Source organism: Aphis gossypii, chromosome 3, assembly GCF_020184175.1.
Source record: "Aphis gossypii isolate Hap1 chromosome 3, ASM2018417v2, whole genome shotgun sequence".
Lineage (NCBI taxonomy): Eukaryota > Metazoa > Arthropoda > Insecta > Hemiptera > Aphididae > Aphis > Aphis gossypii.
The window spans coordinates 6,427,293-6,529,049 of record NC_065532.1 but is presented as its reverse complement, the minus strand read 5'-3'; the positions used below and the strand labels follow the sequence as shown (position 1 = coordinate 6,529,049).

Sequence of the window (101,757 nt, the reverse complement as noted above, 5' to 3'; positions counted from 1 at the left end):
AATATAAATCAATAATAATTATTAAAAAACATTGTTAGTCAAATTATTTCGATATTTTGGACATTTTGGTTCTCTATTTTGTATTAACTATTAAATTCTAAAGTTTATTAAATTAAATAATAATTTTAATTAAAATAATATGATGGAATACAATAAATATGCTTTTATGTTTAAATACTAGATGATATCTACTTTAAAAATAAATATTTATGTTTTGTATTTCAAAGACACGAAATTGTATAAGATAATTAAAAAACAATTATATTTAGTCCAATAAATTAAACTTGTTACAGACTACAGTTATTTCAATTGAAACTGATATTTACTATTTACACTGAACATAATCATTGAAAAAACCTACGTATGGGCACAATTTAAAATAACTTAAAAATCATTGGAATTTTTCAATTAAATACCTTAATATAATATTAATTTTTAAACAACCATATCATACGCTATAGTCACTATACTTTCAGATGTTGGTGAATTGTTCCCTTATTCTCTTCCTCCTTCTCTTATAATACGATTTTGATTCTGTTGATCTAACTGAATCGGGATCAGCAATAAAAGTTTATTTTCGATTACTTATATCTAATTATTACTTCATCTTAGCCTACCTACGTCGTATTAGCCCCCTTCACTATAGCAACCTGTCATCGGCATCATAAAAGAAAAGCTGTAATAATACACACTCATTAACATATAAATTGCGTGTTATTTAGAAATTTGAAAAATTATAGGTTTAAGTCTTTTATATATAATAAATTAAACATAATAATATCAAAACGCATAATTATAATATTATTACTAGATTATAAGTTTCAATCATACTAAAAGCTTTTTTTAACAAGCCAAATATTAGAACTAGTATATACTTATCTTTACTTACATAGATACTACCCCTCTACAGCCATTGAGCCATACAGGGTTTAAATAGTAGCAAAATATGCAGAATATGTACGTACCTTCATGTGATCTATATATAAACTATTTTAAGCATTCTACTTAAACTTTAATTATTATTTTTAGTTTTTACTTACAATTATTTTTTGTTTTAATTTTGCCGCCACAACCACCGGCACGAATTGAATACATTTTAAGACTTGGTCAAATAATTTTAGAAGCTCATAACTACAAATATAAATAAATATATTTATTTTAATACTTTATCTTACTTTTTAGAATCAAACTTTTCAGCAATTCTTTAGTTGTTTCATTAATATATCAAATTAAGTAAGTATATTTAAATATCACTCACAGAACACCAAAACTAGCAGTCATCTGAAAAAACTTCTTTTTATTAGTTTTTCATTTTGGGACAATGATTTTATCTTAATAGTTTATACAATGTACTGCACTTCCTTAAATTTGATACATAATGCTTCAATTATTTAAGCATTAACTAAAAGCTCTGAATCGATTACAATTTATTCCTTGAAACAAATTGCATAAGATAGTTTTATATTATTGAAACTATATATATTTCTCTAAAAGTATCATGTATCTAGTTTCTTTTTTGAAAAAAAAAAATACAACGGTTTAGCATTTTTTTTTTTTTTTGAGGATCTTTTTTAGTTTTCTTGATTTTAAAGAAATTTTTTTTTATGCTTTTTAATATACTTGCTATTTCCACAATTAAAGTCTATTCAATCTATTATTATTTTGTTAAATATTATATAAAATGAAAAGTATATACAAAATAATATGAAATAGGAGTTGAATGGATGTAAGAAAAAATTAAACTAAGATTATAGATAGTTATTAAAATTTAAGATATAGGGTAGCCGGTAGGTAGCTTAAAAAGTATATACGTATACATATAGATACCTATACTATCGGTATAATAGAGATACATATTAAATAATGCTATCATCGATGTATACAGTGTATGCATTTATTGATACAAATATTTTTGTTCCATCAAAACAAATAATGATTATTAATTTAAATAATAAAACAGATTCAAACGGAAAAATCAAGTGATTAATTATAAAAGAATCAGAAATTCCAGAATTTGTAAAAAACGAAATTGAATTTTTCGTCTCAAGCGAAACTAAATTTTTTTTAAATATTTAATTTAGATACCGAATTCTTTTTAAATTGGAGCGAAAATTTATCGTATCAGCATGCATTGAAAATGGTCTCTATACTTAGATAATATGTCAATGATACGTCCGAGAGGGGAATACAATTAATTGAAAACTATAATATTCTATACTTACAATCAATGAGGAACAAAAACAATTTATGCTACAAATTTTGAGTGATTACAAAAAAATATTTCTTAACTGCAAAAAAGAAACATTAAATAAAAAATTGTAACTAGACATAATTTGTTGTAAGTGTTTTTTTAATCGAGCATTTAGTTTTAAACAATTTATATATATATATAAATATATACCTATGTATATTGTATATATATGTATGTATGTTATTTTATTTTATTTTGAATATTTCTAATACCTACTATAACTTATAAAACAAAAAAATACCGATTATTATTGCGATTTTTACATTTTTGACCTATGTAATTTTTACATACAATTTGAACTATATATCGGACGTCGGTAATAATTAATAAACGATACCTTAGTGTCAAAAGAGACATTTTTGAAATTTTCATAAAATTTGCTACTCGATGTTTGTTGTTTAATGTATTGTTATTGAAAAAAAAAATATAGCACCGGTCATGTTTGAATTTTTCGTGAAAAAATAGTATACCCGGAATCACTGTGTAAAACTGTAAAATCAATTATAATTTTTAATTATTCATATTATTAAAACAGTTAAGTGTACAATCATATATTAGTTGAAATATTATAATTGTTTCAATTATATTATTAGTTAAAGCTACATACTCGTATCATTATTTTTTTTATCCACAATTATGCTCTATGTATAATATTTAATAAAATTACTTAATCTATAATATTATAATATTTATTTTTAATAAATTCGAGGCTCGAGTGTACTAGCATACCTTTTAAAGAAAATGTTAAAAAGAACAATTTTTAAGTATATAGCTTGAAGATTTGGGAAGAAGTCCGCTTACGCACCCTTTTTAACCACTGATTACTTCGTCCAAATATTCACCCGATTCGTAAAGCTATAAAAGTATAAAATTAATACAATACTCTATAAGCCCGTAACCGTCTCCCAAACTAATAGTTACACATATTTAACAAGGTAATATTATTTTTTCTTATATCTATATTATAGGTAATATAATAACAATAATTTATAGGGTATAACACAGAAATAAGTTTTATAGTTAAAGTAGAAGGTTAGGTATAGGTATATATTATAATTTGAGAACAATAAATTAATGTTAGTTTTTATGACTGCTTATACTCGTATATATAATAAATGTTATTTATTACTTACAAATAATAAAAAATTAAAACAACTGGATGAGCCATAGGTCGAGTTGTTCAAAAATGGTCAAAACTTTTTATTTAAAATGTGTTAGCATGCATATTTCTTATATAGTTTATAGGTAGCTACATAGTATACATACTACTAATTATTATAATATTCGTTCCTTTGTATTATATTTTTGTATTTTTTTAAAGAGATCCATAATGACTATACTGAGAACTTAGTAAATTACTAAATTGAGTTAACATTCAGTATCCTGAATATACTTTCAGTATAAAATCTACAGTTTTTAAGGTCAAAACTTTTCAACATTTTTATACTCTTTGCTATATTAAAGCTTTGAATGCAACAAATATAGCATATAGAAATCGACAAATCGTTGATCTGTATAATTTAGTTGTTGAAAACTATTAAAATAAAATTACAGCATTAACAATAGCACTTAATTATAATTTATAATAGCTCTCAGACTAACAATTAACTTAAATAGTTCAATAAAATATATTTGTATTCATAAAAATATTCTGTTGATGAATTTAGTTAAATAAAATCGGAAAAGTCATTGTTGTATACGAAATTTTGATTGTACCTACATACATCGTAATTAATACTGATCACTAGAATGGAAATGTTAAATTTGAATTCGATGATTAATCATTGGATATAAAAAACAATTCTGAGCGGAAACGGTGTGTCAGCTTTAATTACACTTATACTATCAGTACCTAGGTAAATGTTATGTAACCAGTAGTGTAACTACCGGAGGGTTAATTGAGAATGCCAATTACTGAGATTTTTAATATTAACTGACTTAAGGGGTCCAGGCTAAACCAACAATAGCTTATTACTTATTTCCGTGTTTGATTACAAATTTCACAACAAATATTAAAATCATGACATTATTTTGATGTATGAAAAAAATTTCATGGAATACGATATACCATAGAGCAATATATATAAAGAAAATAATAAATAATAATAATGAAGCCATTACAATGGGGAAAAATATAATACGAAAATATGAGTATAATATTATTATATATTTCAATATTTGCTTACACAATTTCTGGGATCCCCGGATCAGTATTATGTTATTAAACTATATATTATTTTATAAATAGTAGGTACATATTATGTAAGTGATATATTGTTAAAAATATATGTGGATAATGGATATAGACTACATATTATATGCTATTTTCAAGTATATCTAGGATTCCAAAAATCAAATAGAATTTGGATGATTCTGGTGATGTTTAATGTTAAATCTATTCTGTGATATTACTAAATTTAAAAAATATGTACAAATTACTTTATTAAATTTTGTTAATAAATCTAATTAAACAAATGCAACTAATGCTGGGATAAATGCTTTTTTGGAATCCAAAAAATCCATGGTCTACAAAATACATTAAAAAATAATGAAGCAAACCTTAGATCATATACATATATGATAAAAGAAGCAAACATTAAGTAAGTAGTAATTAATTAATAAACACATTAATATTATTTTCAGTGGCGTATTTAGGAATTATTTGTGGGCGGAAATATGACTAAAATAGTTTTTCTCCCTCCATTCGAAGTACTTGAAGATACTATCAATTTATTAAAACTTTTAAAGCATAATAAGCAACAAAAAAAAAGCACACAATTGTTTAAAAAATGGAAAAAAGAAGCATATTTGTTTTTAAAAAAGCAAAAAAATTAACATGAACTAGTTATAAAAATGAATAAAAAAATTTGAAGAATTAATTTAAATTTAAAAAAGAATTATTGTTGATAATTAAATAATTTTACTCGAATTATTAAAAAAAAACTAATATCTGAACTCCAAAGAAGCCCATGATATTTCAGCATCTTGAGCGATCATCACCCAGCTCGCTCACTTCTAGAAACAGCCCTGGGTATAAGTACAATAAAATTGTCAGTTGTCAGTTACACATTATAATTATTATATTCTTGAAATATTTTTTAATGGGCGATACAATAATCAGTTATTACAATACTCACATTCGCCTTTATTATTCCATTTATATACCTACGTATATAAGTAGGTACTAGTCACTAGGTATACTTATGAATTATTTAAATTATTTACTTCACATACATTTACCTGTAGGTATATGTACGTGGATACAGGTGCAATTATTCAATTTTCGCCAAATCCGTTTTTTAAGTCCATTGAGTTAATCTGTCTTATTTTTTTTGTTCGAAGTCAATATCATTAGGTATCATCAAAGCATATTTTTTAATACTTAATTGTTATGTTTAAGTACAAAATAGAGAAGAATTTTTTAATGTATACTTATTAACAAGACATCCTAAATTAATAAGATATAATATGTACAATAAATATTTTATAGTAACATAAATATTAAGTGGACAAAATTAAAAAAATTAAAAATCAATTTATTTTTAGTATAACAAGTACGGATTAGTTCTTTTTTTCAAGAACGATATTCAGTCAACTTTGGTCGTGTAATTTTGACGTTTTAGATATTCTTGATTTTATAGTTGTGTTTATTAAAATATTAATCAAATTGGAATACGTACGGATGTATTATTTTTTCGAAGATGTATCAAATACGGTTTTATTGAGAAATCTCGTGCTATGATTTTCTTACTTTGGTTTACTAATTATTAGAACAATTGAATATTATTAAAAAATTCTTAAAAAGAAGGTAATAAATAGGTGAACACAACTTTGATGAGATTGTAGTAAGTCACTGTAATGTACATATTATGTGTTAAATTTAAATTAAATGATGTATCATATTGCATACCTACGAAAAACATTTCTGAGCGAAGACGGTATGTTCGGTTTTGGTATAACATATCTAAATCATGGAGTAAGAATAATTTACATTCTACGATTTCTACGTACACGACTTAAAGTAGGTAGTGAGTAGTGACTGTTACATATAAATACAGGTACAGACTAACAACAAAACATAAGTCCTAACCAATTACTACTCAATGGTATAGTCTATCTCACGGCCCTAGAAGATAATTAGAATAGGTACATTCCAAGACCGTGGTCTATCTTTAGTCTTTATGCGGTTAGCACGGTATATTGTGACGTTTGTGCGGTAGTATCAGCTGCCGTGTCTGAGTGGTTAGGTATTAATTGATAACGCGTGCGACCACTAGCGACGGAATGCCGAATTATTACCAACACGACGGGCAAAAATTCACGGAATTCCAGCGTTGCATCGTTAAACACTTAAATATCGTCATTGTCGTTTATTGACCATAGGCATATTAATATGTCTTTGTTTATTACGAATATTATACAACAATAACAAATATTATGTACAAACTAAAGCCGACAGAAAAAGCGATCGCCAAACACTGTTCCGAATAACATGTCCAAAGGCGACGGTGTTTTTCGACGGGAGTCGGGCGTCGTATGGTTGTACCGTACGCGTCGCCGTCGTTCGGTCGTCCGGTCGTCCATGATAAAACAAATCTGTTTTATTATCATGTGGTTGTCTTCGCGACAGTCTTAAGCTCTTAAAGTTTTGTTTTCTCTAAAAACGATTTTCGACAGCAAGTGGCAACGGTAAATGACGAAGATACAACGGTATTTTTGCGTAGCACTTACGAAATAACACGCAATATACGACTTATACTTTCACACCGACGCCCGATCATAGTATCTCTATTCTCAATCGGTAATCTGTATTATCACGATCCGCGGTGCTCGAATTTCGGCCGCTGTGAACGGAAATTTTTCATCATTGATAACAGATCGTTAGTCGCTACCCGAATCCCGCAGTCCGTGAGTCCGTCTTGTCTGACGTCTCCGAAAATGTGTTGAACCGAGACGTAGTAGTTGGCATTTTGAGCAGGAGCAGCTGGACCCGAATCAGCTAGAAGCCCTGACTTTGTTCGAAGATCGCGATGGCGGACAGTGATACCGATGACATCCTGTCCGAGGGCTTTCTGGAACCTGGTGAACTATTGGATAGCGACGACGAACAGCCGATCGACAACAGTACGTCAGCGCGGACCAGTCAGCCAATAACACAACTAAACAGACCTAAAGTATGTGGCCTAATTCTGCTGCGTTTATCTCTTTATTTACATGATTGAAATATTGATCCTGATGTATCTCTTTACCAGCTGAACAGAAATACGTTCCAAGCAGCCGCTGCGTCTAATTCGGATCAACAACCCACACATTATTCGTCAGGCATCACGGATAAACAAGTCCAGTATATTCTTAACAGGTATGTTATGGTGGGTTTTATAGATTTGAGTAAGTCAATGTGTGTTTTGCTTTCCAGTCTTGGCATGAACAAAAACAACAAAGACATTCAGTTGAACGCTTTACATTTGCACGGAGTCATGGGAATGACCACTAAAGATATTATTGAATACTTCGATCAATACGATCCTAAATTTTTGGAATGGGTATCAAATTCTGAATGTTAGTGAATTGTTTGTCGAGAATCTACACAAAGCATTTCTATAATTGTTTTTACCTTGCATGATGTTTTTTTTGTTAATTTTTTTAGGCAATGTTGTATGGTTGGACGATCGAATGCCTACTAAGGCATTATTAGACTTGACTCGTCCAATACGTGAACTAAAGCATATTACGTCTGCAGTCAATGAACATGGAGCTTTAAATGAAAATCAAAATGATGACCACATGGATCAAGATGATGTAAGAGCAAACTCATACCTATTTTAAATATAAAATTTATTATTTTTAATGTTTTATGTTATTGTAGGTATTAGTATCAGAAGATTATGTTAGCTGTGTAGGTTATGAGTTGCCCCCAGGTATGTGGAGAAAAGCGATTAAACCACATGAAAAATCTAAGTGCATATTGATGAGATACAGTACTATATATGACAAGCAAGATGTAAAGAACAATAGTATCGATGTAGAAGACGGAGGTTAATATAAATATTATAAATTATTTAATATACTAAAACATACATGTGATTTAAACAAATTACTGTTTTTTTTTTTTGATAGATTATGAATTATTTTCTCCTGAAAGTCGTAAACGGAAGTATATACCAGTTATCAATCACCCCGATATCGGTGATGAAATGTTAAAAGATGATGTACGGTGGAAATTGGCCAAGAATCCAGGAATTAACACTTGGACTGCTATAGCCAAAACTTGGAGCCAATATGACAATGCCATGGATGCTAAATGTATGTTTTTTTGTGGTGGAGGTGAAACTCTGTATAGTCACTTTTTTTTTTCTTGTAAATTTACTTTCAGTTACCTTTAAATATACTTTATTTTTGTTTTTTAAACCTGGATAAAATATAATAATAAATTACTATTAAAAAAAAGATTTGAAGTGGTGTTGAACTGTGTAGATCACTGCAGCAAAATCTCATCCGGATCAGGCCAATGATAATTTATTAACTGATCAGCTAAAGTATTAAATAAAAATAAAAAAAATGAAATAAATTTATTCACACTTATCAACAAATATTATGTACATAAAATAAAATATAAATTTATGCTTCTTTTTTCCTATTGCTTAATATTAATTTTGGTATTAATCAAACATGAACATTTGTTGTAGTGTTACTATTGTTAAATTGTTTAATAATTGAAATAATAATATTTTATTTATTGTTTTGCACTAACATTAAATCATAAGCTATCAAAAATATCAATTTGAATTTTTCTTGTAATTGCGATGTGCAGTTCATAATGTTTCAAATAAAAAACAAAAAATTAACTACGAAAATAGTGTTTTTTTGGAATTAGTCGATAAACATTTACTCTTTCATAGAATTACAAAATAAAATAACTATACCTAACATTCTATTAATATTTAGAAAAATAATTTTACGGCCCTCAATAAAAATAATGTTGGTTACCATTGGTGTTAACTATAATAGATGTGGATTTAAAACGACATAGGGTAAATGTTGACATGATCTTAAATATTGCATAGGTGTTACCAAAGTTCCAACTATCAAGTGACTGAATGATGAATTCTATTATTGGTATGGGAGTTTTCCGAGGAAACAGTATATTGATTTTGTGTATAAAATAATGATGAGCATTTATCATAAATCTTACCACTAGTTACTTCCTTTTGATTTTGTCCTTTCATTATGAATTTTTTAAAAAATAAACATAATATTTATTAAAAACTAAAAACTAAAATATTTCATATAATAACAAAACATTTGATGTAACATTTTAATTAAAGAAGCTATTACTAACCTAATGTATTATAAACTTGTGAGGTATACTTACCATAATTATTTTGTGTTATTAATCATTATAGACAAATCCAAAGTACGCACTCCATCGCCTCCACCACCAACATCATCATCAGGTGCAGCCAGTGAAGATGATGATGATGATTATAATGATGCAAGGTACAGAGAAAGTAAAATACCAAGAATGCGTATGTATGCAGATGATGAAACACAAGCTATTACAAGGAAACGTCTGAATTCAGCTTCAAATTCAAGGTGACTATATATAATTAAAAATAATATATTATAATAAAAATTTTTCATTTACAATGTTTGTTCTTTTTTTTAAAAGACATCAAGTAAATATAGCCAACGACTTGCGGGAACGCCTTAATGGACGTTTGGTGTCTGCTAAAGTAGCCAAAGCAATTCGTGCTGCAAAAGCGCATCAGTATATTGATGATGAGTCGCTTGAAGTAGATATTGAAGATGTTAATGACGAGGAATACACTGATATTCCATTTAGCCGTGCAACTCGTCGTGATATTCCACGCCGCCAATATTTACATGAAGATGATGGTGATTACACGAGTGATGAAGATGTGTATGAAAAGAGACACATAAAGAGTAGACTAGGGCCCCATAGAAAACATGGTCACCGTTATAACGCACGTTCTGTGTCTCCGCTCCAGATACAAATTAATAATGATAAATATTATAAGCGTACAACTCGACGTTAACAAATATTGAAAAAAAAAATCTTTTTGGTTTTCATACATTTTTTAATGATGCATTTTACAAATGGTTCATTATAAATTCTTTACTTATGCAACAATTTATTTTTCTATTTTATTGTTGTGAAAAAATAAAACACAATCAATTATTGTGTAATTATATGTATTTAATGTGTTAATTTTTAATAATTATTCCTAATAAGCTCATAAATAGTCTTTTTTTTAATATTTAAAAGTTTTTTTAACTTCTGTTTTAAGATTCAAAAATAGTTGAATACTTGAATACAATGATTTTTTAAAATTTAATTTATGAATAATGAGTTATTTATCAAATTTTATTTCAATAAATTTTAGTATTATTTTTATACAAAGATTTTCTAAATTATAATTGAACAGTGAAGTTTTTTTGTATTAGAAGAAAATGTTTGTACCTATATTTACATTAAATATAAAACATTAAATATTTTTATTAATTGAAATAAAAATCAAATCAGTGTAATAATAATAAAAAAAAGAAATATTCATTAATGAGAAATTAAGAATACATTTTATTGTATAAGGATAATTATACACATCAGTGTAGTTATAGTCAAAATAACAGGGAATCACATCTTAATAAAAATTAAATTACAGCTTATTCAAAAATTTGGGGGCACTGTTGTCCATTATAATTTATAGATATATTAAATTTATATTATATATCAGTGTATAATAAAAAAAACAATTCTAATCTGAGACAGACCATATTTTTTAGCTTGGGATATTTTATGTTGTATAATATTAATAAAAAATATTTGTTGTCAATTAAGTATCATAAAAAAAAAAAAACTATGATATAATGTTGATTATTATGATATGATATGATATAATACCTACCTATATTAATGTTATCAATTTAGGAACATAGCCACATAAGTGTCCCAGAAGTAAAAAATAGATTCTCAGAATTATAAATAAAGTGCAGCAACCCTTAGGTCGTAACCTTAGACATTTGCAGCTCTCTTGCTTTTACAGAGCAAGTCCTTGTGAACGATGCTATCCGATCCTTATCGTAAAACGCTGATTTCTTATGCAACTCATACTGGATGATAGTGGCATTTAGTTCATTGTTATTGTACTGAAAATAAAAATGAAAACCGAAATTATAGCCTTAGAAAGTTGTCATCTTCAGACCATCAGATACTGGTTTCCGTATCGAAATGATTGGATTTTACCAACGCGTTACTCAATCGGTCACGCATTTTCACTGATAAATTAGAAAGAACACTCGTGTGCGTTTTTTTGTATTTCATTCACCTAAGCAAACGAAGAATTGGTAAGAGGGAACTTGTTGGGAAGTCCGTTTCTATTTCTTGTAAGACGTACAACTGTACAAGAATTAGACTGTTTTTACAGGTCACTACTCACTATACATTATAAAACACGTCATTCTTATTTGGTAAAAACGAAAGTTTTACCTGATTAGTACCATGGTTATTATTTACTACCATTGTATACCATTATCCGAGTCAAAAGTGATGAATTGGTGACCAAAGACTGTCATCGAGCGGCAATGTAGCGTCCCCCAGTCATAGGGCTCAGTTTATTATCTTTTCAATAAATAAGCGCGTTTCGGTTCATTTATTAATGTTTCATCATCGATACTGTTTAAAATATTAGGTACCTATATTAGATACCTACTTATATCTACATTACGTTGACAATCGAAGCGGGTAAATATTCATCTTACAGAAGTTTTTATCTGTTAAAAATAATTCGCAGAACTTCAAATTTCAATGACAGTCTGTAATAATAAAAATAACAATTGGTACGTCAAATAAACTTCTACTTATTATAGGTTTTTATAATCATGCAGTTTGCAATGAGATTGTTAAATGATTAAAAAAATTATTAGGTACTTATAACATTTAAAAAAAACCCAATTTTTTTTATTAAAAATTATTCAAATTTGCTATGTATCTATTGATTTTAGGTCAAAATGCCCAAACCAAAATATCCATAAGTCAAAATATTTACGGACAAAATATAAAGTAATTTTAATTATACAAAATAATGAATTTAATAGTATCTACCTGACTACCTATATATTATATTACACTTCACGCTAACACAAAAACCGAACGACGTTGACGATGATGAAATAATGTACTGTAAATTACTTATTTATGAGAGCTGAAAACTAGATTAACTAATATTTATTATATTATTTGTATATAATACTAGTGTCGTACACGTAAATAGTCAATATTTTTAAACATAATATCTATAGGTACTGATATAATATAATAACAGATAAGAAAGGTAGGTACGAGGTACCTACAACTTTATCTTAATGTTATAGAAGTGGTAATTTTTAAAATTTGTCATGTTATATTGTGTACTGTGTCGGTGACGGCAATCAGGAATTTATCCTGGAAGGGACAGACATTTTTTTACAAACAAAATACTAAATTTTAGTAGTTTTAATTATTTATATATAGGTACATTTATTATATATTATAAAAGCTCTGAGGGAGATCTATCCCCCCTCATCCCCTTAATTTTACCCCTGTACTGTATACGCACTACCTTATACTACAGTCTACAATGGTGTGTTTTCGTGGAGGCGTATAAGCGAAAAAAGATTTCATTTAAAAAAAAAAGTTTAAACACGTAGGTTTCCAAAAAAATCTTAGTTATACAATTAATTAAATATTAAAAAAATATTTTTTATAAAGGGTTTGTAAAATAAAAGTATATTAAACGGTATACTTAAATTTTGGTTTGGATATTTTTTCCTTGGACATTTTGACCGATTACCGTACCTGTTATCATAAACAATAATACATTTATACATGAACTGGCACGTATTTTAGTTCGTGCTGTTATTAAATAGGTATAATAATATTTTAGATAGGTATCGCGACAATCATTAAAAAAAACGTTTTCACTTTTAAGTACAATAATTACATTATTTTATTTAAAATAAAAATTAAAAAACCGTCGGTAAGTAGAAAAAAACATTGGCGATATTGATACAAAATAAAATTATAGGTAATAGGTACATAAATATAATAGTAAATATAGGTATAACACAGATTTTAATAATATAGTATTGTATATTATAGTATTATAGGTACGTACATAATAATAAATATATTATAATTATAGTATATACATAAATAGTTTAATAATATATAAAAACGCAATAATAAAATAATATTCATAAATCGAATATCTCAATATATATAAATATATATAGTAAATATATTTATACAAATTGGTATATAATATAATAGTGTTGATAGAAAAAAATATCACAAAATTCATTAGACATTATAAACATTAAACAACGTAGAGTTTGATAACGATAAAATGTAGTCAAACACTGACTAACTGTACCTCGCACGGCTGAGTGATTGCGGTTTAAAGGCAATACACAATCAGAATACCGTTTTAATAAAATACCGAAAAATATACTTACTGCGAACTTGAGGTTTACTGGTTTGGGGTATATCGGTATTATTTAACTAGTTCTGAAAATATAAGTTGATCACCAAGCTTACTCACCCCTCTTTTTTCATTAATAATATAGTTATTCAAATTTTAATTTTTTAAGTTTTTAAAGACCATATTTTTAAATTATTGAAATTTTTGTACTAATTAAGAATTGTCTTGTGGAGATACAAACATCTATTGTTCAAATGGAAACTTCACGCCCTTTTTACTGTAATTCATTTAGTGAATTATTTTATTGAAAATGCTGACTACCTATCAAAATCAAAATTTATACGAGTAATCTTTGAGTTATTAGACTAAAAATAATAGATTAGTCCATGATAATTTGTTCGAAAGATATGGAGGCTGTGAGTTGAACATTTTAGTAGATAATTTATATCTATTCATCAATTTTTATAATTTTTAAAAATGATCCAAGTATAATAAACACAATAAATCCAGTTTTTAAGGACATTATCCTTTGTATAAACATTTTAGTAACAAAAAAAGTGCTTGTTTGAATTTTAAATTAGATATATCAAAATTTTTAAATAAAATTTCACTAACTAAATAATTTATAAATGAGGTTTTTTATACGAAAAACAGAAGTTTGTATCACCATAAAGAACTTTTTAAGATAGTACAAAAATTTTCAAGAATTTGAATAAATTTATTATTAAATGACAAATGGTGATGGGCATTCGGAATAAGTACGACGGAGACGGACGGGAAGAATAATTATTGAATTTTAAGGGTCAAAGAAAAAAATATACAGCATTGGAACATAATAAAAATATTGTACTACACGAGTATAATGTTTCAGATTGAGCTATATTTATATAATTAATCAAATATTAAAAATGTATTATTGTTCATAATATGCATTCATGGTTGAAAACTTTAAAACAAAATAAAATCATATCAGCAGGATTACGAGTGTTATATTGGATATATCGAAATATTGAAGTATTTTATCTATATCAAATTACTAAATATTTTCGTGTCACAGCGAGGCTTGCACTTTGCACCCAAAATTTGACATTGAAGTCGGGCCTTTAATAAAAAATCGACTTGTTTTCGTTTATTTTTCGCTCATCTTTCGTATCTGATAGGGCCCAAATCGTCACTGCTGTAGTCGCAGCACTACATATAATCACCACATCAGAAACACCAGTTACATTATATTATTATTATTATTTGGTCGAATAACTCGATAAAATCGCAAGATTCTCGCTATCCCAAATCGTCACACTCGACGACCGGGGGACTTTGCCGGACGTCGCGAACAATTATACATTTATACATCACAGTAGCGATTGCAATATTTAATAATATTATAAATACATTACACAAATACAATAATATATGACGAACACGTGTTAGTTTTTCGCACAGCGACTTTCACCGCGCCCAACGAGCGATTGTCGCGACCGACGCTATCGCAACCGACCACGCCACGGTCGACGATGATGTACTACCCGTGGCGATGGACCTCGAGGAGTCGCCGTCGGACGATTCGTCGTCGGCGGTTCGGAATCGGCCACCGCGGCCCCCGACGCTCTTCTGACCGTTCGTCCGGCCCTTGTTTTTGGTGACCGGCCATCGGTCACCGTTCCGTCCACTGCCGCCCGTTGCAGTGCAGTTGAACCAGAACTCGCCGATCGATCTGGGCTCCTCCTGTTCGACGCGCATCCTGAGATCGTTGAACTTCCAGAAATCGCGGTTCTTGAAGAAGTACGTTGCACCTAAAAACACATTTCGTTTTGTCATGTATAATTTATCAGTCAGAGGTAGGTACGAGTTTAATCGATAACGAATAAATACAAATAATTTTAATAATTTTAACTTAAATTGATTATGTAGGTACGGCTATTTTGTATTTGCAGATACAAAATACTTAATTTTGTCATACTTTTTTTTTTTTTTAAATTGAACTATTTTATACGTTGCGCTCGCGTGTATGGAAGCGATTCCAGTTTTGGCCGAATTTATAACACTATAGGCTAGTGCAGCAAACGTCGCTCGCGACTAAAATACAGCTCACTACTCGCCATTGCCGTGCCGCGTTTCTGCATAACTCGAGACTTTGACTCGTGTAGCTTGTACTTTATATCGATGACCCATGGGAAGGTGGCAAATAACCAAACACCGAATATTCGACAAACACGCCAGTCATGGAAAAACGACTTTGAATTCAGAAGCTATTTATGGGTTTGAATTTAAACCAAACGTGGTTATAGAATTTTCGTTAGCCCGACCTTGTTGGTTTAATATTTAGAAATATTTATTTGTTCTGCTCACCGTCATGCCACTGGAACGCCGCGTCGATGTTGTACCCCGCGCCCCGCCAAATGGACATATCCCGAGGGTAGTCCAGCTCCATCTGTTCTGTTTCGTCGTCGCATCTCCAGTACATGGTCCCACTGAATATGTACGTTTTACTGTTGTGACCCCAGACGATCGCCGCGTCTACGTGGTCCAACTCGTCGGGCAAACCGAGCGCTGTCAACGGTTTCGGGTATCCTGGCAGCGGATTGTTGCCGTCGAACACGTAATATTTGCGACCTGTAGAGTGGAAAATAACCGACACAAAGCGATTGTATTAAAATATTTTATGGTAAAAAGAATTAATACACTCAAAGACATATACAGTGGCATGCTTAGGAATTTTCAATGAGAGGGGGTGTTATCTTATATGCGTAATTATAACAAATACATGTCAGCGAATTGTATAGAAGCGAAACCTGGATAAAGACGCAAAAATAGTTGGTCCTTAGGAGTTTATTTGTTAACAAAGTTTTTAACCAAGGACCAAGTTGTAATAAGTTATGAGCATATTATATTGCGTACTTGTAATTTTGAAAAAAAAAACTAAAATGTTGTAAAAGTTAAAATCGGTGGTCTCCAGTTAGAGAAACATGTTGCCCTCAGAAAAAAATAATAAATAGAATGGATAAGATTTAAATTTTGTACTCGCAAATGCGTTATAACTAAATTGATTTTACTGACCTATGAAAAACACAATTTTGCCGTCTTGTCTTTCGTACACGGCGTCCACTTGAGTCATATTTGACGGCAGGTTGTACCACAGACGGGAGATTTGAGCCGGATATCCGGCGTATAGTCCCTTGGGGCCTAGTCTCCACGTATATTTGCCTTTGAAGAAGAATGTCTCCTTCCGTATGATTGACACTGCATCGAAGGACGTGTTGCAAAAGTCAGGTTTTTCATCGACGACCACTGCAACTTCCGCTCGTCTCGGTGGCATTGTCCTGCTGGTAGTGGGTTTAGAGGGGGTCACGGGTGTAGTATAACTGGTAATGGCTGTAGACCTAGTAACTGCTGTAATAGTCGGGACGGTGGTCGAAAGAACCGGTATAATCGAAGTCTGCGGGTTGTACACCGGTATGTTACCCCAGCTCTTCTCATCTTTCACACCTATTTAAAAGAAACGAATAAATAACAATAATGCTATGGAATTAAAAATTTAGTTGATATTTTTCTCAAAATTCGTTGGCTATAGTAATGTTGCTTCTGATTTCAGTGTATTAATATATATATTTTATGAGTAGATATATAATTATACTCAGTTTATAACTATATCATGAATAGTACTATAAAATATAAACCAAACTTTGAAAAGTTAGTATAAAATAAGAATAATAATTAATAATATTTCCGATGTACCGGCTGTATGCGAATCCGACGAGATAAATGTTGTTACGACGTATTAATGCACTCGGAGATAGATCATTAATCTATAAATAACAACCGATTTTCGTAGTCTTAAGGACACACTAACATTTTGCAGCGGAATTTCTGTATGCACTTACCGTAAAGGACCTGTATACCGATCCGGTCGTCGTTGGGAAGTTCAAAGTCAGATTGCATATCCTGGTACCAAGGAAACATCAACGCGTTTGGTACCGACGAGTGTGAAAGACCGAGTGAATGTCCAAATTCGTGTACGGCCACCCTGAACAGACTGGTTCCTGTAGAGGCGCAAATAATTGTTTTTAAATAATGAATAATATTAACGTACGTAAGTATATTAGGTAATAAATATTAAATAATAATATAGACACAAAAAAATAAGATTTCTGTTATACACTGTCGAAAACTACTATATTTATCGTAATTTTTTTTTTTTAAATTAATTCACTTATTATTATTATGGTATTTATTATTATGAAAATAGAATGTTTAATACATTTTTATATTCTAATAATATGATTTTTGGTGATTTTCGAAATTGTAGAAAAAACTGATAAATATAGAGTATACCTATCAATAGTCTACGAGGATTAGATGAAAATTTGGGAAGATCAAGTTTGGAGGACTTTAAGCTCGTGACTATTTGTGACTTTGGGATTTACTATACTTAAAAGCTGCAGGTGGTAAATGGTTTTATCGCGATGGGGAGGTGATGTTGATATTTTAGCATACATTTTGATTATTAAAACATTATTTACTTAAGATTAGCTTGTGGTTCTTATTGTCACTTATCAGAAAAAATATTTTTGATAAAATAATAGTTATTTTAAAGAACATATCTTCCCTCTGACCTTCTCCTGTTTAATCACTATGAATACGTAATGTTCTTATTTTAAAGTTTTACCGCTATATACATGCAGTATAATTTGCAGTGTATTGCAGTGTATTGCAGTGTATTCATATAGTGTAGGTAGTCGTTTTTTAGTACTCACCGTCTTTACTAGTCTTGTCAGCCACCAGCCATTCTTCCTCCTCGTCGAAATGAGCATCACCCCCTCGTCCGGTACCCGGGAAAAATGCATGAGCTAACACTTGACCTGGTCCGTCAAACGGATATCCATCGCCGTGGTAACCTCTGCGTTATAAAAGCGAACATGAGTCAAAATAGTCAGATAATGTTATAATAATATTTTTATATGAGCTACGCGCACTATGTATGTAATTTATACAAATATGTCAAAAATCTAAAAACTATGTACCAGTGGAATGAAATCTTTATGCAGTGAATCGAATAATACATTTCGATTATCCGATTTCATTGGTTACGTATTATTAAATTATTTTGAGATTTTGCAGTTATATTATATAGGTAGGTAGGTAAAAAAAGCGATGAGTTATCAATTATCATGTTATCATACCATCAAAAATAAAATACATTTTCAATATTTAAGATGAAAACGCTATTGTAGATAATATTATATAATAAACTGTTTTATAAAAATCTTAATTTTGATTTAATATTTTTGTTTCATTTATTTTTAAATACCGTTTCTGTCAAATTTAAATTTCTCCAGCTCAACATCTCGGAATGTAAATACATGTAGCTATTATACATCGCGCGTTACATAATGTATAACTGTATAAGTATCTGACAAAGCCCACCAACACTCACTTTTCAAAAAACACCAGTATGTCCGCAGATTCACTGTTAACTTCCCGGAACGTGAGCTTTGAATGCTTGGACCACACTTGAAACGCTCTGTTTAGGTCCGACCTCACCCATCCGTGGTCTACCTTATCCAAGCGCCTCGTCCGTAAACTAAGAACAAACGAACAACACCAATTATTATTATTTATTATTGGACCGCATAAAATCGTATATTGCATAAATCTGATAATGTAATGTCAATATAATATATTGCTTATTGGTGCTTAAACGCGTGTTGATGGAATTCATAATAATATTTACACTCGTGGAGGTGTAATTAAATAAAAAGTATGTAAGCTAGAAAGAAAAGTATTTGAAGTTAAAAACATACAGATAGGAACATTGATAAAATATTTAAAACGCTTAGTATTTGAGTACTTAAAAAGTATATGAATTATTTTACTCAAGTACTCTACGTCTTAACAAAACTGAATATATGGGTAGTATTAACACTATTTTTAATTGTTTTAAATATTTTTTATTTTATATTAAATTTCGATTGACTGCAAGCGCAGTTTACGAAATAAATCATAATAATGTGTACACACTAACGAAAAACATGGTCCACGTCGCGTTTTTACTCGATATTATCATGTTGTAGTGTTATTCCAACATACAATAATCTACGAGAATACTGCATGCTGCTTTCGGCGACGAGCATGTAAATCCCGAGTCGCTCACTCAAGGAGGTTGTGGTGACGCCAATTTGAACATCACATCCAAATCGAGTGAGTAACTCTGAATATCCATTGCGTTTCGTTATTTATCGTTTTTATTGTTTAAATACATTTTTTTTTTTTTTTTATTAATTGATAGGTATAATATAATTTAATGTCAATAGATCCCGGATAAAATATTAATTTATACGAAACTACAATAAATGTATCGTTAATATAGACGCTTAATGTTAAAAATTTAAAATTATGATTTTTATAAATGTGCGTTATTGTTTTACCGACAACTTTTGCTATGGCATTTATTAATATTTAATTTTAATCGATATTTATTATATATATATTATATATTGATACATGCATTTATGATGGATAAATTTTAGATTTATTTAAACATTTTAATTCAGTTAATTTGGAAGTTTGTTAATTTTGGTAAAAAATGTATACTTAATTTCTTAATTTCTAATGTTAAGCAAATTACTAGGTATATTATAATATTATTATATTCAATTAATTTTGGAATACCTATGTTCTATAAATCGTCACAATAGACTTGGTGAATATAAACCGTTGGTTATAGCATTTGTTATTCATACGATCGATGGTGGAAAACATGTAATTGGTGATCATATTAGTTAAAAGATAGCGTTGGCGCAATGCAATAACGAATAAATTATTATATTTCTATGAAGACATTAGTATGGTTCTATCGTTTAAACCGTTACGTCATTATTTTTTAAAAAAGAGCTGTTTTAAAATACGTAACTATTATATTCTAACTAAATCTAACAAGACATTAAAACAGCCAAAACAGAAAAAAAATTCGATTTGGATTGCTACACCTCAATTTTTGTATTTTTGTAATTAAATTATTACCTATCAAAGCAATTTCTTGGATTTCTTGTAAATTGAAGGTCCGGCCCATATTATGATGGTACATAAAAATTAGGGTTCCCTAAAGACATCCTGCCACCCCCCCCCCCCCCCCAAACGGTGCCCCTGTTGAGTCTTTACGATTTAAGAAACATTTTGAAAAGACTTTATTCCACTCACCTCCACGTTAGATTGACGTGATTCCATTTTTGACCCTGCAAGTTGTAGCGCTTAGTCCGTCGCTGACCCGTAGGCTGTGATATATCGGGAACGCCACATCTCGGTTTCTTCATCAACTGTTTAGTGGCTGCGTCCATTTTACCGGTGACAGGAATGTTTCCAAACGTCTAACAAAATTATATATATAATTATCGTTTGAAAGTTGTACGCCATAGGAAACTCATATTTATAGAAGTATAAAAAAATTTCAGTATTATAAAAATTTAATATTTAAATACTTTTAAAATTTTTAAAATTAGAAATTAAATAAATAAATTATTATAGGAAAAATGGAGGCGAGAATGCTTGATTAATCAATCTAAATACAATTTTTAAAAATGATGAAATAAACTACTCAATTATAACACCCACACGACTAGATACAGATGAAAAAAATTAAGGCACTATAAATAATATGTAATTACCTATTAAATTGCTCGTTTATACTAAATTTTCTAAAAGATCAAGATAATATTTTTTGAATAATAACAGTTATTCGTTGTCAAAAAAAAAAAGAAATCACTTTTAAAATGAAAATACATTTTCTATTGTTGTATACTAAATCATAATAATGTATAATATAATTTATGTTTTTTGTTATTATCGTATTTATGCGTATAATATAATGTACGAATAATACCTGCAATGTTCGCAGAGCTTCGTGTAGTTGATTTCCGTCCATCAAGTTACCTGTTTCTAAATCTGATTCTGGCAAGTAACCGAACTTCATCAAATACCCATGCTGTGAAAAAAAAATATCATAAATAATGATCCAATAATATGGTAACGTACATTGATTGAAATAACCTTATTAAATATTATATATTTATTATTTATATATACATATATACAGTAGATATAGCATATATTTAATGATTTTAATAAATTTTTTATAAAAATTTGTAAAATAGAAATTTAGTTAGAAATCAATACAATTTTTAAATTTAAAACACAATTAATTAGTTGGATATATAATTTTGAAGTTTGTGTGTTAAGTAGAATCGTTTTTGAATGAAAGTGTTAAGGTTTCAGAACATATTTCGTCGTATAGAAAGTTTTGTTAAATAAAGATTCCATTATATATACATAAATATATATAAATTAAAAATATTATTTATGCCTATTATATTAATGGTAGTTGATAAAACTAAACAAAATAGCATAAATATTTTATTTAAACTATACAAATAGTAGTAAAATCTGAACTAAACGTAAAAATATAAGGGGATCCTAGTGGATCATACTAGAATGTTCCAAAATGATTATTGTGGGTTAACTGCGTTTCTTTTGATGTAAATACACTTAACTATACATTAAAAGTAAAGTAAACCTTCCAAAAAAATAGAATTAAGTTAATAAAAATTATTTAGAAATCACATCACACTCACATACACAAACAAATTGTATGAATACTATTTAATTTAGAGGATTCTACTGACATATTTCAGATATATTATTAAAATATTCGTAAACTTGTGTGGTATATGTTATCGTCACTTTTTAGGTATAGATACACTAAATTGATCCAGTAATCTTTTTCACAAGTTAAAGCAGTAAGCTCTGCGAATCATTATTGGTAGATCGAACTTACGCCTAATATTGCATGAATAATTATTAGAACCTTTAAAAAAAATAAAAAATTCATTATATAGGTCAAACATTAGTTTGTCTCCAAAAATAGTTAAGGCGTGTGTCGATGAACACATGATTATTCTTAAAATGATTGAATTAATTGAAAAAACTAAATAATAAAAAAAATTGTATACAAATATTTACAAATATAAATTATGGGATATTGAAAACAAGTTAATGATTTATCGTTACATTATGTAGAACGTAGATATTATATTATATTGAATAATAATCACCATATAATAGTTTAATACATAAATAAGGACTACACAAATAACAATATTATAATAAAAAATATAATATTACGTTTGTATAATTCGCAGTTCTGTAAAAATAAATGAATTTTTTTTTTTATAGGTACTATTAGTAAATATTACGTTGGTAGACCCATACGGTATTGAGGGAGTTTTAAGGGTAGGTAAAGAAGATTTAGATTTGAGTAAAAATCACAAATTTTTTTTATAAAAGGTTATAGGATAGAAGTAAAGATATAAGAAGTATAAAATAGTTTTTTGATTTAACTTAGTCGTTTCACTGTGTTTATAATGTTGGTCAAGGTCATACATACAAAATAAAATATATGTATTTAGTGATTCAGCGGTTTTATTACATTCTAATAAATACGTCGTTATCGAGTTGTCGGCTATGACAAATTCACAACCCAATTAAACCTATAATGATTTATAATGGAAATATACAATACGTATATATTTTTTTGTATACATATAGGTATGTAGACGATTCCGTGGAAGACAGCGGATAATCCGCTCGCGGATAATCGAGAGTAAACTGTACATCAAACATGCGAATTCAAATCGGTTCTTAAGCTGTTCACTTATAACGTCAATACAACATGAAGTTATTAAATTAAAATAATTGATTGATTACGAACTGTTAAGGTAAACTTATATTATGATAAATGTATACCTATTATACATAAGTATTATAATAGGTATGAAGATCATGTTGGAAGTAGATAGTTAACACATAACGACAAAATTTAATTTATAAAACAAAAACTTATATATATTAATAATATATTATATTATATACCGGTTGTAAGATACTCATGAATTATTTCAAAAACTATAAGCGTTTTTTAAAATACATTTTTCATTAAAAAAATATCTTTTTTAAATATTTTAATCGTTATCATTTTTTAATTTTTTAAAAGTATTTATAACTATGATGAGCAGAATGGAGTGGTATAATACACTTATACACCCGAACCACGAAAAATATTATATCACTATTCCACTCATCAAAATGTTAAATACTTAGAAGTTATATTTTTTCTAAAAAAAACGTTAATTCTTAACGATTTATAATAAATATTTTAAAAAATATTGGTGTTAATGAAAAATGAGTGTTTTACGTAATAGGTTCACTCGGTATAAGTATACGTTGATTAAATAAATCACCTACTTATATTGTATTGTCAAAGTCGAGTAAGTGAACAGTGAATATAAATTGTTTAAATAATATGATTTATTATTTTATTTATTTGGATTTTTGTAGTGTTTTTTTAAAAAAAAAAAATATTTTGATAATGGGTAGCGATAAAACTTGATAATAACGTGCTGTGGTCATCAACACTAGAAGAGGGATTTTTCCACGCAGATCAATGGTAACAATAAAGTAACCATATCAAGATATTAAATGATTTACGATATTTTAGAACCATATTTATTATATTATGTGTACATAACGTAAAATTACTATTCTCGATAGGACATTATAAATTAATATATACATTAATATATTGTTGATATATTTATATACAGACGTTGGAACGACTATAAATTATCGTTTATATACAAGACGTCAGCAGTGATACAAGACACATATTATTATTTTTTATTATATATTATGAACAAACACGATGTCGTCGACTCATTGTAATAATAATAATAATAGTAATAAAGATGATAATCGTTCTATTATTATTATTATTTCCTTATTTTCACTATACTAATATATTATTATAATTGGCACTGTTATAGTGGATACCTATTATTTTCAAGTAGATCACGATCAAGAGGGCAGAAAGGGATGAATGAAAATTATATTCCTACCGGAAAAAAATAATCGACACTTTCATAACAATGCTAATAAGTAAATATGCGTAAAAACGAATTAAACGTATCCATATTATAATACACGAAACAATTTTGAAATATAATTGGATTATTGATTAAATATATAGTTACATATAATATACATAATATCAAAGGTTTAAATAAAATTAAATAAAAATTGTGTTTCGCAGGTAAAATCATGAATGACTTAAACTAAATAACAAAACGTTAAATTTGCAGGCCAATTTTGATCAAGCTTTCGCCATTATTCCTTAATTCATTTTGAAAAGCAATTAAAAAAAAATTCTACTGTAGTTCATTAGTTTTAACTTTTAAGTTCATATCTTAGATCATTGTGTACTCCATTTCACTCCTCAACATTAAATATTTATAACTTAAAAGTTAAATAACAATTTCAAATTATGTGAAAAATACATCCTAAAACGTTAATGATTTCCGAGAAAATTTGTGTTCACTTTTTAATCCGTGTGTGTCATAATAAATCGTATTGTATATAATATATTATATTATTCATCTTCTTCTTCATTGCACAATATTTAGTCATATCCGATTAGTCCGTTCTATGAAGTATCGAAGTATGTAATACATTCATATTATTTACCAGGTATCTGCAGCTTATAACATAACGGTAACAGGTATTTCCCAAATACTGGTCAAATTGTTCGCTGTGGCGGTTATGTATTATTTCGTATCAAATAGAGCTTTTCCGCTGAAAATATTATTGTCGAATAGCACAAACTATTTGAGTAAGCATCTATTATTATATTATAGTCTAAAGTCGAAAAGATTTTTAAAAAATAACGTGATGATGATATTATTTTTTGGCATAACACATTTTTTTTCATTTAATATGTAGCTAGCCAGCAATATGTTATACACAAAAGTACATGACAATGCATTATAATTGATAATGCCCGCTGTCGTGTACAGTGTATATATTTTATTATAATAGGTATAAAGGTACATCAAATAAACTTAATGTTACTTTCAATTTCAATTATACTAATTATACATTTCATGGTTAAACCTTGCGGTGTTGTAACTTTTAAATTATTCGAGTAAAACTATTTTAGTATTTGAATAATTTTTAATTTTATGTGATAGAATAACAGCTTGTCTTGTTTTATTTTTATATGGGTCACCACCAATAACCGAGAATAACCATTTTTCGGAAATTATTTTTAACTTTTCTAAATGACAATAAAATGGAATATTTTTTTCAGAATTTTGATGAATATGATTTGTAATTTGAACATCTATAGGTAATTAGATAGTTATATAAGTATTTTCCGGGAGGAAGTAATGCGAAAGCAGTCCCCTCCCAGTCGTTTGTTCAAACAGCAAAAAAAAAAAGTATTTAAAGTTAAGAAATGTAAATGAGTAGTAGACAAACATTTTGGGGGAGCTCTACACCGCTCATCCAAACTTTGAGCCCTTGTAACTTCAAATCAACGTAATAAATTCTTGTAGCATTTTCAGTTTGAAATTTTTCAACAGTATTCGCGGTAATACGAATTATTATCGAATCGATATTGCGTGACATACTTCATATGATAGAAAAATAATCAGTCGCAACCAATATGTTTGGGGAGGAGGGGGGGGGCAACAGACCTATTTCTCCAAAACAGCCACTACTTCAGGTATGTATATATATATATATAATAAAGCCTTATTATATTGTAATAAAGCCCCGGCTCACGTTTTAATGATTTACATAAATATTCTGGGTCGCGCGTGACTCACGTGTCGAATTTCCCCGAGGATATCGCGATAAAAAAATCGAAGGAGACGCCGTAGTGAGTATATGTGTAGTGTGTACGTATATATTATATTATAACATGCGTATGTATAGAAATGCACATACAGACTGTCATCGTCTGGGTCCCCCGGTGCACGTTATTGTCGTAATATACCGGAATACCGGATGACGTTGCCGCCGACGACCATATGACGAAAAACACGTGCAAAAATGCTAAACATAAAATAATAACACCGTGAAACCGCCGCAGTATACCTATACATAAAATAATATAAAACGCTAGGACTTGGCGCGAGTCGTAAGCATTTTTTTTTTCCTTTCGTTTATTTTTCGTTCGACCGAAAAGCGGTATTTCTATATACACGCTCGGCCCACTGTAGCAGATTGATCGCGAGGTCCATCCGGAAGGCACGCTTACTTTGGACCAAACGTAGTCGAGAAAACGTATGTCATCGTTCCATAATTATATACTCGTAAATTGTGTTTGTATAGGTATCGCGCGACTTGATGAACATCGGACGGTATATACACAGCCTAAGCGGTTCGAACTGCAGTTTTGGCACTCGACAACCGTTAAGATTTTAAAAATACAGTTGTCCGAGGACTAAATCGTATTGAAAAGTACATCGTAATTCCACTCTCAAGTCTCGAGTTTCAACCTTAGTCCGAAAGACGAAAGATGATAATATTTCTTTCAATATAGTTTTTTTAAAATTTTTTTTTTTTAATAGTTTAACGCAGTGCCAAAACGAACTGGACGAGTGTCCTTTATAATATGCTATTTATTATTTATTTAAAATGTTTGTTTTATGGAACATCAAAGTGACCACGTGCAATCTGGACACGTATAATCGTCAATAGACTGTTCAAAACGATACACAAAATATTTAGAAATTTTACTGAAGATTAATATTTAGTGCGTAATAACCGATACTATGTGTTTCGCTTAATGTATAAAAATATAAAATATATAAACCTATTTAGCTCTAGGTATCTAATGACTAATTCAAAATCAAAAATCTGTCATGCACATAACTTTTTTCCTTGAATCATATTAACATTTATCGGTTTATCATACACCTAACAACGAACCTAGGACAAATAATATGACAAGGTTAAAAATGTCAAATATGTTTTACTTAAAAAATACATACATCACTTTTGAGCCAATTATCAAATTAAAATATCAATAATCGAGCGTTTGATGACCCATGACTATTATTATCATATTAGATATATTAATGTAATAAACTTGACATAATTTGCTGTTATTGGTAATTAAAACTTTAAAATCGAAATTCAAATTTAATATAATGTTGAAATTAATTAAAATTTCTACCTTATGTACCTTTAAAATTATAACGTTTTGTTTTTTTGCTCCACGTTTTTTTCAGTGTCGATTTTTACCGATTATCTATACGGTATAATATATACAAGGTATAATCATAAATAGATCAGATAGCCGTATTTATTTTGATATTTTATTGATGACCCGTCAGTTGCAGCTGCAGGTTTTTTCGAAAATAAAATCGTTTAAATCGGTCAGCAGAATATTGAATGATCGTATAAACATAATATATTATATAAGGACACATAATACGTATTGGGGTATTGCTTATATTATTTCGAGCAACGTCTTCGGCCATCAACACTGCAGTTATGTAATCGCTATGTGTAACTGTTATATTATATTACAATAGTGATATAAACACAATATTAAGAATTAATGTATTCCACTTAGATTAGAAAGAAATGATTTGAAAGTCTTGAACGTGTACAGGAACATTTGTTTGGTTTCACGGAGGAGTTTCAGCAGACTATCGGATATTAAAATAAACTAAATTATTCAGACGGTTAACCAATTTTAGTCCGTAGGTACTATATATGAGTGTATAAAAAATAAGTCTATTGGTGAGAGAGCGGGTTAGTTTAAAAGAGCATACTGGGAAAATTGTACGGTTAGTACGATTTTCGATTTTTGAAAATGGAATTTTTAAGTAGGTAATTTACATTTTAATCTATCCCTACGTAATTACACACAATATTGAATATATATACATGAATTTATATTATATAGGTATGACACCTTATTGGACACTGAGGCCTTCAAGTTTTACATATTATTATAGTCGCGATTATCAAAAGATTTTTAATAGATGCATCATAATGTGTCGTTTGATTTTGTTTTCTAATCAATACAATTTTCTTTTCCTATGTGTAATTTAATTATTATTATAATAACCATATTATTGATTAATGCTATAAGAGAGAAAGACTCATCCAATGAGAACACTCGGGGGAAAAACTATGAGTCAAAAATCGTAACATAGAAAACCGTCTTCGTCACTGCAGTCGCGCGATGGACCTATAAAATATATAATTATATAGTAGTTTACGATACACTGTCTTCGTGGAAATAACTAGCCGGACACTACATTGATATACAATAATATAGTATAATATATTACTATTATTATTATTTTATTTAAGATCGTACCCACGTCCCATACCAGTAATGTGTGTATTATAATACGAATCACACACAACGGTCAAGAAAAATAAGCCATGCCCGAATATAAAATATGCACATTATTACTTATCTACGACTTTTCCTCGTTTTCAACTCATAAAGTTATAATTATAACGTATTATAAAATATGTTAATGATATGAATAAATTATATAGGATTTAATTTAATCGTTGTTTTTAATTTCGAACAAATACGTTTATACGATTCATTTAAACTAAACGATAAATAATAATTGTCAAGCAAAATGATAATTGATAATAGTTTTAATGTGACGTGTGAAATGTGAATAATATGATTTTTGTAATTAATAATTGTAAATGCATAAAATCTTATATTTTAAGTATAAGCTTGATTGACTATTAGTAAATTGGAATACTGATGTAATATATAATATGTAGATAAGTCGCTATTATAGCTCCGTAGATAATTAATTAACATATAATATTTAAAAATATCGATTAAAATAATTATGCATAAAACCACAATTACACATATATTATGTTAATTATCAATTCATTAATGTTTAAAAGATACCATGTAATGTCTTTCGTGTGCTTTATTCAACAAAACAAAAAAAAAAAAATGCTTATTATTTGAATATTTTATAATGCCCGTGTCCTATATATAATGTACAAAGGTAATTAAAAATAATAAAATGTAGCATTACATATTCTCGACGGGACCTTTCTAAGTACATGCGACTATTTCAGTTTTCCGATCATGTTATTATTGAACATCGGTAAACCTGTCACGCGTTATATATTATAACAATATATTTGCAAATGTCATATTATTAAAGTAATAATAATATTATATTTCATTTGTTTTCAGCTATTGTCATGCTGTACACAGGGAAATAATAAATTTTAAATAAAATTCGTACACGGCGTTATTATTGTTATTTTCGGTAAGGGAAGACGTTATATAATGTAATATATTACAATAAGTTTCTGTAGAAGATGGTTCATCGATGTAAATATTAATGGGGTGACACGTCCGGGCATAGATGAGCGTGGTCGGGTTGGGCAGGAGTGAAGGGGTGATGTACTCGACCTCTCTCCGAATACAAATACCTATATATAGGTATATATATGTATAGTAAAATATAATTATATTACACGCGTACGCGTATATAATATTATATACAAACCAGCACCGTATAGTTATACATGCACTTCCTGTCGCAACAGTGTTCCGGACACGACGCGCGTCTATCCTCTATCGACGGTAGGTATAGTTTCCAATTTGCATAACGCGTACAATAGCTATACATACGGTGCGCATACGTATATAATTCACGCGGGTAACCGAAAACACCTTCATCTTGTCCGTCTCTCCGGTCAAAACAAATTTAAATATATACCTACGATATTATTAAATTATACTTACGATTATTATATATATATATAGGTATATATTATGTTTTAAAAAAAATAACATATCATCTAGAATCGCTCTGTACACAAACGACTGTAGTGAAAATAAAAATGTGAGCGACGAAAATATAGTATGTAATAAACAATAATAAAACACCAATCAGTACTATATGGTCATACGGTTATACGTTTCGTATATTCAGAGCAATTCATGGCAAACATATACTAACCCTCGTGTTTTTAGATTACGAGTGGAACAATGAACGTTATACATATTATACATTTTACTGCAGTAGAAAAAGAGGGTTCTCGTTAGAAAAAAAAAACAAAAGTTTTCACAGGATATTTGTAAGTAGTAAAAAAAAAAAAAAAAATTATAGGAAATTGAGAATATAGTCTTAAGTGTTTTTAAAATTCCAAAAACATGATCAAAAAAATGAGAGTTAGCATTCTCAGTGAATCTACCTGTACAGTATAGTGTACACTAACCTAAACGAAATATACGTACATCGTATATTATATTGAATACTAAATTTCAGAAGTGATGCGTTCGTGATTTATTATATATGATATACCTCTAATAAATATATATGTGTTTAATGTCACGTGTTGATCGCGAGTGTCGCGCACGAGCACGGCAATAATATTATTATTTACACAGCCAGTCAGCCCTATACATATATATTGCGACAACAATGTGCTCTCATGTGCAACAGTAACGATGAACACGGAGGTAATAATAATTAACATACAATAATAATATAATGATTAATGACTTTATACATTGTTACATTGTTTGTTAGATTGTCATAGCGACTACGGACCAGATCTATGGGAATACTACAGTAGTCGCCGATTATTAGATTCGCGGTTAATGAATTCATTCGTTTATTGGACTACTGAATAGTCTCGATTTACAGGTATACTTAAACACAAGAAAAACATCTCGTCAAATCGACTTGCAGTTAATGTATATTTTTAAGGTAACAATATTTCTACAATTCTCAGTTTCCCCGATTTTAAATCATATATTTTGACAGTTAACTACTACGCACGTGTTATTGAAAAGTATTAGAGATGTGATTATACTTTTTTACAGAAAAAGTCATTATTTTACAAACGACGCTTTTGAAAAAAATATTTCCCATCTATTTTTATGTATTTTTTATTTGAAATTTGAAATACATAATAATGGGTATTAGACATTATTTAGTATATAACTGCATAGCCAAATTATATTATTTCGTTTCAATGAATAGTATTTTACATAATGTATATCTTTTAATCCTGGGACCTTTCGCCTTATTAACTCATTTGGCCAACAGACTCAAATACTTTCTGGTTCGGAAATGAATCCAATAGCGACTACTGTTGTATTATTTTTCCACAAAAATATAATTAGGTACGCGTTTAAATTCGGGAATAGGAAACAACTTTTTTTGTAATATCGTTGTTGTTAAAAATTAAGGGCAAGGTTGAGTCGGTTGATTCCGGTGAAAGTTGATATATATATTAACCGGTAATTTTAATGTATTAGTATCTACATTTTTGTTGTTTAAAAGAATTATGCAACATATTATACGAATACAATTGCGGTGTAATATTCAAATGATAATACTATAATGTCATATACAACTTGCTTCCGTTCAACGCGCGTATTTGACAAGGTTCGGGTCATCCAGCGGTGGCGAAGTTTTTTTTAGACTTGGCATCGATAATCCACTGTAGTTTTTACAACGACACACGGCCCCGGCCATCGTACAGGTCGTATATAGGTTCTTGGGACGCGGTTCACATAACATATAAACGTATAGGTACCAATCATATTATATATAAGCAATATAATATTATATTTTTCGAATTCACCGTTATCCGAGTTCAGTGACGGAAAATTGTATGAATTATGAACCATCTATCCTGTTGCCAGATCACTAGATAGTTTTATGTTGGGATAATGTTTGTATTAAGTGATAATTTTATGATCTAAAAATTTATTACGAGTTTAATAATTATTTCATATTTATGTGTACCGTTTTATCATTACAATATAAAATTATAAAATAATTAATAATGTAATTGTTACATAATAATAATCATTCTTCTCATTCTTTGTGAATAATTTAAACATCAATAATATCCATATATATTATTAGTTATTAAACATATTAGATACAATTTTTGTTTTTAGTTAGATCATAAATAAATTTTTAATAATTTTCTAAATTTTATGATCAAATCTAAATAACACTATTAATATTACTTGATATCATAATACATTTAACAATCTCATTATTTTAATACAAACCAATTAAACAATAATATTATATGTTTAATTAAATTAATCTTTATTGCTAAATAATATATTGGTATCAATTAAAAAAAAATATAAGAGTTTAAGAATATGAAAAATTTAATACAATATAATATATTATATATTATTATTACTATTATTATTATATAATATTATGTATATATTTTAAATAAGTATTTTTTACTCTAATATAAGTATATATCATATTCAATCATAGAGAAATTTATTAAATGGAATTATATAAATTTTGTCTTAGATTGATAGTGGTTTTAAAAAATATTTCTATTATACGAAAAAATCTCGTTAAGTTCATTACATGGAAGTTTTACTGAACAGTTTTCATTATGTGTGTAGTTACGATTCAAAAAAATAATTATTAGTATCTAACAAATTGAAATGATTGATATTAATTGAAAATTAAAATAAATTAATAAATTCTTTTCACTATAAAAGAATTTTTGTTAAAAAAAAACTAAAAAATATATAGGTATCTATATCTAAATTTCTGAAATATTGGTAATACGCGAGAAAAACTTTTTTTGTTTAAACTTTGAGTTTTATGAACAAAATTATCTTCATTTTTCACTCTCGTCAAACTGCATACACTCAACGAAGATATTACGCAATATATATATAATGTATAACATTTTAATAAAGAATATGAACAATTTTATAATGTATAAAATGTATAACCATAAAGCCATAATTTTCGGAGTACGCGGATTATCGTTTTGATCTCCAGCCCAAGTCTTTTTACTATTATAATATAATATATCGTACATAACGTAATATAATTACAATATTATTTATGTAGACGATCGTCAGCGCGTAATCCCGCAGGCCGAGTCTTTCTGTCTGTCTCTCTCTGTATATTCTGTATAATATATATGTATATTTGTTATATGTACTATGGCGCCTGTGAGACGTGCCTCAATGCCTCATTCACCCCGAACAATCGATTTCATTTCATCTCAGTGTAATGTGTAGCAGGGGATATCCGAGAAAATTAGGAGGCTGTATACTATATAGTTAACAAAAATGACCGTATAATTTATAATGTCGCGAGATGAGTTATGAAAAATTACAGGGACTGCAATGACAATACCGAACGTATACTATCTTACAGTTTATATATGATAATAATATATGCGCATACTTACATGTAATACTGCAGGTATATACGCGTACTGTTACTAAAGAAATCGTAGCGCACACATCGGTCTAGAATGTATGAGCGCAATCGCAGCCACAGGATCTCTATTTTCTCGACTGCACATGTAAAACGCGTCTTTAAATAAGTACATCGTATCACTCACGCACACGATCATCTACTCTACATCACTCTACACATGTATAGTACGGTGCCTTTTAAACTATCAAATTCACTGTCGGAGTTGTTGCTGTTATGTATCAGTATTACGTGTATATTCGTTTGAAAAATTTCATTTACACATACTAAAATCCAAATCCAAATTCGATAAAATCATAACGTATTGCGTGATCGCCACGAGATTATTATTATAAACGTGTTCGGTGTAAATAGCGAAACAATATAGCTTTTTGCGAGTATGATCATACTATCTGTACAAATCATAATAAATATTGTCTCAGAGATGCAGATATCTAGACTTGAATTAACAATGGTAAATATTTTACAATATATTGTAAATACAAAATTAGACGAGTTTATGTTAAAATTCGTACAAAAAACATACAATATTTTATTTTTTAACGAATGGTGTCGTAGTGACAATTTAATGCCCAAAAACACAGATTTCGGATAAATACGTTATACGACTCACTATAGCTGTCATCGCTGCCAGTGGAACAGAACATATACAGTAGAATTATTATATAGCTACGCTGATACGTGCAACGCGTATCTATACTAAGGTATATTTTATACGGTACATGTATAATAGTACCCCATGCGGCCGTTGAACCAGATGTTCGTAATTTGTATAAGTCATATAGATTGTAATAGGCTATTTTATACGAATGACAGTTATATGCCTACACCTATTTAATATATATATAGATAACTACAAATTTATGAAGTCAATATTTTTTGGGGTCTTCGTATCGGACGGAAGTATAAAAATGTACCTTTTGATGTTCAGCTCTAATGTCTCGATGGGTATAGTAGCGAAATTATACTATTGCGGATAGAATCGATACATTTATTTTTTCATATTGAGTGTCGGTCGGATTCGATAAAAATGCTTCGGAAATTCACCTTAAACCGGAATCGTATAATGTTTTAATCATTTTTATTATTATATTTTAAGTAAGTATTTTGTAATTATTTTCAATAGTTAGGAAATGTTATCAAAAGAGTTAAAGGATATCATCATATTATATATATATATATATTATATATAGTACTTGCCGGACAGGTGTGTATATACGAGGACAATCACAGAGCAACACACCGTGTTTGTTTGTGTGCATATAAAATATAGTACATAATATTGTACAACGTGTAGCGTAATGTACGTTCGATGCACACGCATTAGACTCCGGAACAGAACTCAGACATGCACCTCAAGGGTTAAACACAATAATAATAAATATTATAATACTAGGTAATTGTGACAGCTATTGTGGCTATTGTAAACACATGTTTATATATATATTTATATGACATTGTGTATTAGTGCGTGTGTGCATATACGAACAACGCCCACTGTGGCATTATTATAGTGTGTGTGCATATATTTTATGTCATTGTATTTAATGTGCTGAGCAGTATGGTAGACGAAGTGTTAAAAAATCTTTCGACGTTCTACCCTAAATCATTTCATCTGACGACAAGTGTAAAACATTTTGGGGGGGGTGCTATATCGTTATATATACGTACGTATAACGTAGATGAGACGCGAACAATAATCGTCAACCATATGCGTGCACGGTGCGTTGTATATAGAATAATATAATATTATAATATACCCTGCACAATAAAAAATAAACAATATTATACGAGTTCAAGCGGTCTTTTTCTTCAAAACATCGTCTTTGGATAATTTACTATTCATTAAAAATATATTATAATATATTTACGAGGTAAATGAATGGCAATAATTCACTACATTTATAAATGATAATAGTATTTCTATATAATATGTGGTAAACCAGGTCGTTTAATTAAGAATTTGTGATATGTTTTCATAAAAATAGTAATGAATTTTGTAGAAAGTGTCAATTATTACTTCTAATGTATGTGTAGGTATTTTCAAACACACTCTAGTTTTACTTTAAAAACGTAAAAAAAGCTTATATAAACAGTTAAATCCAAAGGCACGTTTTAAATTGTAAAATATATTATGATTTATAACTTAATCGATAATCTATCGTGCGGGTAGCATAATATTTTGTCAGTTCAATGCATTTCTCGTAATATACGAGTAAATTTGTAGTAATATAATTACAAATATAATTCATATCAAGTCAAAGGTGCAGCAGTTATTCCTTGACCCGCCCGAAGTCTAAAACTTTGTATGTATTTGTTCATTACATCCGGTCTATACGCATGTTAACACGTCCTATAGATAAGATATTAACATACAGGGCTATTGTTATCATTATTAATATTAGATATAGTGTTGAATAATTTTAAACCAACGAGATCGTTCGATCACCTATTACAACAGTACACTATTATTACAATTTATATAGTTATACATACTTTTATAATATAAGCTCACAAAAACATTTTCGCTTCTTAGATATAAACAGATCACTAACGCGGCTATTATATAAGCTTAAAAATCTAATTTAGGCCCTTATTATAGATGATTTGATATCAAAATAATATTATAATTGATACTATTAAAATAACAATAATAATTGCAGCATAATTGCAATATATACATGTATTATAATACTATATCTAATGAGTGATGACTTTTAATTTAACTTTTTCTTTTTGAACCCAATTAACTCGTTTTAAAACTATAATATATCATCAATGGAATATATCATTTATCATTTATCATATAATCTCTGCTTTGCATAATTTTACGAGACCTCTTTGTACTTGTTTTTATTCATTTTAAATTGTATTAATTTTCTCGTAATGATTTTTTTCTTCTTACGCTTTTAATTAAAACAGATTTATACGTACTACGTAATACGTATAAATTAAAGCTTCGCACGTTGTAACAATTATATACAGTATATAATAGTCTAGTCGATTGTATTTTCGATAAATAAAATGTCCGTCTAATTGAGGTGGGTCAATGTACGTAATTGAACCACTAGTGATTATGACAATAATTTCCGGATGTTCAACTGCAATTTTTTCATGTTTATATTAGTTAATAATGATAAATAAATTACATGAATGAAAAATAATGTATAATCTTGAAATGTTAATATTTGCATACTATACTATAACAGCAAATACTATGCATATATTATTATACGTAGTATCAATGCAATAATAATTATAATGATGACATTTACGCATAATACGCACAAATACGAATATTTCTATAATACCAGAAATTTATAATCTTCCAAATAGTCACTAAAAATTTATTTCCTTTTAATTTGTTTTGTTTATCTTAATTTTAACGTAAATGGGATTCCACCAAATCGGTCGTATATTGTATATATATGTATATTTTTCCAATATTCTAATGCGTCAGATATAGTATTACATAACTGTTATATTTTATTATCGATATTCTAATAGGGATAATTAAGGATAATTGTTGTGAATTATTTTTTGACCTAAATTTACTTATATTTAGATAAAGTTCATACAATGATGGAAAAAAATACATTTGGCGCCGTCTATTACACACAATACTCATAAACCATCCTTCAATACATAATAATAATATGTGTTTAAATTATAAACATATTTTTTTTTATATACAGAAATATCATACAAAAAAATCTCAAAATATAACTCTATACATTCAATCGCAATCGGGCAGACAATTGACTTGATATTTGAGAACAAAAAAAAAAAAATAAAAAAATAAATTACCAATAATAATAACGTTTTCATAAAAGTGCATTGTATTTTTCTTTTTTTTTTTTAAAGAATTCCAAAACCTACTCAAAATGTATTTGGACTAATGCGTTCAAACATCTCAACAATAATATAATTTAAAATACTAATTGTTATGTTCGAACTCCATAATGATATAATAGCTCTAATAATATCATGTTGTGTTTGTCATTGAGCTGTACTGGATATAGCTTTACGATAAGATTTTGAATAGCTAACAAATTCATTGTAAACCAAAATGTTATTTATTTAGTTGCATTTATTTATATGCACGGATCGTCAAGTCGGTGAATACATTTTGGCTTTTAAATGTAATAAGGAACCGTTTTTAACTTCGTTTTTGGAGGGACGATAGAAAAGTTAATGGGTTTTACGGGATCGCGTGTTAAACATAATAATAAAGTTGATGTAGGCATATAACATAATATATATATTATATATGCATTAAAATTTATCGAGGGACCGGTTACAAATGTTACAAATTACAATACGTGCGTATAATATATTATAATTCGGCATCAAGTTTCATGCGGGATGTGCTAACGAGGTTTTACTACCAAACTCGTATACATCATTATATGTTTAATGTCATATTTAGTACAATATGCCATGCGGTATTAATGGTATACTAAACTAGACAACATTTTTATTGTAAATTGTAAAATATCGTAGTATAATATGTAAGAATTTATTTTTTCGAAATATTAAATTTAATCAAAAATATTTCAGTGAAAATATATCGTTCGTTTTAATAAAACATGGTTTCAAAGAGAAATGGCAAATTCTGGTCATTGCATTTTTATTTTAATAGTGAATAATGATATTTGTATGAAACTTATCGTAAACGATGTGTAGTATAGCTCCGCGTATAATATTATATTTAATTACAATGATAATCATACACGTCATATTTTAAATATAATGTGATGGTTACCTGTATATAATATGTTTTTATAAATGATAAAACGAATATAATAATTACAACGATCAAACGTATTTTTGTTTTCTTCCGTAGATAATTTTTATAATCAAATTAGAAAAATAGAATCGATGTGATTTTATCATTGTTATATTATTAGTCTCCAACAGTTTTACGTGTATAGATTAATCATTATATTATTATAGATTTCATTTGCGTTATTTAAAAGTGCTTACGTTTTTTTTAATGATAATGATATATAGGTTTTGATTGATTTACTCGTTGCTCAAACTATATAAACTGTTTTAACGATTTAGATATAGCGTGCAGTATAGTATACATACACGCACGCGCTGTCCATTATATAGAAATAGATACACGTTTTTTCAAATATACGACTCTAATCTGTTATCAAAACTTTAATGGGAAAATAAATAGTATACCACACCATATTATAGCCTTATGCAGGGGGGAAACGTTGTGTATACTGATCTACCGATATTTAAAGGTATAACCTCTTGAACGGCGCGATGCCATGTTAAATAATGAAACATGACACGTGCGCCGTGCACGAAGCCGAAGAAAATCTGTCAAGAAATCCATGCAAATACGGTTCGCAGCGTTCATTTCCGCGTTTAAAAATACACGTGTACACGAACTACAAACGTGCAATAGATTTCCGCGTGATCGTATCGACATTTTTTTAATCGAAAAATCTTTACATTCAAATGTCGGAGTTGCGTGATACGTGATGCATAATATTATATAATACGAGTGTATAAAATATTAAAATTCGTGTGAACGAGTGGACAGAAATAAGGAAAACGAACTGTTTTCCTGATCAATACATGATATACACTTTATATATTATACTTGTAAACAGTGTATTATGAGTATAATATAGGAAACTAATGCTAATAATATAGTAAAACAATTGTGTCGGAAACGAATAGCGAGCGGCAATGTACTTTTACAATTTAATCATAGGTTCTAAATATTCTAATACCACGAGTCACTCGTAGTGAAATATGATAAACAAAACAAAACTCGTTTTTCCAACTACAGACGATGGAGTCACTGGAGGTCTATCTAAAAAAATTATAATACTTGTTTTGATTTCATTTTTATATTTCTATGTAGACATAGATGTATACGTTTATAGCTATTTAAGTATATAGATTGGGAGAAAACAAAATATTATACCTGGCTAAAAATGAATGAATAACGCCTCGTTTTGTAGCTGCACACTAGTATCGACATGCAGTTTTGAGTTCTAATTTTCTAATGTTATTAGATTTTTCGTGTCTTTGGACAACGATGATGATTGAGTGATTCAGATGGGTTTTTTTTGTTGAATGGTGATTATTCTTCGTATAAGAACTAAGAAGTGACTAACACTGCATAGTAGGACACTGACACATTCTTTTCTTAACGTGTGTATACACATAGGTATATACATACATAAATTATTATATGTATGATCCTACGATGAGCACTTGGTCTTGGATTTGATATCTGGATGACCCAATAATCGAGATCCACCGCACAGCACTCGTAAACAATATATACTTCCGGAGACCACTCGAAGTATAAAATAAAGATAAACAGAACGTTTTTTCCAACGTGGCAACGTAATGTAACGTTCAATGTATATACATTATATGCATACAGCGGAAGATAATATACAATACGTACATGATAGATAATATATTGTATATATGGAACTCAGTTGCGGAAGCGGCGGTTTGTTTAGCGATTAATATTATAATGCTGTGGTGTTGATTTACTAATTACTATATATGTATTATAAATACATGTTTACACACGTCGTGTCAAATTTATTTATCCCGGTTGTGATCGTTTAGGGAAAAGCTTCGTTTTTAAAACCTGCAACGGGCTACGAGGAGTAATAAATAAATAAGGTGTATTATAGTAGAATAAACATTCTGAAGTTTGAGAAATTAAAATTTTTCGTGAACATTATACCTACGTATGTAATAGGTATAGCCGTTATAAGTTAACATTATAGTATGGATGGGAATACTTAACCTGCAGTGATATATAGCTATTATTACTGTTCATAAGTGAGTATTATAAGTGTGGGATAACTGGAATATTGATGAAATATTTTTCCAATTAATCGGCTTTCTGAGATAATGTCCTTATAGTTTTATATAACAAGAGTAACAGTGAATAACAGGAAAAATAAACAATGTGATACCAAAATCAAAATCAAAACAATATTGATTTAACTTTATATAGATGTTATTAAGTTTTACATTTGTTTGCTATATTTTTTGCCTATGTATTATTGACCATTATAATATTTAAAAATATAATTTGTATAGGTTATTTTGAAATTGGAAATTGTAAAAACTTAATTAATATTACACGATAATGTCCATCATAAAATGTTTCGGACTAAATAAGGTTAAGTTGAAAAGTTTAAAGGTAAAAATGACAGAAGGTGTTTCTTATTATTATGTTGTTCTATGTTTATAAAAGGTCATACAATTTAGTCGCAATATATAGTGCCAGGCTGACATACAAATGATTAATGAATAAGATATTCACGATAAAAGTGATAATTTCTTTACTGTTAAAATTGATTTTATTCCCCCTTAAAATATATGAATATGAAGAGAATATAGTAATGTATTTCATGACAATATTTTTCGAAGAATTGATGAGAAAATGAAAAAGCTAAAATGTCATAATGTTTTGATAGTCGAAAGAGATATTTATTAAACACCTACCTAACATAATTATGTCAACTGTTATAATTTTAATGCCTTTTAATATTATGCCAGTCTATTCAAGAACAGTGCACGATAAAAGGTTACTATTATCGAATCATAAATTTTACAAAAATAATGTGTGTCCTTTAAGTATAAATATTATGTGTACCTATTCGAATAATAAATTGATTTGATGGACACGACCATACGTGTATACCGGAAACAAAGAACTTATAATTCTTAGAACTGTTTTCATTTTTAATCCAAGAGTAAAACAATCGTAATACGACACACAGATTGGGCGAGTGTTGTGAACTAAATCATATAAATAATATACAAATATATAGTCTCGACAATGCAATATGATGTAATGTATACCTATACCTAGTTGTTTCAAATTAAAAACAAATACAAACAATCGTTTCCGTATTAGTGAAATTGTTGAGATTTTTCCAATATTTATTATCCTTGACTTTTAAAGGTATACAGGTATAATATATATTATATAGATGCTGTATAAATATTAAGCGTAATATACTACCTTACCTGTTCATCTAGCCGCGAGGGAACTATCGACAATTGGTGTTTATATTGTTTCAAATGTCCTGTCTTTTGTGTAACTATCACTCCACCGTATATAGCAAAGCAAGGTCTGTGTGGAAATATTCTGTACCGGCTACAGAGATTTATCTTGTTATTTTCTCCTTCTGTTATAAAGAATGCGAATAGTAAAAAAAAACTTCTCTATCGATCAACCACCGCACCGACAGAAGAGGAAAAACAGTATACCTACAATGTATATAATACACAAACATCGATAACTATATTTGTTGATATCCAACAAAAAACAGTCAACTAAATCAAAAGTAATCGGCAGCGAGTTGCACATTGGGATGCTTTTTATTCTCCGCCCTTACTTCAATTGTGAGATTTTAAAAACTCAGTATCCCTTTTCTCTTGTAACGATGACACACGTGTTGACACAACGCGATAACAACAGTCTACCGAAATGAAAACAAAAATATTTCTTCAGCTGTTCTTCAGTTAAAATGTGTTCATGAAGATAATATTTGAATCTATGACATATCAAAATATTTTACTGAATTAAAATTAATTAAGTACCTTCTCTCAATAGTGGAGTGTAAAAATATATAACGATATTTTTTTTTTCGCTTTTAACTTTTGAGTCATACTAAAGACTAAAGAGACCAATAATCAAAATTATGTAATGAAAATCTTAAGCAAAGTAATCTCATTTAACCATTCTGTAACAAATTGCAAATAATAAATAATAATATCTACGATAAAAAAAAAAAACATAAAGTTTTTATTTATGACTATATTTTATAAAAATAAAGCTAAAAAGTAACACGAAGAATGAAGATTGTAAAATGTAAATCACAATTTTTATCCGAAATAACTCAATATCGTGATATTGAAAATGATTATTTTTGCTTCACTCAGAATTTCACTTATTGTGTGTAGATTTTACTGTAAACATTAATTTAGTCAAAATAATTGAAAGAATATTTACCAAATAGATGGTATCTAAATTTTAAATACTAATAGCCGTTAAAACGTTTTGACAAAAATACCTACAAATATGTTTTACAATATTTTAGAACGATAAAAAAATGTATGTTAATATTAAATTATATATTTATACAATTAAATTATTAATATACATTTAAGTTAAAACTGATTTAATATCATAAAATATTTTATACATCTAAACAGTCTGGAATCGTTTATTTGACTTAACTATTTTAACAGCTTCATATAAACGCAGTATTTAATTTATGTTCTATTCTTTTTTACATCGCATAATATATTAGTGTTATTAAATATTTTATACTTAAAGACGGATGCGACTTAGTATTATAGCTGGTTAATAGGTCCCAGAATTAGGTAACTACACTATAACTATACCAATTATAATCTAATAAAATTATTTTCTTTATTAAATTAAAATCATTTAAGTATTTCTTGAATAACGAGGAAACGTATTGTTAAATAATTAAAACATTCACTATATATTTTTTTGATTTTCCGTAAACAATAAGTTTAATTCAATTGAATGCAAATTATTGTCACTAACCACCAACAATATATTTTTAAAAATGTGAAAAATAAATTTAAATTTATAAAAACAGTTTTATAATTTGTTCAGTATTTTTACAGATTAAAGTTAAACCTTAAATATATATAAATATTTAATTAATACACAATTTTAATATGTATTACTTATCGTAGTTTCATTGGAATAATAAAGTATAATAAATTCTACATAAAAGAATCAAATATTAAGAAAAACTTAAAAAAAACAGCAACATTTGTGGAATTTCAAGCCTATACATTTATTTAAAAAAAAAAAACACTTATTTGGATAATAATTATTACGCATTAAATAATAAGACAGAAAATTTAACAACTATTATTTTTTTTTATTAGAATTCTATAATTGAGAAAAGAGATATGACTGTCCAACAATCATCTTAATTCAAAAGGAACGGATAATAGTGTAATAATATTTTAATATACTATTACTTTATAACGTCTTTTATAACCATATAGAAGTACTTATGAATATTTGAAAGCTATAATAAAATGTTGACATTTTAATCAATAGATCTATAGTCAATAGTCGTTACTCATTAACTATCATAACAAAAGTTATTCAGTGACCTCCTATTCTTTAAATATATAAACGTATTTTAAATTCTTGATCATTAGGTATAATGATATATTATTATATCAATAACGGATTATATCGAACCATATTTATCTTTATACTTAAAAAATATAAAAAAAAAATAAAATATAATATATAAAAATATTATTAAAAAAAATTAAATATTATTTAAAATTATTGATATTATTTAACATACGAGATTAAGCTTTATTAGGTATACCTTAACAGGTGTATTAATATTTAATAATAATAATAATAATAATAATAATAATAATAACAGTTTATTGGCCATATGTAGTTACATAATATTAGTTTAAAACAAAAATGTTGAGTGTGATGGCCCAACTCACTACTGAGTGATTTTACTTAATAGATGTATTTTATACTGGCATACTTCATAGTTATTCATAATATAAAAGTAATAATAGTGATAACAAGTAACTAGAATAAATGAGAAAATATTTTATAAAATTTAACAATAAGTAACAACAGTAGTCCGCAGATCGTATTTAATTCGTGACATTGTTTATAATATTATAACAAAAGCCCACATTGTCAATTATGTGTAACAAACGAGAGATCAGCTTTATTGTACTTTTTTTTACACGTAGACTAGACATAATAAATCAAAATATAAATAGAAACTTTGCTTAATGCATTTAGATGTATATTAGGTTACGACGCCGTTACTCGAGCGGGCGAACGGTTAACTAGGTAATTTAATTCACCAAATTAATGAGATTTTTTTCTAGATAATTTATTTTTTCGATTCAATTTTTTAAACAACAACAGACTTTGTACGTATAATTATTGCACGGATTTTTTGAAATGTATTTTAATGTATTTTATGGGCCTGCGGTACCGAAGCAGTGCAGTGACGCACCCTATACAATACCATTATAATATATACTGCAGCTAGATATTGCTTCGAACGTATCGCCACCGAGTTAACAATCGTTTCTATACGGTGTAATACGTTTTATACTTTTATCGTATAACCTACCGCAACGTACGGTCACGCGGCGCACCTCTATTTATAAAACGGTATATTAATATACTACCTACCCCATCTATATAGATTTAAGTTTCACGAATATGTGTGTATAATAATATAATGTATACGTAACGTATTCTTTTTGGGGCTGCAGAACGCCATGTGTTATTGAACAGAGGCGGTGTCCTGGGTGCAGGATTATTATTATTAATTAACATTTTCCCCAGACGTCATCGATCTCAAAACTCGCGTGATGTTTACTATCAAAAAAATAATGGATATTATAAATATCAGCAGAAGTCTGATCGATTGTTTTGAATGATGGATGTATATAATTTATGTACATGTATATAAGTACGCATTATAGTACTTATATATAGGCACCTATACTTATTGGCGTCCTGCAGTCCTACAAAGTCCATAATATGATATAATATACAAAACAGTATTACGCACATTATTGTTCACCTCTCCAATTCTTTTTACAAAACTATTCATATATTTCATACGTGACTCACAATAGATTTTCTCAAACTGTGCACCTGCGTCCGGACTTTAACAACAACAAAATAACATCAACCATATATAATATATATTATATACATTAAAAAAAAAAAAAAAATTTTTATTTAGCTAGTTACACTGGACCTATATTTTTATGATGTACGACTCTATAAGCAATGGTGGTACATGGAGCATTTTTAGAGTGACCTCGAATATAATACTATTATTACTTCCTCGGCTTGACTCCACAATAATAGAATAATAGACTATCGTAATTCGTAATCAAGATAATATGTAATAAGTAATAACAATACAAACCAGACTTGTCCTTCCAACACTCTCCGTAATATTACGAATGCCTCTGGTGTTTTTCAACCAGTGAGTCTCTAATTTTTTTTACACAGTACCTATGACAAAGAGTTAACGAATTAGGATACGAAAATAAATCCATTTCCTTCAATAAACTTAAATAGGTACAAAATAAATGCTAATATAGGTGCCTGATATGCTGTTAATACATTATATTTTCAATATTTTTTTTGAACAAATTAATGGTACTATAGAGTACTAATTTTGTAATTCCGATACCTTCTAATTACAGTGGAAAGTTAAATTGTTGAAAAATAAATTCTTTTCTATTCTTATAATATTCTTAAGTATGTATATTCAAGTGGCTAAGTACTTAGGAATACATATGTTTAGTATAATATTATTCTGTCTCTTTATTTCTAATTCAAGTACTACTTAAGTCTATATCAATATATAATATATATAAATATGGACAAAGCTCGTTTGCACTAGTGTTGGAAGTAATCATAATGATAAATCGTAACCCATTTGAAAGGATTGAAAGTTATCGTGAAAACATAATTTATCAGTGAAATCCAGTAAGGTTCTTAACTCTAAACCTACGTGGCCCGATCGTGATAAGACACTCGTATATCAGTGGCACAAATAATATACGCGAATTTCAACGAAATATATATTAGTGATGCGCAAGTTTACGAGGTGTTAAAACATAATACATATTTTAGTTCGTAGAGTAGCCGAATTGGTTCTATCTTTATCTGTGTTCTAACAAATATTGTAATTCGATGTCTGCGATGAAGGATTGCCCAAGTGTCTTCGTTACACGAGCTCACATCCCAAATGATACTTCATAACTAGGGATGGGTCGAATTTCAGAATTTTTCACGCGTTCGAACTTGTAATTGAACGTTTTGAACACCAGAATTAAAAGCTCAATTCAATAATTTGTTTTAGTTTTAAACGACAATATGCTCTGTTTTAACTGATTAGGGGCAAACGAGAAATACGGAAAATTTAAAAATGTGTTTTGGTGTTTGTAATTTATAAAATATGATAGCATCGATATCGAACCTGATTTATCCAAAATGTTCGAGTTTTAATTTCCAATAAACCTAGCGAACTAACTGAGAGTTTGATAAGCTTGGGAACGCATCATCGATATCCACAACACGCACTGCGTCAAATGAACGATCTGATGATTAGTTTGAATTGCAAACATCCAATTGAAACGGTCATGCTTTTCGACGTATAAACGTTCGGATTTTTATGAGCTATCGTCCAGTCGCTCTACAGTATAGTGTCTGAATGGATGCTGCGAAAACGTATTGCAGGTCTACACAGTAGAGCCGTCATCACACAGTATCACTCGGCACGGTATTTTCCGGCCCGCAAAACAGAATGAGCGACGTCGCATTGGCCGATGACGAATATTGCTGCGACGAGGAACGATGGAATCGGTTTCTCCTTTGGTGTCCAACTGCAGAGTTTACATGCGACCGATCTACCGTCCAAGAACTCGTTTCTTCTTGAATATCATTCTATCGCCATTCGCCAAGTTTTTATTTTATAATAATATATTATCTGTTTTTCCTCGTCGTAACCAGACACGCGGTACGCGTTTATCCATCACAATCGTCAACCGTCGTACGTCAACGGGTGTGTCTCCATCTGTTGTTTATTATTTCTTCATTTTTATTTTTTTTATTTTTACCCGCGTTACGATCGATGACCATAATACTATTATAATTACTACATTATGCAGTCGACTGTTGCTGTTGTTGATAAAATATATAAGTTCAGTTTATCTGTCGACTATTTCATACTAACTATTCACTAACTTATTACAAGCTAACACATCAGATCATTTTTCGTCGATTCCATGTTTTTAGAATAATTAATATATTATGTCTCGTTGTCAACATATACATTTTGGTATGTATTATATGTTATGATCGTATATACCTACTTATTTCTTATATCAATATATGTTATAATCATATAGTAGAAGTACAGATTTAAAAAAAAATCGTTATTTCACTACTTATATAGAATATGATCACAATATTTTAGATAACATATATTATATAAATATTTAATACACACACTCATATAGGTATGTATGAATGGAAAATGTCCCGAAAGTATAGTAGTTTTGTAAGTATAGTGTTTCATAATTCGCAAATTTTGACGATTTTAAATGCCCTAGCTATCTTGTTTATAATGAGTACGATGTAAATTAAACAGCTAAAGTTTAGTAAATTATATCATACAAACACTCCAAAAACATTACAATTTGTGTAATTAAATGTTTGTAAAAATAATTTATTAAAATATATGGTAACAATAATTATATATATTTCATAATTAATTATGTATTGCTATGGCCTATGAATATATTGGTCTTGTAATAATAATAAATTAAAATACACAATCATGAATGCATACTATTGTTGCAATATTCTTAGACGCAACTAGGGTCATTTTTTGGGGGGAGCTAGAATAAATGCAATAATGTTTGTATATTTTGTTTATGGAATGTGCAAAATTGATAATATCTGAAATAATAATAATATTTGAGGCGGCTATCCAAATATTTAGAGGGGCTAAGACACCTCAAGTCCCCTCTAATTGCACCTATGGCAATATTTATTAAACGATTAAACAGGCAATTCCATTTTATATCAATGCCATGTGACTAAATTTGATCCTTACACTAGCTAAAGTTTAAAGTGTTTAAACCACTCAAATCAACATTGTTTTTATATCACAAATTAAATGTCATCGTTTAGTAGCATTCGTATTAGATAAAGTCTTTACAAATACATAGTACGATTTGAACAATAAAAATAAATTGATGAATTTTCTCCAAATAATTTTATAAATAGTGCATCTAGAGTTCAATTATTATAATTGCTAAAATCTAAAAATAATACCGATTTCTATTAGAATTTGACAAATTATTGTTTCGGTATAGTCAATAATGAGTAATGACAATATCGTATTTTTCTTTATATTTATTAACTACCTATTATAAATTATAATTTGTAATAAAACTATTATAATGCGAAAATTTTAAAACGTAGCAAGTAATAATTTATACGCATTATAACCTTTTTATGTGTGTTAATCTGTAGCCTGTATCTACATAGTTAACAAAATATTATGATAAACTTATAATAATAAATATTATTATCATTTACTTGTGAAGACTTCGGTATAATAATGTATACCTAGGTTAATGTTAAATAATAATATTTTAGGTATTGAATTACCTAATTATAAATATATATTATTATTTCTTCACTTACCACATCATCAAATATTGGCGTTGACCGGGTCCGTCGACGTGTATTGTTGGATTCTTGCAAGGGTCTTGAAAAAACGTTTTGCACGCTAATGGCCAAAAGTAACCATCGAACAACCAGTAATTTGAACGGCATACGCTCGACGAACATTCGGGCCTCTAGCATGTTATCATACGCCAACCAACAATCATTTATGTCTGATACAACACGTGCTGTGAAATACAATACGAACGTCATTAAAATCACTAAGAGAAATAAGAGAATACACATTAAACAAGTACACAACACACTGAAATATTGGATACATGTATATTTATATTCCACAGACAAGCAATAAGCATAGACTGATGGATACTTAAAGTAATTTTAGCGAATTTTGTCCAATTGTAAATTGTATTATTCTAAAGTACCTACATTAATAATAAATTGTACTATAAATGCGTACGTTAATTTTTTTTTTTATACTGTAGTTTGTATTACTAAATATAATGTTAACTTTTAAATTTGAATGCATTTGATCTTGATGAATTATGAATAAATGTATATTAATGAAAGAAATAGATTTTTAATTATTGGATTCACAATTTAAATAACATATTTATTATTTTAAATTACAATCTGTCCAACAAGTGGAATTATTTTGGATAAAGATTTTTAAGAATTCTTTAGTAACATAATATACCTACATTTTATATAAAATTAAATAAACTATATCATATCCACTTTAGAGTGATTTAGTAATATTAGCACAACACTATAACAATACAAATAAATACATACATTAAAAAATAAATATTTTTGCATTTTTTATGCTCATTTAATTTATTATATAGTCATATTATATATATAATATAGTGTATAATTTAGAGTTTTTACGAGGGCATAAAAAAGCGTTTCTTAGAGTACGTTTTGTGGGTTAGAATTACTGAGGATTGCCGAAATAATGACCTATAACGTATTTTATATGCAGTGTATCCGGTACAAGACATGTTGACCAAAAGGCAAACAATTAAGTAGCTACTTCTAATTTATTATATGCAGTATTATATAACGAAGGCTACCCTGGCGCATATTCAACATATGCAAATAGTAGAAATGTTAACGGAATTTTCGTCTCGTACGAAAGATACGTTGTAAATATTAAGTACCTATTCACTCAAGCATACACAATCTTTTTTTTTCCTCCAACAGTGCAGTTATTCAAAATTTGAAAATTTGATTTTTTAAATATTCTTAAATATCATATTTTTTAATTTTTGAGATTTTTTAGTACAATTCAAGGAGTGTCTTGTGGAAATACAAACTTCTTTTTTTTCAAACATGAAACTCTTTTTCTGTTTTAAGCTCAAAAATCCAAATTAGAACAAATTCATTGTTAAAGAAAAAATAGGATTGAGCGTGCTTAATGCTTAATCACCTCGTATAACAACATGGTCGTCTATAACATAAAACTATATTGTTTGGTCAGTGTTTTTTTTCATTTTTTGCTACTGGCACTCCGCGATCGTTTCTAATAGAATAATCGAATACCTAACGATAACAATGTGACTTACAATATAAAATATCACGATTATTGTTAATTTTACACACGGCTGCAGTACTACGCACAATAACTCGCAAATTGAGCACGTCCACGCGATATCCGTTATGGTTTTGGTCTGTATATTGGCACGCCGAGGGAAGACGCTGTTCGGTACGCTGGCGAGTAGGTGTGGGTTTTCTAACTGCTCACAGAGTCTCAAGTCTACTGTATATTAGCTATCGGTCGGGAGCCTCGAGGTTTGTCGCTCGCCACCAAAACACGATCGATATCAGAACGCGCGATGATGAGTCAACGAAAGTTTCACTACCGTATAACACAATACAGTATATTATTATATTGTTTTATCACCGGTGTGGTGCGTAGACGACCGCGCCGGAACTCGTAGACGTAATACTTCCCCGAATTTGTGCGTATTAAATTATAAATTATCATGTTTACGGGACGATAATGTTTATTGAGCGTTTTACAGGTGTGTAATAGATCCGTCGTACCTATAACATTATATCGTGTTTGTTATTCAATAATAAAGATTTTAATAATATTTAAACATTTTAAATGTTATTCGTGTTTTATACTCATACATAGTGATTGACGTACCAATTATTAGCGAATATATCGAATTTCGAGTAATTCAAATTATCTATCTATACGCATATGCGCATATGCACGTGCCAGTAAAAAAAGGTTTATTAATTAATTACGCGATGCGTCTAAATAAATAATAACATTTTAGATCTATTTCTCGAAAACAACAATAAGTACGTTTACCTACGCAAATGCTAAATATTTCAAATCATAATATTATCGTAGGTATATAAGCGTTACATCGTATAAGCAAGTACAACGATGGAAAATTGTTGTTTCCTCGATTTGATTGTTTTTACAACGCATAACTTCATAATTTTCAATCAATGCAGTCTTTTAATGTTTTTTTTTTTATTATTGTGGCACAATTATAAGGTAACTGTTTTATTTTATTTATAATATTGAATAGAATTGACGATATACAAAATTCAGACGATTGTTGTAACAATAACATACTATGTAGAAGTATGTTTTAGTTTATTTAGTTTTGTGTTTTGTGATTGGAATCCCGTTATTGACTGAATGTAACCGACGGCTTGGTACTCCAAGTTAGGTAATAATTTTATGAATTCCCATCATTATATTAATAAATCAGTAACTAATTTGAAATAGTTTGTAGCTTATGGACAAAATAAGAATTTTTAACTTAAGCCATGTGTCTTTAATTCCTATTCTTACACTCGAGAGATTATGGAATCAAGATGAAACAAGATGGGCTATCAAAACTGTTTAAAATCAAACAAAAGAACTTTTCTCTGGTTTATAAAATATTTGAATTTTCATCTTTCCCAAAAATGTCCACATATATATATTTTTTGTCTTATCAAATTGTATATTTAAATAATAAACGAGTGCTACTACAGAGGGCTGCTAGGGAAACATTGTAATACATTTGTTTGATACCTACTATTTACAACTTTAAAATATCCTTGTTCTCCACAGTTTTAGAATCTCCAATTATTTTAGCCTTTAGGTTTTGTTATGTTCATTGGTGTTGACGTCCAAATACACATATCATTGACTCAGACCCAAAAATAAAGTATTGGAATATAATATTAGACGTTTATTTGTTTATACATTTATAATGATATCATAGACTCACATGATGTTAGTTGTTTTTTTACAATTAACACAATATATATTATACATAATGGCATATAATGACACTGCAGTTTTCCAAGAAATCGTGTATAATATTATATATCATTTATTTTTTTATGGCAATAAAAATCTACTTATTCTTTTACATTATGTTGACAACAGAAAGTGGTTTATAACATTGTAAGTTAATGTCATTTTTGGCAACTCACTTATTTAATGATTAGTAAAATACGGTTTGTGAATAAACGTTAAGCAAATTAAATAATAATAACATTAACGTAATAAGAAAAATTATATAGGTACAAATTATTAATAATTCTTGTGAACTAAAAATGTTAAAAATCTTCATAAAAATATAATCATTATTTTATGTAGCACTTTGTTGAAACAATAAATAAGGCCTCATGAAAAATAATAAGTATATTTTTTTGTTATTAAGTGTATTATAATAGCTTAATGGTACTATAATAGAGGATGACATTTTTCTAATATACTAAGTTCTTATTCAAATTTAAAAGGCAGAATTATAAGAATAATGTAGGAGGTAGATATTCAAACATGGCTGCAGATTGCTAACTTTTTAAGTTTTGTATATGCGTTTATTTTAAAACAAAATAATTGCTTGTATAGTTATGTAATATAAAAATCGAATTTAAATTAAAAGATTAAAAATGTATTCAACAACATAATTTTAATGAGCAAACAATATTTATACATTGGTTATATAAAACACTATATATGTTTGTTAAAATAAGCGATTTGATATGATAATTATTTAAATAATAATAAAATATATTAATGGTTACAAAATATAATTGTTAAAATGCTTTATTTTAGTTGGACTTATCTATATAATAATATTATAATAACATACTATCTATACTATTAAACTATAAAATGATAACCACAAAAAAAAAATACTATAATTTTCTTCTAATCGATGTAATGCAATATATAATTTCATTTCATTGAATAATTTTTATTCCAGAAATATATAATATTTGAATAATTACTATCAAATAAAAATAAATTAACATAGAATTGTTAAAAAAATATACTATACTACTGAATTTTTGGAAATGTTAAAATTACGCAATTGAATACACATAATAAATATTTTACCACAAAACCTTAATTTGGAAATGTATTCAAATCAAATATAATTAATTTTGTTTTATCATTTATTATAATTTGATTTATTTATCATGAACTATCAATAAAATTATGGTATAGGTATTTACGAGATTTTGCACGCTAATAATACATAATGTAAAACCAAATGATATAAATGTATATTTTTTCTATAGAAATAATTTTCATATATTATATTTGCTGAGAATATTCTGTTTATAATATGTATATATATATTATACACAACTACACGATAATGTACCTACCTAAAATCTACTCTTGTTTCATATGCTACTATGATTTTACACAGTTTCCGTTGGTGAAATATAAAAGTACTTTACTATTTCAGTAGTGAGAGTATTCGATTAAATTGGGAGAGAACCTTTTTCAATAAATGGTACCTAGTTTTTCAATAACAAGGAGAAAAATGGCTCCATCGAGTCGGCCCGGCTACTATTTTAACGTAACTCAGGGTACATATGGTTTGTGGGCGGTGAAAGGTGTCGGCGGGGAATAGTAATAAAATCCTTTAGACGCCGTAAAAACATACATAATACGTATCGACACTCGGTGGGAGAGGAACCGTATTTCTATTTAGAAGGGTTAAAGACCTCCCAAAGTTTCATTTTAAACAACAATAATAATTGCGATAAAAAGTGAAAAATATAACAAGAAACATTGTAGATGAGATGTTTAGAGGAGAATTGTATCGAGAAAGACAGTAAATTTCGACAAAGAAATCGACGAAAATTCACACTTATACATAATAGTGTGACCTAAACTATAAAGTATACGTATTGTCATAAAAAGATAGTCGCTATTATGATAAATATGTACGATTGGTGCAAATATTACATAAATTAGATTTCATTTAATTCATATTGCATTGTATATTATAATAATATTTTCTACTTATTTTTGTTTCGTATGAACTAACATGTAAGTATAAGATTACAAAGTACAATAATTGAGTTCATATATTTATGATCTGTATATAATAAGCAGTATATACCTAGTTAAGTTATTTTTGATAAGTTTTGAAAACAAAAACATAAACAAATATTTTTACTAATGTTATATAACATATATATTTTTCGTTTTTAAATCAAAATCTTAGAAAATAATACCAAACAAATAATGAGTTGAGAATTACGAGTTACGAGTATAAGAATCTTTTAAGAACAGATGTAGGTACTTTGTTTTACTATTTATTTTTTATCTATCACGTATCTACACTACAATGTAAATGTATATATATATTAGTAAATTACTATTTAAGGTATTTTAAAAAAATTATAAATAAATGTAATATATTTTTTTAATTTTAAACATCTAATAATCTAACATCTAACAACATCTAACATCTAAACATCTAATAATAAGCATCTAATAATCATTATCACTATAATAATTAATTAGGATGATAAATTAAGTATTCAATACTAGGTAAAATATAATTAAGTATATTATTTGTTTAAATTGATGAACGATATATAGTTTATAATAACTTAAATGACGATGACCGTGTTATTATACTCTGAAATAAAAAATTTAAATGCCTAACTTACGTAATTACATTTATTATTTTTACTATTTATTAAACATCGTAGATAAATAAACAAAATTACTTTGAGAAACTTAGTTCAGCTTATTTTATTTGATACATTGTAAAAAATTGTATTGGTAGAAACTGTGAACAACTATAAACCAAAAATGATACAAACAATGATTTATGTTTTTGTAGATTGTATATGCAATACCTATATATTAATATTATACCTATTTATAAACTTTTAAGAGAACATCGATTTATACATATTTGATTGAATTTTCAAAATAATTATATAAATTTTAATTTAATGTCAAAGAAATAATATGTGTAACTATTATTACAATATCTTACTATGACATATAATATTACTATATACCTACTTTATTCGTTATATTTAGTGGCATAGCCAGCGGGTATAACTGGTAGGTCGGGATCTATACCCACTTTTCTTCAAAAATAAATGTTTTATATCATAATGAATTTATAGTCTATATGACTATTTTAAGAACCTAGGTACTATTAGTTTTAAAATTTAAAATATATGTATGATATAGGTACGGTATTCTGTTACTTTTAATTTAATAAAAATATTCAATAGTAATCCTTATACCAAAATATCGAACCTACCCAGGAAAAGTCTCTAGCTACGTCACTAGGTATATTATACTTTTGATTTTTATCGTGTTTAGTAAGCTTATTGATTTTATGTATGCGAAAAATATAACACTTTGGCATTATGCAAATTTTAATCAATATAAAGAAAATGCTTTCATAAAAATTAACAGTACAACAATACTAAAATATATCTAATCTATAAAAAAATATTCAGGTCTATGAATGAATACTAGATTTAAATTTGTAAAAAGGGGTAAAATAAAATACTCTACTACTCGACAATAGGTACTTATTATATTTTAAACACACCTAATTATAAATTATTTATACTATATAGACTTCACTACTCTGTAACTTAAGTGTGTAAATGATAAATACAAATAATTAAGTATTATTTTTAAATTAAAAAACACACACACACGAAACTAATGTTAAAAAAGTTGTAATAATACCAATTTTCTTAATCGCTATCAAAAATCATTCTAATCGACTAAGAAATGAGTTTTTTGTATAACATATCATAATATAATAACGAACCAAAAATTCTGACTTACTCAATAACACCGGCGTGCCGATGTATTATTGTATTATTATATCGGCATTAAATTTATTCTCTTGTCAGATCTTCGAAAGTCGACGATGGGATGACTCGTCTATAGTACTCGTCGACAGTATTTGATAGATATGTTTATTGTTTATATATAAATATAATATATAATATAAATTTCAATACGTCAAAAACTACGCCTATTTAAATTTTATCTTATACAAAACTATTACGCACTCGCACACATTTATCATAATACGACTATAGGTGTATGCTAATTTCCAAAACGGTTCAAAATTAAAATTACCAAACAACAGTCCCAATCAATACACATCCGCACGCGTCCGCCACGGCCGCACCACTGCCGGTCGGTCGGTCGTTCATTCAACTTGCCGCTACCGATGCCGCCACCGCCGCCGACGCCGCCACAGCCGTCTGGTCCGTGCCCGACGACAATATCTGTGATCGCCGCTGTAGTACATGTGCAGCATCGGTCGCTCGTACGTAATTATACGGAGTGGTCTGTTTGTAAATGGCTACACTGCCTATAATATTGTCTAAAAGTCAATTATTGAGATTTTGAAAAAAATAAAGGATATTTTTAAGTGTATTATTAAATGGGTATAATTATTATAATATTATGAAAACATTAAGCTTTAAAAAAACAAATATATAATTTTTCACATTAATGTGTCTTATGTCAGTGCTCAAAAAAAAAAAAATATGGTGTAACGAAAAATTTGCAACACTTTTTGGATTGTAGAAACAATAGTTACCCTAGGAAACACATTATTTTGCGAGATAAAAACTATAACAGAGTGACATGCTCCCAAAAATACATCAAACATTTCAATGTTGAACATTTGTAAACACGAAATTATAATACGTACTTTATCCATAATAAACTATTACTTACAGTTGTTGATATAAACAAATAAATTATAATATGCTTTATGGCCTATCTCATAGGTCATAATATTATTAATTATTAATTATTAATAATATTATTATGTTTTTACTAAAAAATAGAAACTTCAGGTTTTATATATACATAGTGATCAAATATACCTGCTTATAGGTAAACAATGAACCTATTTGATGTTTATTTATATCAAACTATCAGTTTTAAAAAAATAATAAAAAATAAATGGACCACCCTGTATATTGTGCGTGTGAGTAGTAAATTAAACGGTGGACCCGTCCAACAGACATTATTATTTGCGCGACAAAAACTAGTTTGCAGTTTTTATAGTTGCGGGTTGTTCTACCGCGTAAATATGTGGCGCAATAAAACTGTTGTCATGTTGAATCTATTATGCCTAATTTATAAATAGTCATCGAAATTCTAATTAGTATAAAACACTGAATGACAAACTATATCGTTTTTTGAAAAATAATGATATTTTAAATATCGTTATACATACTGCTATTATCATACATATAATTTACCATTGCCGTATCTATAAATATTTAAGTTTTAACTAGAGGAAATGAGGAGGTGATGTTAACCGGAGAAGCAGCTCCAGCCCCATTTTAGTTTTTATTTTAATAAATATTAAATGCTTTCAATTATAAAATGATAGTATTATTATGATAATGGCTCATTGTTTTTGTTACCATTGGCGGATATCCCATAACATGGGTTTATTCTATGATACACATTTACACATTTTGTCAGTGTTGAGTAGGTTAAAATGTATCATGTGATATTATTCAATTATTGTCAAATTGTTTTTTACAATAAATTAATAAGAAAAAAGGATATGCTGGTAAATGTTATATAAAATAATATAAGGTATGGGGAAAGGAGTTAATCTTTTTCGATGAATCTTAACTTATAGCTATAGAATGGCATTAAATGCCATTGGACTACACTCTGTGAAGCAGAAGAATACACCGATTCTTCAAGCGACACCCCGAAATTGAGTTTACCCGTCTTATTATAATATAGGTTTCAGGTGGGGATGCGCAGGAAAATCAAATTTGAGTCTGGCCGAGGTGCATTCTCTCGTTTGCCTGAGTATAGAGCAGAATATTATAAAGAATTTCAACATAACCATCTATTATTATATGGACAGTAGTATGATGACTTCACAGTTCACTCATAATGGCCATAACCCAATAATTCATATTCGTTATAATATTTATAATATAATTTTAAATTTTAAATAAATTAACTTAAAGTAGGTACTTGAAATCAAGAATTAATATACGATAAACATTATTTACATAATAATTAATAAAAGCATCTTTTATGTCCTAGTGTTACACAAATGTAGTATTAATTAATAAATTGCATAACTTTTAAAAGAAATTTAAAACTCTCGCTTTTCTAAAAAAAAATTGTATTAATATAATGTTCTCTTTAATATAATAAATAGGATTGGAAGTCGTTATACATTTCTGTGTTAGATTTCAAATGTATTTACCAAAACAATCTTATGAGATATTGAAAAATGCTAAGCTAACTTTGAAAAAGATTCACAAAATAAATAGTAAGAATTGTCTAACAATATAAGAATATTTTTACTAAAACTGTCTCACAAACTACGTACCACTCTTTCTATTTTCATCGCATTGAATTGTTCTCTTTTAAATTCTGAAAGGAGCGATATAGTTACTGATTTATGGTTTTTTGTGTCTGTCATCACCTTTTGTAGTAGTAAAAATGTAAAATACACATTTTACAAACTAAAACTGAAATAATGAATAATAATATTTTACTAAATTTATTTTTCTTACATCATTTAATATTATATTTATCAAGTATCTATTAATTACTAACATCACTTTAAAAAATGGCCCATCCTCTGCCCCAACCAAAAAAGCGACATCCTAGTGTATTTAGTCTTCTTAGACTGACATTAAATTTTCCACAAAGTACTGTACTATAACAAAATTTAAAAAAATTAACTTTAAAAACATTGTGTTTAAAGTACTTAATTAATTGTAAAATAAATAATACAAATCAAAAGTTTAGAACATTATAATATGTATTTATGTTTTAACTTTTATACGATTTTTTAATTTGAAAGCAAGGTTTGAGCATTTTGAAATTTTAATATTTTAAATACTCATAATTCACATAGTTTATAGCGTAAATACCACTACACACCGATTGGTATCTTGTATTTGCAGTAGTGAGAGAAGCTCGATCAACAGTGAATAGGATTACTGGGTAAATACTGATGAGCTACATGCCTACATCACGATATGAGTGCACGAGTGTGTGTATATATGTGTAGGTATATCGTATATATTATAATAAAAATGTTGGTGAGTACTTCAAAATAAAAAAAAAAGTGTTAACAATATATATTTTAGTATAATTTTTCATTTATTTGATGAACGAATGTAAATAAAATAATAATTTTAGCCTTTTTAGCTCAACACAATTAAATAATAAAAAGTAAATATGTTGAAGTAGGCTTGGATTTGGAATGTACCTTGTTATTGAGTAAGTCATTGTAATGCAAAGTAAAATTTTAATTCAATGATAGATAATAGCGTACAAAATACCATTCTGAGAGAAGACTTCTATCAGTCTAAATATCATTAGTATATTAATATAATAAACTAATATATTAATTATATTTTTACGAGTATTTTACAATATTATTATAGTAACATGGAAAATTATTTCTATGAAAATTATTCTATTCATTTTATATTAATACCGATTTAATTATATCACATCATATTATATTATAATTATTAAATTTTTTAAATCAATACCGAAATGATGTTAATAAGCAACTATATTTAACTATAAATTTTGAATATTTTATATATATTTAGCAACAAAATAATTTTCAAATATTCATGATTTTGTCAATATTTAAAATTTTAAGCTTTAGTGTTAATAAAAAAAATATTGTTCCAATTCATATTTAAAAATTTTAAACAGTTAAAAAAAACAATTTATAAGGAACCCGGTATCACATTTTCAAGCTTTTTGAACAACTTTTAAATTGTATTGATATCTCATCAGCAACCGAAGGAAAAAAATGTCAAATTTCTATTGGTAGTTTAGAATTACTCAAAATAAATTACTTTTAAAATTTAAATACACCAATATCATGTATAGAAAATAGCATTATAACAACTTAGTAAAAAATTAAAATATCTATGGTTGTTTATTTTCGAATTACTACTACATAATTCATAAAAACAAAACCGATTGATGAAAAACCTTAATTTTACAAGTGAATATCCACATATCCAACATCATAATTATTAATCCTCAGACGTTAATGAAAAATAGACCTGGATTGATGCTCATCTTTTTTAAAAAAAAAATACTGATAAATTATTATTTATGTTACATTGTTTATAAGACGGACAACATTGTGCCATAGTACAAAAAATGATTTTATTGTAAATTCATTAATACTAATTTTATATAGGGAAACAATCATAGGCGCCTGCAGAAGTTTTTTTAGGAGGGGGCAATGTTAGGATTTGTTATATAATAAATAGTAATTTATCTGTAAACATTCAATTTAAATCATATTTTTGAAAAGCCAGGAGGGGGGAAGTGCCCCAGCTTTCCCCTCCCCCTTGCGGGCGCCTATGGAAACAATTATGATTTGATTTTATATTGATGCATTGATGACGTGTAATTGTATTTATTTAAATGTGATTAGACTTAAATTTTATGGATTTACCTCAATGCGATCCAATAATTGATAAGTTTACGGCGATAGGACACACTATTATATTGTCATTTGTGTATAGTGTGTAGTCTATTCTGTTTTTTTCTGTGTCTTTGTGATCCTATCGTTACTCGTTTGCAATGAACCACATGATCACACTAAGTCTATTTTTGTCACTCTTGAAGAGTTTTGCTAAAATCGAAGCATGCTTTTTCAGTAGTTTATTCATGTAAAATAATTACTAAAAATGAAAATATTTTAGATAAATTACGAGTGTAAAATTGGTAAATTATACACTGTAGTATGTTATTGATAAATTTTATTTAAAAGACTGTAATTGAAAATTTAAAAAGAAATAATAAATATTATTATTATTATCAATTGATCCAATATTAATCAACTAGGTACTACTGAAAGTAAAAAAAAATGGAATATAACAACTAATAAACATTTTAAACGATGCTAGAATAAGTAATAACAACGCAAATTAATAAATTCAATATAGTAGTTATTAGATTTAAGAGTTATACATTCAAAATATGTGTATTTACACTATTACCTAATAATTCTAATGCATATTATATTTCATCAGACTTCTCCATAAATTCTAATCTTGACATTTTTTGTACACAGTAATTATTTTCACTATGTACAAAAAATGAAATATTTGCGTACCTATAATATATTGTAATTAATGTGAATTTGTTCGTGATACTGGTGATTGTGGTAAAAACAGTGAACTTTAATTTTGCTGATTTTTATCAGAAATATAGACCACATTGATTTTGATGACGATATAATGCAGCCGCAACCTATACAACGTGTAATGGCTCAAATGGTCAACATTTTATTTTTAAATTTGTTGTAGTATATTTAAATATAACTGTTATTAAATGTTATTATTTGTAAATGGACTTATTTTCATGATGAAGATTATTATTATTATTATTATTATTGTTGATATTTGGTTGAATGAATCGATAAGACGATAAGATCGCGATATTTGCTACCCTAAAATCGTAACACTTAAAGACCAGAATTTTTCCCGACGTCACGAAGAATAATTTATGATCAATCACAATAAATATTACAATGTCGAATGTGAATTTCACAGTATCCAACGAATAACTGTCGTGAGTGACGTTACTGTGACTGACCACACTATGTACGGTGACGGCGTACAACCGGCAGCGACGGACCTTAAAGAGCTGACGTCGCTGCCGTCAGATGCGGTCCAAATTCGGTGTCGAGGATTCGTGAACTGCGATATCTTTTTGGTCTGTAGCCAAGCCATTTTTTTTTTTTTTGGTGACAAACCTCTGATCACCGTTGCTTCCATCGCTGCATACCGTAGTGCGATTGAACCAGAACCTACAACCGACCTGCGCTCGACGCATAATGCACATCTTATTAATTCGTAGAACGTCCATTCTTGAAGATGTACATTGCACCAGCTACAAAAATTAACGCAAATTTTTAAATTGTTTATTATCAATTATAAATTTTTATTTTGTAATATTATTATCTACACTAAATTGGAAATCCCACTACGCAACAGGTGAATAAGTATTATGAATATACAGAATATAATGTATAATATTATACTCGAGTTGTCATTTTGAAAACAGAAGTTTGTATAAAAATCACAGAAAACTCATTAATTAGTATTACCATTTTAAGTATTTAAGAAAACAATATTTAAATGTATTTAATAATTCCAAAAATTAGATTTTGAATAACTGTTAATGAGTTGAGCATGCTTGGCAAATCATTTTGTATAATATATTATCACAAATATTAAAAATAAAGTTTATCCTAACTAATTATTCCACTACTTCACGGTTTGATCTCCTTGGTTGAGTAATTGTTGTCTCTGCAATACTAACAAATATGAGCAAAAGCTATAGTTAGTGTTTCTCGTAGTTATGCCGAGGTTGGCGAAATATTTTAACATTACGGGTTATCAGTAATTTACCAGCAGATTTAGGTTACTGCGATTAGTACTTTGGGACAAACACGGAATGGCTAGGATCCTGAGACGCAACAGCATCCTTTGCCAATATTATATTTGCCATAGTCGGTGCTTTAATTAATATACTTGAAATAGGTATGAATTTTAATTAGAATGTTATAATTATCTGATAAAGTCTTAAATATACAATTATTGCAATATTTTATATTATATTACATTTTTTTGTTATTTTCCCTAAAACTATTTAGCATCCTTTGCTCTTGTTTATCAGTCCATGTCTGCTCTATGAGTGTACACTACTGACAAACCGTTACATCCCAGACATATTATGGCTATAAAGGTACTGGTACTAACCGTGATTGCCAGTTATCAGCCAGCAAGTCTTGTCAATATCGAAAATTACTGAAAATCAATTACTGGTAACGCGTCATCATTACCACCGGCCAGCATTAATCAGATGATTAGTACCGATGCAGTGTCGCACCAGTAGTAGATTTTCGATTGGGATAGTCTTGTTTGCTCATTTTATTTTTTTTTTTGTCTTATCTTTTCCATCATTTTTCTTCCTCGTTGAAATGAGCGTTTCTCCCTATTCTGGTTATTTCCACTTTTCTGGTACTTATTACGTGGGTTTGATTAGGTCATGTTTTAAGTATTATAACTAAAGATCGGATTTTTGTGCAGCTAACATCTAAAAAACGTGCAATTAAAATGTTAAAAAGTGCGAAATTGTTTATGTTCGATTATTAATAAAATTATTTATTACAGGAACATATTACACATTACAATGCATATTACATAAAATAGTGTATCGCATAATTATTTAGATAACGTAATGCCAATATTAACTGTTAATATTATATTATTGGTGCTCAAACGCGTGATATGGAATTCATAGTATTAATTTACATTTATACATCATCTTTATGTAATAAAAACGTATACTTTAATGTATAGCGAAATATTCATATTTATATATTAACTGAATAACAGAGAATTCGTCAAAAAAAATTAATTGAAAATGACGAGTATATCCAATTACTATTATTATTATATTAAATTTATACATAAAATATGTATATTGCATGTGTGTTATTTGTTATTCACCAATCACCAAATAGAAAGTGTTCTGTTTATTTTACCTAACATAACAGGGAATAAATCATTTTATGTTTCACCACGGTCATTTTTTTTTGGAATTTTTTATTTTGATATTTCCATTTCTGAAGCAAACTACTAATCAAAATAGAAAATTAATCATTTACTCGTATATCAAATGGTTTAAGATATCTAAATATTATTTGAAACTTTATAATCTTTAAGTAAGTATAATGCTAGCATGATATATAATGTTTATTTAAATTAAAATTCGAAAAACGAACGCATATAATATAAAAGGATATGGGTTTTGGTATACGCGCGTGATTGGTAAATCGCTCATATAATATGCAGATTATGCATACATAATGCATTTTTGCATACATAATACGAGTACGTTAGGCTAATAAATTGAGTACTAATCACAAAGCTGTTAATCTCAAAATTAATTTTGATATATTTATACACTCTGGTAATTTAAAACGAGCTCTGTATAACATAAAAATGCTTCATTCTTGTGTGCTAATTCTATACAATGTAAATTAGGCAATATATACGCATATCGCATATGTTGTACCTTTTCATAAAATATATAATAGTAGAAGTTCAGTGATAAAAATTACAATTAAATGGATTTAAAAAAATAACTTTTATATACGGGGTAACCAGCTGAAGTTATTATAAATAAATTATAAAGTTATTAGAAAATAAGAAAACATATGAAGGTTAAATTTAAGATACTACATAATTTGTCATTATCATTTATTTTTATTCTTTTACTCTTTTGAATAGCAACAGATATTATTTTTATATTCTTATAATCTTAAGCAGAATAATTGTGTTGTTAAAAAATTTCAGTACAAAATGATCGACTTTCAAATGAGTAATTAATTAGTCATAAGTATTTAAAGTTTATAAGAACGTTATAAATATTATAAGCAAGTATATATAATAGCGGTCACCTCGTAAGTACTAAAGCCATTGCCCATTGATCATTGCATTGAGTCATCTCGTATTGGCTGATAATAATAATAATACATTTTAATCAGAAACTCATAAATATCATAAGTCATAATACAGTATACACTTATATAATATCTACATACTTTTTAGAAAAGTATACATAGATAGTTTCATGTTCTTATAAAAATATTGTCTCTTCTTGCTTCGTATGTCGTGTCTATTATACTAAATATTATTTTTCAGTAAAATGTTAATTATATAGACTATAGTCTCTCTGTACATTGAGACTACATTATTATTGAGTGCTTCGGGCTTTCATCATATTTACACTTTAATATTATTATAAACATATTTATATTTAATAGGTACCTATATATTCATCAAATTAAAAACATATCAATACAAAATAATGTCAAGATATTCATTAATTTATTCAATTAAAATAATTGCTTTTCCGTCTTGCCCAAAAGTAACAAGATTATAACTAATTATAAATGAAATATTACCCATTTAAATTGATATCTATATTATGAGTAATTAAAAAAAAATAACAAGATTTAATTATTGTTTTCAGTGCTCTATGGTATTCTGTTATATTTTATTAAAATTTAAGAATAATACTTTAATACAGCGGTTCTCAACCTTTTTATATTCACATACTACCTACACAGTTTGAAAATTTTTACGTACCACCTGGTCATTTTTTTTGCTTATTAATAATGTATAGGTTTATGCTTTTTATGAAGGGAGATTTTCTTCGCTTTCCACATATGAGCTTTCCGCGTACCACAGGTTAAGAAGCGCTGTTATAATATAAAGTTCAATATACGTTTAATTTATTGTTAGTTGTAATTTTGTGAAATATTATATTAAGATCATTTAAAAGTTGTTACTTATATGGTATCAAGCCAACGACGTAAGTACATATTATATTTTAATGTTAACATATTAGTATTCATTATTTTTTAATCTATGTGGTTTGTTTGAAAATACAATGTTAATATATATTATGTATTTGTGTACATTTACATTTACATAAATATATCTTTATAATTTATGTACGTGACTTTATTACCATGTTATTATTTTTATTAGAATTTATATTCTTAATGTTACTTAATTTTTAATCAATATTTTTTTTAGTTTTGAACTTTTTAATTTGATATACCCATGATACTAAATTTAAAATGATCTGATAAACACAAGACTTCGATAAGGTAATTTATGAATTTTAATTACATACCATACATATCTTTTTGCGAAAATAACATAAATAACAATGTCGAACAGTTTGTAGCTACAATAATAATTTTAATGTGATTAAATCGCCAAACCTATCGCCAGTATACTAATTATTACTTATATAATTTATTATACTATTATAATATACTTACGATTAGCTGTTCATCTCTGCTGTGATACAGTAAAGTCATCTTATGGTAGGTTAGTTTTAAAACTGTAATAAATAATCAAATAGTAAATACTACCTGTCCTGTAGTTTGTAAATGTGGTATTTAAATCAATAAACGTAGATATAGTTTGTATACGCCATACAATATAATAGTATTAATTATATTGTATAATATATCCAATGTGTGTAAATATCCAAATAATGCAAAAATTCTATAAAACATAACAAAGAGTCCTACATATTATTATCATTTCAATGTAAAACTTAATTTATTTTCAATAAGCTTTCAAATTTAAATAATTGAAAAAACTATATTATGATTTGATTATATTTTGTGTATGAATTATTATGCCTAATATTGCCTATATTTTTGAGCGTGAAACGTTATCAGCGTATACATAATGATTTAATTTAATTGTTATAATGAATATAATGTATTAAATAATTATAAACAACTAACTGCATTAACAGACTTTCAAATAAAATAAGTAAGTAAAAGAGTATAGTTTCTGTATCTAACATAAACTAATTTAACAATAGAACAATCGTTGCAAAATTAAAAATATTTACCCACACATAATTTAAGTTTCTACGGAAACAAGTAAAAAGAATCATAAAAAAACCAAATAGTTCTATTCCAAACATGTATTTAAGTTGTAAATGATTCATTTGTAAATAGAAATCTGATTTATTTTAACTCGGTATGTGGTTTTACAATCATTATGTCCTTTAAAATCCCATTTATTGTTTAACGAGTACCTAGCGAACTTTGTGTAATTTGCAATGATAATTGTTTAAAATCATTTAGTTACTGTTTGTGGAATACGATTTTTTTAAACTCTAGATTTTATTACTTGAGTCAGCATTTGTATTTTATTTTGATTTCTCGTTTCCGATAAAATCGGATTCATTGTTATTTTCATCTCTGTATCCGTTTAAACCTGCTGTTCTACGAAAATAAATACAATTAACAATGGATATATATATATATGTATATTATAAATAAGATATTCAACAATATTTAAAAACACAATGATAAAATTTAACTTTGAATAATAACTTGAGAAACGATACTGAAATGTTTTACGAATATGATTCAACGAGTCCACGTGTTTATTGTTCGTTCAAGTAATCAGTAAATAGGGTATATCTAAAAAGAAAACATGGAAAATATACATTTTTTGATTATTGTTGGGAACTTTATACTATTTAATATTATTATTATTATTATTATTATTTAAATAAAATTATATGGTAAAAATAACTGCAGTAAAATGCATGAAATACATTAATTAAAATATAATTAACTTATTTCTAAATATCTCGTTAAAAATTGCTGATGAGTGATAATAAATTCACATTAATATATGTGATAAAAAAAATACAAAATTGTATTATACGAGTAGAATCTAGTAAAAACATACATCGTAAATTTATAATGTTATATTAACATGTTGATTATAAATTTACAAATTTACTAGCACTGTCCGTCAACGATAGACAAAAACGCGACATACACAGTAATATTTTATATTATTATAGTAGGTTTATTATTCATGTAATAATACTCAACGTAATGTATTTATTAGGCAGTACATAGCACAGTGCAAAGAATGTTATACACATTGTACACTTATACTTACATTACATTATATTATTTTAATCATTTGTTATTTAAACTTGATCACCTCGTCTCACTGTAACTGCAGTTGACAATAATAAATAAATAAATTGTGAATATACAAAGAAACGAACGAAAAAAAATTGATCCATTCTGCGTTGTTTAAACGATGTTAAAATAATATTATATTATATGTTGTTATTCCGACAAACAATATACCTAATCTACATGAGTATGTCGGCGACGAGCATGTAGATCCCCGAGTCGCTCACTCAAGGAGGTTGTGGTGGCGCCAATTTGAACATCACATCCAAATTGAGTGAGTAACTCTGAATATCCATTTCGTTTCGGTATATTTACCACACTATTTTATTTTAATAATTTCTGTTCGATTGACAGATTATATAATAGATATACACGCGAACAAGATATTGTCAATTCTTTTGGCATCTCAAGTACGCGATGTATCGTCGTCACGTCACGGTCGTTGTCTCTGCCGTTATCGTCGTCTTGCGGTACACACGTAAAGTGTATATTATAGTGTATCCCGTCCGCAGCTGTAGTCCGTTCGTGAATATATGGCAGATACCTATATGTTTAAAATATTGAAAAAAAAAGTTCGTTTATACACCACTGCAGCAGCGTGTAACGTCCTATTATTTCTATGAAAGCCTCGAGAGTGCGGATAAATATGGTGCGTGTAAAAAGATGGTGGGGTGGCGACGGCGGCGGCGGTAGCATTATTTAATAATAAAAAATATGCGCTCTTTAAAAAGTAAAAAGAAAAGAACCCCGTAAATAGAGTGGGCGAGGCACATGCGGTGACTTAATGAAAAGAGGACTTGGAGTGGCCGAGCGGGTTATATTCGCCTAAAAGCTCTTTACAACAACCCTTATTCTATCTGCGTTGCTCGCTTATCTGCGTGTACATATAATATCGAAAAATAAGAACGCTGCTGGTGACATATATTGCTGTAATCAGCCGGCAAAATGAAATATTATTATTATTATTATTATTATATAGGTACAATACACTATCATTATTTTAGTACGCGGGTCGTTTACTATGACCGTATCGACAGAGGGGTGTGATTTCCGAAATGTCAAAGAGTCGAAGGCGTTTGATATAATATTACAGCTGCACCCCGCAGCACCGAGGAAACGTTATTGTTATGTATTGCATTAGACGCCACGGTGACGGCGGCGTATCGTCCGTGCGTTAAATTATACAGGGTGTTTCACGACCCACTGATAACTTTTTAGTTTTTTTTTTTTTAATTATTATTATTTAAATACAAATGTTATCGATTATTATTATAATCGATAGTATATACAATTTAACATTTGCAAATCGTTAACTAAAAGTAAAAATATTTATTTTCATATTTCTTAAAAATTTCAGATAACCAATTATTAATTAGAATACAAACGTATGTAATTTATTAATAACAAAAATTAAAAATTGTCATTATTGAGATTTAATTAGTTATATTTAAGTTTTAAAGTTTATTATGTAGTAGGGTAGTGTGAGTGAAACATATACGGTAGTGAGAATCTAACTGTGAGATATATCGTGCGATATCGAATTGAACACTTAAATATTAATAAGTTTAAGTACGATGTATGATGTATGTTTAATTTATAGACATATATATATAATATGTATAAATTATTAAATATTTATGATTTATACATAAAGTAGGTATAATAAGTATCGTGCATATCGTAGACTCTAAAAATAAACGAATTTACCTAGGTACAACGTTATACTATAAATTAATAAGAGAAAAATGTAACGAGTAGGGTATCTAAATCGTATATTATCCGTGTCGTATCAAATAATATAATACTATTACAAATATTATCTTCCACTGAGATTTAAGTATAAAGAATCGTCTTATATTATTCTACCGAAGTTAATGAAAATTTTTTTTATTTGGTAGTTTTTTTTAACTCGCATATAAAAAGTGCTCGAATAAATGCGTTGAAGTAGGATTGCTTTTAAAAATATCAAGTTACAAAAAAAGTCTGTATTAAAAATGAAGTGGAAAACATCTATCTCTGTCGTCATTTGAATTCGATAAATTAGTGTACTACATTATACAATTATTATAGCTTGACAATATTTTATTTAACATACGTACTTCAGCAACCTCATTTAAATGAAATATCAAATTCAAATAAATTAGAACCGTTTGAGTTGCTTCACTGTTTTACACTCTTATAACGAATATTTTATATGTATTTTTAACTTGTAAATATTGTTCAAAATATACTACTATACTACTATTATAACCTTAATTAAATATTACTATGAGATATGATTTAAATAATAATTTTAACACAATATTTAACTTATTTAAAAAAAAAATCAAAATTTATATTGCTATACAGTTAAGTTTTGTAAATCATATAAATCTCGTGCTTTTATTCGAAAATTGGAGAAATTTGATGTTTTGAATGATATATTAATTAATAAACATGAATTTATTATACAATTTATTACTGACGTCCATCATGAACCCACGGTTTAAAACGAATGGAAAACACGGTACAGTATCAAAGTTTTTAAATGCAATTTGGCTACCTACACAGTTTCCATCACTGCCATTAACTATACCATTTCTACGCCTCTAATAGGTACCCAATATATATCCATGTATAATGTATATTATATTTTAGTACACAAAACTAACCACGATTAAATTATATCTATATTTTCAGCGTATTATATTACTTTGATGATTTAAAAAAATAACAAACGCTTAATCGCGCGCCCGAAAAATAAATTGTACATTTTTATAATTTATTGCGCTAGCCGCTGCCACCGGCTTCTCTGATAAGTGTTATACACAATGTAAAAAGATTTAGGAAAAAAATTCGTGCCTAATACAATTATTTCAGGAATTCCCGAACATATAACACCATGGGTATTCGGTGATGTGTTTTCTACATTTTACAGGAAAGCAAAAATAAAGATTTGATATCTTACTCACTGACCGTTAGTCGGTAAAACTGACTCAGTATAATAGTCTATTATATAGTCTCATATACTTATTGGCCATTAGTTATTCATACAGGACACAGCAGTTTGTCTAACAAATAGTTAAAAATAATGAAAAGTAATAATTGATAAACCGTACAGTTTTAAGACTAATAATATTCCGAAATAAAAAAGGGTTTTACTAATAAATTACCGCTGCTTTTCGGGAAGACGTTCGCCATGTCTGCCGATATTTTTAAGCATATTTATACAATACCTATATTATATTAAGCTAGCAACTACGCGCATTACACGTTAAAGGTCTTTTTTAAAAAAATAATTATTTGCAATGTTCGCTTACTTACGTCGGTCGCGTGTACACGTCTTCGTTGTCCGTGCCGATTGCGAAATGGCTGCAGTGATCCGCGTGGGTGCATCCGTCGAGTGTTAATGCTTGATTTCGGCTAGACGCTCGCCGTTTATATAGCACCGACGACGGCGACGCCCCCTCTGGCACTGTGATAGCGCACGCGTGCGTACGCACGCCGATAGCGTACACACGCGACTAAGATCGGAGGGACGAATAATTGTGGGTGATGGAGAACGGTTGACGGGTGATGGACGGGACTTGTGGACGAGTGGCGGTCGAGTCGGAAGCGTGTCGCCCACGTCGCGCCGTGTCGGTCCTTCCGTCGTTGTCTCTTTTCGTCCGCTCATCCGTTTTGACGGCGATGGTCATTTTTAAAATAACGATATAGGTACACACGAATGTTATTATATATATATATACCTATACATAACACTTGATCGATTTAGCCGGCTATAGAACAATATTCTCAAAGTCAATTTTCGAGTTATAAAAACGTACTCGTATATATTAATATATTTTATATTATATAATATAATTTTAAACAAATTAAAGTTATCATTAATTAATATTATGTTATACAATTATGTTATTATACATATTATGTTTCTATAATATTTTAATGTGTATGCCTTATACTTAGTCACAAAGTACTTAATATATAAGGGCTTAATAAAATATATGAAAAATACAAGATTCAATGGTCATTTCTTAGATATAATAAAAAAAAATTAAGACATAATAATAGCATGTGCCATGTTCATTGTTCATGTATGTAATTTAAGTGAATTAAATTAAAAATAATAAGAAATATTATTTGAAAATCATCGAAATATTCAATACAGGTGTATATTATAAAATTTTATTTAATATAGGTATACCACTAAAAAATAGGTGGGTTGAATATTTTAATTTTTATATACACTTTTTGTGTTTCATATTTAAAATTCCCTACAGCAGTAGTGAAGTTAGTGAAAATTTCCAATTTCTTAAATGGGCATGATACTTAAAATAATAAATTTCTTTAATAATTAAATACATTTAACATATTATACTAACCAAGAACCATATACTCGTTCTACTCATATAACCTATCAAATTTTCCTTTCTATTAGATGTACTTAAAAATTCAGGAATTTGTAATAATCTAAGAACCCAAAATTTAAATGTTTATAGATTTGATTTTTAATTTATTAAATTTAAAATGATTAAATATTGGAAATTTCTAAAATTTAACCTTGCAATGGCCACATAAAATTGTTAGAATGCCATGATATACAATATACATATATACAATAACCAATTAAATTTTAGTCCTATGTATAACATGTTATATTTTTTATTATATATTTTTTTTTGTATCATATTCCTTTGATACTATATTATAATATTATATTACTTATAATATAACATTCACTTTAAATTTGTTTGAATATAAAATACGTTTTTGGTTTTAACATTGGAAATTTTGGTAATATCCATAAACCATATGCATTGATAAATTATACCTGATACCAGTGATAACTACAAATATAAAACTGCTGTATAAATTCAATACTGTCGAAACAAAAATGATGTAAGGTGTATGTTTGAAAAAAAAAAGTTACTAATAACAATATTTGTTATTCAATAATGTATATTAATAAAGTGCATCTGAAAAAAATACACATTGAGTTTTTCATCCTTATAGTAATAATAGCATATGCAGTTTAATATTGTACAATATTGTAAAATGTGTGTATTACGAGTGCATACAATAACATGTAAATACCTAGGTACTTTGTAAACTACAACAGATAAACGCGATCGCGAATCGTGTACGGCGAGGGTGTGAATTTTATTTGATCATCTCATTTTCGTTAAATTTTACATTATGGTGTGAGTGTATTTATAAAATAATACTATTATAAAGGCACTGTCAGGTCTGAAATAAGTTCTTAAAGGTCTTTTTATATACATAGGCTCAAATCAAAATTAAACAACCACGCGTTTACGAGATGAAACTAAATATTTATTTTTTATTGTTTCTGAAACTTATTCTACAAATTAAAAAATTACAATACATAACAGGTATAACAAACATTTTGAATCTCTAAACTTTGGTATATTTTCAAATCGACTAACTTCAGCGTAAGCACGCGTTAATTTAATATAACGATCCTACTTCTTTACATAAGGAATTCATATTTGATAATTAGGTTTACGAACTATGGCAAAACAATGAAAACATTGCACTTTTCCCTGACTCGTTTTCATTCGAACATTAACGTAATTAGATTTTTCTCTCCCCTCGCACTTTATACGCTATGCTAACATTCATATATGCCATAGTGATTTATATATTGTACATATATATACAGGACTATCACTGCAAAAAAGTTTTTACTATTTTTTTTTTTTTTTTTGTTTCTTGTTAACGTTTTTGTACGATGTATTTTAATTTCCATTGTATGAACGACCCAAACGCACTGTATTCATTACCATGGTCTCCTCTAGACGACTGTTTCTGATTGACAAGTGTTGGTGTAGGGTATATTTAGTAGGTATTACACGATTTCATCAACCGAGTTGTTCTAATTACACAATACACATAATGCACATAATATATCATATTCAACATATAATACCAACATAGTTTAACATACTGATGAATGTAATTAAAGAATTACAAAAAAAAAACCCGTTTGTTGCCGATTTAAGATAATTGTATTACGTTTTGTATCATCTCAATAATTAAGTATTATCTTAAAAGCTTATTTATTATAAAACTAGCAGGACTAATAAATATTAATCTTATTATTATATATAAGATACAAATTCCTAATAATTTGCAAAATCGTCTTACCACGATTAAAAATATTAAAAATATACAGTCACTTGGTTGTTTTAAAGTACCCTTAAGTTCAATCTTTAGTGAAATTTATTAAAATGACCTAAACATGTAAATTATTTTTCCATAAACCATATAAATTATAATGATAAAATAATATTGACAACTACAAATCTTTATTATAGTTTTATGATGTAAAAAAATATACATTATATTATTTTATAATTTATAAGTGGTACATTTATATAACTTACTACATTTTATTAACCGTCTATACAATAAAAAATTGAATGCTATCCTCTATATTTTTCTATATAACGGAAAAAGAAATCTACAATTTATGATTTAGTGGAAAATTAAATCGGAGAAAAAGGTAAACTTGTAATGGAAACGGTGGTAACTTCAGGAATATATACGGGTAAAAAGAGACCATGTATACCTTGTCTCTGAAATACCCCAAATGGCACCCTCGGACATGTGTAACAGTATACCTTTGATGTTATTACTTATTTTTTTAGTCGTCACGGCCTTTGTCGTAATAAGAGCACCCAGACTGCCGCGAGTGGGTTATTATAAAATACTTTTTATAAACATGCGTATCTGCTCGAGTAGTCTGACGTTATCATCACAGCTGCGACGGCCACCACCGACGCCCCACAAACGCTTGTATATGTTATTCTATAATTTCATTTAAAATTTATCTAGTGCAGGACAAGTACGTTCTCATGGCATCACGACATGTACGTAATGTTAATTTATGTGAGTAACACACATGACTGCATTTTTTTTTCCAGCAAACACTCACTAATTTAGATTAACCAGGCGTGAACATATTGTATTATATTATTATATTTATATTATATTATATTATATTGCCTCTGAATGCCCTACGCACTATATATTATAGCAGATGTAACATTGCATATACTATGGAACTATGCGTTTAGCTAAACGGGTCCCCTTCCGGGAGGTGGATAGCGACGACGGCTACGACGACAAACAGAGTACGGGTCTCTTATCGGAATTTCTGCCACCGATAACGAATTTAAAAACAACAAAAAACCAGACGTACAAATGAGAGTTTAGATCAGCGCCGGAGTAATTTGATGCCACCATAATATCGCATACACGATACACGCTTATTATATAACTAACACCTCACAAGATAATATTAAAAACCACGAAAAAAATTTACTTCTTGTTCGCCGCCATCCAAAACCATAGGTTCTTGCAAGGTACATTACAAGAACGGTTCTTGAAGAACCTATATACGTGACTAACGGCGTATAACCATATTAACGAATGTGAATTTTAGGTAACAATTTTCTACACACGTGTATGGTATTTTTCCATCTCTGGGGAACCGAACTCGGGCCGTAACGATGTATAGGACGCTCATTAATATTATTATTATTCGTACACAATATATAAGTACCGTTCATATATCTATATACACGCGTTCGCATTGATAAGTACACTATACATAATGTTATCAATTTGTTATTTTATTACGCGGAGAACTACCACACGTCCCTGCCGCGATTCGGACGTCGACGACGACAAAAGGACGACCTTTGCGAAATATCGTCACGGTCCGTATAGAACGACGTGAGTTGTTTTAAAGGTCGAACCCTTTAAAAGTCGTGACTAGCTCGAGTTGTATTGCCGCTGAATTAATATAGTTATTATAAATATATATATAAACGTACAGCAAATTTTAACTATGTAAAGTAATGTATATTTTACAATGTGTATTGTGTATGTATAGGTGTGTGAGAGAGAGAAAGAGTGTAAACATCCGATTGTGTTACCTTGGCCTACCGTGACGGAATTATACGCGCGATTTCACCCTTAATGATATTATGTCCACGCGTGTTATTATTATTATAAATGTGATGCGTACAACGAAACCCGTCCCAAGAATAGAGTAATATTTACTATATCTATATGAATGAGGAAAACATTATATTGTAGACACATTCCTAGTTTATATGCGCTCGTTTTAGTTGTCACTATACAATTGTACGTAACACGCTCCAAGATTATAACAATTTGGTAATTTTTTATTCAATATTGTTTAAATTTATACGTATTTATCATGCTTAAAAATTTATTTTTATTTTATATATATACATTGTTTTATAGTACATATTATATCTCATGTTTTATTTATTCGACACGTTATAGAAAAAGGTTACCTTTTAATCTCCATTTTTATAGACAACTATTATTGGTTATAAATTATAATAATACTTAATGGAACCGAATTAAAGGTCAATGGCCATAGAACAATAGTTTTTTCTAAAATTAAATTATTTTTGTGTACTTTCATCAGAATATATTTAAGTAGAATTTACTTTTTCCATTAAGATAACGTATGATAAAATTAATTCAATATTAAAAAAGGTTATAATCCTAACCATAAAATTCTATAAAAATAAATATAATTTGGACATTGAATACAAATGAATTACATACAATTTTCGTTATAACATAATATATACCTACAATTCACGGATAATATCTATTAACCGTGCCTACAATCTGTCTACATATTATAAAAATATATAAATAATATAACCTAATTTTGTTTTCATGTAATATCATAACTTAGTGAGAGAACTTACTCCCATTTACCCTACCCATTGACATTAATTTCCACTATAACTATTCAAACATATTACCGTCAATTATAATAGTTGTTTTCCAATTATTTCCGTACTTATAATGCTTAATGAAAATTATATACGTATAATGTATGGATAATTCATTTTAAATGAACAATTTAATCCCGTGGATTTGTCGAGATTGATGATAATAATTGATAATTTCCATCGTTTACATACTACACACATTAATTTAATTAGATTCCACAACGGCCAGCCAAATATATATTTATAGTACTATAGTTATATACTATAATATACAGAGTGATTCACAAATTATGACAGCCCAATAATATTCTTCGATAATATAGTTATAGAAAATCTAATTTTTTGAATTTTTAAATATATCTAAAAACTATATTTTTAAACCATTGAGATGTTTTTTACTATTTAAGAAATGTCCTGTGGAGATAAAAACTTATGTTTATCAAACGATAACTCTCATTTTCTTATATAAATTAATAAATTAGGTGATTTTTCCGGAAATTTTAACATAACCAATTGAAAACAAATTTTGAGCTAGTATTTTTTTGAATTAGGTATTTAACTTGTGTGCTAAAGAAAAAAAATCTACGACGATTCGGAGATATTATGAAGGAAATAACGATTTGAACAGTTTAGTAATTAATATTAATTTAGGTATTTGAATAGTCGATTTATATGTATGTGTGATAAAACGTGTGGTAGGTACCTATACTAGTGTGTCTGCAAGAGAATAAAATTGCAGAAAAAACAATTACAGTATAGTTAATTGGAATGGTGGGATGCTGTAACCGAGGAAATGGACCGGTTAAAAAGCTCGCGCATCGTGTATACCTATATATAGGAATAATATTACGATAGTATAATTACGGAACCACGGCGTATTGCATTTCGGAATAGTCGTAGCGAGAAATTGTATTTTAACAAGTCAGGTAGTGCTTAATAAAGTGGCCGACCAGGTGAAGCGAATTTGAAATTATTTTATATTCTTACATTAGCTGTTATAAATAAATTATAATAATTCTATCAATGTAAATAATATTATTATAACATATCGAATACCAAATAACCATTGATTAATATGTATTTCCTAAATATTATATAAACATTTTTTTCTGGAAAAAATATTATGCTCCATATTATTTTAAATGTTAATTTATTAAATAAATTTTATAACATAATAATATGCATTATGCATAGAATTATTTAGATTTTTATTATGTATAGAAGATTATTAAAAACTATATCGGAGAAATGGTCAAAATTCTATATAGATAAAATGAAAAGCTTTCACTCTTGCAGGCAATATTAAACTATTCAAATTTCCTAATATCCATTCTAAACTCTAATGATTTTCCAGAAAACTTCACAAAAACTTCAAAAAATAGTGTAAACATTTAGAACATAAAACCAATAAGCCGTCATTCGAGAAAAATCAAATCTAGATTAATCAAATAATAAAGTGTAATATTGATTGGCAATTAGTTTTCATACAGACCTACCAAGTCATATCACACATTATTATTTCATATAATTATGAATATTAATATATTATTTATAGACTTTATATATGTATACGAGTATTATATATTTTATATTTATATTTATATTATATAAAAAAAGTTTAAAATGATATGATTAAAATAAAAAATAAAAGGTGGTCCAGTGGTAACGCTCTGCTATACAGTAGGTATCGAGTAGACCTCGAATATAGAGTAGGTCACTATAATGGATATGTTAAATTTGAATCAAATAATGATAAATATCATTATATACGAAAAACGATTCTGAACGGAAGTTATTTATCAGCTTAGAATATATATCTTTTCAATTGGGTGATGAAAAAGATGGTTTATGTTTTAATGACCTGAATATCCCAAAATTAAGTCTTGTTCAAAAAATTCCAATTTAAACAACTTTTGTATATTTCAAGTTTCTACGACTAGTAATTTTTAACTATAAAAACATTTTTTCAACGACAATAAGAACAACTTCTTTGTTTTATTGAGCACCCAAAATTGTTTTATTGACATTTAAAAAAAAAAATTCTTAGAAAAATCGAAAAATTTAACCGTATAGGTATATATAATAACGTTAATATAAGCATTTAGTGAAGTTTTCAAGTATTTATAATGATTCGTTTTTGATATACAACTATATAAAAAAATCGTTTTCGTCGAAAATTGGATTTGTGTAAAAATTCCCTTTATCCTACACTTTTTGTGATTTTCTCCAATTTTTTTAAAAACTTCTTATTTTTGACCTCTATAATGCACCAAGGATATTCAATTTGCCACCAGAAACACCCTTGAAGTTTTAAATTGAAGCATTATTTCGACAAGTTATGGTATACACACACAAAAACAAAAAACACACATCATTGTAAAATCAATACATTCATCACTTTGTTCAGAATCTAAAATACTCAACAAAATACAAGCACAGCGCTCTAGGGGGGAAGGGCCCGAAGGCCACCCTCCAAAGCTCATATTTCTAAAAAATTATATATTGTTAAATCAAAATATCGAAAAAATAAATATTATACCATCGGCTATGATAGACACGTACAAGTGATGTGTAGTTAGGAGTATGCATATATTCTCAAACCATGAAGTATAAATAAACTATAATAACACAAAATATTAATATACTATTGTATTATATTATTATTAAAAATATAATGACTTATCCCCTCCAACCTAGTCTCTGAAGCTAACAAGAACAGGTTAGGTTTTCCTGTCATTTTGTGTGGCATTTTCTTATAAGACTACGCTTATACAATCGAAGAAAACAATTAAAACGGAAGTATTAAAACTACTTAAAACCATAAAATTAAATTTCTTTTCTTTAATAAAAAAACTGGAATTTTCAGTTGATATATTCGTAGTTATACTACAATTAGGCCTCTTAGGTTTAAGTCAGAGAAACAAATCGCGCATAATATGCAATATAATACTTTCAGTGCGATAGTATACGATTAGTTTATGGTTGTATATATAGATAGGTACATGCAGTCATAATATAATATAGTCTTTGGTTAGCGCTTCAAAACTTCAAGCTGATTTAGAAATAAAATAATGTTAAATTTTGTATTAGCCTTGTTATAGTCATCAAATTACGATCTTTGGGATAATAAAAAGCGAATTTAATATGTGTTGAAATAATTGAAAAAACTGCATAATAATATGTAGACTGGCCATGTATTTATATTACATTACTACTTAAATAGATTCCGATCAATCTTATTTCTATTTCACATTGTACTTACTTTTCATAATAATATTAAGATATTATGTTTTGTGATTATAAATACAAAAAAAAAATAACGAAATTTCAATGATTTTAGTTCTTATTATGTTTAGATACAATAATATATATGTTTTATTTTTTTCGTAACACCAAGTTTGTTTTGTGTTTTAATTTCTATGATAAATGCAAAAGACAAACTATTTCTACTTAAGATCAACTTTCTCAAATTTTTTATTTTAAATTATAATAAGACAATTTTTCACTTCATAATTGTATCTAATATGCTTTGTTTAGAATTTAGAGCAATGGAAAAGTCGGTATCGATAGTAGACTTAATGAAAAATTCAAATTTGTTTAATAGAATTTTATAGCTTTACTAAATCAATACATTGGCACTCACGTTAGAATTAAAACACGTCAGATTTCCCATGTACACGAGGGTGTAACATAAACATATGACGTTATTTCATTATAATATACACTATACGAGTACCTGTAATTACAACATAGGTGATCTTCAATGTTGCAATCAAAATATCGAACAAATATTTACGTATGTGTTTATATATAAATCGTATAACAGGTCAAATGATTAGCACGATTTAATGTCTTATTAATAAAACGGAGGGCGTCAAAAATACCGAAAGTAAGGGTTTAAAATGGCGATTAAATGCGATGCTGTATAAGGCCTTATATGTAGAAGGATAGATTATATGTATATATTGCACGCCATGTAAACAACCTGCCAGTAACGTGTACCTACATTATAAGACGATGGGATTAATTTAGTTTTACGACCAGGCAGCCTATATAAAATGATTATGTTTTCACGCGGCTGGGTGGTTGCAATAGGTACACCGTAATTATGGATTTTCTCTGGAATCGTTAAATTTTGGCAGCATCAAATAATTTAATATAAAGTCAAACGAAAAAAAAAACTTTAATGCACAATATTGTAGCGTTGTTTTATACGGTTCTTGTGTACATGGCTCGAACATTATTACGATTGTGAACATATTAATTAATATCTTATAATACGAACGAAACAATAAATTATAAATATCAACTAAACAAAAAGGAAAATATATATATAGATAACCACTTTGCCGTACAGTTGTAGATTGTTATTGAGGGAACTTCTGTCATCGAGATGAAAGTCATTGTAATGTATATGCGTTAAATTTGAATTCAATGATAAAATCATTGCATACGAAATACGATTCTAAACGAAGATGGTCTATCAACCTCTATAACCATACGTAGGTATATTTTATGATAATATATTTATATTGCTATCAAAGTAATTTATTTCATTATTAGTAAAACAATAGGTTGAATTAATTTTTGCCAAAAACATTGCATTTGAAAATGTTATTGTGTATATAAAATATAACAATACATGTAAAAAGTTTCAAGTACCTACTACAGACAATATTTTTAAATTACATCAAAATAAATAAAATCATTATACTTCATTTAAATATTTAATTTCATTCAAATTTAAATTTTAAAATTTCCATAAAATAAAGTTTATTTATATATTTTTTTAAATATTTTGATTACAGTATAGACACTATAAACTACTTGAGAGATATTAATTTTAAATCCTTAGGTTACCTATTTGCTCACTTTTTGAAGATTTTAATGACAATAAACACTTTTAATTCTTTATTTCAAAGTGGTGTATTTTTCGGAGTACCTACTTCGATACATAAAATCGAATTTTCGACAAGTAGTTTATGAACTATTTATGAGTATTTTCAATTTTTAAGTTAAGCGATGTCCTTTAAAATTTTTATCAACTACTCTGCAGCTCATCTATACTTTAAATACTTATAAGTAGTGTTCGGATTTTAAGGTATAATAAGCAACTAAAAAAGCACATGATATTTTTAAAAAATTAAAAAAAGAAGCACATTTATTTAAAAAAAAAGCATGACCAAAAAGTAACATGAACTATAGTTATAAAAATGAATAAAAAATGTTGAAAAATGAATTTAAATTTAAAAAAGAATTAACTAATCCTACCTTAGATTTCCTTAAATTTTCAGTAGTGAAACTGACTGTATTGTCCAATAGAATATTTTTATACGTAGAAAACGAACTCTCTACATCCACTGAAGTGTTCAGTGCAATAGTGCATATTTTATACCAGAAGTTTCAAATTACAACACTAAATCTTAAACTTTGAAATGGTCGATATCGATGTTATAGACATACTGACAAGTGACAGTATAGGTACTGCAGGCTATAATATGTAGATTGATAGATTATACCTTTAATATATTTAATAAATAAGCCGATAACGAAAACAATAATAATCAGATGACAAATATCCGCATTCTGGGTTTTTACATTTCTATTATTAATTATTTTTTATTTATATAGAATAGCGCAATAAACATAAAAAAATTCACAATTGGAATAATTGAAAAAAGCTAAAAAAAAAAAGCATAAAATAAATTGGTTTATTTGGAATCAGAATGATGTGAAACGAATTTATGTATACAAATTAGATTTTTATCTCATATATATAAAAGAAGCATAATATGCTTTAAAATCTAAGCCCTTTTTATAACTTATAAGTCATAATTTATTAACTACTTTTCCAAAATTTGATTTTTATTGATTGAAATACTCTAAATAATATTCTATTCCGGAAAATAAAATTTAAATTGTGTTTTATTTTTAAAAAAATAAAAACATAAAGAATAATAACAATGAAAAATATAATTTTTACAAAAATGTTTTGTAACGACCTAAATTTATGTAAAATATTTTTAAAAACGTTTGTGTTTCCTGAAATAATGCGAGTCTTGAAATGAATTATTTTGTATACAAAGGTAGGAATATTAATCATTTAAGATTAGGTAATTTTTAGATGTTTTTAAAAATGTTGAATTTTAATACTATTTCCGTTTTTACAGTTCTTACACTATATAAATTTTAGTATTTTACGTTTGAATATCTAATGCTAGGCTAGTTCATGTCATTTTAATTAGTATATATTATTATATTCAATTAATTTTGAAATACGTCCTATGAACACGCCACTGTACACTCAAAATCGTTTCCCAATGATTTATCATTGCTTTTATATTTAAATACACCCCCGCTGAGACACACCCAACTCATCCGTCTCACTAGACATTTTTTAATACAAAATTAGGTATTTAAATAATATAAACTTACGTATTTTGTATAAACAAATATGGTTTTTAATATTTTAGATTAATGTAATAATTATTAGTCATCGATAAAACTTAATTAAATCTATATGTGAAACTAGTGTTTGTGAATAATTAACGTGTTTTTATTGACAATTTCGTGAAAAAATAAATTAGATATAGCTATACATTTTTTCTTATTTAACCGGCAGCTGCAGAGGAGGCTCTATATTCTATAATATGAACACTGAACAGCGTACTATACCTACTCCGCAGCTGCTATCGTTTATTGATACGCACAAATTCTGCTAAAACGAATTAGAGGAAGGCGGGGCTGAACCGTACTACTAACTTCTAAGCAATGTAGAACTTGCATATTTTTAAGAATTTGAAATTAAATAGCGTAATTAAATTAAAAATATTGTTACAGCTTCAATAATATTTAAGCATTTTTAAAAAATGTTATAATATCAACTTAAAAAAGTCCAAATTTTGAAAGTACTTAAAAATACGATTTTGTCCCATAGGTGGGGTAAAACCGTATTAGTCTTGGAACAAGATCGTATGATAGTTTTATAATCTAAAATAGTAAAAAATGTAATCGATGATACACAATATCCCTATTAAAGAATGTTTAATATTACAAATCATTATTAAAAAATTCATTTTCTATAAAATTATTATGACTTCTATTTACCTATTATATACAATTATCATGGGCGTTCGCACACAACGGTGAAGGGGTAGGTATATGGAGTAGAGATTTATTTTATGAACTATTATAGTGATTTTCATGTTTAAATGTTTAACTGATACATAGTTTTGATAAATATTTCTATTTTTGACTCATTATCATAGCGGACAGCTTGCATAATGACCTACGTTTTTGCCCCATAGTAGGTGACTTTAAGCTATCAGTAATTAAGTAAAAAGTATAAGCAATATTCCTCCAAATTATATTAAGTATTAAATATATTAAATAATCTGTACTTACTATTTCGTGATTTGAAACAATTTTCGTGCACATCAAACAAAATCAAAATTGTGTATAAATATTTTTAATCATAATATGTGAAAAAAAAGTAATTTTGAGCGGGAATTTATTAGAATTGAGGTTAATTGTTGTCGATAATAATTCCATACCGCGGTCATGGATAAATAAACATCAATATTTTTTTTTTATCTTGACTCAATATTCAGAAAACCTTATCATATGGTTTAACCTTTCGTACGGAAATACCCTCATTTCCTCTACATAGTACAGTATTATACATCAATTAATATAAGTTATATTTATTACACAACTATTTCCGTATAAGATTATTATCTTACGTAAATACATAATACGTTCGTATATATAATATAATATAGTTCACAGAAAACTAAAAACATTTTTAAATTTAATAACATTTTCGGGAACAGAGGTTTAGTTCCTTAAACCTCATTTTACTCCACTTATCATAGCCGTAAACATAGAAGTTGGTTTCAAATACAGGTGTCCAGTACATTAAAATCAATCCAGTTAATATTCTATTGTTTTCAGATACAAATTTGAAATAAAAACGCATTTTTATCAAAATATATGACTATATTATTATAGTCGAATAAGTTTCATAACAAAATATAATTCACAAAATAACTTAAATCAATTGATTCAAGGATATATAAGTACAACTGCAGTACAAGTAGCCAGTAGGTATATAACATTTTATAAGATAACTTATATGTTTGATCACTGTAAGCTATACAGTTTATTAATTTCTAAGCTTCTGCAGACCATATCATGCAATGCAACAAAAGACGCGACGAACGAATTTCTCCGCCCGCTTCAAACACTGCGTGGAAATCACTCTATCAAAGTAATATCATTGTGAACATAATATATATTATTATTATTATTATTATATACAACAAATATTTTTCCCATGCATGAACATGTAATTGGTTATACATATTTTTAAAACAAAGTAGATAATTATTAAATTATTTTTGGAAAAGAAAAAATCATTTATATATTTATTAATGTAAATACAATTTACATGTACGATAGCAAGTGAAGTTTTTTTTTTTTCAAATAAGTATTATAACAATTAAAACTTAACAAATATAGGTACACATAATATAACTCATATAAGTAGGTTTGCAATTAAAAGTTAAATTTTAAAATTCGTAAGAAAAACATTGTAAGTATTTGTAAAACAAAAAGCAAATTAACCATTAATGCATATAATATTATGTTTAACTATTCTAAACTAAAAACTGTATTAGTCATGAAATGAATTCTTGGTTTTTTTTCTATTACACAATACAGTAAATACAGTCAATGTATAATAATACATAGGTACTAAATTCATATTAATACAATTGTTTTTTTATTATGAAATACATAATATTATGCTATTATAATTATTTAAAAAGAAATTATATCAATTACTAGGTACCTTAGTCGATGAGTTATATAATTATAACACGTAAAACAGTAAATTTTAAACAAATATTAGGTAGATAATTGACCAAAAATGGTCTTACATTTTAAATAATATATAGTAACTTCACCATAAATTATTAATATGCAATCCAACTTTTCTCATTTAAATAAATCAGCTAGGTTACATTTCTAAGCATAATATTCTTAGTATATCCGATTCGAACTATTTTTATTTATATTATAAAATTATATTATTATCAATAAATACACAAATAGAAATCCTATAGTATATCTAATGACTATATACATACATATTTAGGAAGACTGTTGAAAACACAGTTGAAAATTACCACTATATACTCAAAAACGATATTAAAGTTCGATATTATTTTGATTTTCGTTTGATATCACATAGGGTTGAATGTCACAAGGGAATTCTGCTCCATCCAAACGATTAGCCAATGACCAATACCTTTTCCTCAGATGATATGCTGACGATTTAGGTTCTCGCTGTCGTGTAAATATTCCTTTCTTGTTACCTCCTACTCTTGTGACAGCTGAAAAAAGCATCAGCTTACAATACTTCTGTATGTATAATGTATTCATATATATTATATTTATCAATGTATATGGGTACATTTATACTTGAATATTATTAAACTATCTAATAATAGATCTTTACGTTTTGTTAGGTTATATTAGTATTATATAACTATAAAACAAATATGGTTGAAACTAAACATTCAGTATTAGTATCTTAAGGTTGTATTGCAATTCAAACGATTAAATGTGTCCACACATTTAGTACAACAATTAAACATCCCTTTCAAGAATGTTCAGAACATACATTTCTTTATGTACGTACTGCGTTTATATAATAATTGTTTTTTAATTTGAATATTAAAGCTTATCAATCTGGATTGTTAAAGATAATCTTAGTTTGTCACTTAAAGTTATGCTTAAATCATTCAATAAAAATAACAAAATAATACTGTAAAAGCCCAATAATGGCATACATGTATTTACAAAACAATAATGTTTTGGAATAATTTACCAACTTTCTAAGGTAGACAAAAGTGTTGATAAACTTACTTTGCTCGGTTTTAAAGTCCGCGAAATTCCATATCATTTCACCGATGAAAAAGTTTTTACTCCGGAGTGTATCAAACGCTCTGAAATGTTCGGACATGAGTTCTACTTGATATTCTTCCGACCATACAAACGAAGGACCCTATAAAAACAAATCAAATCGACGACATTTACAACAGTTTTTTTTACTTAATAAAATATATTATAATATTTGTTACATCTTATGTATTAATATTATACGTCAATACACACTATAACATTGATCACTTCAAAAATATACAGACAGTAAACACACTTGACACTTGTCAACTTTATCCAAATATTTATTTAATATTAAAATGACACACATCAGGTAATTTGACATTCACAGTCAACATAAGTGAACTCAAATAGGATTACAATTATCAACAGCTAAAGTATTATTTTAAATGTATTAATAAAGTCATTAGATATAAAAACCAAACGTGTCTTTTTTTTATTAATATAAAACCTCTTGTGTACAAGAACTTAAACTCCTAGCTCAAACCCAATAATGTGTTCTCCTGAGTCCCGATTACGTTACAATAATGTGATTGTATAATACTATGTTTTTCACGACTTTCAACTTACCATATGCAAACCGGCATATGAGTCAGCACCATATTCTGTCATGAAAACCGGCTTATTATGTTTGGCATGCCATTTGGCTGCTTCGTCTTCCAACCGACTCTTTATGATCTCCGTGTGACCAGGTAACGTGTACCAGGCGTTGTACCTGTTGAAGCCGATAATGTCTAAGTGTTGACCCTGTAAATAACAGTTGTTAGAGGCTAGAAATCAAAACGATAACAAACACATCGAAATGATTTTTTTTTTTTAAGCGTAAAAGAATAGATAGCATGAAGAATATTTGGCCATAGTGTTTCCACTCACCAATTGGTCAGTATCAAGTTGTGTCGCAATAGCTGCTGTTATGGGCCGCGAACCATCTAAATTTTTGACGAAAATAGCTACAGATCTATAAACAAAGATAAACTCAAGAACTTATACAGAATAGTTAACAAGAGTCAAGAAGAAGGTTCACAGCCATAATAACAATTATAGTTCAATGTACCCTACATTGTCCCCAGTGTTAGAAAAGTGTCATGTGTTGTGAAACTACAAATATTTTTCTCGATTGTGGATATTTCATAAACTAGTACCTTTAAAACATTGTGTTATAACGAACACTTATATTATAATATTAATATTGGAAAGAAGCTAAGACGAAATTAAAGCAAAATTACAAAGTTTAATATTCTTTGAAATAATATTGAACATAATCCAATAAAAATATATTTGTAGTAATAATGATAGTTAATAATTATAATTACTTACCGCCCTGTCAATGCTGTACCATTTGTTCAGAGCGGCAGTAACTGGGCGTGTTTTGTCCTTAGATTTGACAAACTCCACTACGTACCTATAGATAACAAAATAAAAATAAAAAAATTTTCTTTGGAAAGTAAACAGGTACAATATAATTCGGTTTTCGATTAAAAAATGTTATTAATCCAACATATGGTAATAATTATTATTGAACTATAATATTGTAATTAAACTCGTTTAGGCATAATATACAACTTGAAATTATCCGAGAACTATCATAACATTATGTTTAAAACAAATTATATCTATCGGAAATGCGTTTTAATTCAATATTATAATTATATTGTAATTCTTTCAATTTATTAACTGAGTAATTATTTTAACAGTAAACGCTTATTATTTCAATAAGTATTAATGATTTTGGACCATACTTTAAAACTGCCACAAAATAAAATGTTATATCGTTAGGTTATTTTTTATTTATTTATTTTTTTTTTTTTTGATTGACAATATGATTTTATTGAAATTTTGTTAATATTTATTAACTGAGTAATTATTTTAACAGTAAACGCTTATTATTTCAATAAGTATTAATGATTTTGGACCATACTTTAAAACTGCCACAAAATAAAATGTTATATCGTTAGGTTATTTTTTATTTATTTATTTATTTTTTTTTTTTTTTTTGATTGACAATATGATTTTATTGAAATTTTGTTAATATTTATTTTATAAAGAAAAAAAATAATTTGATTTCATATTTATGCATTTGTGGCGTATAGTTGTGTGAACATGTTTATTAAACGTGCATATTGGGCTTGTATTTTATCGATTTATGTCGATTCATACAATAGTGTGAAAAGTTTACGGGGACAGGGTACACCGCCACTATGTCATTTGTGTATGGTGTGCAGTCTATATTCTGTTTTCTAAACGGACAACGCTCACTTGAAATACGAATCGGCATCTTTCTGATCCGATCGTGGCTCGTTAGCAATGGACCACATGATCACACTAGGTCTATTTTTGTCCCTCTTGATGAGTTCCGCTAAGCTCGTAGTATGTTTTTTCAATAGTTTATCAGAAAAATTTCTGAAAATGTAAATTATTTATTAATATTATTATTTATTATATACCTAGTTATTAGTAAATTTAATTTAAAATACAGTAATTATTAAACACTTAATAAGATAAAGTACGTAATTATAAGTGTTATTGTCAACCCACCTAATATAAATTAATTGCTATTCAAGCTCGAAACAATGAAAGATAACTTTATAATGATGATAATTTCGAGCACTACAATTTTAAGTAATAACCGTTAATAAGCTAATTTAATAGGTAATAGTTATTAAATGTATTGTGCGAGTAAGAAGTTGTATAACATGCGGAGCAAGTGTATTCACGTCATTATCTCATTATACTCGAATCCATTTTTTTTTAACAAAATAATAATAATTCTTTGACTCTTCAACTCTTTGTTGTACAATTTAACCGGTCGTATATCTGTATTCATGTTTTGTGAAAAAACCATATATATTATCTCTTGTACTTATTAATGAACAATGTTTGTACACGATAAATACCAGACAACATTACTGTATACCTATTATACTGAAATAAATTAATTTTAAACACACGCTATACGCGGCGCGCTGTAGCCCTTTAATAATTAATTTCCTCACACGGTGTCAACACTGGGACATTCGTCTACGATCATTATGCCGTGTTTGTCAGCAAAGTCCATAATTTCTTCTGCATACGGGTAATGGGACGTCCGGTAAGAATTCGCTCCGATCCACTTGATGAGATCGTAGTCTCGTGTCACCAGCGCGTAGTCCATTCCTTTCCCTCGTATCTATATATAAAATTCAACACGACCGTTAACATTAGTTTCGCCGGCCCGTGCCTATACAAAAACGTGACGACTGACGAGTGACAGCTATAATATATTTACATCAGAATCTTCGTGTCGTCCAAACCCTCTCAAGTACGCTGGTTTGTTGTTGATAAGGAACGCCGTATTCGTCCACTTGATCGTCCTGATCCCGACCGGTAATCGGTAAACGTCGTCCACATTCCAAGTGGTCGAAAGCCGGATCTATAATATTCGGTTCAAACAAAATATGTCATTCGTCTGCGAGTCCGAGATCATTTTTACTACAAGAATATACATCCACCACGACGAGTAAAAAAATTACAAACTACAAATATATATTATAATACATCTGATCGATTAAAACGTCTGTACACTTAAACACGTGTTTAACTCGTGATTTTTGTGGCAAAATATATTACAAATAATATTATTGGTTATTCACCAAACGCATTCATACCTTTTTTTTCTTCAATAATGCAGTGATTCAAAATCTGATTTTTGAAATTTTTATACCACTTAAAGCATTGATTAATTATTAATTAGAATTCATTATACCTAAATGCCATATTTTTAAATTCTTGAAATGTTTTGACTACTAAAGGTCTTAAGAAAAATGTCCTGCGAAAAAACAAATTTTTGTTTTTAAATAAGAATCCTCATTTTTTACTGTAAACTATTTAGTGAATTTTCAAAATTTTATTTTGATACATCAACATTTCAAAATAATTATCCGCTAAATAATTTAAAGTAGAAAAGGAAGATATTCATTTAAAAAACAAAGGTTGTATCTTTACAGTACAAGTAGTAAAACAAAATCCAAGAATATTTTAATATAATCTTCAAGTAAATTTAAAAATCCCAAGTATCAGATTTTAAATAATTGAAATATTGAAAAAAAAAAGTAGGTTAGCGTGCTTGATGAATTACCCATATATAAGTGTATAAATACCTCTAACGTGTACATGTACCCCGGTTCTTCGTGCATTAAATATGGCCACCACAGTTTCGCATTTTCGATTTTTATAACACCCGACAGACCTTCTTCGTCGTTGGTGATCACGGTAATTTTTTCCCGTACATTTTCATTGTTTAGCACTGTTATTGAGCAGTTCAACGTCTCCCCACTGCTCAGAGATCCACCATATTGTATGTTATAATTAATTATGCCTAAAAAATAAAATACGACGTATTTATTGTATCAATATTTATCACTATCCAACAATTTTCTAAGATATTTTTTTAATAAAGTATATAATATTACATATAGTCCATATTATTAAAATAATACATATCATATTATTTTAATGGAACGATGATTTTTTTTTACACTTCATACAAGTATCTACCAAAAGTTACTATACGATACTTGATTAATCCTAGGATTTCGTATGTCGTTACTCGTTATAACTGATTTATCTGTTGAAAAGTCGAATTAACTATGGTAAAATGTGTTGGTATTTATTTATAGATAATATTTAATTAAGTCTAACTACTTTTAGGAGTTTTAAATGGGTCATATATATTATCTTAATAATGTTAAGTCCGTTGAACCTGACAACGATAGTAATAAGGTAAATTCGTCAACCACTCGGTGGTGCATAATCGTTCAACAACTATTACTGTAAAACAATGATAAAAACCAATGTTTTAGAACCTTTTTAAAGCACGGACCACTTTGATAATTTTATAGGTCACGGACAACCTCAATTTAGAAAACTAGAAAGACCTTTTTTTAATAAGAACACACAAAATCAAAAACATGTCTTTTTATTACTTTATGTTACATTTTATTATGATTATTCTTAAAATTTATAGGCCCGCAGACGGCAGACCTGGGAAACACTGATATAGTGTATGTCAATTGAAAAATAAAAAATATACCTACTTTCATAACATTAATGTGTGTAAGTTTCGATTTCAAAAAATATAACTCATGTAAATGTTTTTTTTTTCAAATTATACATCAACAATTTAGTATTAGAAAATTTAAATAAACACAACCATAAAAAATTGTAACTGTACAAAAGAAAAGCTGTGATTTTTTTTACAAGTTATAAATAGTACCAATAATCAAACATATTTTTTGGAAAACTATTCAGCCAATTTCCACTTAGTGTCTCCTGAATAACGCTTACAGGACGAAGAACCGACCAATATTTGTTGGACTCAATTCCGACAACCCAAAAGTACTTGTGAGACTCAATTCAATATTACCGGTTTTTATACCGCAGTTATTATAATTTACAAGTTATAATTTAATTTCACCGCCTAAATACTAACTATCCACCCATAACTTTTAAAATTCGTTGTTACCATTCTTTATCGTTTTAACCTATCTATAGTACATCACCGAGTACACGAGTATCGTCTAATAAGTCTATTATGTTTTATTATGACTTACGAGTTTAAAATGAAACGAGAAAACTATTTACTTTTATATTATATATTTTATAAATATATATATATATATATATAAACAACTTTACCTACGCCATCCTCGGTGTAATTGGTCGTCACGTCGACATCGTCTATGTACACAATAGGTGTTGTGTACAGGAACACGGACCTGTGTATACCGGCATAATTGAAGAAGTCAAACGTATACGTTTGTATAGTCTTAGGTCCAGTATTCCTGTAAAATATAAAGTCACGACTATTATTGTTATGATATGCGTTTCAAAATATTATAATAGATTATAAGATTATATTATGCGACTTTGTTTATTTATATTTGCAATGAGCAATGAGCACGTCTTATCGTCGTGTATATAACATCGTAATATTATAAATTATAATATGAAATTCTTGTTTGTTTTCTAAAATAGGTACACGGGTATATCTAAGCACAGAATAAAATTACAATATCAAACAAGTCGTTTATGCCGTTGCATTATGTTATATTATTATTTTATTATTGAATGAATATTTTAATGTTATACATTATTATTGTCGTATGGGACCTGGTGTAAGTAAAATAGAAATCGTTGCATCAAAAAATGTTCGAATCGCATTTTTTCGGGAATTAGAACAAGGTTCACAGCACGTCGGTATAATGTACATAATAATATTTTGAAATACGATATTGTATTATATACTTAAACAGTATAATAATAAATAATATTACACATTTATTGTTTAAAAATCGTGTTTTTCAGCTATGGCGTAAAACATGTTTATAACTTATAAGCAACATTATTACGTGATCTTTTATAATATCCGCGATGTTTTGCAAAAATCTTATACTCACGTGCTAATGTTTTGTAAAGATCCTTGTGGCACAGTCGTTTGTAATAAAACGTTATCCACGGCTACGGTTATTCTATTCAACCGACCAAACTTTAAATTAGCTGTTATGTCTCTTTGAAAAGGCAAATGTCCGATTTCGTGACTGAGTACTAAATGTGTATTCACCCACTTTAAATTAAAAAAAAAAATACATATATATAATATTATAATGCCTCGAGAAATTAGTAAAAGTAATTTATGTAATGTATTATATAAACATTTATCTGCATAATAAATAATAACAGATATAATAGTTGGACACAAGCCTATTAATAATGAAATAATACGATTAGAAACTGTAATAATAATACTTAAATAATAATTAATTTTATGATAAACAATTTAAGCGTATTAATGAAATCAAAAAAATAGAATATTGTTAGTACAAAGTCCCGAATTAAAAGTACAAATTTTAAAAAGTTAATATTTATAGTTTTCAAAAGTAAACTCCTAAAATGTAAAATAAAAACTTATTATTTAAAAACTTAAATCAATCCGAATAAGGAATGGATTTGAGTATAACATTATATAATATTGTGTGGAATACATGCATCATATTGATGTATAATCTTATACATTTAATAATATTTCACTTACTACTTGAGCTGCGTAATTAACACTGCCAAATCTCAAACAAACTCTATAGCCCTGTTGCCTCCACGACTCAGGCACGAAAAACGATTTATCGTACCAAACCAAACCGACATGGTCTCTGATTTTTTTGTCCACAATCACGTCGTTGTAACTACTTGGCACCGGCATTTGAATCACTGGACCAGTCTAAATGAAAATACCATTATGAAACATTATTTATAAATCATATTATATAATATCATATATTTTACACGACCGAAAACACCTTAAATTCTAACTTTTTTTTGGTACCGCAGAGCGTAATAAAATACTTATTAATATGTAATACTATTTCACAAATCTTCCAAGACATTTCGAACAAAATTAATTATACAAATGATATGTACAATAATAATATACAAATGTTAACTGCACCTGTTTGACATTCTATAACTATTGGCTCATGTTCAGATCATCTGGAAATAGTAAGCAGTGGCGTAACAACTGGATAATAATATAATCACAAAATTCGAATTACGCTAAAAGGCGTTATGTATATGCAATTATGCTACTTGTACGTGTCGAAATACTATTATTTCCATGGTAGAAATTTAGTAGGTATAATCGCAATCTTTCGTCACACGATTTGTTAAAACACAAAAGTCAGACGTGTGATGTATATAGTACCTATGAATTGTTAAAACGGGTTTATTTCTTTAATCGTGTAATAAAATATTTAAATCTCTAAACCGTTAACCAATAATACAACTGTATAAAGCTAATTATGACGGAACATATAAAAGCATACTGCACGTATTTATTTCAACAAAATTATGAAATAGGTTGTTGATAGATGTTATATACGTATATCAACTATCAAATAATTATATACAATCATTCATTATTATTATAAATAAGTACCTATTAAAAACATTATCGTTCTGACTATAATAAATGATGGGCATTAATGTTTTAATTTGTTTAATCTCATGATAAAATAGTTATATAAATTTATTAAATACATATGTGTAGGTAGTATATGTACATTGTACACCTAAACAAATTTAAATTTTAAAAATTATAAAACTAATATTTACATTTATCAAACGACTGAGATAAGTGTGTATAGGTATTTATACATATTATTTTAATACGCATGTTAGTTGTTATACCTAATTGATAAATTAAATATCAATTTACTAATACGATTTGTAAACAACATATCAGTCTATACTGTTTCTATTTCAGTACAACATATTAATATATTTTTATATTATTTCTCAATGTCGAGTGTCGCATCCGTTAAATGAAATCATTCTTTCTGCTAAGATGAGGACATCCATATCGTGATTAAAACATTTGTTAATTGTTACACAATGTAAATAACTTCTAGTGAAACTGATGACAAAAAAAATTACGATGTAAAGATGTCCATCTAGCGTGCAATTATTTAGTGTAAACATTGATTAAATATACAAGTATATTTAATCAATGGTGTAAACTTATTTATTACTACCTATTTCAGAATAAGTATACTAAAACGTCTGAATCCCGCTAATTTATATTAACAAGTTTACTGCCCTAAAATTTTCACTGATCTTGCCATGATTATATTATTATACTCAAAACGAAATTGACATAAGTATAAGTAAAATATGGAAGGCAATAATTGAAAATTTGATGTGTATCATTTATGATTCTCGAGGCAAACAGTCAACTTGTTAAATAATTAAAAAATATGCACATTTTTATTTTAATAAATCAATTTTTTAACACAATTTATTTATTCAAATTAAATAAATATCATGATGTACGCACACGACTTTGTTACATGACTATATTTTTGCTATCCGACGGCGAGGTAGCCCCTGCAGAATTCCAAAATAGAAATCATATCGTTTGGAATTTTGGATTAAATATTTTAATATTTAAATTTTGAGCTGTCATATTTAAATACTATATATTATATTAAACTGTCATCTATAGGTACGACGTACGAAAAACGACGACAAGTGTGTCACTTACGTTCGTTTGACTACGTACAATATCAGATATCTAAAACGCACGTGGTCTCGTGCAAAGCAATATAGTACGCAGTATATCAATTTATTATAATATTATGTATACAAACCTATATTTCTAACGCTATTCCGTGTGAGAGGCACATAAGGCGCAGCGTGTTACGGCAATTAAGTATACTACAGGCATGCCATATTACAGCGTACTATTACCTATAATAGTGCTGAATGCCCGAACAATAATGGCATTTACTAATTTTCATTAAATGACATTGGATTGTTTTTGCTTTGAGTAAACATATATATGTAATCTCTTATAATACGTGTATGATGTATCACCAGTATTTAGTGGATGTTTAAATTAAAAACTATTTATTGTTAATAATATTAATTAACCGATACTACGGTAATTTATGAACAACGATATAGATAAATATAAAATATTTACCTCTAAATTTTTTGAATAATTAATTTTGAACGTCAAATTACTCTTTTAGAACCTAATTCTTGATCAATTAAAAATAGTTAATACTGAAATGCCTTCTGTACATAAAATAATGTAAATGTAAATACTAAAAATAATGATTAAATTCTCTAGTCACGACTCATGAGAATTCAAAACTTACATAATTCCGATTTGATAAACCATAAAAATGTATATGTTTCATTGTACTTTTCAAAAGCCCGTGTTTAAACGTTCTTAAAAATACACTGAAATAAACACAAATTAACACTCAAAAAACAAACTTAAAACTAATAATATTATCATGGCAGAATATTGAAATATTACGCACAGACTATAAGCAACCAATTTGCATATATATACGAAAAGCGTATGACTTTTATGTAGCGTTGGGAAAAGACAGAACGGCAGAACGGTTCTACTAATTTCTAAATACTGTAGAACTTAGAAAATTTTAAGAATTTTAAATTGGATTACGTAATTAAATTATAAATATTGTTAACTTCAATAATATTTAAGCATTTTTAAAAAATTTTAACATCAACTTAAAAAAACCAAATGTTGTAAGTACTTAACCTATTGTATAAAAGTATCATGGACGTTCGCACGCAATGGTGAGGGGGGATATTGAGTAGAGATCCATTTTAAGTAAGTACTATTATAATGATTTTCATGTTTAACTGATATATAGTTTTGATAAATATTTCTATTTTTGACTCATTATCATTGTACAGCTTGCATAATGGCATACGTTTTTGCCCCACAGTAGGTGGTTTTAAATTAACAGTATTTAAGTAAAAAGTATAAGCAATATTCCTCCAAATTATATCATTAAATAAACTGTACTTACTTTTTTGTAATTTCAATCAATTTTCGTGCACACCAAACAAAATTATTTGTAAATATTTTTAGTTATAATATGTGAAAATAAGTGATTATACAATGTCATATTTTATGATTATAGGAATTTGAGCGGGAATTTATTAGAATTGAGGTTAATTGATGTCGATAACAATTATTAACATTTAACATAATATTTTGATCATGGATAAATAAACATCAATATTTTTTTTTCCATCTTGACTCAATACTCAGAAAACATTATACGGTTTTGGCTCTGCAGGTACGGAACTACCCCGCTTTCCCCTATGTACAGAAATTGAGAAATCAATAGTACATATTTTAATTATTATAAAGTTTGATCTTTCAGCGTAGCAACTATTATATATAGTTACAGTTATAACTTATTATTATACCCTTTAATTTATTAATATATGATATTATAAGATCTAGTTTCTTATTTATATTTCTTAGAAAAGTTGCGTTTCTTGAGTCAATATTATTAATCTTATTATAACTACAAATATGTTCAATAGGTACCTAGTTGAATTATTAGATTTATTTTTAACGGTGAATTAAATAAAATTGTATACAGTAGTATACAAATATAAAATAAAATAATATGAATAAACAAATTTATTCAAGCCTTATACTATTATGTATGTATTATAATATTACACGAGATTATTTCCATTTCATTCTTTTAACATAATTTATGAGAATTGTTAAATTTTAAATACCACAATCAATGACGGTTGAAATAATATCTTCTCACTTAAGATTTAACTTTTCGATTTCATAGAAAAATATCACTATTTTGTATATACTTATTTTAGGTATACCTATATTATTTATAAATAAATATTAAACTGCATATTATACTAAAACTAGAAACGTACCTTGCTCAGATCTTTCATATACCAGCGTTCCTTGAAACCGACGAGAGAATCGGGGAGAGACAACCTGAAGTTCCACATGCCATCCAACGATTTGACTTCCCGAGACTCGGACTCTCGTGGGTACAAAATACCTGCGGAACTGGCGCATGTCACCAAAGCCGAGACGCAAACCAACAGACTAGTGCACCGCATAATGACTGTCGTTAAATAGTTGTGTGGTTTCTATACAAATAAGACAATATACTTATTATATATTTGGGTGACAGCAAAGAATACGCGATTGCGAGTGTAAAACATTGACAATAGTATCGTTCTAGTATATTTTTTTTTCCAACAAAAATTATGACTATACCTATTTAATATTAAAAGAATGAATGATGAATGACAAAAACGTATAACGTATACATTTTATGTTATACAAATAAAATTATGACCAAAATTGACAAACTGGTTTTCGTTAATATCAAATGGTTCTTTCGCGTTTTTATAATAATCATCCCGCCGTAATTTATATCATATCGAAACTGGTTTAAAGAGCGTAACAAATATATATATTTCTTTTTGTACATAGATAACATATATATATATATATATATATATTATGTATGTGGATGTGTCAGTACTATCTACTAACCAGAGAAATAACAGAAGAAAAAAAGTTACGTCTTCTCAGAGGAAATGCGTACGGGAAACACGACCATAATAATTATATAGTAACAAAACGTATTGTGGGACAATTAAAAAATTATGTCGATGTATGCTCATCTCATACCTAATAAGTTTTTCCCCCTCCTGTCCGCGTCGGCTATCTACTAAGAGAGAATTCGACCTGATGCCGACTGACTTACAAAGAAATCCAGTGTCCTATGCTTTGTATACGTGGTTTATGATAAATATTGTATGTACGGTCTATGAATTTCACACGATTATCGTCGCAGCGCGAACTTTCTAAAACTATACACAATAGTCAATTTTTCTGATAATAATTTTTTTTAGTTTTAGTTTAAAACTTTTTTGTGTGCTCCGGATCGGTAATGCATACCTACTGGATTCGTGACATATAATTTATTCCAAAACTTCAAAGCAAACCTTATTAGCCGCATTTAACGGCTAATAGGTATTTCTTATAAAGTAGATATTCAAAAGTTCGGTGAAATTACTGTTATCAGAATTTATTACTAGACTTTTGTTGAAACGAAATAAATAGGAGCAAAAGTAAAAGTAATTACTAATTTGTCTTGTATATAATATTATGAGATAAAAAAAAAAATTCTATTAATTATATCTAGTCTAATCGTTTATACGTTTAATAAGTGTATAATTTAATTTAATCATATCTATAGTTATCTACACTCTACACATCGTATTATATTTAATCAAATTTGATTCAACTTTCACTTCTTCTATTGTTAAATCATTGACTATATTGTTTTTATTGTATATAATAGGTTGTATACAGTGTTTATTATAATATGATATTCGTTAAATAATGGTTTAGGCACATTAAAATGAGAGAAAAAAACAGTACCAATACCTATACCAATATCATCGCTATTAAAATAATTTCCTTCTACTTAATATGTAGTTAATATGGTAAGACACTGGTATATATATATTGGATAATAATGATTAATGAATGAGTATATTATAGTAAATACCTACTATATATTATAATCAATGATTATAATTGGGTAATTGCAGAGATACTATGTGTTTAGCGAAACCACAATACCGGTTAAGTGATTTAATTATTAAGCGGCTATTCCGTGAGATATACGGCACTTGTAACACGTGTTTAAATTCAAAAAAAATACTTACATTTTTATTTTCCATCGATAAAAATAAAGCAATTTAATTTGGTACAATGTCCTACATTCATCAATCAATCAGTTTACTTATTTTTTATCAATTTATACATTATTAAATCGTTGTTTGTATAAAATTAAAAACAACACAATAATATAATAATATGTATTCATGAATAGTTAAGGTACGTATTGATACTATTATACTAAAAAAAATTATTAAAAAAACATAGTATGACCTAAACAGTAAAGTTATGATAACTTTTTTGTGTACTTACATATCAGAACATAAATATTGCAGGTAAGCTTATCAATATTACCTTCGGTTTAATTCTAAAAGCTCAACGAGATATCTCTATGTAGGTCGTTATATCATTGAATAACACTTAATGTAAACAATTACCGTATTTATTTATACCTCTATTTTTAATCTAAAAAATAAAAAATAAAATATAACTATTTGTTCGGTAGGTAAACGTTGACTGCTTCGTTTTTTTTTCTACACGTAAATTTCTACAATTTAAATAAATGAAATGATTTTTATTTTTATTTTATATGTTAAACAATGAGATTATGATTTAAAAACTAAATATTAATTTTTTTAATTAAAGAGAATATTTTAAATAATAACATGAATAAGTAATTTATATATTTTATAGCAAATACTTATAGTTTTATTTTTATTTTTATTTTATATCTTCTTTAAAAGTATTCATATGAATTTCAATTTTGTATTCAAAATTGTTTTAAACAAATATGTATTCAATTAGTATATGACTAAAAATATTTTAAAATAATTCGATTTAACAATCGAATCCTTTATGTATCATTATCAAACTTTACAATATTTTAATTTTAATAAAAACACAATGATACAGACGATTATTGTGGTAAATAAATTGCTCAACTTACATATAAATAACTATAGAACACAAAACAAAAGAATTTTAAGTTAAAATATTTTTATAATAATAATAATTTTTATTTTATATAGTATTTCTATAGTACCTATTCCTAAATTAAAATGCATATTAGTTTTCATTATTTAACATTTTATTTTTAATTTATTTTGATTTTCAATAATTTTATAATAGCTTATAATGTAGAAATAAATTTATTAAAATTATTGTTCACTTATTCTTAAATAAAACTTTATTAGACGTTAGAATAAAAACTATAAATTATGATAAATAATAACTAATGATTATATTTATAATAGTATTATTATTACCTCTAAGATGATTGTTTAGTATTTGTCGACAACATTTACTCGATTTTAAATCAAAATTTTTTTTAAAAAAAAGTTAATAATTTATGTTATAAAATGTAAAGAAAAAAATCGTTGGTATACAAATATAATTAACACTATTTAGTCTTTAAACAAAATTAAATGATAATAATAATAAAAATAATATGATTATGAATTATTCAAAATCTCAATAAGAATTGTGTTTAGAATACGAATGTCTTCAACACACTGTCTGCAGTAACCAACACACCGTCGGTTTTAGCCGGTAGGACTTATCATGAAAGTGGGTTGCATCAGTTAAACGTACCTACAACGTGCGCACGCGCCAATAAACTTTTATCGTGAACATAATGCGATTGTATCGTTTTTCAAAATCGTATCAATAATTCATATGCTTAACTTGATAATTATTATAATATATTTAAAATATTTATTGATTATTATTTTTAACGGTTTTAAAAAATATAGTTATTATATGCAACACGCGTACGTGTTTTTGGAAGAAATAATTATTTCAATGCCTTATTAGTAGGTACCAGATAAAAAATATCGGTGCACAACTAGATTATTAATTATAAATATATATATATAAATAAATATTTAACTCAAATATTCAATCTTAATTTCTAAATTGATAATAATAAATTAGGTACTGTGCATATCGTTAACATAAAAAATATGATTGATAT

At 27.7% G+C, this 101,757-nt stretch overlaps 3 protein-coding genes and 2 long non-coding RNA genes across 8 annotated transcripts; 1 reads left to right on the top strand and 4 right to left on the bottom strand.

The window, feature by feature from the left end:
* The first annotated feature begins 6,602 nt into the window (after nucleotides 1-6,602).
* Nucleotides 6,603-10,468, top strand: LOC114123785 (nuclear cap-binding protein subunit 3-like). Its single transcript, XM_027986876.2, has 8 exons — nucleotides 6,603-7,425; nucleotides 7,504-7,610; nucleotides 7,668-7,810; nucleotides 7,899-8,050; nucleotides 8,118-8,286; nucleotides 8,369-8,554; nucleotides 9,655-9,844; nucleotides 9,921-10,468. The coding sequence occupies exons 1-8, from the start codon at nucleotides 7,282-7,284 to the stop codon at nucleotides 10,306-10,308; spliced, it is 1,479 nt and encodes a 492-aa protein (XP_027842677.1). The 5' UTR covers nucleotides 6,603-7,281; the 3' UTR covers nucleotides 10,309-10,468.
* A 2,912-nt stretch (nucleotides 10,469-13,380) lies between these two features.
* LOC114123777 (matrix metalloproteinase-2-like) lies at nucleotides 13,381-56,687 on the bottom strand. Of its 3 annotated transcripts, none has more exons than XM_050203427.1 (10): nucleotides 56,537-56,687; nucleotides 49,159-49,367; nucleotides 21,608-21,709; nucleotides 20,929-21,095; nucleotides 19,166-19,312; nucleotides 18,486-18,628; nucleotides 17,613-17,771; nucleotides 16,789-17,217; nucleotides 16,081-16,344; nucleotides 13,381-15,524 (listed from the first exon to the last, which is right to left on the bottom strand). In XM_050203427.1, the coding sequence occupies exons 2-10, from the start codon at nucleotides 49,318-49,320 to the stop codon at nucleotides 15,181-15,183; spliced, it is 1,917 nt and encodes a 638-aa protein (XP_050059384.1). In that variant the 5' UTR covers nucleotides 49,321-49,367; nucleotides 56,537-56,687; the 3' UTR covers nucleotides 13,381-15,180. The 3 variants fall into 3 exon arrangements, with proteins under 3 accessions (XP_050059384.1, XP_027842662.2, XP_050059385.1); XM_027986861.2 differs by having other exon boundaries at nucleotides 56,237-56,667; XM_050203428.1 differs by lacking the exon at nucleotides 56,537-56,687 and adding an exon at nucleotides 50,709-50,932.
* A 2,059-nt stretch (nucleotides 56,688-58,746) lies between these two features.
* LOC126550884 (uncharacterized) lies at nucleotides 58,747-61,198 on the bottom strand. Its single transcript, XR_007604940.1, has 3 exons — nucleotides 60,897-61,198; nucleotides 59,015-59,117; nucleotides 58,747-58,926 (listed from the first exon to the last, which is right to left on the bottom strand). It is a non-coding gene; the product is annotated as an uncharacterized LOC126550884 (long non-coding RNA).
* Nucleotides 61,199-67,854: 6,656 nt separating this feature from the next.
* LOC114123786 (uncharacterized) lies at nucleotides 67,855-71,596 on the bottom strand. The gene is made up of 2 exons (XR_003592381.2): nucleotides 71,298-71,596; nucleotides 67,855-68,538 (listed from the first exon to the last, which is right to left on the bottom strand). It is a non-coding gene; the product is annotated as an uncharacterized LOC114123786 (long non-coding RNA).
* Nucleotides 71,597-85,833: 14,237 nt separating this feature from the next.
* Nucleotides 85,834-101,298, bottom strand: LOC114123789 (beta-glucuronidase). Of its 2 annotated transcripts, none has more exons than XM_027986880.2 (13): nucleotides 101,051-101,298; nucleotides 98,015-98,236; nucleotides 93,819-94,001; nucleotides 93,184-93,350; nucleotides 92,423-92,568; nucleotides 90,886-91,103; nucleotides 90,015-90,158; nucleotides 89,743-89,915; nucleotides 89,006-89,149; nucleotides 88,067-88,151; nucleotides 87,320-87,496; nucleotides 86,714-86,852; nucleotides 85,834-86,178 (listed from the first exon to the last, which is right to left on the bottom strand). In XM_027986880.2, exons 2-13 carry the CDS (start codon nucleotides 98,204-98,206, stop codon nucleotides 85,994-85,996), a joined length of 1,953 nt encoding a protein of 650 aa, XP_027842681.1. In that variant the 5' UTR covers nucleotides 98,207-98,236; nucleotides 101,051-101,298; the 3' UTR covers nucleotides 85,834-85,993. The 2 variants fall into 2 exon arrangements, with proteins under 2 accessions (XP_027842681.1, XP_027842680.1); XM_027986879.2 differs by lacking the exon at nucleotides 88,067-88,151 and adding an exon at nucleotides 87,623-87,707 and having other exon boundaries at nucleotides 101,051-101,296.
* Between the last annotated feature and the right edge of the window lie 459 nt (nucleotides 101,299-101,757).

What these genes read in the sequence shown, in the direction of transcription:
- LOC114123777 (XM_050203427.1), bottom strand. Translation starts at nt 49,320, where the DNA reads ATGCTAGAGGCCCGAATGTTCGTCGAGCGTATGCCGTTCAAATTACTG. An exon ending in CACGTCAATCTAACGTGGAG is followed by an intron (nt 19,313 to 20,928) that starts GTGAGTGGAATA and finishes GTTTGTTCTTAG; the next exon opens with TTTACGGACGAGGCGCTTGG. An exon ending in GGCGTTCCAGTGGCATGACG is followed by an intron (nt 15,525 to 16,080) that starts GTGAGCAGAACA and finishes ATGTGTTTTTAG; the next exon opens with GTGCAACGTACTTCTTCAAG.
- LOC114123789 (XM_027986880.2), bottom strand. Translation starts at nt 98,206, where the DNA reads ATGCGGTGCACTAGTCTGTTGGTTTGCGTCTCGGCTTTGGTGACATGC. An exon ending in GGTACATGTACACGTTAGAG is followed by an intron (nt 90,159 to 90,885) that starts GTATTTATACAC and finishes CGAATATTATAG; the next exon opens with ATCCGGCTTTCGACCACTTG. An exon ending in GGACTTTAAAACCGAGCAAA is followed by an intron (nt 86,179 to 86,713) that starts GTAAGTTTATCA and finishes TGCTTTTTTCAG; the next exon opens with CTGTCACAAGAGTAGGAGGT.
- LOC114123785 (XM_027986876.2), top strand. Translation starts at nt 7,282, where the DNA reads ATGGCGGACAGTGATACCGATGACATCCTGTCCGAGGGCTTTCTGGAA. An exon ending in TATCGATGTAGAAGACGGAG is followed by an intron (nt 8,287 to 8,368) that starts GTTAATATAAAT and finishes TTTTTTTGATAG; the next exon opens with ATTATGAATTATTTTCTCCT. An exon ending in AATTCAGCTTCAAATTCAAG is followed by an intron (nt 9,845 to 9,920) that starts GTGACTATATAT and finishes TTTTTTTAAAAG; the next exon opens with ACATCAAGTAAATATAGCCA.